General features: G+C 28.9%; 2 protein-coding genes across 4 annotated transcripts; one reads left to right on the top strand and one right to left on the bottom strand.

The window, feature by feature from the left end:
• Nucleotides 1–33,210: 33,210 nt before the first annotated feature.
• Nucleotides 33,211–88,329, bottom strand: LOC129960336 (coiled-coil domain-containing protein R3HCC1L-like). Its single transcript, XM_056073707.1, has 11 exons — nt 88,309–88,329; nt 88,087–88,200; nt 55,354–55,503; nt 48,168–48,401; nt 45,066–45,930; nt 44,600–44,687; nt 42,171–42,252; nt 40,311–40,381; nt 37,737–37,832; nt 35,940–36,080; nt 33,211–35,775 (listed from the first exon to the last, which is right to left on the bottom strand). Exons 4-11 carry the CDS (start codon nt 48,245–48,247, stop codon nt 35,717–35,719), a joined length of 1,482 nt encoding a protein of 493 aa, XP_055929682.1. The 5' UTR covers nt 48,248–48,401; nt 55,354–55,503; nt 88,087–88,200; nt 88,309–88,329; the 3' UTR covers nt 33,211–35,716.
• LOC129960337 (solute carrier family 35 member E2B-like) lies at nt 75,010–122,040 on the top strand. 3 transcript variants are annotated; one of them, XM_056073709.1, is made up of 7 exons: nt 75,010–75,029; nt 91,200–91,523; nt 94,057–94,192; nt 102,506–102,754; nt 110,369–110,422; nt 114,529–114,732; nt 119,765–122,040. In XM_056073709.1, the coding sequence occupies exons 2-7, from the start codon at nt 91,244–91,246 to the stop codon at nt 119,955–119,957; spliced, it is 1,116 nt and encodes a 371-aa protein (XP_055929684.1). In that variant the 5' UTR covers nt 75,010–75,029; nt 91,200–91,243; the 3' UTR covers nt 119,958–122,040. The 3 variants fall into 3 exon arrangements, with proteins under 3 accessions (XP_055929684.1, XP_055929686.1, XP_055929683.1); XM_056073708.1 differs by lacking the exon at nt 75,010–75,029 and adding an exon at nt 88,910–89,215; XM_056073711.1 differs by lacking the exons at nt 75,010–75,029; nt 114,529–114,732 and adding an exon at nt 88,908–89,215.
• Nucleotides 122,041–144,179: the final 22,139 nt, after the last annotated feature.

Raw genomic sequence — 144,179 nt, 5'->3', positions numbered from 1 at the left:
ATCAAGAGTTTGCTATATAGTTTAAATTTTAGGATTTATTGCTCGCAGTTTTTATTATATATATTTCGAAAGACACTTGCAAATTTATGATTTTTTTCTTTTAGTTGGCAAATTGATTTGCAATTTCATAGCTCTGTTACACTCTTGCTGCATTGAAAGCATTACAAATTTTGTAACTTTCTTTTATCATTTTGTTTGAAATAACGTTTAGGTTAAAAAAAAAATATTATATAGGTACAAAATACTAAAACTTCTTACTTCAATTAATTTAGGTCATTTTAATATATCTGTTTTTAAAGCTCAGTTAATCCAATTTAATAAAAAAAATCTGGTTTTGGAAGTTTGGAAGGCATTTTTGAATTTTGAGAAGGCAAATCTTAGCTTGTTTCAAGCTATTTTAAATTTACATTGTCGCTTATTGAGGTAGAGGCTTATACCGAAAAAAAAAAAGGTGCTGAGATTGTAATCCAGGAAAACTCTTTTCAGAACTGAACACCAATTGTATTTTCAAACAAAAAGAAAAAAATATTGAGATTTCGAATATCACACCGAAAACTGAGAATGGATCAATCATTATTTTATGCTTAAATAAGTAATTTCGAGCACTGACACACGTACGTAAAATAAATAGAAATATTTCAGAAAATGTGATTAAATTTCTAATTATATATAAAAAAAATATGAAGCAAATGAGAGAAATGAAGGCTGCACAATACAAACAGAAAAAAAAAAAGCAAAAGCATAATCTATCCTAAAAATATAAGTGATGAAAATTCGAAACACAAGTCGATAATAGGTCGATTATGGCTATTGTTTGTGTCGCTAATGTTTTGAAAAAGCGTATTGGGCTCTGCCAAATAAGCTCATCTCGCTCGATTGGAAGCATCGTAGTATGAACCAAGTAAACGGATATCTATTCAGATTATTTTCAATAACTTATCATTTAATGCTGATTTCTCCCACGTTCATTGATGGGTTGTTACTGTAACTTATCTCACTTGGTTTAGGAAAGTTCATGTGTTCAGTTTAAAAGCGAAGTGGGACAACTTCTCTTCGTTGAAGTGACTAAGACATCACCTAAGATAGAAATCTGACATTAGCTCAAGTAGAATGGTGTGGATTACCTTTTTGGAGGATTTTCTGGAAGAACTAGCCGACATTTGTATTTCTCTTGGCAGAAAACTTCTAACAACCCAAATTCAGCTATTAAGATGGTGCTAAAATTCACTTCGGTCTACCAGGTTTTGAATAATGATGATGCAAAGCATAGCCAAAAGATAGTGATTTTTATATAAAATATTTATTAACGATTGATACACAAATGTCTGATTAAAGTACATCAGTTATGCGATTTTTAAACTTACTAAGCCACGGATGGCCGTTCATATAAAATTAATCAGTAAATCTTGTTTTTATACAGTGATACGAATCTTTCTCAATTTAGTAAATTGCATTCTATTTATCTCTTTATTCTTCTTTGAAAATTTTTTTCATCTTTTAAAAAAAGCATAACCAACCCTTTACTATCTATTTTTCGCGCAATTTTTATTTTCTTATAAACAAAGAATAAATATTGTAATCATCAAAATATTCAAATTTGGAATTTTGACGACTCTCCGCGTTTCAGACCTTCCTGAACTCGAAAAACACATTTTTGGAGTTGTATCTATCTGTCGATCTGTCTGTCTAAGATATGACAAATGAAAAACACTTTGAGCTAGAAAGGTGAAATTTCGTATATGGATTTAACATCAAGATCGTAGATTTCTATCAAGTGTATCAAGTATAAATATCTATACAGATCCGTGTCATAAATGGAGCCATATCCGACAGAGGCTTGACTGTCTGTTGGTCTGTACTTTTGCAAAGCATGTAAATAATTCAAAAAAAATTCAATAATTCAAAAAAAAACGACTTATGTAAAGGATTTTGTGGCTACGATTGTATTTCTATATCAAATTGTGGTTTCAATAGGTAGGAAAAACAACGCTCTTAATGCATATTTGATTTTCTGAGACTTGTATATTAACCTCATGCCATCGATTCATTTAAAACTGATCGCACACAAAATTCAGTAAATTCTCTAGCTTCACTCTATAAATCGATGTTTTGTAACTATTCTATTATGGTTGCCCCATCAATTAATACAAAGTACCTAGCTTTCTTTACTATACTAAGTAGCGAGCATTTCTCGTGTATGGGACTCTGAAAATAAAAATCTGAGTACTCGCGGTGTTCACGGCCTTTTTCTAAGGTCCATAATTTTATACACAGTGAGAAAGGAGTAACACTTTTATTAGAGAGTATACAAGAAACTTTTAGGTAGATCCCTCCTGCCGATTTCGCTGTCGTTCTGTCTATGAGATAGCAGTATGGTTTAAAATCCATCATTACCAGGAATTAATATAATGATGAATTTATACATTATAACATGCTGTACTAACTGTCATTATTATAATTTAACTATTGTTTGGAATTCAGAATTATGTTTGTATATATGTAAAATAAAAGTTGATTAGAGGTGTAATCTTTTAAAGATGTTGTAGTCGTTTGAATACAATAATTTTTTATTTGAAGACTTCGATTCATTCATTTTGTCTATGAAAGGGTACCTTTAAATTTTCAAAAGGTGTTTTAGATAGGTCAAAACTTAAGGATTAGATGCGAAGCAAAGTAAAATATAATGGGGAATTTAAAACAGAAAAAAAGATGATAGAAACGAGATCAAAGTTTTTGTTCTTTCGGAACGGGAAAGTCCCCCGAAAAGAGTTTAAGCAGCACTTTTATGGGATTTGAAACACAAGCTGATGAAAAAGTTTCATTTCAAGGTTAAAGAAATTAAATTTTGAGAAGCGTGGGTAAAACTAAAATTTCGCCCAATTCATAAGTTATGTTTGTGTTATTCAAATATAATTCTTTTACGTATGAAATTAAAATAGGGGTGCATTTTAAATAAGCATAGTTAAAAATAATTATCGCGCAAATATAATGTGTCATACATTCCAATCCATACTCACTATATGATTAAAAATGTTCCGATATTTCCGGATTTATACAATTTTTGGAATCTTTATAAAAAGGCAAGGTGTTAAAGGAATTTGAAAGGTTGCACCTTGAGCTTCGATGATGTAAAAAAATATGTTTGAAGTCACATTTTAAAGTAAAGACACGATCACGAGGCATTTAAAAGACCGACTAGAAACTGGAAAGAAGATTTTAGAAAATTTGAAGTAAGATTTAGAACAGGAAGAAAAGAAAAGATTTTAGTTCTTACTGTTCCATAAAAACCTGATTATGATTTATAACTTTCATCGATGATTGTATTTGCAGTGCTCAAATACATTTTAGTAGAAACTGGTATATTTGGTGGGATATAAAAGTTTTATTTTTTAAATAAATCTCAAATTATTCTGCCTTTTTTCTTTTCTTTCTTTACTTTTTCGTATATGAAATATCATAGAAAGCATTGAAATCGCCAAAAGTAAATAAAGCTCAAGATTTTGAGGGATATCCTAGTTTTAGGTCCTCCTGAATTCGAAAACACATTTTTGATACCCTGTCAGACTATCTATATGTGACAAAGTTAACTGAAAAACGCTTTGAGCTAGACGGATGAAATTTAATATATGGTCTATGTTGTTGTTTCTGATATCACTTGTCATAGACAAGTCCGCTTTTACTAAGTTAGCAAATTAATCCGAGATTTTTACGTCTCTTGTTTCTCAGTAGCGCCATCTAGGGCCAAAAGAACGATTTAGCTACTCACGCGTCATAACCCTTTTTACGGGGCGGACTTCATTCATTCAGCCACAGATCGTAATTTAGACCTGAACCAGAGAACGATCACATCTGATCTAGTGCCCACAGTAGTATTACTTTCGACATGGAGGACTTTGTGACCACGACAGATTTATGCGTGCGCCAGCTACCAACACACATGGAGAGTCTTCGGCTGAAGGGTTCGAACTCACAACCCAAGGCGTGCGAATCCAACGCACTACCAGCCAGGTTATCCCGGCCCATGCGGTTTTTATACCATATTAGTAAACTTCTGTCAAATCTAGGGCAAAATTCGTTCAGAAGAAGTCTGTTTGTCCAGCTGTTCGAATATAAATTAACACGGATAAGTACAAAATGAAAAAAGCTAGAAGAATCAAATTCGGTATACAGATTTAGCATATATAGTTAGACACTTTTCAAATTTTGAGTCAAATTCAGTGAAGGGTCGACTGTTTGCCGGTCTGTACTTTCAGAAACATGAAAACGTGATAACTCAAAAACACAAAGATTTAAATATATCAAATTTGGCATGTGACTTTGTGACTACAAGTACAGTTCTTCATCAAATTTTTGTTTCGATCGGTTGGGAAAAACGTCTTTAAACACAAATGCGATTTTCGGATACTATCAATTGCATGGCAAAAATTAATCGCAAAGGTCACACGATACATTCAGCAAACATGCTAAATTCAGTCTAAAAGTTAATATTTCGTAACTATTGTGGGCTATTGCCATGCAAACCGTTCTCTGGGATGACACCTTTATTAGAGTGTATGAGAGAAAGTTTTTGGGAGACTACTCCTGCTGGTTTTCCCTTAAAATATTCAGCATTTGTGCCCCAATAATACGAAATTTGCAATATGTGACAGCAATCAAAATCTGCGATACCGGAATTTTGACTAAATACTTTAAATATTCGATGAAATATGGGTATTTGTAGTAAACAATTTTTAAATGAGAAGCATTGCATATACACGAAACACATTTTTGTTACTTAATTATTTAAAGCAATTTATATAAAAATTACAATTGAATCTTGTAAAGATTCAGAAATGTATTAGTCCCGTGGCAAGCTGAATTCCAGCTATTCTCTAAGTGAAAGTAAATAAATAACGAAAAATTTTCTATAAATTTATATTTTTTTAACTTAATTTAATACTTTCTGATCAAAACTTCAATACTTACCACCGCCTGTTTTCCAATTTTCCATAATTTCCAATTCGTGTTTGACTTATTGTTTAAGGCTTTAACAAATTACATTGTAACATCTTGGCCGGGATAGCCTGGTTGGTAGGGCGTTGAATTCGCATCTCTTGGTTTGCGAACTCGAACCCCGCCGGCCGAAGACTCTCCGTGTGTATGGTGGCTGGCGCACGTATAAATCTATCGTGGTCACAAAGTCCTCCATGTCGAGAGCAATACCACTGGCTGTACTGGTTCAGAGGTGATCGTTCTCTGCTTCAGGTCTAAATTACGATCTGTGAATGAAATGCATGAATGAAGTCCGCCCCATAAGAAGGGCTGTGACGCGTGAGTAGCTAAGGCGCATTCTTGGCCCTAGATGGCGCTACTGAAAAACAAGAGACGCTCTCTCGGCTTAAAATCGCTGACAACGGGCTTGTCTATGACAAGTGTCATTAGAAACAACAACAACAACACATCTTAATGTTGAATATGAAAGGAAGAGATAGGTAATCTCATTTATTCCGAAATATGCTATAAGAAACAGATCGAGCTTAGCTGCATTAATTGCTATTACATTTAATGTCTCATTGTTATAATTCAAAATAATTCGATGCTTTCTTTTATCAAAGATTCTTTATTAAATCTCAAACTTCTAACCAAATATAACTATTGCAGTATTTAGTATTACGATCGACAGCTCATTTGAATGAATTTAATCATGTTAAATTTTTCAAAATTAATTCTTTCATTTAAAACGCATCTGTTGTATGAAATCAATAAATTCTAATTATCATTCTTTAACTTAAACATTTTTTGTTTGTATAATTTTCATATATAAACTTTGATGTAATATATGTATATATTACTCACATATCTTGTTATTTATGCATTAATTTTGCCTAACTTCCTTAAATACCTTCTAGGTAGATTCCTAACAGATTCTATTTCATTGGTTCTGACAACACAATTTCTGGAAAATTTCTGTCTTGTTTATCCAGTTATGGTCGTCGGGAATCAAAACCATCCTTAGTTCGAATGTTTATAATCTAAAATAATTTTTAACTAGATTTGAACAAGCGAATAATGTATTTGTGGGAGGCTGATATGTTATCCGAGTTCATAGATATTGAATATTCGTGAATCTTCATAACTTTCTTATTATTGAAAATAAACTGAAGAAGAATGATTCCTTATGAGCACCACAAATGAATAAACACTTTTCATTCTGAACCAACAATCTATCAGAACTTTAAGATCTTACTTATAGCATTAGATCATTACTATTGAAGACAGAAAGATTATTTAAATTAGGCGAATTACTACCCTAACATAGCGAACAATTTTCCAATTAAAACTTTTTTTATACCCGGCATCATTTAGGAATTAACAGCAGGAACCTCCGATTGTTATTTATTTTTTACAAATGCAACCCGTTGGAAATCACTCAGAACTTATATTTTATTTCCCCTTCTTTCAACCCACTAGCGCCAACCATTATATAGTTAGAGTTGGTAATAGCAGTGAGCATTTGGCATTTGTTCCTTTTCTACATCTCTCTTGCTACTGAAAATAGAAATATGATTCAAATTAGATGAATAATCGCCTCATCATATGAAAAAACATTTTTGCTAGAAGTTTTTAGATAAGAAAAGTTCATAATAAAGATAATTTAGAAGTATTATTATTCTTATCTCGTTCAAAATATTTCAATAAGAAAAGTTCATAATAAAGATAATTTAGAAGTATTATTATTCTTATCTCGTTCAAAATATTTCAATATTTCATATTTCATTGCTCTTGTGTGTGGCCTAAATACATTTTACTAAATCTGGCCTAAACATAATGGAATCTATATACATCTTCCCGCTTGCCGATAAGAATTATTGTTGATGTCACATTAATTATTCGGGATTACATTAATTATCGTGACATCAATCAATTACAATTAAATTATTTTTTAGGAATCGGGATTGATTTAAAAAAAAAGAAAAAAGAAAGAAATTTCACTACATCGAGCTTCAAACTCTTTTAACTAAAACATAGCAGTACTTCTGCGGCATTTCATTAGGTTACGCCGAGATCCTCTTATTATTACAAACGTTTGACTGAAATTTTGGAATTCCATGAACTGGAAAGGAATGCCGAGAGCTGCAGAAATTGCCTCTAAAACAGTTGAAAAAATCAACAACAAATGCGCATGATAGCAGCAGTATATGTATAGTTTAACTGCTTCACATTTTCTCTTAAAAGAAAAGTTTTTACAGGTATCTTTTCAAAATTAAACAATACATTTGCACAGCAACGCCATCTTCCCTTTATCAGCCAAAATATAAACCTTTTTTTTCCCCCTAATCTGAAATCGAAACCACATACTGTGTATAAATTTGATTCAGACTGTACTGGTTGCGAAGGTGTTGTCTAAATGCTTTCTGTTTAATTTGGATCATTGTGTACTTTAGATTCTATATTTTTATTGCAATTAACTATAAACATTTAAGTAACCTTAAAGGAAAGAAAATAATTAACGAGAGGTAAAATGCCTTCCTATCTTTCCTCATCCAAAATAATTTCTTAGTCATAATTCATGACTATGACTTTAAAGTAAAGTTTTTGAGTTCATTATCAAATAGAGATTTAAATAAGGGGTTCAATGGTTGTGGTTGAGTGATTCTGTCAAGTTTTTGAACAGAAGTACGGTTTTTATTATTTCTCACAAAAATGGAACAAACGACTATTGATGACTCATCTAGAAGACAAACTTTCATATAAAATTAAAAAATGACAAAATCGGAAAAGCACTTTTGACTGGAGACTGCTTCTTTGGTTTTATCAATTATTTAAAAAAAAATTTTAATTTATTAACCGAATTTTTTATATGCTTTTAGCGTAGTTAGTGCTCTTGGAAAGATTGAAATAAACACAAAAAAATTCTTATTATCATAGCATCACTGAAAGCTACTTTCAGTGCATTACCCCCCCCCCCCCGACCACGTGTCCTTGCCTCAATGCCAGTATGATTTTATAAAAGGGCAAGACTAAGAAACTTTGTCTTTTCCCTTGATTAAGTTGAGAATCAGATAAGGGGAAATTTTTGATGGGTATAATATGCTTTGTACAATGTATGCTAGGGACCAAAATTGTGATACCTTTGAAAAGAGAAAATTTTTGAAGTTTTATGGTTCTTATTTTTTTTTTTATCAAGTACCACAATTTTTCTTTTTAAATCAGTAGAAAGGTGATTTAAAAAATAAATATTTATATATCAGTGGAAAGATGATTTATAAAAGAAATATTATTAATAAATAAGTGGAAAAATGATTTATAAAAGAAATATTATTAATAAATAAGTGGAAAGATGAATTATAAAAGAAATATTATTAATAAATAAGTGGAAATATGATTTAAAAAAGAAATATTATTCCAAAATCAGAGGAAAGATGATTTTAAAAAGAAATATTATTCATAAATCAATGGAAAGATGATTTAAAAAAGAAATATTATTCATAAATAAGTGGAAAGAGGATTTTAAAATGAAATGTTATTCTTAAATAAGTGGAAAGAGGATTTTAAAATGAAATGTTATTCTTAAATAAGTGGAAAGATGATTTAAAAAAGAAATATTATTCATAAATCAATGGAAAGATGATTTAAAAAAGAAATATTATTCATAAATCAGTGCAAATATGATTTAAATAGAAATATTATTGATAAATCAGTGGTAAGATGATTTTAAAAAGAAATGTTATTCATAAATAAGTGGAAAGAGGATTTTAAAATGAAATGTTATTCTTAAATAAGTGGAAAGATGATTTAAAAAAGAAATATTATTATTTATTTAAAGTTGGAGTTAAATAATCGGAAAAATTACACGCAACTAGCCTACGTCATTCTGAATTAGTTTTCCGCCTTTTAAACAGACTAATTATTCTGAGCGTTTAGAAAACAAATATCGAGTCATGTGATCATCGCCTGTTTAAACTATTAATGTTGTGTACCAGAATTAAAAGGAAAATATTTGGCATTCTTTCGTGATTGCTGTGAAATTTGTTGGAATTCTTTGTTTAGTGAGCTTGAAAGAAGAAACAAAATCAAGAAGAAACGAAAATAAAAAATTGACCAGCCATCCAGAATCGAATTTAAAATAATGTCATTAAGAAAAAAATGCTAACAGTTATGGAGAATGAAAGGAGGGAAATGACGAGAGCTTAACCATTTTTAGATTTTTGAAGTGGTATGAAGAAATACAATCACTTCAAAAACAGTATGGTAGAGGGAAAAAAAATACAATAGGAAACGAGTACAAAATAATTGAGAGACGGTACTTAGAACAGAAAACCAAAATCAATTTGGTGTACGTAACATGAAAATAAACAAAGCACTGTGAGATTGAGTACAATAATTGTTCAGTTTATACAGTAGAATTTGCTTTAAGTCTCAGAATTTCAAGAAAATGGCATTTTTTAACACATTTATTTGACTTTTTGTTTCAAGTGTTTAAAAAATCTAATTTTGTAATCGTTTTTCTCTTATTTCCCGATATGCTCAAATTTTGATCAATTTTTATATTTTCGATGACCATACATTATTTAATACAAATATATACCTTTTTTTATGTACAAAATGTAGTTATTAGTAAATTGATCAAGTTCATTAAATTTTGGTTCTTTTCCAGCAGCGCAAAAAATGGACATCAGAAGTATTTAATAGAAATATATATCTTTCTTTATGTACAAAATGTAGTTATTAGTAAATTGATTAAGTTAGCTAAATTTTGATTCTGTACCAGCAGAGCAATCTTTTCGAGAGAAAAAAAGAACATCAGAAGTATTTAATAAAAATATGCATCTTTCTTTATGTACAAAATGTAGTTTTTAGTAAATTGATTAAGTTAGCTAAATTTTGATTCTGTACCAGCAGCGCAATCTTTTCGAGAGAAAAAAGAACATTAGAAGTATTTAATAAAAATATGCATCTTTCTTTATTTACAAAATGTAGTTATTAGTAAATTGATTAAGTTAGCTAAATTTTGATTCTGTACCAGCAGCGCAATCTTTTCGAGAGAAAAAAGAACATCAGAAGTATTTAATAAAAATATGCATCTTTCTTTATTTACAAAATGTAGTTTTTAGTAAATTGATTAAGTTAGCTAAATTTTGATTCTGTACCTGCAGAGCAATTTCTTCGAGTAAAAAATGAACATCAGAACTCCATAACGTTTATAATAATGAATAATAAATTAAAAACTAAAAAGTGGAAAATAATTCAAATAAAAAATACACTTTTGATTAAATTTATTATTTCTCAATTTAAGGTTGAAAAGATTAGGTTGTGTGACAGATCGCGTTAAAATTCTACGAATCAGTGGGACACTGATTTTTGAAATACTTCGGTTAAATTCTGTTTAGATGCTAGAAGGGGTAAAAATGGAACCCAGTGAAAAATCAGAGAAAATTTGCATTCTGATTGCGTTATAGTTTGAAGAGAGTGAAAAAGTGTTATAAGCATTAATACACCGTATGTTAGGGCTACAGATTTTCAGCTTCTCCTGACATTATTTTAAAAATTTGTTTTTCCTTTTTAAATTTAATTTGTTTATTTTTTCCCATAGTGGGTTCGATGAACAATGCATGCGGGGAAAAAATATTAATAAATTAAGAAAAATGACGAAAAAATTTTTTGAATATGTCGAAAATGTAAACCACATGATGTGTTGTTCTGCCTGAGGTCGCAATTGTGGAAATCTGCTTCTGATCATAAAAATTATTGTATTGTGTTTTTAATTGAATTACTTTTTCAATGATGAATATTTTTATGCTATAATCTTAAAAAAGAGAGAGAGACTGCGAGCCATCGAATCTCCGAAATATACTTCTTATAAAAGGTTTTAAAAATTTTGATTAATATTATTTGAACAAATTATTCGTTATACTGAAATGGATGGATAGTCATATCATTAAATTATTCTTGGACAAACAATAACATCAAAGAAATTAATTATTAATAAAACATAAGAAATGCAACATTATTACATGCAATTTTAATAGTAATAAATAGAGACAAAAAATTTTAAAAATAAATAAAAATTATTATATCGCTCTTTTGATAAAATTCCTTTTCCTATGATGTACAGTTTTGTTATAATTTAAAATAAAACGTTATTATGAGCTGTTGAATCTCAGAATTTCCAAAAACTTAAAAAAAGTGTGGATATTTGTGCCTGTAACAAACTACGTATTTCTCATGCTGCAACTGATGAATAAACTTTCCATAATTTTTTTAATTAACTATGACAGTAAAGAAACAAATAATTAGTATATCAGAGAAAATGTATCGTTGGTTGCTGTAATAATGAATTGTGGAAGAAATATTATACAGACGAAACAGGTAAGAAAATCATTGATTTTGAGATCTAATCATGAGATTTTCTCCATCTTCGCAATCTGGAATTTAGAATTAACTTTACAACAGATGCCGCCATCTAACGGCGACGATAAAAACTAAATTAGTTCTTAAAAATTATCCTCAATATTGATATGCTTTATTTGCATCTTGATTTGTAAGTTATAATATTGGTCCGATAATCAAATAGATAAAGTACACAGCTGCTTAGGGTCTCAAAAAAAAGTGGAGGTTTAATTCTTTTGGGGGGGGGGGAGAGAGAGGTCTTTTTTTTTTTTTTTTTACTAATTTAATTTTGTGCTTTCGTTTAATTTGTAAAATCTGTGTATTAGACCTTAAAATCAAGAATTTTTTTTTAAATTTTAGAGCATTATTCTAACAACACATAGCTAATTACTGACTTTTTTCAAATTTTATATTGTGTTCTTTTATAATTCAAAAAGAATTGGCATTATAATTTTCAGAATAACCTATCTTACTATTAAATAGTATTTAGATTGTATTAAGATAGATCAGTATTATATTATTTTTAAATGTGAATTTCGATTTTTTTATACATAATATTATAAAGCTAAGTCCCTTGAAAGTGACTGTCAAATATTTTATTATTTCAGCTTGCCAACATTTGCTACTCAAAATTGCTTATATAAAAAATTAATTAAAATAAATTAACAAATCTTGCATTGGAAGATAAGACAAAACAAGAGTCCGAGTCTTGCACCATCGAAAATACCATAGAAAACTCAATTTGACCCTTTTAAGAAAATATAAAAATTCGGGCATATATATATTCTAATACATAAATATATATTCTAATGTGTTTAAACTCTCACTCTTGGATTAATTGGACAATTAAAAATTCTTTAATAATTAACAAGCTATTATAAAACATTCAAAATTATAATTTGGATTTGTTTATAGTTTAAAGATTAACAGTAAAACGCAATGCAACGCAAACTAGGAAAAATGGCAAATACATAGATAGTGCCAGTAAAAGCATTTTTGACGCATTTATTTTATTAATTTCCTCGACATAACCTCTGTGGCAAATCGAATTGTGTTTCAGGCATAATATAGAGAAATAGGATTAAAATGAAGAATAAATAAAAACCCGCTGAATGCGAGAAATAATATCTACCATGTCATGCAGTTTCCACTCGGAATTTGGGAATTCAATCTTGTATTTCAGACATAATATAGAGAAATAGGATTAAAATGAAGGAAAAATAAATAAATAAATAAAAATAAAAATCCGCTGAATGCGAGAAATAATATCTACCATGTCGTGCAGTTTCCACTTGGAATTTAGGAATTCAATTTTGTATTTCAGACATAATATAATGAGGTAGGATACTTTTTTCTGTTCTTTCTTGACTACAATACATTAAACTTAAATGTTTAATTTTAAAAGTGAATTACACCTCAAGAGATCTATTCAAATCCAGAACTCAAGAAGCATGGAAAACTGACTTCGAAAGAATAATTTATTGATGAAAATACTAAGATCCATAAAGAATCTTTATTTATTTTTCTTCTTAATTTTATGGATAAAATCGATTTCATTTTTTCTTGTCATCATCCCAAGATAATTTGGAAATTATTGAAAGCTTTAAATATGTTCTTTTGAATCTTGCAAGAAAGTTTGAGAAAATTTGTTGCATGAAAAAATAAACAAATAAAATAGACACCTTGGTTCTAACCTCATTAATCACATTGTAATCTCCACAAAGTAACAAATCTTTATTAAAATACCATGAATTAAAGTTTTTTATATAGGTAATCGCGTAGGATGTGATTTATAAAATGCCCATAATTTTTATTTAAATTTCACTAATTTTTTAAAAATGTTTTCATATTTGTTTTATAACCATTTAAATGATGTGAAAATTATTAGTTCATTCAAACAGATTACCGTTAGTGATTGTAAATTCTTCTCTTTATAATAAATTTTAAAGAGAAGATCTGTAAATGGAATATCGACAACAACTGATATATTTATTTTAATAGATAAATTAATAATAGTTCAGGCATTGCTGTTAAAAATCTATTTTTCTCTTTTCCTTAGAAAATATTAATGTTTATTTACATCTTTATGTATTGGGGCTCTGCGCGTGTAACATATTATTACGAATCCCTAATGTTGCTTCTCAGCATAGTTAGTTCCATCGCAAGACAGACAGTTTTACGCATAGCTAGCTGTATTGGATGATGAATGGATGTTGGATCAATGGCCCTCGGACTTGGCAACAAAATGTATGATACCAGAATCTACAGGAATTTGGGTGATAGGACCTTTAGGAGAAAAAATATGCTGATTCTTCGAGATTCTGGCAGACCGAACTGGAGTCAGAGTGTGTGTTGAGTCGTTCAGTCGTATAAATAGTAAGCCACGAATCAGTTGGATCAATCCAGGAAAGTGCAATCGTTGAGTGGAGCTCAAGCGATTATTGAATTGACAACTGAGTCGTGCGCTGAGTCTTGGAATCTAGCATCGAAGCAGCATCGAGTCATATGCTGAGTAGCCAGTTTTATAGTAGTGAGCTGGCAGTTGAGTACAGTTAAAGCGAGAAGAGGATGGAAAATTGCAGGCGTTTGGTGAGACCTTAGTGAATAGATACGTGAATTCTCTCTTCCTGCTGAGTTCTGTCTGTCTGTCTGCTTTGTGTGTTGGATCGATCCAGCAAAGTGCAATCGCTGAGTGGAGCTCAAGCGATTATTGAATTGACAACTGAGTCGTGCGCTGAGTCTTGGAATCTAGCATCGAGTCATATGCTGAGTAGCCAGTCCTATAGTAGTGAGTTGGCAGTTGAGTACAGTTAAAGCGAGGACAGAATGGTAAATTGCAAACGTTTGGAGAGACCTTAGTAAATAGATACGTGAATTATCTCTTCCTGCTGAGTTCTGTCTATCTTCTTTGTGTGCTGTCCAGGTTATTTACTATCGATTACTATTTGTGAACTGCTGCTTGTTCTAAGTACTGCTTGTATTGCTTGTGTACGTTTCTGCTGTGTTTCGTCGTCTGTGTATTCATGCCAATAAAGGCCAGGCCAATTTGTTATTGAGGCCTTTTGACTGAATCACCATACACATGCTACAGCGAACCAATTGCCTTTACGTACTTTGTGGAGGAAGTTTGTTGTTAAAATTTTACCTGTACTGCACTTGAAATCAAACCAATTTATAATTTCAGTTTCGATTAAAACGCTGTCTTAAATTTCAAAAAAATATTTTTTCTATTTCATTTAATTAACTGATATACAGCAGAAATATCAGTAAAATAACCTCGTTTAGTGGAACTTAATTTTTTATTGGGAAATACGCTTTTACAAGAATGTAGTGTTTTGCGAAACAGAACTGAAATTTGCATGGTATTAATGACTGTTTGTAAATTTAATTAAGGTATTCGACTAGATTGAAAACATGAATTTGGATGAAAATTCTCATATTTTCCATTTTCAAAAAATAAACGCTTTTCTGTTTCTAGTGGTATCTTTATTTTGTCTCTATGTCAATTAGAAGCTAAGTTATAGCAAACTATTGACACGTAAATGACGCTTATTTATAAGAATTTAAAAAATTTGAGTGCATTTTTTGAAGACCGAGTTTTTTTTATAATTCTGCTGCAAGAGTATTGTCATATCTCAAAAAGTAATCAAGATATCTTAATGAAATTTATAATTAGTGGTTGTTATGTTACGCAGAATGTAATGAACTATGGATTTGATGCTGGATTCGCTACAAGTGGATTTGGGATTGTTTAGTGTAAATATCGTTGAAAAAAATCAAAAATTTCGTAGATAATTTAATATATTACACACAAAAATGCCATTTTTAAATATAACTCTTAGATAATAGTTAGTTACACTCTAAGATATGTTACACATGTAAATATTATAAAGAAAAATGAAAAACTGTAATCACTTTTTTCTCTAGAACATTCGTAATTTTGTAAAAAAAAAAAAAAAAATGCTAAAATTTACAACAAAATATGCTTTTTCTTCAAAAGCTACATATATATTTAAATAATTTCACTTTTATACATCATTTTATCCTTATATTAATAAAAAAACATGATATAAAATTTTTTTAATCGAAAACCCCCCTCCGAAACTCGGTGGTTGAGATGGCTGAGCAATCGGTGAATATACAAGTAACAGAGGTAGCTCGTGTGGAAGAAAGAGAAAGTGTGAATTTTGGACTTCAAGGTTTCTTATATATATATATTCTAACAACAACTATTAACAAGACGGCTGTTAGAGTAAATTTTCTTTAAGAAACTCCATACATTGAGAAAATTGAGAATGCTTTAGAATATTAATTTGTTAATACAGTGTCGACTATTATTACTGCAAATGGAATTAATATACCAATTGAATACCAACCTGATTGACTGATTCTTTTGAAATCTTTGAATATGTTCATTTTTCAGTACATCTTCAGTGCTGAAAAATTGTCAGGACTACATTTTTTCTTTCGATATATAGTGTTGGAACGGAACTGCAAAATGATATTAAAATAATATTATCATGCAAAATAATATTAAAAAAATGTGCTAAAGAGCCAATTCCAAATTCATGTTACAGTTCCAGCTCATTGTTATAAGTTTTTTCCTCCTAGTTCCAATTTTATAGACTTGATTGAAATTTAGAGTGATCGCGACAAAGTGCAATGTTGAATAACTAAATGTTTGTGTAGTAATACTTATTCTGTGATGTGTAGATAATTTTATTCGTATAATATTTTCTACAGAAAGTGAACTTTACAAAAGTATACATTTCTTATTTCACGTGTTATATCATGTAATTAAAATTTAGGAATGATTTTTCACATAAATATTAAACTAAGTATGAAAATACTTCGCTTTTCGCGTAACAGAATAATGCTAATTTGCCGAAACTTTCACCAAACGATATTCAATATCAATTATGAAAATATTTGATGCGTCGTTTACATTCAAGTGTTTTCTTAAAGGAAAAAATTGCAAATGGGAAGAGCGATTTATAAATCTTATCCTTCTTAATTTTCACTTTTTTTTTTCATTTTTAATAATGACACTATAACAAAGTCTAAAAATAGCATTTCATCTATTCATCGATTTATTGTTTTACTTTATGTTATTATTATTAGAACATCATGATGAAAAATATTTGCATTCAAAATTCCAGGGTCCGATGGATAGCTTTGAAGTTTTTAACTTGCTTTTTCAGTTTAGTTTAGTTATATTAACGTCCCGTTTTAAAGCAAAACTAAGGCAGATGATGAGGACGATACCTGAGCGGGAAACTCCTCTCTCAACTTCCACACCAGCTTGTGGACGTTTATCCGCGACGGATTTAACGTGCACCAGAACCACTTACGACGGTTCTTCGGTGGAATCGGGTCTCAGAATCTGAAACCCTCCAGTTCCGAAGCCGAGACCTTATCATCAGGCCACGAAGGCCCATTTTTAACTTGCAATATGAAAAGCAGAAGCACAGTAAAGATAAAAGGAAGATCACTCATGTATAAAAACTTCATAAAGGATTGAAAAACTATCGATAAGTATTTGTAATAAGGCAGTAATATGATAACTTATCATTTATATCTCACATGGCGTTGGAATTTTAAAGCTAAATGATGTAATGTGAGATATTAATAAAATCTGTGCACTCTAACAGTAAATTAATTCATATTTTTATTTCATTATAATTTTTACTATCCGATTCATCCGCATTTCGTTAAATCAACCTTCCAAAAAAAATCACTTTATTATTATTATTTTATAAACGTAGGATTTTCCCCAAATTTTTTATTATCTTTTTCCTATTTTCTAATATGTTTTCCTTTCTAATATGTTATACATGAAAATAATTTCGTTCGAATACTAACCAAATCAATTGCTCATTTCTGCTTTCATTATTGCATTATCAATGTTATTTTGAAAAGAAAAATGTTATATAAATACCTGATTATTAGTTCATTGTAAAATTTAACAATTTAATTCATTGTCTGATTCATTTTAGCAATATTTTTCTCTCTACTAATAAATGTATTAATTGCAACAAACTTTCAAAAAAAGGAAGAACTGAGTGAAAACGGTGGTATTCTGCGATCCAATTTTTAATTGGTCGTACAATAACTGCTATTGCTGAATCACTATTAATTTAAATAGCAGCAATAATGTCTCTATAAATGATATGGTTTTTGTAAAGGATTCTACACTCATGTCCAAAATTAAGGTCACAAACATAAAATCGGCGAAAAATAAAAAATTATTCACTGTGTTGCCACGAAATTTGGCACAGAGGTACATTACAATGGAAGAAAAAACATAGACGCATAACAACATGGAAAAGATTTTAATTTGGAATTAAGAAACAGGGTATATCAAAAAGTGTTACATTATGAATCAGAGATAAAGCTTTTATCTCGGGGAAAGCCTGTTTAATATGGAGTGTGACCACCGTGCACTGCTATACAGGATTCATAACGAGATTTCATACTGTTAATGGTGATGTCAATAAATGCTTGGGGCAACAAAGCCCATTCTTCCAAAAGATCTTCCGAGACCATCCCAAACATGTTCAATAGGATTGAGATCCAGACACCTCGAGGGCCAGTCCAAATGTCGAACATCCTCTTCCTCAAGAAAATCATCAGCGATCTGGGCTCTGCGTGTACGCGCGTTTTCGTCCATAAGTCTGGGGCAAAGGCACCCCGGAACAACCTCACATAGGCTTCAAGGATCTCGTCCCTATCACTATGTGCATTGACAGTACCCGCATCGAAGACGTGCATTGGTGTACGACTGCCCAACATTATGCCATCCCAGACAAGGATTCCTCTGCCACCAAATCTGTCGATTTCTTTTACATAGCAGGGATGATAGCGAGCTCCTCGCTCTCTCCAGATGAAGATTCGACGAGTGTCACTCTGTGTGGTAATTCTCGACTCATCGCTGAAAAGAACACGCCCCCCATTCTTGCTGTGCCCAAGACTGATGTATTCGGCACCACAACAACCGGATTTTTCTGTTGGATACAGTCAAAGGGACGCACTCAACTGGTCGCCGGGCATAAAGGGTCCACTCTGCTAGACGTCTGTATACTGTTTGTCTGGAAATTCTTATTCCAGACGCAGCAGCAGGGTCACGAGCAAGTTGAGGAGCTCTTGTCAACCTATGCCGTCGTGCGCTTAATGCCAAATAGCGATCCTGTGCAAGCATCGTTGCCTTGTGACGGCCTTGGCCGGCCTTCCTGGTTACAGTACCATTTGTTTGGAATTGATTCCACAACCTGGATACCACTTTTGGTGACATTTATAACCATCAAGCCACCTCCGCTCGAGACTGCCCAGCTTCAATCCTGCCAATGGCTCTCCATCTCAAGGAATCGTCTAAACGATTATGAGAACTTATTCTCACTGGAAACAGGTTAAATTGTTTGTTTTAATGCAATATTCACAAAATTGCAGGCAAAAATTCCAGATGCCTAAACGGTCTAATTTCAGTAGTTCCTCAAAAACTCATGCTAAACAACATTTTTTCCCACAACAAAGGTTAATATCATGTTACCGGCCCTTCACAATATATAAAATATAATTTGTTTACATTTTTTACTGGAAGCCATTTAGAATTACTTTGAAAAACATTTTTGTGACCTTAATTTCGGACATGAGTGTATATCTGCGTATCTACCTCATCACATAAATGGAATAATATTGTTACGGATTTGCTACTTCCGTCGGGATTCTTTTAAGATTTGATGGTCAATGTAGAAATAAACAGTCCTTTAATAGAAAACAACGACGACTTTTATTAACACGAAGACGATAAATTACACACGAAGAGACGAATACACAGAGACGACAAATATATATAGCCGAGACGAACACAGGACGACACATAGCAGCAAACAATAGCCCACAAGTAGTAATCGATCACAACACACAAAGCGGCCAGACAGAATTTAGCAGGAGAGGGAATCCTGCTAATTCGCTCTACGGTCACTCCAAACGGCTGAAATTCTCCACTGTTTCCTCGCTTTAGTTGTATCCAACTGACGACTGCCTACCTTACGACTGGCTACTCCACATACAACTCGATGCTGCCTTCACAATAGACACTAGGACTCACACAGCTCAGTTCAGCAATAACTTGGGCATTTCGCCGAACTATTCCGATGTTGCTTCGGTATCCTGTCAATGACTCGTTTCACGACTCCAACTCTGGTTACGATTTAAACTGCGATTCACCTTGCAGCTTAAGACTGTTGGCCTTTTATAGTTCCCGGGAGGTCGGCCGAGAAGGTTCTGGGAGTATCTCAGTTCCTATTGGCTGGATTGTTAAAATTCCGCATTATCTATTTTGTCGCCAAGTTTATCGTCAAGCTCTAAGATCCGATTAGCAAACAACAGGGCTGGCTGATCGTAAAACGGTCTTTCCAGTGATTCAACTAACCGTTCTGGGACGCAACTTTACAGGTTTGTAACAATATTGTTAAATTCAAGAAATTATAAAGGCCACAGCATGTGTCAGTAATGCTAGTTAGTTTCAAATGGTTAAAAAAGAATTAACCGTATTGATCACCAATGAATTAGTTGAAACAATTTATAAATATGTTGATTTAAACAACATATACAGAATTGAATTTATTATTATTTTGTATATACTTTATACACATGATATTTTTCAGTGTTTATTGTAATTTATGTCTTCCATTTTAGAGGTGTAATTTTTGTATTGCTTTTTTATTGTGTTAAGTAATTGTGAAATTTAATAACGCGCTTATATTCGAAATTTATAACGCATAGGTAACATCTTCAAGTAGCCACATATATAAAAAAAAATTATTAGTTTTAAGCTGAAAATCATGGGCGCATCATCACTTAAGTGTAATCCAATCCTCCCCTAAAGCAGAGAAACTAGAAATAAAAGTTTCATTTATTTTTAAGAGTTCCATTTTTTTTTCATTCTCTTCCAATTTCATATTAATAAAAGTAATAAGGCGTTGGCAAGTGGTGATGTGAAGAAGAAAAGTCATATTTCTAGATATTCGTTCCAAGTGAAAGTCATATCGTACTTTCAAAATGGCTTCAAGAAATCATCAGGTCGCCTTTCCACGAGGTAGAATGAAAAAGCTGGAGGAAGGGCTTAGTTGGATAATCGTCACCCAAGAGTATGGAGTTGACAGAAGTATTGTTTGACGCGTTTGGAAAGCATTCCAAAGTACGAGTGCAGCTGTAAGAAAGACTGGGTGTGGACGGCCAAGGATACAGCAGCAACAGATGACTGGCATAACGCCGAACTGGCGAAAAAAGACCAAACGCAGACAACGAGTAACATTATAGCTCCTGATTAAGGTAACCAGACGACAGGTATCACATTTCATTGTGACAAGATGACTACATAAAAGTGGCTTATTCCCAAGGCGTCCGGAATGCTGCATATACTGACAGCAAGCCATCAGCGGAACTAAATGGCGTAACATAAACACAGGAATTTTCTTCAATGGAATCATTTTATCTTTACGTACGATAATCGTTTTAGTCTCACAAAAGATTCTCGAGGATAGCTGATATGGAGAGGTGTAGGTACACATTTTCATCTCCCTGTTATCAAAGAAATTGTTCAGTTGATGCTGGTCTGGGGAGGTATAACCATGAATGGAAGAATGGAGTTCCACATTTTCGATAAAGGTTCAGTAACCAGAAATGTTTCTGTTCCCTCCACATGCTATTGGTCAAGATCGATGAATACACACGGCGATTTGATTGGCCAACATTCTCTCCTGATTTAAATCCTATTGAATATGTTAGAGATGTCCTGAGGAGACGTCTGACAGCACACTCGTATCATCCAGAGACCAGTAGACAACTCATTAAGGAATGCGCCTCAATAATTGCTGAATAATATAATTTTGAGTAAAAATAGACTGTACCATGCAACCACTGTACTTAGGGGAGATCATATTCCTTACTAGAAGACATCTGTTTTGTTGTACTCCTTCTCGTTCAGACATTATTGTTTAACACCTTCGTTCTGGCAACAAAGACTTTTCTGCTTCGTTCCTGATTGTATGCGTCCTACTCATTTTTTACGCAACTAAATTTTTTTCGTCCATTAAGCCTTTCCATCCGACTGTTAAATGATTAAAATTTTATATTTCATGTAAAAATGATGCTTTTTACTATAATCCATGTAAAAATAGGATTTATTTAACGAATAGGCAATAAAGTCTTATCTCTAGAACGTATAGGCCCATTACGGCCGAAAGTGTTAAATATTACATTGTGCCTCTATAATAGGACGTCTGTCAATTTCCTTTTTTTGCAGAATTTGAAAGAGATCCGAAAAGTTGCTTAGGTTTAGCTTACTAACTTATATCGAACACACTGATAAACAATACCAGATGTTGCTTTAATAAGCGAAAAAAATTTCATAATTAAAGTTTAAAAATTTTGTTGTGCATAAATCGAAGGACCAGGCCGTTTTATGGAAACAAGCAAAATTTCAGCTCGTTCCCTCAAGTAGTTAATCCGTTATATTATGTTTTATGCATTGCCCCTAAAATGATGAATTTAGGACAGCATTTACACATTTCAAAATGTCAACAGCTTTTTATTTAGCAAAATGTCAACCGCTATTTATTTAAATGCTACTGATCATGCATTCTTTGAAACAAACATCGTTTTCCACGTTGTAGTAATGTAAGAATATATATACATATAAATTCATCAGCGGCCGGAAATATGAAATCAAAGTAAAAAGAAAATGCTTTCCTCTGCTATTATTAACAATTGATACTTTTAAATGCAGAGAATAGTCCCTGTTCCTATGTCAAGCTAGAATTTTTACTTATCGGTTCACTTAATGGAAACTTTATTTTCTAATAAATACAGGATGATTATACAGAAAAAAAAAATCTATCCCGATATATGTGACTATAACTATCATACCGTTCACAGGTACGGAATAAAATTTTGGCTTAAGGTATTTTGAGATAGCTTTCAAGAATCATATGAAAAACAACAATTAAGCTGTAACAGTTACGGTTACAGTGACAAAATTCCGAACTTTTCAAATGGCAACACCATTTTTTTTAATTGGAAAATGTTCTTTAATTGGAAATTTTTCTCCGTAGAAAAAAAAAAAAAAAAAAAAAAAAACCACCGTTGTAACGGTATCTGTAGCACGAAAGTCACCAGCGCAAACCGATTGTTGGGAAATAAGGGTTCATACATAAATGAGCTTTTCTGTTAACCGGTTTTTAAAATTATTTCAAATTAAATTAAAAGTTTACATATAATTTATACTCTTCATTTTAAACGTTAAAATAATTACCAACATAATTTTTTATGTTGATAAATAATGCAAATTATCATTACTAATCTTATAATCATTAAAAATATTAAATTTTTGGATTTTAACTGTGACAAATTATTAATACGAAATTTTTCGTTCTAACTTAACGAAACCACGTTTATCTCGAAAATCAAAGAGAGCAGCTGAAAGTTTCAGTACAAAATCAAACATTCCCGAATTTAATAATCGGAAGGAAATAGTAGTAAGCAGGTGTTACGTTATTGAAAGCATAGGCAGATGTTGCAAAATTTTAATGATTGCTCAAATTCGAACAAAGATTAGTAATGAAAGGATTTTATACAAACTTTAATTTCTAAGTCAAAATGATAAATACATGCTAGCACCACAAAAACAACACGATTAAGTCCCAAAGGAGAACTACTATCAGAAAGCAATAATAATACTCTGTAAGAACACAGCCACCACCAAAAGAAGGTTTAAGTGGTAGGATACTTCAGCTATACTTGAAAATTCTTCTTCAGTTCTACAACTCCATTTCTTCAAGATACTAAAGAAAAGTATCCTGTAACGTTTCCCCTTTTTCCTCACATGGTAACTGGCATTCCGATTCTGAGCATCCTTGCGCGATTATTTAAGGTTGGGAGTAAAAAATTTCCAAATGATCTTTTAACTCAAACGAATATAGAATAAAACATCTTTGAAAATATCTTTTTATTGATTATCAAGCATTTAGAAAGCAAATTCAACAATCAACTGAAATTATCAAAGAAAGTTATGGTGCTTCAAAAGACATTAATAACAAGAGGATTAAGATATAAGAATCTTATAAAAGAACCATTTAAATTTGCTAATATAGACTTTACGGGGTAATATCGTTGGATAATTATCCTAAAAAACAATTTTATATATTAATAAAAAAATCCTAAACTGATTTCCTATTGATGTTTTCATCTTCATTAGTTCAGAATACAATTTGTTGGCACTAAAAAGGGTGTTTCTTTTCTTATATAATGATGGCATCATAAAACCAAATTCAATACGTAAATGAAACTAATTAATAATGAACCAAAATTTCAAAAGAATAAGTAAGGAAATAAATACAGATAAGCTGAACAAAAAGTTTGTAGTCATGAATTAATCAATATGTTGATGTTCCAGAGACATTTAATATACATTAAAAAATTAATATAGTTAGATCCAAAAGTAAATTTACACATTGAACAATTGTCCATTCTCGGATTTAAAAACCCTCCGGGCTTTTGCGCATGCGTCAAGATGCGCCTTTAATCAAAATAGGGGTGAGAAGAAATATGAAAGAAGGAGATGTTTACATTTCACAATAAGATGAACTCTGATTATTCGCGAACTTAGGAGGCGTAAAAATAACGGATAACTCGTAATATTTTTGGAAAAGGCTATTAAATCGCATTAAAATAGTTTAAGGTAATTTTTATTTACTGTGCGGAGTATAAATATTATATTGAATAAATGGAAGATTTCTGTTCTTACAATTTGGTAAATCAATTTTTTTAAATAAAATAATATTAATCTTTCATGTTAAAACAACTCTGTTATTGAATTTTTTGATAACATTAACAACGGTAGATAATCTCGGTCACATTTAATGATATTACAGAAAATAAGCTCCAGGCCATTCTTAAAAGCTTTTTTAGCGACTTGAACTAAGTAATTGCGTATTAATAATCAATACGCAATTTTGAGTTAAAATGAAATACGGTACTGTCAAATGAGACACGACACTCATATACATGTGGGAAAAAGAAACGGGGAGAAAAAAATTGAACGAAAAAGTATCCAATATTACAAAAATCAAGGTCAAAAAATGAAGTACAATTTTGCAAACGTGCTCATCTTTTCGCGTCTCACCTTTAGAGAGGTAAAATCGTCGAAAAGTGGTAGTTTCGGCATACTGAAACGAACAGCAACTCATTAGAGCAATATTTATGTTCGTAGTACCTCTTCGTGAGCACAGTAATAATGCACACAGACTAATCATCTAGGAAATAAATTATTTCTCATTCTTCCTGAACGTCTTCTAAAATTTTCTTCAATTGTTTCATTTGTATAATGAATTCATTTTCTGCAGCGCTTCTATAAAATTTAACAGAAATGTCTGTTATTAAACAAAATTAACAGAAATGTCTAAAATTTCTGTTTAAAAGGAAATATAAATCATATTTTATTCCAAATCTCTCAAAGTGGATTCCAAGCCATATCTCAAAAAAACGAGCGCCAGGAATTGGAATCTGTGTTTTATTTCTCATAAAAAAGAGTATTTGTTTTCAGATTAACCCTTTATAGGACATAATTCCGGGGCATTGACAAATAAACATTTTAGTGTTATATCATGATAAATTGATGGTGTAAATACTAAAACATCAAAAGTTCGTTGATTTGTCATTTAATTTATGAAATATGGGGAGGTAAATATACTTACCACTGAGCGTTAAGGGTAAAAAATACCATCGAACGTTCACTGGTTAATATACTTACCACTTAATTTTAGGTAATTTAAAACAAATTTATATAATTTTTTAGTTAGCAATCACGGAATTGTTTGGAATTCAAATTCAGTAATGTCTTACATTAAAATTTGAAGCTCATTTTGCATTTGTTAGGCTGGCTGGGCAGATTGCTACATTGCATAAAAATAAAACTGTTCCAATCAGATGCAATTTTATTAATAACATCTTAGCCATGCTTTGCGTTAAGAAATAAACTAAAATATCGTAAATTACACAATCAAATAATCAATACTCAAAAATAAAGTCAAAATATACAGCCATAAAGTCATTCACGGGAAGATTCTGAATTTTAAGAAATTCCAATTGCATCAACAGTTTTTGTTCATTTTTAAAAATGAATGTTGACTTTAAGTTAAATAAATTCAATAACAAATAATGATAATTAAATATTAATATCTTAAATATAAGGAATACAACACAGTGGTATTGCATTTCTGAAAACTTTTTCAGGAGTTAAAATTTAATGACAAATATTGTAACTTAATGTGTAAACGAAAACCCTTACATCGTGAATGGGCAGTGGTAAGCATATTTAACATTTTTGAATATAAATGGTATTTAACTATACATTTAACATGTTTCTGAGCTATTAAGGTAGTTCAATCGAATTTTAAGCATCTGATTAACCTATTTATCATTTTACAATACTTTTTTGAACCCTCATAAAAAATATTTTGCAAGTAGTAAGAATATATATCAGAAACTATAAAAAGTTAAGTTATATTATTACAGATGATCACTATACTATGGCACTAAGCACAAAAATGCAATAAATCTGATATTCGAATATACTCAAAATTTAAAATTCTTTAATGTCTTTTTACATTAACGTTTTATTTTTAAGCAATACGAAGCTACTGAACTGGGAGCTGGTAATTGTTAGCTGCATAGATGAGCAAATCTGAAATGGTACTCCCCTTCCAAACTTGCTTCTCATAATTCTGATACACTGGTTAACATTAAAAATCTATTTAAAACATAAAAAAAGCTTAAATAAAAACAAAGTGAGTGATTTCATCAATTTTTTTTATTAAGACTATATTTTTATAATAGAATTTTAATAACAATCATTTGCAGAACTGTATTTAAGAACAATTTACTTAAATACATCAATAAAACAACATTTCAATGCATGCATTTCATAATAACAGATCAAATATCCATACCAAATACTATATTTAAAAAATGGAAATTCGATATATAATATAAAAGATTGGAGCAGATTTTAGCATTTATAATTTGATTTCAAGACCGGGATAGCCTGGTTGGTAGAGGGTGGGATTCGCGTCCCTTAGGTTGCGAGTTCAAACCCCGGCGGCCGAAGATTCCCCGCATGCTTGGTGGCTGATACGCGTATAAATCTGTCGTGGTCAAAATGTCTTAAACGTCGAGATTAATACCACTGGGGGTACTGGATCAGGGGTGATCGTTCTCTGATTCCGGTTTAAATTACGATCTGTGAATGATTGAATGAAATGCATGAATGAAGACCGTCCTGTAAAAAGGGTTGTGACGTGTGAGTAGCTAAGTCGTTCTCTTGGCCCTAGATGGCGCTACTATAAAAACAAGAGTCGCTTCCCCCACCGGCTTCGTAAAAGCGAGCTTGTCCATGAGAAGTGCTATAAGAAACAACATAATTCAAATTCTTTAAAAAGAATTAAACTTGCTACAATGTTATCTCACTACACGACAGAATTGAAGTTTCTTATTTCAATTAACCCCTTAATCGGCGTGCCCAAGCAGCATACGGATATCGAATTATTGCTTCTCCAACTTACATAATTATTAAAAACATGGATTTTGTAGGTTCAAAGCTATAAGTTGACAGTTTTATTGCCATCGGATGAGCAGTACGGCAGCACATAAAATACAAACAAATAAAAATTCATTTTTATATATTAGATATAATATATATATACAAACACAAAGAGAAAGATAAATAGACAGATTTGATGATGTGAAATTAATGAATGGCTTCTTTATTTAAAACAGAACACTTCAATCTGCTCCAATCTTTTATTTTCACAATTACACATTACTGATGATTTATACCATATTCAATGATTTAAATCAGAATACAAAACTTGTGAATCTTAAGCTCAATGAGTTGAAATAACAATGAGCAACTAACAAAGCATCTTATTTCTAATTAACCCATTTTGTTATTGATACGATTCACAACTTAATTCAAAAAGTCTTAACAATGAATAAAAATAAATACACACATATCAAAGTCTTATAATTAATTTTAAAAACAATGAATCAGTTTTTAAAGGCATACTGAACACAATATATAAAATTAACTGGCATTCATATATTGAGCAAAAATTACGATTTTGGAAGCTTGTCCAATCAACATATATGAAACCTAAATGCTAAGTTGAGATCCCAAACATATCACTAGATTGGTAATAGATACTGTTGATTCTTAGAAAAACTGACCACGAAAATAATGTTGAATAAGATTCTAAAAAAAAATAATTTAAATGTAACTAATGTTATCGATTCTTTCTATAAATACAAAAAAAAAAAAAAAAGTCAATAAAATCCAATTGATTTTTCCGAAAGCGGCACTGCACAGCATTGTAAACTGTTATAACTATTATAAAAAATATTAAAAAAGAGATTAACATTTTTTATACTTAATAAATTATTCATAAACATTATCGATTAGGGTGGAACAAAAATAATTGTTACGATTTTTTTTTTTTTTTTATAGATTTTAGTTTGGCAATAGTGGAGAAAGGTTGACTTTTAAGTTAAAAATAAATAAATAAATAAAAATTTGATTGCAATATTGCGTTATCTTGAGATACCGCAAAGAGCTTAAAATTTGCTAAAAAAATGACAAATTTTAAAACGGGCATTTAAAAACTTTTAAAATTTTTGTTTGGTAATAGTTGGGAAAAGTTGACTTTTAGGTTCAAAAAGAATAACAAAAATTTTGGTTGCAATTCTGCATAATCTTGAGGTGCCGGAAAGATCTTAAAGTTTGTAAAAAAATCGTAAAATTATAAACTTCGACAAAATATTTTTTAATTAATTTTTCGTACATATAATGTTACAAAAAATGGTTTTAAATACATATATAAGCATTACAATTGAAAAAATTATTAATTACAAAATGCAATAATAACAAAAAAAAAATTGTCATATTTTGTGTTTCTTACTTCTGTATCGTTAATGATTGAAAACGTTACAGCTGCAAAATGTTTGTTTCTACTTTATTGCTCCATTAAACTATTTTTTTTTTTTTTTTACATTACATTTTGACAAAAGCTTATGTATCTTTCTCTTGCGACTGAACCACAGACATTTTGAATCGATTCGATCACCAGTTTCACAGCTCTTTCCACTACTTGCGTGTGATAAGGATAATAGCTGTAGATAATAGCTGCAGTAGCTCTATCTGAATGGAAGCTAAAAATGGCAATTTAATACGCATTTCAGTGCTTTTCTCTTCGTTCAGTTTTGAAGGGCCTGGTAGTTTTATCTCTTCTTGTATATTTCAAGGATCTTGCTGGTGTGCCTCTTCTTGTTAAGAACACTGTTGTTCTTCAGCGCTGTCATTATCGATCAGTAACCGTTTCTGACACACAAATTTAATCAAGAACGGACAAAAAATACTAAACTACTATCTGTAGTTCTTTACTTTTTCTTGCTTCTTTCTTCCTCACAGTCCTTGTAATGTAAATAATATTACCTACAACCATTTCCCTGCCAAAGCGTTGATGATTTAGAAACTCTTGTTCCACAACTGGCACTTTTTTTCTTTTATACAAGTATTAAAGTTCATGCGCTTACAGGCAGCAATATCAAATAAACTTTTAACTTCTTCTCTAAGTTTTGTGAGTTGAAATCAAACTTATCTGGCCTTTTTCTGCTTTTATATTTTAATAAATTTTTGTACTTAGCATGATAAGCTTTCATCAATTGTAAAATTCTTTTGCTAGAAACAAAGAGAATAGAAGCTCGACAATATTTGTTCTATTTTGGGATCTAAAGTGTCACATATTTCACTGACAGAAGAATCCTTCTCTGAAGCAATTTTGAGGTTATATCTAATATAACATTAGCACCACAACAGATTCGTAAGCAGGCAGTTCAACTTCAAGCAAATCACTAAATTTCCCAAAAATAGGACATTCCGACTTTTGTTTTGTCTTCACTAAGCCATTGTTACTCACAACAAAGCACACAAACGAACAAAATAGTTACGTTAATCAGTTACACAATAGAAGGAGAGGAGTTGCAAACTCAAAAGAAATCTGCGCCTCAGTTTAATAACATCCACTCCGGCAATGACTCAATGTATTGGATGTCATGCCAGTGCAATAGTAAAATTATTTTTATATTTCTATTCATATTATAACGACTGTTTAAAACTTTTCATTTCATAATCAAGATACGGAAAAATCTTAAAAAAAGTGTTTTTATGAAACTTTTAAGGCACCTCAACATGTACTTCAATATTTTCCATATTTATAATTTATTTTATCTACACCAAACAGCAACTTTTCCGCGCTATTACAAAAAAAGATTTTTTTTCGTTCCACCCTACTATTCATCCATCAGATAACTAAATAGATTCTGTTAAAACAATCATAGTAAAAGCACACAAAATAATAATTATTAAAACACAAATATTTGACCTATAATTTGAAAGCATTGTTAAGAATAAGATTTCTATTTTGTGTGATAATATGAAATTAAAAATCTGGGATTCCAACATTAGCACCGAACAATATAAGGCAATGTTAACATATAATTGTTTAATAGGTGGGTCAACTGTCAGAAAGATCAGATAAATAAACGAGACCCAAATTTAAGCAATTCAGTCAAAAAATTATTTTTCCTGTAGTCATTACGAATATAAAGTAATAATCCTATTAAAGATTTAATATATTTTTATCGTATAAAAAAGTTGTTTATTGTATAATTACATATCTATCACAAAAACATATTCATGTCTTGTCATGCATGTCATTGGAAGCTGAAGTTAATATTATTGCAGTCAGAATCTGGTGAAATCAAGATTCTTTCAGATAAAAAATGATTGCCTGGTATGAAAAATGATGCATTAACAAGAGTAGCGGGCGATCAGGGCTCATTAACATCATTTTTTAACAAAAAAAAAAAACCGTTCCAAATACTAATTCATGATTCTATGTACATTTATTAGAAATATGATACATGTGTAATACCGTTTTTACAATGTGACACTGCTGAGAACAAACAGTAGGAAGCCAAGTGACTAGACCACATGACATTCTGATACCAAGGACACATGCATGCAGACAAAGTAAGGTATGTAAGTCGTTATCTCATCTACATTTCCATTTTCCAATCATGTGGCTTCATATTTTTTTAGTGACCTTCTGATTGCATACTCACTGCAGCAAGAATTGCAGCAATCTAAGTTTTCAACAGAAGAAAAAGAATTGGAGTCATATATAAGCATATCATAATATAAGTAATGAAGCATTGTGCGTGTTAAAAAAAAATGCTTTTCAGCAATTCTGTAATTTTAAAAATGAAATTCATTATAAAACATTTATACTTTCCGATTTACTATACGCTTTCAATAGAAGGAATAGAATTTGGACTCATATACCAGCATATCATAATATACGTAGCCAAGCATTGTGCGAGGAGGGAAAAATAGTTATCCGCAAATCTGTAATTTTAAAAACGAAATTCAATATAAAACTTAAATAGAACAAAGCAACATTTATATTAATCTGAAATATACATTAAAAAGTCATATGTAGATATATATAATTTAATACAACAAATCAATTCATACCACAGAATTCAACAACAAAACCTGAAACATATATTAAAAAGAATTAAATACAAATAGTATTGACAATGTATTAATAGCTAAAAAGAAAGGGGAATTCAGCAATTACTGCTATCCAAATAATATTTAGTTAATTTTCAAACAAAAACATACGGCAAGGGAGACTACAGTAAATAGTTTGGATGATTTTTTTACACATGAAATAAAATCAATAACTACAAAGTATGAAACAGTATTGCATTAAACGAAGAAATTGAGCATCAAATAACTTTTTTTTTTTTTTTTTTTTTTTTTTACATATTCAATAAAATGAACTCGGACAAATTCATGATAAATACTGACCAAAACTAAATACAATGTTTTACTAAAATTTAAAAGAATTAAGCCGATAAATTTTTTTTTATGAAAATGTAAAGCGATAAAAAAATTATTTAGCGATTCAGAGAATGTCTTTATGCGATACTATGTCACTATGTCTTTATGCGATATAAAACTTGAACGATCCGCCGAAAATTTAATCTTAAAATTAGTTCAAACACATTAAAAGTGCGAAGCAGTATTTTACCTTTTGAATTTTTGGTCCATAATCTTTAATTTATAACCATTGCTTGTCTAATTTAACCCCTTCATTAAAACTAAGTGAAATCATGGGAACGAATGCTCTAAAATGAAGTGTCGCCACCGGCCCAAACATTTTCAGCAGTCAAACCTAATTTTACCAAAAAAATTAATATAACTCCACTTTCATTTTGGTAAATAATTTAAAACTTCTTAATTCGTATTAATATAAAAATATAACAGTAACAAAAATGAATGAAACACGAAAAATACCAAAATTGTAACAATGCACACGAAAACAAAGTTACAAGTACTAAACATACGGAATTTAAAAAAAAAGGAAATTACGCAGTGATATTCTATCTATAATGAAATTTCGTTTTAAAAAATTCTCAGTTTCACCAGCTCAAAAAGTTCATCTTCGGTAGTGATTTATTTCAGAAGACTAACTAGCTGTAGGTTCAGAGCAGGCATCTTAATTGATATAAAGATAATATCAATTAACTATACGCTCCATGAGAAAAATGAGACCTCTAATTCACTATTATAATTAAAATTATTATCTTCATTATCAGATGATATATCGGTCTGTCAACCATGGTTAGCAAAATGAAACAATATAATCCCACCAAATATACCAAGAGTTTTATAAGACACATCCAGAAAATTTTCACCCTCGTGCGCAGAAATACTCAGCTTAATACCCATATCCTTCAAATGAATAAAGGAAAACAATAAATAAGAATGTTAAATTACAAAAGTACTTTTAAAGAGCCGTTTGTTTACATCAATAAAACAATCAAATTTAGAAGCAAAAAATAGAAACTGATGTTCGTACATGAAGGTCAAATACCATACGACTCGGCTGTTGTGGAAACCATTGGCGCTTCTCGCTATTTCGTAGAATTTAAAAATTCAGAAAGATCGATTTGTTTTCAATTTGCGGATACGCAACGGTGGGTTAACAGTAGAATCGACGCTTCGCATCATGTATACGGTTTATGTTGGTTCTGAAGTGTTTAATGAGAAGGACAGAGGGGCGTGTCAATCCTAGCTTTTTCAAATGGGTATTCTTATAAAAACAATTTTAGAAATTCACAAAAAAATTTGAATGACAATGCCCTACGTGTCTCATTAAATATGTTAAACATTTACCTTTTTACATAAAACTTTACTATAGTTAATGGAAGTATTTATCAAAACAGAAGCCCAGTTTATATTGCTACATCACAATTAAAATACTATTTCTAGTTGGGAAAATTAATATCTTAAAAGTCATAATTTAGAAAAATCAGAATAAAAGGCCAGTATAGAAATTATTGCAAAAATATTGCTATTACAAGTATTCACAATTAGTCTTCAATACAATACAAGTATGAAGACGTCAAATATGTCTCACTTATCTCGAACTCATTAAAGTAACACTAAACAAAATAATGATTTGAAAGAAGTAAGAAATGTTGAAAGTACATTCTTGAAATAAAAAAAAAAACAAAACCTACAATACAACAAAGCATCATTTATACTATCCCGTGGTAGAAATACAGTTAACATGTAAAAATAACAAATATTGCTATAAATAAGGTTACATATAAAAATATTCTGAGATAAACATTTATACTATTCAGAGGTAAGAATTAAAAAGGTCGTATGTATATTTTAATACAGCAAATTTATCAAAAGCTTTGTTGTCAATAAGAACCTATTGATAACACAGTATTTAATAAATCTTATCAAATACTTATTTAAAGGATGTAATTACAAACAAATAGGATTTATGATGTCAAAGTAGTTCGAACAGTACGAGGATTATTGTTAACCAGAAACTATTTCGCCGATTTGCAAACAAAAAAACATACGGCAAGGTGAACTAGAGATAATATTTTTTTGATTTTTGAAGTACTAAACAAAACCTTTTAACATCACAAAATAAAAAAAAAAAAGCATTCAATGCCAAAAAATAGAATCATATTGTATATTATTAATTAAAAATAATACCCCGCACATATCCTTTACAAATATTCAGGCAACAACAAACTTGAAGTTTTTGATAAGCGGGAACCTAGTAGCTTCGCTAACACATTGAACATAAGGATTGTGTGGATAAGAGGAACAATACATAACCAAAAGAAAATAAAGAATAGAGGAAGGAGCAATCGGAGCCTTCTCCATACAAAATTTCAAACAAGCATCCTTTTCCCAACTTCACCTACTGGTAAATATATATTCCATTCACCCTTCATCCATTCTGCAGATTCGAAATAATTCCTGGCATCGCATTCACCCGGTATCCATTCTTGCACAAATGCCATAACAATACAATTTATCTATGGAACCGTCAGAGCACAAAAAAAAATTACGAGAACTGCAAGGAAATCAGACGATTTCTTAAAGCGCATTCCGAAAGTTAAGAATTGCAAAGGAATAAATGTTTTCTGTTCGTATACTCACATTAAAAATAAAATTGCAGTGTCTTATTAGTAGTAAAAAAAAAAAACTTTTAATTATAATACAGAACTAAATTAAAATCTTAAATTAAAAATAATGAAAAAAAATATCTATTAAACATTTTCTATAAATAGTTGTAGCTCATGTACAACTCAACCAGTAAAAAAAGTAATAAACAAAACAAGGGTTGCTAGAAGATCGTTCGTTGGGTTGCAATATTGGCGACAAACTCGGGGGGCACACTAAATTACACTTCAAACGATTATTTTACATAAATCAACAAAATAAGTTTCACAATAGTAGGGGATATTGAAATTTGATTCCTGGAGACTTGTTTAAACAACATTTACACTATTTTGAAGCATAGATTAAAACGTCATATATATATCTAACTTATCACACAAAAATTATTAATAAAAACACTAATTGTTAAGATGTAAATTCAGATAAGATTAATGATGGCAAACAGGAAAATGAATTTATTAAATTTTACACTTTACTGATTAAGATAGGAAGAGGGGGAGGGTAAATAATTATAGTTATCCGGATAACATTTTGCAATTTTCAGACAAAAACAAGCAATGAGTTAAACTAGAGATATTCTTTTTTTAATACATGAAAAAATTTTTAGCACTACAAAGTTTAGAAAAACAATCTATCGAATGTAGGAAAAGCCTCATGTAACTTATTTTTTTTCGTATATATATTCATTACAGATATTGATTAATACCGAATATAAAGTTTTCTTTAAAATTAATAGACTTCAAACCGGTCAAAACTCTTTAAAAACGCAATCCGATTAAATTATTTAGAGTACAAGAAAATGGAACTCTATGTATGGAGCATGTGACAAAAAAAAAAAAAAAAAAAACGAAACTTGAGCACTCCGTTGAGAATTTTACTTCTGAATTAGTTCAGCAACATTAAAAGAGTAAACCATGATATTTCTTTAAAAAAAAAAAAAACTTTTCTACGTAATCTTTTAGTTATTTTCCTCGCTTGTCTAATTTAAATAAAAAGGTATATCAAAAATCATGCAAAAATGTTTCAGACTTTATGGGTATGCTTAGATCTTTTTTACTATCTCATAATAAACTTTTCAAAATAATGTTCCAAGTGTTTCATTAAAATGGCTATATTTTCATCTTTTAAGAATAAAACAGCTAACAAAAGGAATTTATGAAAAGATAAGCCCAGTTCCAAACTTATAGACAATAATCTAATTATAAAAAGAAAAAAAAATCTTGTTGGAAAAATTTAACGACTTAAAAGTCACACTTTGAAAATAAAAATCAAGATGCAAGGCCTGAATAGAAATTATTAAATGGATCTATATATTGTAAGTGCATAGATAAATATACACAAATGTGTTATATTTGTCTTCAACTAGACAACTAGAATGCAACTAGTCCTCGATATAAGTCTTAATTTGTCAAATACGATTTCGTTCTTTATTTTGAATTCATTAAATAAAAACTTATTCAAGGCACATATCTAGATTATTTTGTACCAATCAACTAAATAATGGTTATACATTAGGAAGGAATATTGGAAGCTGATTACTGAAGACTTCAAGGGAAACATCCAAAAGTTTCCAAAACATTTAAAAACATTAAGATTCTCTGATAAGCTCTGAACTGAAGTTGACATCAATACGCATAGAATTTTTTTTTTTTTTTTTTTTTTTTGAGGAAATCATTCTACTGAACCATCCCATATAGCTTCTTTCTGCTTGGCTTTCAGTCTTCGTTTTTCTGTTAAGGAAAAACATAAAAGTTTAAAATTGACATCACTTACAAATTAAACTGTAGCAATTACATAATGAAAGCTAATTCTTTTTTTAAAAAAAGGACTGATTTATTTATAAGTTACTTATATACATGTAAATAGAGAGTATGTGTGAGACAGGTCACGTTACCTTTTGCTTCCTTAAGAACACTTCTTTCATGATCTCTCTGTTCTTTAGTGGCTTGAACTCTAAGACCAAGAGCACCAGAAACAAGCCGTCTAGCGAGCACTGCCGATGTTGCTGGTCTGGGTTTTTGAGGCTCCGAATGATCTGTAATAAATTTTGTTCAAAATTAAAAACTCATAAACACCACAAAGAAAAAAATAATAGAAATGATAAATAAATATAAAAACTGGACTGAATTTCATACAACAAAAGCTTTAAGAAGACCAACAGTGAAATACCTGTGCAGTTAAACATGTTAAAACGAAAAAATTCAACTGACAATAAAAAGTAAATTGCAATACAAAAAGGGGAGAAAAAGTTTAAAATAAATTTTTAACATTCTGTACTTTTATTAGGGAGAGAGGGAGAGGAATAGTAAGTAAACAAATGAAATCTGCTCATATATTGAAGATAGTTTATAGTGATCCAAATTTTAATTAACATAAATAAAATAATATATTTTTTATGTAATAAAAAAACATATAAATATGAATAAAAAAATTAAATATTTCGTTTAAATAACTGTTCACTGATGGTATTTCTTTTATATTTAAATAAATTGAAATCGATATATTGTAAAAACATACTAGCAATCCATACATGTATAAGATTGAAGTAATTTGTGTCACGAACACCAGATGACGCATTTTTTATTACAGTTGTTTTTCTCCCTTTTAGTTTCATGTATGTAAATAAATAGTTCTTTTCTTCTTTATAAGGGTGCGGCAGTGCCAATTTCTTTCTCTCCTTTAATGTGACATAGCTTCCCTTGAATAGGGAATTTACTGATGGGATAGATTAACGTCCAGTTTTACAGCTAGATACCTGTCTACTGGTAACTGACCTCACAATTGTGACATCAGGATAAAAGTTGAAGTAGCATTTAAAACACCAAAATTTCACACCATATAAACGGAGGAATATTTGATCAATAGTCAATTTTACATCAATCAGGTGCAGAAATGAGGCATAATCCTCTCAACTTCTATATTCCCAATTACTAAAATTAGCGAGAAAAAAGTAAATTTTTCTTTTAGACAAAATTACATATTTTCTTGAAAAATAAATTAGATCCTATTATTGAAGTAAATAGTAGCAATGAAGTGTTTATTTTTTCAGATTGTGTAAATGACAAAGAAAAATTTGTGACAAGTGGATCGAATATGTTACTTAAAGAAAAAGTTCCGCTTTCTACTAAAAACTGAAATACCAGTTTTTAATAATTTTAAATGCTTTTCTAAATCTTCGATGACCTTTCTCATGTGTTCGATTTTATAAAGATTTATTTGATCACAAAATTGGAGATACAAAGATTATAAATTATTCTAAATTGAAGGCATTAAAAAAAATCTGAAAAATAGTAAAAAAAAAATTAAGAAATTGAAAAAAAAATTTCTGAGACAATTTGAAGCAGTTTCTGATCTTTTCAAATATACCTTCTTTAAATCAGATCATCACTGAGACCAGAAGTCAGAACATAAATATGGTCACATAAATTACAGATTCATTTCCCACCTCATATAATAAATTTAACCCGAGTTAAAAATTACAAAATCTGCAAAATTTGTTCCCAACTACACTAACAGAACCTACACACAAATGAAGATTCAAACAAGTACATAATTTTATTGCGAATTCGGGTAAAGAACAATGATGCAATTTATTTTTAGTTGTTGTTTCTTATGGCACTTGCCATGGACAAGCCCGCTGTTCGAAGACAGCCGATTTATTTTTAGTAAATAGTTTTAATAATTATCTTACTAGCACACCATCTTGCTTTAGTCTTTGACTCTTTTATTCCCTCAGAAAGAGGACGGACTTTCATAAAGGGATGTTTCATCTGTAAAGCTTGATTTGCTGTAAAAACAAATATAATGAAAATTATAATGAATATAAACATAATAACAAAAAAAAGTTAAATTTCATTAGTTTATTAAAAACAGAATGTAAAACTATTATATTACAATCGTAGAAAAGCAAACAAATTTATAAGAAAAACTTAAAACATGAGCCATTTTGATTACTATCACATCAAAATGAAATTTGTGTATCAGAAGTTAAGCAATAGGAATAAAATATGCTCCTATGGATTGAAATACTTTATGAATATCTGCACAAACAAAACAACAACAACAACAACAACAATAAAAAAAAACCCGTATAAAGTACGATATTCTGCCTCAACAGAAAAACTAATAGAAATTCCATAGGATATTATTAACAAATTTAAATAACTGTAAGATTTACTTAGTGGCTTGATTTTTTAAAAATGAATAATCAAATACATTCATTTCAGAAAGAAAAAAAGAAGGAGGGACCCCCCCCACGAGTCTAGTTTAGTTCGAAAAAATTATAATTTCTGATTGAAATCATAAAAAAATTAGCTAATTGTAACATGACTGGTAATAATTTCATTTTACTTCATAGAATTATATGTATATTCCATATTATAGCTGAATTCCGAGGAACAATTTTAAAATAAATAACACAGACAACAATTTACTTTTTCAACTGAGTGTTGTTATTTGTCCCAGTTTTTGTGCAAATATTATAAAGAACAGTTCTTGAAATAAAAAAAAAATATATATTTATCTAGTTTTCTTTATATCTTTTTTTATTCCACAAGCTCATCACATATGGAATACATTTTATAAGGCATCATTTCAGATTGGCTTAAATGAAATATTAGTTTTACTTTATTGAAAAAAATAAATATACTTTTTTGAAATTACACAAACCACAGCATAGAGACTTTTCATGAAATCTGATATATTTAATATCAAACAAATCACCTCGAGTTTAACTTTGATTTTAGACGTTTACATATTTTAAGTTCAAATAATAATCTACACATTTTGAGCAAAATATGCATTACATCAACAAGAATTTGCATTTGACTAAAAATCGAAAAATAAAATATAAATAATTTTGCAGCATATAAATTTTTTGCCTGTTAAAAGATATGGAAAATTGCTATTCTAATACAATTATAAACTTTAAATTATAAAGTTTTTCCGGAAAAATGACAAGAAGAATATTTTACCAAAATAACTTTGCAACAGATTACATGATCATTCAAGAAAATCCTTGACCAGGCATTAGGACTTAGATAATTACTAAACAACCAATGTTATATATCACAAAATACCAATAGGATGGCACATACTAAAAGACTATACATATAATAAAATAGGCCCAATGCAGCCATCAAAACAGGCTTCTCTGATGCAATTAGTAAGACCATCCACCAGCAGGAAAAAATATTTAAGTACAAGTTGCTATTTAAATTCTTTTATTGTGGTTATATAGAGATTAAATCTAAATATCATAACTTTCCAACCACACTCTTTTTATGCGTCATGGAATTTAATCTACAGATTAGGTTCGATGATGAAAAAATGATAATATATGCTTCAAAATAACACTTCGTTGAATATTTATTATTGAACATATAAATGCTTTATTAATCATTTTTTAATCCAGAAAAAAGAAAATCAAAACAAAACCAGATGAAAGATCAAACAAAAAGCATCAAGGGAGAGGGCTCTTCTCATATGATATAAACCCTTTATTTCTTTATCTGAATTGTGAATTTTTTCTCGAGAAAAAGTAAACCATTTAAAGAAAAAATTTCCCCTGTGTACAGGAATGTTTTATCATATTCATAATAAAAATACATCATTTTTTTTCCACACGGGTCAAGTACTTTCTTTAACCAGTCAATTCAAATCGTTTATCAAAAAGTTTTCGGCTTTTAACAGTTCAGAAAGGGAGATCCCGTTTACGGGAGTGGCGCTAGAACCAACACTAAAGAATTACTGGGGTAACAGTTTCAGACTGATAAGGCGTGGGAAACTCACGCAACTGTGAAGTTAAAACACTTTAAAAGTTTGAACTGCAAGGAAAGAATTTTATATAAATAAGATAAAGTACTTTTTTTGGAATATACAAAACTTCATTTTAGGATACCGAAGATATTAATTAACCAATGAAATGAAAATTTTTTAAGCATAGTCAAATCCTTGAATATTTCTCACAAATTTCACAAATACACTTTCATAATAATTTAAATATTTGAATATAAAAACACAGTATTTAACAAAAATATCTTAAATTAATTTTAAATAGTGGCAAAAATAGAAAAACAATATTAAAAACAAACAAGACAGATTGCTTCAGAAAGTACTAAATGCTTATTATAAGCTTTACAAATTAACTTCAGTTTAAAAAAATACATTTAAATTGTTTTGAAACTGAATTTTTGAAATATACAAGTTTTCCGAAAATGTACATTCTCCACAAAATTACACAGATTAAGAAACACCTTGATCTTACCCAGTGTGGGGCTAGTAAATATAGCTAATGCATGACAGTCATCTACCCACTTGATTGAAAAACTAGACTGCCTACGAAAAAAGAACGAAACAAAATTAGAAAATAGTATACGTTTCAAAATTTATTTAAGGAAAAAGAATTAAAAGATTCATTTCTTTTACAATTTTCATACAATGAGAAACTCAAGCATATAACAACATAAACAGAAATGAGGTAGAGAACTGTCGAAATATATTAATCAAGTGAAGGCTAAAGCTTGAAATAACTCTTACATATAGTTATATTGCATTTATTATGTATCACAGATTCAGGAAAAGGGAGCGAATGATATATACAGTACAATATGCAAACAATTTGAACTATACCATTTAAATCAGTGGGAGTGGTCTCAGAATTTTCAGGCATACATTCCAATAAAGGTGCTATCTCATAGAATGCCTTGCACAGCATTGGCGTGCAATAGTTATGAAATTTTAATTTTTGGCATGAATTTAGCATTTCCACTGAATCTATCATGTGATCCATGGCAAGTTTTTTGGTGCTTAACCACTGGCATGCAATTAATAGTATCCGAAAATCGAAATTTTGTTTTAGACGTATTTTTCCCAACCGCTTGAAACAATATGACACAGAATATATTTGTAGTCACAAAATCATATACCAATTTTGACATATTTAAGTCATTGCGTTTTGTAGATGTCGGGCTTACATGTTTCTGAAAGTACAGACAGAGAAGCGGTAAACTTCTTGTCGGATTTGGCTTAAATTTTGATAGGTGTATACACTATAGATGCCAAGTCTTAAATACCGAATTTTACTCATTTATTTCTCTTCGTTTTAAATTCAAATATTAAGTCATATTTGAACAGCTAGACAGACTTATTTATAACAAATGTTGCTCTAAATCTGATAGAAATCTACAAATATGGTAAAAAGACCTATAATAATTTTCATCTGTCTAGCTGAAAGCGTTTTTGAGTTACCATTTTAAGATTTATTTGTAGAAATTGCATTTGTTTAAACGAAATACAGCAATATATAATAAAAATTAAAACGCAATTACCGAATACTAAAAAAAATCCTGAAACGATGTTATTAGGAAACTTAAAACACACACATAAAGCTATGATAATCGATAATCATAGAAATAGCTGAAACTAATAGCCATAGAAAAGATATTGCAAAGCTAATATAAAGTAATAAATAATGAGGATGAAATGAATGAAAAATTCTCCAAATTTTAGGAAACAATCTTAAGTTAGCATACTGTGTATGCAACATACTAATAGAAAAAAAAAAAAAAAAAAAAAAAAAAAAAAATGCCAATCCTGAAACAAGAACACAATACTTTTCTAATACAACAACATGGCAAAATAATAAGTAAAAAATTATGAATTGTTTTTAAAAAGTCGGAACTGCTTTAATGCATTACAGAACAATGTTTTTCTTTACGATTTGCAGTATATTTCATTTCTTGTAAACAAAAAAATTGAAAACAAATCTTGAGATAATTCTCTCTCTCACTCTTTTTTTTAATAATTCGTTAAGTAAGCTTAACAGTAAATATAATTTATGAAGACTAAGGATTCCAATAATAACTAGAATTCTTATTGATGAAAGTAACGATTTTAGTGACGAATTCACATTTTATGGAATCAAAGAACATAATTATGAAATGTTAAATATTATACGTAAATGATTGTAGTTGACAGATTATGACTTGCAGAACATAATTACATCAGTGGTTTTAAATGTTCAATTTCTAGAAAAATTCATATGCTTATATTTGCTGTTTAGCATGGAAATAAAATCGAAATCACATATTTCAAAAATATGACTAATTAGAATAGGAATACTTACTGAAAAATAGAAAATGCAGAAACTAAATCTTGTGTCACAAATTCTCTAGGAAAATCATACAATTCCACTATGTTGTCATATTCTGAAAAGAAAAATATCCAATAAATTAAGCTACAAGTTTTGAAATGCAATTAGTTTTTTTTTTAACATAAGTTATTCAAGAGTAAGTTTTAAAAGCATAATATTCAAAGAAGAAATTTTAAACGTTTTTTTTTTTTTTTTGGAAGCATTGGGTTGGCAACTAAGTAATTGCGGATTTTTTTTAGAAAATCAAAGACAATTTTTTTATGGAACTAAATAACTTTATTCTGTAATGTATTGCCCATTTTGATCAATGCCATTTTGCCATCTTTCAGGCAGCATCATAATCCCACGTTCATAAAACTTCTGGTTTTTATTAGCAAAAAACTGAATCAGGTACGATTTGACATCATCATCATTATTGAAATTTTTACCATTCAAGGAGTTTTGTAAAGATCGAAACAAAAAGTAATCAAATGGTGTAAGGTCAGGACTATATGGTGGATGTGGCAAAACATCCCAACCAAGCTCCAATAATTTTTGCCGAGTGACCAAAGATGTGCGTGGCCTTGCATTGTCATGATGGAATACAACACCGATTTGTCAATTCGGGCCGCTTTTCTTCAACTACATTGTTTAATTTCGTTAGTTGTTCAATGTAGACATCAGAATTGATCGTTCGGTTGGGTGGTAAGAGTTCAAAGTAGACAATTTCTTTGTAATCCCACCAAACTGATAACAAAACCTTCTTTTGATGAATATCAGCTTTTGATGTTGTTTGAGTTGGTTCACCTGGCCTGCTCCACGATCTTTTCCGCTTGATATTTTTGTAAACAACCCATTTTTCATCGCCAGTTATCAGTCGTTTTAAAAATGGATCATTTTCATTACGTTTCTTTAGCAAATCGCAGCTGTTAATGCGTTGCGTTAAATGCGTTTCTTTCAGTTCGTGAGGAACCCATGTATCGAGTTTTTGAACATAGCCAAGTTGTTTTAAGTGATTTTCAATGCATGTATGTGATACATGAAGCTTCTCTGCTATCTCACGTGTTGTACTGTGACGATCCGAATCGATTATTGCTTTGATTAGGTCGTCATCAACTTCAACTGGAAGACCAGAGCGTTTTTCATCTTTGAGTGAAAAATCACCAGAACGAAATTTGGCAAACCAATTTTGACACTGCCGTTCTTTTAAGGCTTCGTCACCATAAACAGCACATAACTTTTTATCAGCTTGCGATGCGTTTTTCTCTTTGCGGAAATAAAAAAAGCAAAATATGACGAAAATGTTCCTTTTGATTTTCTATTTTTCAACGAACGCCAAACGAAAACTACGCAACCGATCAAAAAACTTTTTTTACTGATTGACAGCTGAATTGCCAACTATCAAATAACAAAATGTGTTTTACATTTGTACTACGCGTGCAAACCTAAAAATTCAACTGAAGCCATCTATGAGTGAAATCCGCAATTACTTAGTTGGCAACCCAATAGTTTAAAATCTAAAACTATTTCAATCGTTAACAATATTTATCTGCTTGGTTTTGGTTAAATTTTTTTAATAATTATGTACAGAAAAATTTATGAAAATAGGAAATCACTTTTCATCACAGGTTATGTAAAATCCTATCAATTATGGATAACCATTATGAAAAATAATTATTAAAAAAAATCAAGATGCAGAGAAAAGGTAAAGCGAAAAAAATGACAATTACTCTGAGCAAAGATAAAATACACAATGCTATATTCATAAATTTCATTATGCGAAGAGTGCTAATAGCTTCAAGATGTCATTTCTTTTTAAAGCGGGTAGAACAACAACTGCCATAAACACAAGCCTTTATAATGGCTGCCGAAAGTTTATAAAAAGTCCATTGGCACTGCTCCAGAGGAGACAAATTATCTTTTACTTTTCATTTTTAAAAACTATGAAACACAGAGACATGATACTTTGGACAACTTTCTTTTACACAAAGTTAAAATGGAAAGAAAAATAAATCCCTAGAAGTAACATTTTTTAGACTGCCACATAGTTCTTAAAAAACAGTTACAACAAAATCTGGAGAATGCTAGTGGATGCTATTGAAATACTGAAACAGTAATATTGTTTTTATGCGAATTTCATGTTTCATTTCTCAATGACTTTCGAGGAATGCACAAACGTTTGACTAGTATAGAACCATTCTACAAATAACAATGCTGTATTATAATGCTGGTACATATTTCTGAAAAAACCCTACAATACACATATTAATTAAAAAATATTTTTCATTTTATAATCAGTTTGCTCTATTAATTAGGGTTATCACAATATTTATTAACCGGAATATTAAAATGTTTCAAACCTACAAGACAAATATCTAATTTGTCTCTTATGATAATGTTGCTTAAATAAAACAAAATTATACCTTGTGGCACAATCTCAGATACTGGCTGAAAATCTGCATAACTGTTTTTGGCAGCACGAACTTGAATTTTTCCTGTGACACTACTTAACTATAAAGATATATAAACAAAGAATATTAAAAAAAAAATTAGTAAGAAATATGCAGATTGTATTTTGTAAGTTATATACTTTTGATAGGGAAAGAAAATAAGACGGAAAACTGACTCCTAATATCTAAACAAGAAAAAATACAAAAAATAAAATAAAATTCAAACTAAAATTTTCTGAGTAATGTTGATATATATTTAATAAGCATCTCAATTTCTCAAAAACTTGAAGAAAATATATTATTGCAGAAAGTTGACAAAAAAAATGAAGATATAATAAATGAAAAAGTAAATGGGTATAATTAAAAGAAAAGCATAAAAATATTCAGAACTCAGTCTTTTCAAAAACGATAGATATTTGAGTATTTAAAATTAACTTACTTCTTTCACTAAGTTTGAGTCTAAACATTCTCCATCATCATCAAACATGGATTCCCAAGAGTCATCTTTTTCTTTAGGAGGGGTATTGTTGGATTCAGTGGTTTTTGAACTTGCATGCATTTCATCAGATTTATCACTTATATTTAATGAATCCATATCAGAGGTAGCTGTACTGGAAATTTCACTCTTCGTATCTAGACCACTGCATAAAACATTTTCTAGAACATTACAATTTGGTTTACTGTCAACATTCTTAGATGGAAAACTGTTTACAGGAGAATCTGTTTCTTCTTTTTTGAAACCTATGCTGGATGACATATTTTTGATAATAATAAAGTCTTCAATATTTTCTGTTACGTTTTCAGAAACAACCACATTTGTATTATCAGCCACTTCAACAACTTCAGTACAATTAGAATTACAAGGCATAACTGTTTCCATACAACCAGATGAACTATTTTGCAACTTTTGTGGGTCATCTGTTTTTGATAGAGGATAATTAGATGCAACTGTAAGAATCTTATTTATCGCAGCATTGCTAGAAGTAGCAAATTGGGTTGTGGCGTATTCAGTCACTGTTTCATCAGTAGGTAGTGCACATGCATCATCTGACTCATTTTTAATACCCTTCGATTTTAGACGCGTATTTACAGAATTTTTTTTATGCTTATCCTCAGAGGAAGCAGATAGAAGGTTATCAGGAGAGTTAGCGAGATTTTCTACACTTGACTCCTGAGATGTTTTCTTACCATCCTGTTGTTGTAAACTTTCAGTATAGACACCTTCCAGAGGCACTGTTTTGTTTTTGACTCCTCTTAATGCCCGCGGAACGTAAAATTGCATGTCCGGTCTTTTCTGTCGCTCCCTAAAATGAATAAAAGAATTCTCTAAATTTTATAGGAAACCATATTATATATATATATATATATATATATATATATATATACAGGTGGTTATCAAAATAATGGAAACGCCTTAGATTTATGAAGAATCCTTTATTAATATGGTGTAGGACCACCTTTGTTAAGTAATACATCTTGGATTCGTCTAGGATCGATTCATACAAGTGTTGAATAGTGTTTAGAGGAATATTGTACCATTCTGGGGGAGATGCTGGTGGAGGATATCGATTCAGTATTGAACGCTCTAAAATACACCATCACGGTTCAATTATATTGAGGTCGAGTGATTGTGCGGGCCAAGGCAGATGTTTAACTTCATCCTCGTGTTCATCAAACCATGATTGGACAAATCTCGCAGCATGGATAAGTGCATTATCCTCCTGGAAAATTCCATCTCTTGCAGGCAACCAAGTTTGCATCCTAGAATAGATCTGCTCAGCTAAAATTTATCTATACTTCTCCCCAGTGATCCTTCCTTTAAGGGTTATGATTCGTCCAACAGAAAACCACGACATGGTTGCCCATATCATGATAGATACATCTCCATGCTTGACAATTGGAAGGAGACAATCACGGCCATACGCTTGTGTGTGTATCCTCCAAACATGCACCCGTCTTGTTGTAGGGAAAAGTGTGAAACACGATTCTCAAACCATATTACTTTCTCCCACTTATCATTCGACGAGGTTTTGCGAGTGTGACACCATTGAAGACGACGTTTACCATTAACATCTGTGACAAGTGGCTTGGGAATTACTGCTCTGACATAAATGTTCTGTTTATGAAGGTACCTTCTAACTGTAATCACTGACACTGGAGAATCCAGATGGGTATTGAGCTCTGCGGTCACTTTTGCTGCAGTTGTTCGCTTTTTAGACATTACAATACGCTTCAATACACATCGGTCTCTTTTACTGGGCTTCTCTTTCCGCCCACTATTTTGCTTCGCCGATCTTGTCTTGACGCGCTGTGTGTATACTATCATGATTTTAGACACCATACCTCTAGAAATGCCTAAAAGTTGGGATGTTTCGGTCACACTTGTTCCAGCTAGATGGGCTCTTACAATTTGGTTTCTTTGAAAATCTGCGAGACCCGCCATTTTACGCTTTTGAAAAATAATAATAATAATAATAATTCCAAGAATTACAGAACTTTAATAATGCTAACACATACTCCCAGAATATATACATTGCTATTAATAAAAAAACCGGTTGTCTATTATTATATTTTAATGCTTACGAAGAGCATTCAAAAATGTCACTTTTATTCACAGGTGTTTCCATTATTTTGATAACCACCTGTATGTTATTTATATTATATATCGAGAAAAAAAAATCCATGAACGAGTGTAATTTTCAATAATGCAGCAAGATTATATCAAATGATTTGATTAAAACTTCGAAATATGAATATCTAATTTGACATTCATATATTTCAATGTATTTGCCTCTTTAATTGGCAATAAGTTACTGATTGCCAAATTTAGAGGTACTCTTTTAATATGTCAATGAGAATTCAGGTGGGAAAAAAGTGCAAAGGGATAAAAATGTAGCCTACTTCTTGTTAATGAAATAGGTATAAGTAAATAATTTTTCTTTTTAGCTTTAATAGAATAAAACTTGTGTTCTTATTGACATATATGATGAGTGATTCTGTCAATGGAAAAATATGAGTTTTTTTGTTCAATTAAATAAACAGAGCAAACTACTAGAAGCAAAAGCAGCTGCTTTATATTAGGAACATAAAGAATTCTTGAAGAAAAACTTCTTCAGCTGAGAAAATCTCTGTCATTTAAGCAAAACACACGCCTTCTGGATCTCTTTAATAATTCACTCAAAGGTATTCCCATCAGCAACATAATGGTTTTAGAAGAAATACAAGAATGTAGTTAAGAATATGGAAAGTATTTAAGGATATAGTTAAATTAGAATATACAATTTCCTCTTTTAGTCAACGATTGTCCAATTAGATAAAACTTAACTTAGACCGACAATTTTACAAGTACATTCAAGAAACAAAACAAGAATTAACATTTGAAAATATTTTTAATCTTAATGATGACGGTTAAAAAAAATCTTTACTAAAAGAGATTGAAAATAATGAAATAATTAAATGAGTAGTACTGACATCATATTTAAATCAAAATTATGTGTAGAATAATTTATTAAAATCTACTAAATAATAATTAAATATTTACTTTATTGCTTTTTGATGTCCATCTGTATGTTTGTTTTCCACAGCAGAAGATTTGTTTCTTTCAGATTTTAACTCCTTCATTTTTTCTCTCCTCTTAGTAACAGGTGATAATCCCCTTACTGTAGGGTGGATTTTTAATGATTTTAATCTTGAAGAACAAATACAAGCCACAGGCTTTTCAACAAAAAATAAATGTTCCAATTTTTCATGCACACATTTATATGGCAAGGAGCATCTGCAAGAAATTCATATATTATCAAAATTATATCCTAAATGGAGCATATAAAGTATGAGATGTTTACATAACTTCCCCAGCAGTTCTTATAAATAGATTCGAAAATTTTGAAATGAGGGAAATAAACGATCAGATATTTTTGAGAAGATAAAAATGGCTTTCAAATATCATAATTTACTAAGATAGTCAAACCTCATATCAAGCCATAATGAAATTAAAAAACACAGTCTTCCCCTCCCCCATGACTGTATATTGAAGCATTTTCATACACTAGTAGAGTAGTTGAATGATGTGTTATATATGAGTCGCATAATACAGAAGATTACAGCCAGATTAAAAGCCCAATGAAACTGATTCTTTAGGCCTCATTTCCTATATACCCTCTATCAAATTCCCACTTTTCAGTTTTTTCATCAGCTTAAATTTAGAACGCCTAATATATATATATATATTTTTTATTTTACATTATTAAAATTTTCATTAAGTCTATAGTGAAATAAAAGATATCACAGACAACATGATTAAATTAGTAATTATTAAAAGTAGACTTATAGTATGGAGAAAAATGCAAATTAAAAGAGTAAATAATGATTAAACTATGATATGTCAGTTCATAATACTCAAAATATTTCTGTTATCATGATGGATGAAAGATTAACTATTATGATTTTAGTTTACTTATGATGCATGACCTTTGCCAGATTTAAAATATAATAGGCCAATATACATACTGGATCTTTCATGAAATTAGGTCTCGGAATGTACAACTCTCCTGACCTAAAAACGGGACTCTTCCAAGAAGATAATTAAAAAAATACTTGTGTTATGATCCTTCCAATAGAAAATTACAATAGCATTTTACATAAGCAATGTCTGCATTTTACAAAGGATCCTAATATTTCATTTCTTTAATAATGGAGAGATCTTTAAAAATTTGCCTTCTTTACAGCCGATTTAAAAATGTCATTTTTTTTCCCCCTTCATTTTTCGTAAAAGAAAAGAAATAAACATATTAATGCCTTTCACATGTAAATCTAAGTAGTTTTAATAAATATCGAATTCAAATCTAAAGTCAAAAATCATGAAATATTAATTCAATACATGAATAAAATAAATTTTTGTTTTAAAAGAATTAACGACAGATTTAATATAAAAACGGAAAATTTTTTTAACATAATTTGCAGCTTAGGCATTTAAAACTAAAAAAAATCGCAATTTTTAAATGTGTAAAACATGAATAACAAATATTATAAAGTGCAAGCATGTTTATAGAAGAATATAACACATTAAAACGTTTAGAGAAAGTTCTAAAGTTTTCAGGGAATAAAATGGCCAAATAAAAGAAAAACACATAATTTTCCATTATCATTAATATAAATTTAATGAAAACATGAACAAAATTCAAACTAAAGGCTTATGCCCCTGAATATTCATGCCATTTCCAGTTATTCTATCAACATTTAGATATATTAAGAAATTCAAATAATAAAACTGAAAATTAAAATGTGAAAAAAAGTCGTACAAAAATAATTTAGAAAAAATCTCTAAAATAATTTAAACTTATAAAAAACAAAATAAAATAATTCCACAAAAACTATTTTAAGTAACTTAAATGAAGATTATTTTAAAAATTCGAAATCTCGCATGTTTGAAAAATAAAAGGCACATGCATAAAAAAAAAAAAAGAATTTCAAGTAATATTTGATATATTCCTATCAAAATAGAATCGGTTTCACATCCATGTTACCGAATCGAATCCGAATAATAATGGCTTAGTCCAACATCCATCAACAAATATACTCCTTTCCGAAGCGGTTCTAAAATGATGTCTTCGAATGAACTCGGAAGATATTGTCAGAAATAATTCTGGATGGTCATGAATATTTGAAGCGAATCGAAAGTGGAATGCATCAAGTTCGAAATCAAAATTTAGATAGCTATCAAATGACAAATGAGCAACTACACAACTAAAAATACTCTTTATCTTAAAAAGAAAAATTAAATAAAAATTAATACATATATAATATTAAGCTCAAATGATAAAAATTTGTAAAGATATATAAAACTCGAAAAATTATTAATTTTTAAAATATAAAAACACATTCAACAGAAAAATATATGCATTAAAAAATAAAAAAGAAACGCATATCAACATATATTCCACTAATATATAATCTGAAATAAATCCGAAAAATGAAAGTCTATCGTTCTACCAACAAATAAGTCCCTCCCGCAGCAGTTCCAAAGCGATGCATTCGAATCAATTCAGAAGATACTACCAGCGCTGATTTTTGATGGTAATGAAAATTTTATAAGAATCGAAAGTTCGATTAAACGCGATTTAGTCCGATGAGCATCGATCGCTCAAATTAGCCTTGAAAAGAGGTGGAAATTCAAAGAGCCTTCAATGGTTCAATAGCGCGTTAGGATATGCAATTATCCACGGGGTTGGTTTCATTTTCATTGTTCATTATTGTATCCCTTGAACCGGTAGGAAAGAAATTTCCATTCACGAAAATGGCAATTACATAAAGTTTATGTTTACATGTCATTTTTTTTATGAAGAAATCATTCATTAGAACAAGTGTTCAACATACGTTTTCTCATGTGCAAAAAAGATTTTATGGCTGATGATAGAAATTTTGCATGATAATGCTATTTTAGCTTCAAAAACACCGATACTAATCTCACTTAAATTTATTCAAGAACCTACAGGAAAATCTACCTACAGGTTTTGAACAGAATTTCTACTGCCGTGTAATCTCGGAAAATATGAAAGACTTGAATTCTAGAAATACTACGAAATCACAGTTAGCTTCAAATAAATACCAAGTTTTTAACTTCGATGCTTTAATGAAAATTTCAATTTTGCACCGCTATTTTTATATTCGCTTACAATTTAAGTACAAAGTGAGTTTAGTTGAGTTATACTAACGACCCTTTTTAAAGCAACACTGGGCTATTTTTGGACGGATCTCGTAATTTTGAACCACGGTTAGATGACGAGGACGACACTTGAGCTGGCACCCCATCTCTCGGAGCTTCCACACCATATCAGCGGGAGGGCCTTTGGCCCCGACGGATTTAACGTGCACCAGACCCGTTTACACGACGGTTCTTCGAGGTAATCGGGTCTCGAACCTGAAACCTTTCGGTTCCGAAGCCGAGACCTTACCACCGGGCCACCGCGGCCCTATAAATACAGCGTGGGATAAGTATAATTAACGATGATTTTGAGCAAAACCTTTATTTTTTATGGAACAATCACTTTACAAATCCCGGTTACATTTAGTTCTTAAAAGTTTATCACCTTGCAATAAGATATAATGTTTGTATCTTTATTAAAGAAAGTTTCATTTTAATTTGATATTTGTTTAACAAGATTATTTATGCAACCAGGTGGGATCGCGTTGGCTGCCTTGAGCTAAGATATAACGATTGCAAACGCATATTTTAACATTAAAATATATAATAAAATATTCATGATGTTATACTGGATTAAAAGTTGTCTAATCTTTTAAAACGTAAAAAACAGGATTCTTGTTTAAATCAAATTTTATCAATGTAGTTTCAGCACTTTATAAAAATTATATGTATGTATATATTCGAAATATATCACGAAATTTAGACGTATGCAAATCCGTATTGAAATAAACACAAAGTGCTTCTTTTTTTAAAAAAAAAAAATTAAGGTAGTGCTGAATACCTCATTAAGCATTCCATTTTGAATCGGAAATTTAAATTAGTGATTTTTTTTATGATAGTTAGATTTTTATTAATAGCGTAAATGCTATGACAGATATTTAAAGTAAACTTATGTTTAGCATCTGTTGCCGAAGATATACATTTGGAATTGAGGTGTGTGTACGAATCTAAGCTTAATTTATAAAAAGTATAAAAATTATTCCATAACTTTACTTTTGCCATTATTTTGGAAAGATATTACGCAAGTTTAAAATCAATACAACATAAAAAAATCTCTTGAATTGTAATAACGTCTGAAAATAAAAAATACACAATTCTTTTATAATATTTACTGACAATCAGTTGCTGGGAACTATTAGTTTGGCGAGCAGAAAACAACTTATTCAAAAATAACATGCTTAAAGAAAATAGTTTAGCATATGAAAATACGACAGGGTTTTTATAGAAATCTTTAAAATAAACAAACTAAAAAGAAAAGAGAAAAATAAACAAAAAACACCCACACTCTCGAGAATAAATAAGTTCTTTTCGTGCAAACGTTCGATTCCTCTTCAATCGTCTTGATTTCGCTTTTTCCCAGTCATCTTGTGGTAATTCAAAATAAACATTCAGATTTTCATAAAATTCCACACTCTTTTCATTTTCGAAAGGGTTAACTCAATTCAGCATCGATAAAAGTTCCGAGTAAACACCTGTTAAGCATCGAAAACTAAAATTAATAGTGCTTATCGATTTCACTACATCGCGATTCATCGTAGGCCATGATTCATCGTCAATCAAAAAATCGAATTCTTTTCAAAAATTAACATCAAAAACTAGATTTTTCTGAAATACCGATTTTTTTCGATAAATCAAAAATCAGCACAGCCCTAACCACATGTACTTTTAATATATAATAACACATTAAAAACTATAAATTATACAGGCATATTATTAGTGCTCGGTGCACTTGACTATTCCGATATTGGAAAATAAAATTTAAATTTAATAAGGAATTTTAACAGAAATTACACGGAATAGTCTTGAATACAGTAGAAGAAACAATATGAATTACTCTTCATTATAAGAGGTTTATAATTTATGCTCAATTTAATTTAAAGCATAGATTTCAGTAAAACTTTAAAAAAATTATGATAACTATGAGGTAAAATTTCATTCCCACTGCAACAGTCGAAGAAAATTATTACCCTAGGACAATTATAAAACACTGAATATATTTTCCTGTTGTTTTTTTTTGGGGGGGGGGAGTTGACATTCTGGTTGAAAATTCATTCATTAGAATGCATTCATTAGAATTCATTAGAAAATCATTCATTAGAATGCATTTATAAGCATATAAAGGGTGCATGATAAATCCATGTAAACTTCAAAAATTCACAATAAAAGAAGAAGTAATTATTGTAAAAAATTTCGGTTAGCGCGAATATGATCAAGACACATTAGATTTCTTTTCCATGTATAAAAAATTATTTCACAAGTAGCCCAGAGAGAAAGCGCCGAGATGCTTTATGAAAATCAGGCACACATACAGACAGACAGAAACAGATCACAATAATATAACACTGCGGCTTTTTTTTTTTTTGAAGTAAAAGATGCTCATCACCACAAGGTATTAGGAAGCGAGACGCATCACCAAGCTTATTGCAGTCGAATGCAGCTTGTCGGCATCGACGATCCGTCGAATGACATCCTTCACTTTCACCAAAGTGGCTGAGGAGCCCCAGTACACAAACGATTTAAAGTAGCCCCACAATCGAAAATCTGCCGGGGAAGTCTGGTCACTTAAATTCAGAAGTGACAGTGACTTACATTTGAAATTTTGACTTCTCAGTCGGTGCAAGTGTCCAACAGAAACGTCTGGACTTCACGGCCATAGTGGGGCGAGGCAAAATTTTGCATAAAGTTGACGAAGAGTAACGTATGTTTTTCCAGCATTGCAGGAATAACATGATCACACAAAAGCGTAACATACCATTCTGAGTGACAGTAACGGTTTTCCACCCGGATAAAAGATAATGTTCTTCAAAAAACCGAATGAAAGACGTGGTGAAATCACACCAAACAGCCACATAGGGAGAAATCATAAACTTGGTCAAGTAATCACGAAGGTTTGGTGTTTTCCAGATACGACAGTTTTGCGTACTGATGTCACCATGCAGTGAAATGCGAGCTTCATCAGTCCACGTAACGTTTAGCAATTATTGTGGACCACGTTTCATTTGTGCCAACGCTCAAGTAACAAAGTTTATTTTTTCATCTGTTATCTCCCGGTAATAACTAGAAGTGTCTGCATCTTGTACAAATACACATGATTCCGTGCAGAATACGTCGAATCGACGATTCTGAAATCCTCATTAGTCTCCCAGCTTCAGGAGCACTGCTATTATCAGTTGATGTTCAGGTTGCCAATTCTTTAATGACATTTTTTACAATACTGACGTGATCCATGATGATAGATGGTCTGCCATTTCGTCGATGATCCTCCAAACTACCGTTTCCTCAAAACGGCGTAGTAAAGTCAATATCTCATTCAATAAAACAAGACCTTTTTGAGTCTTCAGTTCTTTCCTTGCCGAAACGTTTGCGATGCAATACTTGTGGACTTAACATTCTTATAAAAAGGTTTACTCCACCAACGCTCGCTCGGTTATGATATCATGCTACTGAGACCAAATGGTGAACCATTTCCAGTCAGGTGCTTTATTACCAGCCTAATTTGCATAAAACGTCTCAGTATGACGTGAGCGGCCTCTTTCGTTTATTATTATTTTACACATGGAAAAAAGTTCAATGGTCCTCTGATCAAATTCACTGAAACCGAAATATTTTCCGAGTATTAATTCTTTCACTATGAATTTTTGAAGATTGCACCAATTTCTGGCGCATCCTGTTAAAAAAGAATCCGGTAAAATGTGTATAAAAATAAAAATCATTTTCAAATTTCGTAAACTAAAGAAGAATGAAAAATGTTTCAAAATGATGGCATTTTAAAATCAGACTAATGGGTGGTATATACAGACCAAAACTTTTTTAATGGTTTTGAAATACTTATTTACATTACAGAAGTGAAATATAACTGACCTATTAATACAAAAGGCCAGCGGCGCCAACATGTTAAGGGATATTTGATTGATTTTCAAAAGATTTAAATAACAAAAGCAAATAAATCAATAACTAAAGATATGATTTATAATTCATCATCTTTTATAATTCAAACATGCAGCAATTTAATTTTTTTCAAACAAACCTTGCAATTACAGTAGTCCGGCCAACAACAAATCGTCTTTTGTCTTCTGGTCCGATTGAAAAACTGCATAGAGCAGGAAAGAAGGATTCGTCAATCAGCTTATGTGCCAAATACCTGTATCTGCTTTGGAAAGGAGGAAATACCAAGACACTGAAAAAGAAATCAAGCATCCATTCACATATCCATTGTATTTATGTATTTTTAGATAAATTTTTCAAATTTGAATATTAAAGTCTGTCTGTCTTACAACAGAACACTGTCTAGAGCTTGAGAGTATACAATAGTTGAAAAAAAAAGTTAATTTTGCAGAATATGAAATATAACACTCATTTCAAGAAACTGGGTTCTAAAAATTTTATTCATTTATATTCAACGAGTTTACGAAATGTTTTTGCTTGATTCATCCAGCATATTCGCATGACAGATAATAAGAATTCAAGAATATAATATAACTATTCTTTACAAGAGAAACATAAACACGACATAAACATATTAGCTTCATATAATCGTTGCTTAGGATGAAAATCCTTTAATATATAACATTTTTAAAGTAAAAAAATACCTTTATATAAAATATTACATTACGCAGACATTTTTTAAAATTAAAATCAGAATATCAGTTGGAATTTCCCTAAGTTATTAATATTTTTTAAAGAATGATATAAAATTTAATTAAACATTGCAAGTGAGAACTTAACGTAGATGCCATCAAAACTTCTTTATTATTCTGAAGTATAAAAAAGGTTTTTATGAAGATCTTCTGAAAAATAATTAAATAGTTATTTTTTTCAGTAGATAAAAATTTTATCCACAGCATTGCCAGTAAATTTTAGTTCCTTGAATCAATTTTTAAATATTGACCACTATAATATCGAAGACAAGTCAACCTGTAAAAATCAGGGACCTTTAGATCATATTCTACTGCTCTTCTAAATGGGCTATTAATAATACCTAGCTCCTTTAGCTAGACTTCATTTCAGAGAGAAAGCAGGTATAGCAGATAATCACATCTATTATTGCTCTTAATTAACCCATTCACTACCATTTACGAGATAATCTTGTAGAAGTTGCGGTAAAATTAAGCGTTTATAAATTTCGCTGACAGTGAATATGTTAATTGAATGAATTATTTAATTAATTGTGACGAAACTTTCATTAAAACCTTTCTTATGCTTCATTAGTTTAAACAAAGTTTGAAGTGAATCTATTTTGTTCTTAGGGTTTCTATAACTTACAAACCTTTTAGACATTTTAATTTTATTTACATAGATAAGAAACACAAAGATAGCAGCATTCTAACTTGGATATAGTGGACCTTGACTAACTCTTCCTTCAATATTAAAAATTTTCGCAAATTCCCTGAATTTCTTATTGACGTAATATTAAAACATTGTTTACGATACCAATTCATCTTCATTAATTTGAAGTCGAAACGGAAAATTGTCTGCATTTCTGAATTATTTTTTTTAAAAAATATGGTTGGGAGCCGCGGTGGGCTGGTGGTAAGATCTCAGCTTCGGAACCGGAGGGTTTCAGGTTCGAGACCCGATTCCACCGAAGAACCGTCGTGTAAGGGGGCCTGTTGCACGTTAAATCCGTCCTGACCAAACCCCCTCCCGCTGGCGTGGTGTGGAGAGGGGGCTGCCAGCTCAGGTGTCGTCCTCGTCATCTGACCGCGGTTCAAAATGACGAGGTCCGTCCCAAAATAGCCCTAGTGTTCTTTCAAACGGGATGTTAATATAACTAAACTAAAAACTTTAAAATATGTTTATACCCTATGTTACCAGTATCTATATATGAAAAATATTTTAATTCCTTTTTAGATCTGAGCTATCTTGAATATATTTCTTTCTCTGGATTGATGGTTTTGAATCATTTTTAAAAGCTTACAGAAAATATGTATCTTAACGATCTATTTTTATCAGAAATTTCGAATTGTTTTAATTCACAATGAAATAACTATCTAAACGTACTCAGAATTAATATTTAATGGCATAGAAAAAAAAAGCATGTTTTAAAATAAAAAATTCAATAATAAGAAAACATTTTTAAATTATAAAATTTTAAATAGACTTGAATAATATCTCCCTAAAAGATTGCATAGATATTAAAAAAATAGCTTATATTTTTAAATAAAATTATTCCGGGAAATTTGCTTCGGTATGATTACATTTCAAAACAAATTCTTACAAGGTTTAGTTTAGTTTAGTTATATTAACGTCCCGTTGTAAAGCAACACTTGATCTCCATGTCCACCCAACTGTTTGAATAATCGTAATTTTGAACCGCGGTCAGATGACGAGGACGCACCTGAGCTGGCACCCCCCTCTCCACACCAGCGGGAGGACGTTTGGCATGACGGATTTAACGTGCAAGACCCACTTACACGACGGTTCTTCGATGGAATCGGAACTCGAACCTTTGCTCACAAGCCGAGACCTTACCACCAGGCCACCTCGGCCCGTCAAATTCTTACATCACAAATTCGTAATAAGTTCGACTTTCAATCTTTTCCTAATATTTATTTTTATTATAAGAGTGCAGCATTAATCAAAAGTCTTTTATATTTAATAACTGAAAAAACTTCAAACACATATAATTAGCAGTTTTGTACATCCAAGCAACCAAAATAACTCCAAGATATTCGCACGAGTTACTTTGCTTAGTCAAAAACAGTAATTCGAATACCAACTCGAACCTAGACCACAAAGGAGTTACTTTATTTATTCAATAATTTTATTACTGAAGTACAATACTAATGAATGCATTGAATCGAAAAATCAATAAAACTTTTTTAATAAAATTTTTGAATACATTATATATGAACTGTAATATTTATTTTGTATTTTATAGCTTAGTTTTCGCCTTCAAAGTGTCGCATACTGTTGCTTCATTAAAATTACATTTTTTTTATTAAACTTATCAAAATTATTAAAACTTTTTGATCATAATTAAACAAACTTTATTTATTGAAAACATTCAATGTTTAATTATTACTTATATATTATTTATTAAAATTGCTAAACACTAAAAATAAACTTTTTCTTAATTTGATTTTTAGGATATATATATATATATATATATATATATATATATATATATATATATATATATATATATATATATATATATATTTATTGGGTTCTTAGCTTCAAATTAGCCAAGTACCACTGTATCTTGTGATAAATCTACTGTTAACTGAAGAACACTGCCAATACTATTTTTCATATAAGCGATGAACAACTAAAAATTCTGAAAATAATATTAAATTAAGGAATGCTACAGATGAAAGTAAATTTGCAGACAAGAAATACAAATTAACTGAAAACATTCTTTACAAGTACTATGATCTATCAGTTAAATAAAAAATGACAGCCAGCAATTTCAAAACACCGTCAAAAAATTCCATAAAAGAGCAACAGCCAATCAAGGGAGATAGAAAAGAATGTATAAATAGTTCTACTGGTCAGAGCTTAAGAGAAAGTTTATAATGGTACATTAATAAGAATTTCAAAAATGGAATTTCAACTTTCAGTAGCCAATAGGTATTTTAGTATCTAATCTCTATTTGAGGAACTGCTTCACCAATAACAGACGTACAACCAATAGTCATTTTACTCAGAATAACTAAATTACTTATGGAATATATATGTCTAAAGCAGAGCTCCACAAGTTATTAAATTCCAGATTCCAAAACATGTGAAACTAAGGACGTTAGAAGATGCATTTTGTTTATCTTGTTGGGTTTCACTCTTGATAGAAAACAGAAAATAATGAAAAACTAAAAATCCGCCATTCCAGTTCAAATTGATAAACACCAATTTGTAAAATTAAAAAATACATAACAGATGCAGAGAAAATATATAGGAATTTCAATCAAAAAGAAAAATGACATAGCAGTCACAAAAAAACCCAATATTTACACTCGAAAATCGAATTCGATTGTAAACTTGGTTTTATTTTTCTAGTAGATTCAACAATAATAAAGCAATACTATTCATAAATTTTCATTCAAGTAAGCTCCGTATAAACTACGGGCAGATCTGGAAAGTAGGACCAAAATTTGCTTTCACCATTGTTCTGTCTTAATCTTGTTATCTGTGCGTAAAAGAAGTTGTTTGGAAGTTTGTACCAATTTTCTACTTATGCTCCAGGTGAAGTGACCGCAAAATTTTTTTAGATCTTTTTAATTTTTATTTTATTTTTTTACCAGTAACTTACAAAAGGCGCTTTTCTCAGAAAATTTCACCAATACATAAGGTAAAGTACAAAAAATTCTGCGCTGAATATGTACTTCATTATTGAAATTATATTAAATGAATAGATGCAATACAACTTCAAAAAGCATCCATTTTTAAATAAAAACAGCATATTTTAGATTTAAGATCACGTTTTTGCATTTTAAAATGCAAAAAATGAAGAATGCCATTATTTTGATTTTGGTGTAACATCAAATCTTGTATCAGAAGAAACATTTGAGAGTATTAAATTGATGTTTGAAAGCTTATGTTTAATAAATAGCAAGTTAAATATGGCTGATAAAAAATATAAGCATTATGAAAATTCTAATTAAAAACTATTTCTGAAACAATCTAAGAAAACTAAAATTATTTCTGGATCAAACTAAAAAAGTACAATTGTATTTAGAGAGCGCTAATGCTGCTACTATCCCTTATTTTGAATCCCTGCCTGAGGATGACCCTTGAGAAAGTCTTCAAGCCAGATTCTTATTTTAATTTTTTGTACTTTTAATTCTATTTTTATTCCTTTTATTTTTACTAATTTGGTTATATATATATATATATATATATATATATATATATATATATATATATATATATATATATATATATATATATATATATATATATAAATCTTCACTTTTATTTTTGTACATAATGTTTTCTATTGTAAAGTAAAGGATTTTTTTTTTATCTGACAAAAAATAAAAGTTATAATATAAACTGTTATTACTAAAAGATTAAATCTATTTTCACAAGATTAGTAATAAAAATCGGTGACCCTTATTCAACATTTCTTAAAATGTACAAATTACCCTTTAATTTGGATAGTACATCATTTCTGAAAATATTGACACCGATGTAGAAGTGTGGGTACTGCTGTTTCACTACCCGCTATGTAATCTGGCCGGCAAGAACTTAATATTTCTTTCACAGCACGAAAGAGCTACTTCAACTTCTTCTGTTAATATTTTTATGTTTTGTTCTTGTAGTATAAAATAAATCTTTATTCTTGTTAAAAGTGCCGTAACGTCGTTTCTTGAAGCTCTGAACATTTTAAGTGGAGGAATCATCCCAAACCACCACAGAAGCATAGCATGACTAAAAACTTTTAGGAGACGGTAAAATTTTTTTTCCCCATCATGTTTACAACAAAACTCATTCAAAAATTAGAGAATGTAATTTTAAAAAAATAATTTTTTATCCTGTATTAAAAACGCTTCAAGAAATTTTTTATATTTATTAATACTAATTTTTTAAAATCTGAATAAATATGACAGATGGATATTAATGGATTCAAATCGATTTTAGAAACAAGGATATTAATAGATTCAAATCGATTGTAGAAACAAGGATTTAATGGATTCAAATCGATTGTTTAAACAAGGATATTAATAGATTCAAATCGATTGTAAAAACAAGCATTTAATGGATTCAAATCGATTGTAAAAACAAGCATTTAATGGATTCAAATCGATTGTAAAAACAAGCATTTAATGGATTCAAATCGATTGTAAAAACAAGCATTTAATGGATTCAAATCGATTGTAAAAACAAGCATTTAATGGATTCAAATCGATTGTAAAAACAAGCATTTAATGGATTCAAATCGATTGTAGAAACAATCTGTGAAAAAAATCTTTGACAGGAAAAAAATAACTTTTCATATTTTAATATGATAAAGAATTCTAAATATGGTTATAACTTTTATTTACCGAATTAAAGGTTAAACCTCATCAATTGTTGAGAATGTCAACGTTGTTTTTAAGTAATAATTGATGCAAAAATTGAAAATTTGATTTATGATATATTGACCAGAACAAGCAAGCAAGTTCAGCGGGAATGAAAGACAATTTGCAAGTGCTGTTCCCACTCACATCAACAGCCAAATTAATTCCGCAGGAACATCTTAATAACACTGCTTATAATTGTTCAAAAAGGATGCATGAGTGTTTGTGATTGTAGAAAGAAGGAATGAGGTGGTCTCTGATCTACTTAAACTGCAGAGATGCGCAGTGCGCTAATGTACTAGAAGACGCTGATGTCATTCTAACAGATAGTCAGTAAAAAACTTTTCGATGAAAATACTGCCAATGACTTTGAATTAATACAGCTTTTCCTACCCAAATGTACCATATTGCAATAAAGTATTATATTTATTTTGAAAGAATGTTGATTTTATAAATTGATAATCGTTTCTCAGTTTGCATCTAATTTTTCTATATTTTTAATAATATAATATAACCTACCCAAATGTACCATATTGCAATAAAGTATTATATTTATTTTGAAAGAATGTTGATTTCATAAATTGATAATCGTTTCTCAGTTTGCATCTAATTTTTCTATATTTTTAATTAATAATATAAGCACATCATGACGTGAATTTAGATTTCCAGTTTCACAGACTCGCCACAACTGGCAAGTACTGTTCGTTTCAGTATTCTGAGACGGCCACTTTTCGACGATTCTATCTCATTGAGGGGAGAGAACGGAAGGATGAGCGCATTTCCGGAATTCTTCGTCATTCTTTGACCTTGATTTTCGTCCCATTAGATACTTTTTTGTTTAATTTTTTTTCACGTGTATGTGAATATCGTGTCGTTTCTAACCGTATTATTTTAATTCAGTCTGAAATAATCCGAGTTTATTTTATTGTGAAATGTAAACATCCCCTCCTTTCATCTGTCCTCTCACCCCTATTTTGACTAATTAAACCCATCCTAATGCATGAGCAAAAGCGCGGAGGGTTTTAGAATCCGTTGTCAAACAATAGATTGTTTATAGGCTAGTACTTGAAAGTAGGGAATATCAGCTGAAAATAATTGTAGTGGTGTACATAAATAGGGTTATATATGCGATCTGATACTACATCATATCTTGATTATTTCGGAGAAGACAAAGGCCTGAAACAAAAAAAAAAAAAAAACAAAAAAAACAAAAAAAAAAAAAACCCTCCTAAATTAATGAGTTGTACAAAACATAAACATTGAGAAATAAAATAAGTGTGATTAATTGAACAATAAATTGAATAAGTTTATACAAAAAGTGCTCGAGTTATTAAAAATATTGTAGGATTGTAACCTAAGACTAATCAATCGCAAGAGCGATAAAATTCGATTCTGTAAAAGTTGAAATCCATTTTCTGTAGAAATGTGTCATGTCTGATATTTTTATGCTACATATAAAACATCTTGCATTACCAAATCTCGCACATGCTACTTTAGCCAAAAATGGTAAATATTGACGTTTTTTTTTTTTAACTCTGTACCTGTAACATTCAATGTGTTTTCAGAAATGACTCACTTATGCCAGGTAGAATTTTATGTATTTTAATTTAAGTATATGTACATTGGGTGATGATTTGTCTTTCTAAGCCATTTAAATTCAAAACGGCGTCACGTAAGCCAGAGAAATAGCGTGTACTTATAATAAAGTGACTATGCCGAATTTATGACTAGACTCTAGGGCGAGCACCAAAATTTTTCTCACAGTGAAAAATATAGGGATTTTCAAACGTTTAGGGAAAACGGAATTTTTTCAGTCAACGTGATTTCTCCGTCAGATTCCTGAGCAGTATTGCTAATGCTGAATATTCAAAAATGATTCTGAAATGTAATTAATTGCCTTTGATTTTTAGGACGGTTTTATTGAACTAAACATAACAATAGATTATGACGCTCTTTTATATAAAAGTTACATGATGTATATGATGACATGATTTATATAAAAAATATGATGCTCCCGAAAATTATTTCTCCAGTAAAGAATACATTATAGATTTCCCACCCGTGTCAACCAAATCATTGCCTCGTTTTTTATTATTTAATTAAATATATAACTTAATTTGAAAGTAGTGCAGTTTACTTACAAACGTATCCTGAAATACCAAATGCAATACCATGTTATTTGTTTTGGTGGAGTTTCTGTAACAACAAATAAATATTTTTTTGTATTATATTATCAATAAGCAGCCATTGAAAGTTGCTCTATTTATGTAGAGAAAAATATGATTTGATTAATGTACTTTTGTATATATTTCAGAGCCAGCATGCATTTTTAAGGAATATTTTTAAACACATACAGTTGGGTATTTGGTGATATGAAATATATAGATCTAACAATGTAATTATGAAGAAATCTGGATACATATGAATCTGAGTCTTTGATCTCATAAATGAAAAATAAATTTATATATTAAAATACATATATCTCAGTTACATAATTCAAATTTTATTCACCTCCATTGAAATGACATGCACATTTTTTAAAGTTATTCATATTATCATTTTACAGAAAAACAATAAAATAATATTAAACAGTTTTGAATACATACATATTTGGCCTCGATATCTGTATCATTGAAATATTTCATGTTTCATTTTACTGCCATATTATTAAAATATTGTTAAATCAGTTGTTATCAAACTGATGCTTATAAAACAGTTAACTGCTTATCCTGCAATAAGAATTTACTTTCATTCAAACATAATTTGATGGTCTTTTTTGCCTTTTCTTTTAATTTTTAATTCAGTTTTTAAAAAAATTAAAATAAGAGCCTAATTTATGTCTTAATGAGAATAAAAATTAACAATTACTATGTAATCTAAATTTGCATATGATTTAATTATTGAAAATATTATATATAATTGCTTATTGAAAAATGTTTTTGCAAATGTTAAATGTATCTATATTAAAAGAATTGTGAAAAACTAATGATTTGAAGTGATAACATTTATTATTCATGATCAAAAAATGGTCCCTTTTTCTTTAATAATATTTTACTGAACTTTTGTTATAGTCAGTTCCATGCCTTTTGAGTTTTCTTTGACCTATTGAATGAATTGAAATATATGAGTGAAATGTTTATGATTGAAATATAAACATTTACTGAAATATGTAAAACTGAGATTTTATGATTTGAAATGTAAATGTTAATTTTTGTAAATGTAAATGAAGTTAAAAATGAAAGCTAAAACCAAAGAAGGATGAGTTCAAAAAATGTTTTCATGAGTTGACTTAATCAAAACTCTGTGTTCTATTTGTCACTTAGTATATTCTATTAATTTATTCAACAACTAAGAAATAAAAAATTTTAAATACTATGAAAATGCTACATTCTCTAGAAATATATTTACTGTAAACAAATTATTCCCTCCTTTTAAATTCATTATACAAAAATAAGCAGATATTAAAAATGGCTTACTTTATTAAAAAAGATTCATTACTTTTAATATTTGCTTATTTCTGTATAATATAATTAAATCTATATGTACTGTACTAATCTAATTGATATGACATGAAATAAAAAAGGTAAAATATTAAGAGGAAATTTCTGTATGCATTCTAACAAATAACAGAAATATAACTTAATTTTAGAAAATATATTCTCAAACACATCTATTGAAAATTATGTTGTACAAATGTTTATATTTGTAACATAAAACCTTATTGAATTTGCTAAGAAATTAGATTACATATATATACTCATTTACTTTTCCTTCAACACTCAAGATGAGAAAACGTCTTTAAAAATACAGAACATTGAAAGAAGTAATAATTTTTGAGTGCAGCAAAATCAGTGGTAGTAATAATAATGAAAATAATTTTAATTGCATTGTATACATACAACACTTTAGACGAGATTTTTCAGAAGTATGCAAGTATACATTTATCATATAAGTTGTGAATTCCGTCACTGAGTGATTTTTAAAATTTCAGGGAAAAAAAAAATCTTAACAAATAATTCTTTTTTAAATTATCACATATCTTATCTCTCAGAGCCACAGTAAATATGTTAACGGCCCAGTCGCCATAACAGAATATAATAAAATTGTAAACAAGATGTTTTTGCTGTAATTTTTAAAATTTTTAGTTAAATTCCTTAACAGATCAATTTAAGTAGAAACTGAATGATATCAAAAATATACATAGTTGTGGAAAAAAAAAAAAAAAAAAAAAAAAACGAAACAAGTTTGAGGATTTAAAATCTTTAGAAGTATTGTTTTATTGCATTTTTAAAAATTTTCTCCATAGATATAGAATGTAAATTTCTCAGACAGGTTTGAAAATAGAAATATAAAGTTATTTCTCTGTTTTGAAGTACTTATAGATATGAGCAATTATTTTCACTTGACATGAAATAAGTTCTCTATCAGATCCAGGATTACTGATTCACCTTGTATCATTTTGAAATTAATCACTATTGACAATTTATTTCCAGAAATAGGAATAAGGGTAGTTGCAGATGCCTCGTGCAAGGAATGAAGCATTGATATCAGTTTTGTTCTTTCTTTATATGACTTTTTTAAATAGACCAACATTTCCAAAAAGAAAACTTTTTTTTTCGTCTCCCACATAAACATTGTTTGTTTTGGTCAGGCCCAACATATGAGTTTGACATCTTTGCTATAAAGAATGAGAGGAAATTATGAAAAAGTTAAGCACTTTAAAACACAACTGGAGCAAGATTTTGCAGAAATATTTAAAATAAATTATTGAATCTTTGGGTCAAGAATCCTTTTAATTAAATAAATAATTAATAAATTAATAAATAATTAAATAAATGTCAGTTTGATGATACCTATAATTTAATGTCAGCTAATTGCGTATTTTATTACGTTAGTTATGTTTTTTTATGTACACATTAAGATTTTCGAATGCTATAGATATTTAAGAGAAGATTGATATATTTTGAATAGAAAGAGAAATTTAAAGCAGATTTTAATTGAAATTGGTAATGCAAAATATCATGTGTATATATATTGTATACAAAGTATAAGCATGTAATTTAAACACAGCTTTAAAATATTTTAATAAATTTAACCCTGAAGTTATGATTAGGATAGTTGTGCAAGGATTAAGCTACAGAATTGTGTTAAAATGTCTTTTTTTTTTCTATGCAAAATAAAATTTCCTGTGTATAAATTCTATAATGGATTAAAATCTCAGAAAAATAACTTTAATTTAGAAAAATTTAAATAAGATTTTTAAAGCAGGTAACATATAGTAATACAATTATAAATTACATTAATGTATAAAAATAATCATGACTAAGCATACCAAATATTACTATAACTTGCAATTTGTAAATTCATATATAAAGTAAATTTATTCAGTACATAGATTACAACAAAGGTTATAGCAACTCCATTTCTCAATTCTAAAATTGAATACGCTTTAAAAATCTAAAATAATTTTGAATAGTTCAAAATATTTATGCAATAAAAAATGCAAATGTATTTTTAAAAAAATTGCTGAATTTTGCCCAATTTACTCACACCAGAAGTTTGATTATTGACTGAACTTGATACTATCTAAAAGTTTAAATTTTTTTAAATATCTTACTTATATATATGTATATATCTAAAATAAAATGCACGATATTGAACCTCTGAAAAATTCTTGACTCAAGAAAAGAAATTAAAAGAATCTAGAATATAATCAGTTTAGTATAATAATAATAAAAAAAATCTAAAGTTATTCTAATATTCAATTTAGAAGAATAACAAACAGAAGTATTTGCCATTGTTCATTTCACCCAGATTCCATATTAAGGATATGTAACTGACCTTTCTAATAATTTCATTGTATAAGAGAATTTATTTGAATAAAATGAATCACACACATAAAATATGTGAAGTCAAATTTTAATAGTGAAATATGCCTCATTATATGTACATACAAATAAGTTTTCATTACAAGATATGATGGATATCTTTTAATAATCATTAAATATAAATCTTTAAAAAATGAAGTGAGATTTATCTTTAAAAAAATTCTCAGATATAATGAAATATACAAGGTATTTTATCATACAAACATTTTCTTTCTGTATAAAAATGTTTGCAGTGCTTTTCTTTTCAGTATATGAAATCATAGTTGTTACAGGATAAAAAGATCCATTAATTTTACACATGCATTAACATTCAATATAAAGATTTTTTTAATAAACATTTTTAATTTCAAGTGAAGAAAAGTAATTCCTTAACAAATTTTACAAGGAAAAAATCCTGTCATAAAAAGACTTTTCTATTACGCTTCAGCCATAAAACCCTTGAATAACTTTCATAAGCAAATACAATTTAAAATTCTTAAGAAATCAAAAGCAAGATGAATTTTACCTAGCTCAATGCAAGACATGCATTCAATTCCAAGTTTGATGTGGAATGTATTTACACAACTGAGGATAATCTTTTGTCCACCCTTTACATCAACTGTTAATGAAATGCTTTTTTTAAATCATGGAAATAGTTGTGTATTAGATTTATTATCAACATATGTAAACTTCATAAAAATACATGGGCAAAATATATCAGGTAAATATAGTATAACTTTCTAAATGTAAATTATATGCTTAATGATCTGAAAAAAACATGGAAGTTTCATAAGAAGTTATTTTATTAATAAAGATAAATATTAATTAGAACTATTATCTAATCCTATAACTGCTTAACTGACAAGGACACTTACACAAACAAAAATATGTGATGAGCTATACAAGACTCAAAATATTTAAATTGTGTACAACTCGCAATTTTTGCACCCATATTAAATGTTAATTAACAAAATAATTACATTTGTAAATGATTGAAAGATAATAGTTTTTCAAATTTCAATTATTTATAAATTGCATTAATAAATAACTGAAAATAATTTAAATGGCTAATATTAAATCATTAAGACTTCCGATGCTGGATTTTATGCATTAACAAAATATAAATATAACACATTTTTAATTAATCATATACATTCACATTTCTTTATTGCTTAAAAATAATCGAAAGTATAAATCAAAACATCGTATTTAACTAAGATTAATCGAAAAAACGGATGCTACCAGATCATTTTTGATTTTAAATCAATTATATACATTCATATTTTAGTCATGTTTATAAATAATCGAAATTACAATCAAAATATATCCAATACAAACAACAATCATATCTAAACTTAAAGAAAATAAGTTCAAAACAATCTTTCAGCTGTCAAAAAGTAACGGGCTCAACAATATCGCTTTTGAGGATCAGCGTAATAAGCTACTATTCTGAAGATTTTCCCCTCGGAACAGAATTTTTGGAGCAGCTCCTCGACGTTTCTGAATTTATGGAGGAAGTTACAGCACTCCTAGCGTTGAAATAAAGGATAACAAAAAATAACTCATAAAGGAGATTGGTTCAGTTAGTGCGTGATTCAGAATTTCTTTTCTTTCTTTCTTTTTGTCTACTTTCTCCGCAGCTTAAACCTCATTACGCCGTTGCTTAACACGAAAACACTATACAAGACCCGAGATACAATTTTCAATTAAAAAAAACTTTAAGTCACGGAAAGTTTATAATTTTAATCGCAAATATTTTCTCCAATTTTATAGATAAATTCCATGAAACTTTACATGATATTAGATTGGTGTACCAGTTTTTCTGGCACTTCAGTGTATATTATAGATGCAAATTACTTCCCTGGTAATACGAGACACAATTTAAAGGGGCTTAAAAGGATTTATCATCTTCATAAAATTTTCTGAAAAAATCAAGGTTTCTGGGACACCACATTAGGTCAAATATAGAAAATTGGTTTAAACAAATTAAACGGTACATTTCCAATAGTCTGATACAACTGGTAACCAATTCTTATTCTTCAGGAAAGAAATAAGGTACTATAGGTATCTGTTCTCGCCTTTGCACCAAGATCGGCAGCTGATACTGACACGAATATGCTTCCATATAGGAAATTCACTTCTTAAAAGACATTGATAAAGATGCAATGATGGTTATGCTTTTGGCAATGATTGACAGGTAGATGAGAAAAGGAATGAAAAGGCTTATAATTATTGTAGAGAAAGCAGATATTCTGTGGTATACGAATCGCTTCCTGATGTAAAGAGTAGCAACCAACTGGGGGCAATATTCATATTATTAAAAAATATAACGCATGCTAATCGCGTCGCTGAGGCAAGATGGAGAACTAGTCTCTATCTACATAATATTTCGTATCAAATTAACATAACTCCAATTGAATGAGGTCGAGGAAATTATCATTTGGCCCAAACACTGATATCGAGTACCTACTCATAGACCGCATCAGTTTTGTATACAAATACTTTTGCACATTTCTATAAAGTATCAGACTGTTACAGTATTACCCGACCATACACCAAAATTCAGCTGAAAGGCTAATTTTTTAGCTGCGTAAAGTTTATGTTTTAGTGAAAAGTGGAGAAGTTATAAGCTCACTATTTTCATTTCCCAATAAAATACCGAAGATAGAACCACTATTTCCCATGCAATAGTAGTTCTGACTGATCAGATAAAACATTTTTTAACACTTTGCAGTTAGTTAATGTATTTTCATTATTAATTTTTATATCTTGTAAGAATAAAAACTATTGATTAGCATTTTATTCCAAGTTTTTTTAACTTATTTACATTGTTTCTCCCAAATTAGTCTCATTAACATACGTCGAAAGTCGGATATTCTATTAGGATATGCTTAATTGATAGATAACCATGAAATTGTGTACATGTAGGTTGCAGACTTTGATTAATCTTTTATGCGCCAATTTAGTGCGTCTAGTTCTAAGATGATTCAGAGGAACAGGCTGTTTTCAGTTTAAATGGGGTCAATTCACGGTCACGTGTGGGGTACTAAACAAACCGCTTCTGTTCAATTTTCAACCGTTCTGCGCATGTCGTGATGTCTGCCAATAACGTTGACGAAACCATTGTTTAGTAAATATTACGCTAGCCGATCAATTATTAAAAACTTCTGATTTTTTTAAAGATATTATTTTGAATTATTTTCTCCAGATGTTCTTAGTTACATAATTTTATTTCTTATATTGAAATTTTAATTAGTATTTTCAATGGAATTATTGTTTTTGCATAATTAATTAACATCGCTTTTTAATTCATTAACAGACGCTTTATTCTTTCCTTTCCCCTATCCCCCCCTTTTTGATCCGAAGGATACATTTTGACAAATGACTATGGCAGTGTTTTTGAAAAATTACATATGTTCTTTTTTACATATTATTGAATGTTGAATCTTATGAATATAGTTACCCCAGTTAGTTATTTTTAAAAATAATTATTACTCTTAGATAAGTTAATATTTTAAAGCTTGCTAATAAATTTATTACATTTTTTTTTCTTTTCTTATGTAATTACTTTTATAAATATTCAGACTTTGATGTTTTCAGTTTGCTCAGAGGAAAGAACATGAAACTCAAATTAGCATATATTGAATAAATTATGTTTACAATTTCAAATTATGAAATACAAAAGGTATAGATACTCTTTTTTAAATCCATGCAACTTATGAATCAATAATTTCATTTTAATTTGTAGAAATCATTAAAGGAAAACAAACAAAATCATGCTTTCATAATTTTTATTTATACATTACAATATATATATATAATGTGATAATTATTTGAAAAAATATGATCAAATGGATGTTTCAATGTAAGATTCACTAATTCAAAAAAACTATTTACTATTTATAAACATTTATTTTTCTAGACACTTAGGAATAATATGAACACAGTATGACAAGAATGTCAATGTAAATGATGAAATCAATTTTATTCAACAGAAACATCCTAGATACTAAAGAACAGTTTTTTTTTATCACTAATAAAAACATAATATTGAACAATATACTTTTAAAGCAGAACATTTATGATTTTTTTTTTAAATGCTAAAGTTACCTTGATAAAAAAGTATATTGAATGAATATCATAAAATAAAACAAAAACATACAATACAGTAAATCTAATAAACAAAAATAAGGTCATGATATATAAATATACAGAGAGAGAGAGAGAGAGAGAGAGAGAGAGAGAGAGAAGTTAAATAGGATATAAAGAGGAGTAGAAAGAAACACTTTGATGCTTTCACAGAATTTTATAATTCAAAATTGATATGTTAAAGAAATAGAAAAAAAAAAAAAAAAGTGAAACATGCATGTAGCAATGAAGTTGGGAATAAAAATTATATAATAAATGCTGATATGGAAGTTGATTTCCAATGAAAAGACCTTTATTTATTAAAACAGAAATCACTGAGGTGCACAGTGTTATAACAGGATATTATAACAGTCAATTTCAGTTTAAATACAATAAACTATTGACATTTCATTTTTAACAATAAAAAAGTTGTTTGATATAAATTCCCTTAGAATCCATCACAAATCTGCAAATGTAATTAGAAAACTAGTAATATTCACTTCCATCTAAGTTCAGCATTATAGCAGTTGTTATTTTTGCAACAGGAGTTTATTTACTTACATTAATTAAATTTAGATAAGATTTTGTAAAAAAATGCAATGTAATATTCATGTACACATTTTAAAACCTTCTAAGCATATTCAAAATTATCAGAAATTTCATCAAATGTGAATAAAGGAAATTAGAAATGCACTCACGATTTTGTTTGATTGTTTTTGACGGCAAATCGCTTACCGATTACTTTTTCTTCGAAGAGTTTTTCTAACAAATTACTGGTACAGCTATATTTAATAAATGGACGCACACTGAATGAATTCTTCAAAATGATCGGAGCATATCACCGACTTCGAAGGCTGGAAAAAATCTATACCAAAGCTATCAACCCAAGTCAGGATTGTTGAAAGGAAAATAAGAAAACATTTTATCATGACAGTCACTCATGTGTTTCGCATTAAAGCATGCATCCATCAGCACACCAGTATTTCCTCTGTTAACACATAATAAGAGGAAAGAAAATGACTCAAAAATTATAACTTCAAATGTAAACAAAAAATCCGCTTCATACTTGGCGAAGAACGTTAATGGCAGACTGATTGACAAAAGCGGTGCGGATGAAACTTAAATGCTATGCGCAAGAAGTACTTGACATGTGACCATTGTATTATTCTCAAGGTTTCACACCAAAGGGTGACTTTCAAAAATTTGTTTTGATTTTGTTGGTCCCAAACACTTTTGTCATTTTTTCTGCAGTCGATTTTTTACATCTTGCAAATCATCAATTAAAGGAGATAAAATTTTCCAAGCATTACAGTTGCCAGACGTGACAAAAGTTTAGAAAAGAAATAAAGGGGGGGGGAACCCTGAACTTCATAAAATAATGAATTATGCCAAACATAAACACCAAAAAAAAAGTTCAACTAATTAAGTAATAAAATGAATAAATTTATATAAAAAGTGCTTGAGATGTTAAAAATACTGCAGAACTCTTAATTAAAAGAAAACTAATCAATCTGAAGGTAGATAAAGATTTTGATTGATAGCATTCCTATTCCAAAAACGCTAAAATTCGAGTTTCAGTAAAAATGTGTCGGGTTCGAGTTGTTCTGGAAGCTTCATAAATTCTTTCACTTCCTGCAAGTACTGAATGCCGAAGAATCAAAAAAAAAAAAAAAAAAAAAAACCATGCCTTTTCCTGCTAAATAAATGTAGAACTCAACATATTTCACAACATTAGAAGATGGATTAAAAGAGAAATATTTCTAGTATTTCAATGGCAATTTTTGAATCTATACATAAAATAATTTTTTTATAATGCTTGTCTGCAATTTTTATCAGAACTCAACATATAACATATTTCTGATGTGAATACAGAACAAAAATCATGCAACCGTTCTGAGTGAACTGAATTCATAGCTTATCCAGTCATCAGCAGCATTTCTTACCGATATATTGGATATAACGTAGTATCCACAAATTATTCAAGAATCGACATTTCTAATGAAATTTAAGAATATTTTCAAACATTAATCAAAATTATTTCACAAACATTTATTACTGACTAAATATGCAAGTGAAATAAATTTATTAAAAAAAAAATTACACAGCACGATTTTGTTGATAAAAAAAATTAACATCATTAGACGTTTACAGTTAGTAATTTTGCTTTACTTTAAGCCATTATTGCTCAGTTTAACATCATAACCAACTCCCATATTCACTTTTGTTATGAAGAGTGACTCCAGTGTTTCCAAGATTCTTTATCCCCCCAATCATGATTAAAAAAAAAAAAAAAATTCACAACCACCAGCATTGCTGTGAAAGAAAATTTGGAAAGAGGGTATTTTTTGTGGTTTTCCATATACAACCTTCTGCAGTTTTTCACTACCTCCTCCGTAACCCCGTAGCTTTCACCTAATTTCCGTAGCTGTAGGACGATTTGTTTCTGATAATTATAGCTACATCCACGATGTTACAACTTTTGGTTCCATCAGTAAAAACAGGTTAAGAATCAAAAAATTATTGACTGTGGCCATAAAAGATGTGCCGACACATTAAGTGTTGTGAATTTATGATATTTTTTTAACATCAATCAAATTTAATTTAATCTTTTAATTAAGGAGGGAATTCGTCAGACTTACCAACGACTGGAAAATTGACAATATTTATGCCTAAAAGAATTAGTCCGATGCTGAAACTAAAAGTAGGAATGAATGACGATCTCAACAAGGAACCATACATAAATAAAATTTATGGCATTATGGAGTAACGGATGGGAATTCTTGCTTTTTATTTCAATTAACAAATTAAGAGCTAGCTTCTCCTATCAAAGAAAGATTTACAACTTCATGAATAAAAATAGTCTTAGTTTTTGAGACTGCATAACTTGTGCCAAATGAAAATGATATCCGATAAATGAATTGATTGAATATTTAATGTTGTGTTATGCATGGTTTCTACTTTTGTTCATATTAAGCAAAAGAATAAAATCGAATATGCAAATCATGAATTTAAAATGCAAATGTCAAAAATTTCATGACGACTTTTGCACAAAACATCAGAAAACAGATTTTCATGACATTTACATACAATATCAGAAAATATATAATTCGATTCACATTCATTTTGTTACATAAAAGAGAAGCCGAGATAATACGGGATGCTACGTTTCATTTTTGCCGTAACAACCAGGAGCATGATTATGCAATAAATCTCTTCATCAAGAGTGAAAATAATGCACATTTTAAAACTGAATGCAGTCAATTCATGTGACGTAAAAATCACGTCATCTACTTCTGTACATGGCATTTAAACTATAATCCGCAATGCTTTCATCGATGAGTCTGCCATTAACGTCCTCCGCCAAGAATGAAGCGGATTTTTTGTTTACATTTAAAGTTATAATTTTGAGTAATTTTATTCCTTTATTTATATGTTAAAAGATGGAGTACTGGTGTGCTGCTGGATGCTTTAATGTGAAACACAAGTGTGATTGTCATGATAAAATGCTTTTTTAGTTTTCTTTTCAATAATCCTGATTTGGGTTGTTAGCATTGGAATAGAAGGTTTTAAGCCTTCTTCGAAGTCGGTGATATGCCCCGATCATTTTGAAGAATTCATTCAGTGTGTGTCCAGTTACTAAACATAGGAAACTGAAACCCAAAGCTGTTCCAGTATTTTTTTAGAAAATCCCTTCGAAGAAAAAGAAATCGGTAAGTGATTTGCCGTCAAAAAGAAATGGGGACAATCGTGAGTGCATTTCTAATTTACTTCTATGACATTTGATGAAATTTCTGATAATTTTGAATATGCTTAGAAAATGTAAAATGTCACGTCAAATGTAAAACGTCAGTAAAATGTTTACATGAATTTTACATTACATTCTCCCTGCAAAATCTTATGTAAATTTAATTGATCAGTTGAAGTAAAGATTAGTGTTCCCACAGAGTTTGTCGCCAATATGGCAACCCAACGGTACACTTTTCTAGCAACCCTAATGCTGTTTTGTTTACTATTTTTTACAATATACATGAACTACAACTATTTTATGAAAAAAGTTAAAAATAATAAAAAAATATCGATTAAAGATTTTAATTTTGTTCTTTATTATAATTAAAAGTTTTTTTTTATAACTAATTTGACACTGCAATTTTATTTTTAATGTGAATACGAACAGAAAATATTTATTCTTTTGCAATTTTTAACCGTCAGTATGCGCTATAAAAAATCGTCTGAATTCTTACTTTACGAAATCGTCTGAATTCTTACTTTACGAAATCGTCTGAATTCTTACTTTACGAAATCGTCTGCATTCTTACTTTAAAAGTCAGCTGCAATGGAATTCTTCGCAGTTCTCGTAATTCTTTTGGTGCTCTAACGGTTGATATCCTTGATAATTTGTTATGTTGGCAATTATGCAAAAATGGATGTCGGGTAAATGGGATGGAAGACAGTATTTCGTGCAGAATGGATGAAGGGTAAGTGGAATATATATATATATATATATATATATATATATATATATATATATAACGAGTTGATGAAGTTAGGAAAGGATGCTTGTTTGAAATTTTATATGGAGAATGGTTTGATTGCTTCTAAATGTGTATGCCCGGTGTATGGTGAGAATATGTTCCGTTAACAATATCCGTTTCTATAACGCCTTTCATTCTTTTCTATTGATTATGTACTATTCCTTTATCCACACAATCCTATTGTTCAATGTACTAGCGAAGCTACTAGGTTCCCACTGCTAGCGAAGCCGTAGGATGTTTTTTTAAGTTAAAAAATTCTGCCCGGTGCCTACTACAGATGCCAAAGGCATCGCATGCTCTAACTTTTGCTCTGCACCCAACATATCGGCTGCGCCGGTCTAAAAGAACAATACTTATCAGTAAAAAATCATAATTATATTGCGGAAAGTGGTAATCATAACTGTTCTGCAAAAGTGTTTGTTTATTTTGTCCGCCATCTTTATTGGCGACTTGGCACTAAACTTCACTTTTACTTAATTGATGTAAGTAAACAAACTCCTATTGCAAAAAATATCACTCCTAATTAAAAAAAAACTAACAACCGCTATAATGCTAAACTTGGGTGAAAGTGAAATTTTTTTTTTTTAAAGATTTATTTAATAAATAAATCCTTTGCTAACTACTGAAAATCCAACTTTCTTATTGACTGTTATCAGCATTTATAATTGATGTATTTTATTAAAAGTGCTCAGTTTGATAAATTGTATGCTACATATAAGATATATTAGTTTTGAAAATACATGTCATTTAGTTAAGTATATAAATACAAGAGAATTGATTACTAAGCAAAATTAATGCACTCTGCTTCTTCTATTATTTTTTCTAAAATAATCGACAAGATCAGTAATTTGGACAAGTTTCACTAAAAAAAGTTTTTCTCTCTATATATATATTCTTTTTTTAATTCTGAAGAAGATCTTCAAAAATTGAATTTGTTGAAGCATCCAGTTGATTCATATGTTCTATTCTTGTTAAATTAAGGACTGGAATTTCAAATGAATATTTATCTATTTTATTTCAAATTTCAGATTCTACTGTTTCAAGGTTTAATTTTGTAACAACAGTTACCTGTATTTCCTCCAAAGTTATTAGTTATTGAAATCATGACAATACAGTTTGGTTCTGAAAATAAAGACTCCAAAATTAATTGACTGCACTGGATTTTATATATAGAAACCTAGCAATCTAGTAAAACAGCAATTGACTTTCAGTTTTTATAAGAAAACAAACACTTTAAAAGATATAATAGTTGTAATGCCTTCAGGAGATATCAGCTTAATTTCACCATTATACTGTGATAGCATATCTGATAAGGAACTTTTTTATTAAAAACCATCTGATGGATGTACAGTACCAGATGATGTTGTGATGGCAGATAACGGTTTCCAAATTGAACAAGAACTATAAAAAATAGGATATAGAAATGTCCTAAATTTTTAAAGGACTGTATTCTGTTTAATATTACTGAAAGAATTGATAACTGCAAGATATCCAATGTAAGGGTTACAGTAGAAAGAGCTATTTCAAGAATTAAAATGTACAAATATTTTGCATCCCTTATACATGCTTATATAATGTCAATTCAGTATTTTTGATTACTTGCATGTTGTGTAACTTTCAAAGACCATTAACTGACATCAAATAATTTTTGTATATGATTTTTAGTTTTTGGCGTTATAATAAAATGCATTATGAGGTTTTACTTTTTTTATTATAAACTTTTCTTTTTTCTTTATCATTTTGTAATTCATATTTTTTAGTTATTGCTAGGTAATCATGTCTAATAACACAAGAGCAATCTTTTTATTCTTATTAGTGTTTATTTCTTCTGATAATTATCATTTTTGTTCCATTACATTATTCATAAAAATAGTTTTTTAACACATTTTTGTAATAAATTGTATTACTTGCAGCCATATGTACTAACGGTAGTTAATTATTCATTGCTGAGCAATCAAACTAGTATTTTGATAGCAAAACCAGTCATCAAATTTACCTTATTTTGTACTTTTTTTATGGTCCTCTAAATTTGAATTATCAATACTATCACGATATAATGGTGAAATGAAATGCATAGCTCCTGAAGGCATTATTAGTGGTTTTCTAAGTACATTTGCTAATTTGTGATGGATTTAAGGTGAATTTATGTCAAGCAACTGTTTCTATTGCTAAAAATATAATGTTATAATGTATTAGTTTCTTGTACTTAAACTGAAATTGATTACTATCATAATATCATGCCATTATCATAATATCATATACCATTGTGCACCTCATTGATTTCTGTTTTAAAAAATAGGTTTTTTTCACTGAAAATCAATTTCCATATCAGTATTTATTATATATTTTTTATTTCCAACTTTATCGCTACATGGATGTTTCATTCTTTTCTTTTTTCTATTCCTTTAACATATCGACTCTGAATCATAAAATTCTGTAAAAGCATAAAAGTTTTTCTTCCAACTCCTCTTTATATCTTATTTAACTTAATATATATATATATAATCATGACCTTATTCTTGTTTATTAAATTTACTGTAATGTATTTTGTTTTTGTTTAATTTTATGATATTCATCCAATGTAATTTTTATCAATGTAACTGTAGCATTTTAAAAATTAAAAGTATATTGCTCAACATTATGTTTTTATTGACGATAAAAAAAAACAACTGTTGTTTAGTATCTAGGATGTTTCTGTTGAATAAAATTGATTTCATCTTTTTGAATGAATGATAAATAGTTCTTGAGCTTTTTTAATAGGTGAGTACATTGAAACATCCATTTGATCATATTTTTTTCAAATAATTATCATATGTATTTTATCTATATTTTTTTTTGTAAAGTGTAATTTAAAATTATGAAGGTGTATTTTTGCGTGTTTGTCCTTTAATGATTTCTACAAATTAAAATGAAATAACTGATTCCTAAGGTGAATAGATTAAAACAGAAAAATAGATTAAAAAATGGTATTTATATTTTTTATATTTCATAATTTGAAATTGTAAATATAATTTATTCAACATATACAAATTTGAGTTTCGTGTTATTTCCTTTGAGCAAACTGAAAACATCAAAGTGTGAATATTAATAAAAATCATTACAGAAGAAAATAATAATAATAATAATAATTTTACTGGCGAGCTTCAAAATCCTAACTTATCTACGAGTAATAATTATTTAAAAAAAACTATATTCATAAAATTCAACATTCAATAACATTAAAATAATACATAAAAAGAACATATGTAATTTTTTCAAAAACTCTGCCATAGCCATTTGTTATTGGCCAAAAAAAAAAAAAAAAAAAAAAAAAAGACATGGGAAAGGAAAGGAATAAAACGGCACCAAATTAATTAAAAAGCGATATTAATTAATTCAAAAACAATAATTATATTGAAAATACTAATTAAAATTTTAATACAAGAAATAAAAATTGGCTAAAATAATTCAAAACAGTAATTTCTTTTTAAAAAAATCAAAAGTTTTTAAATAATTATTCGGCTAGCGTAACATTAACTTCAATGCTTTCCCCAACTTCATCGGCAGACATCCCGACATGCGCAGAACGGTTGAAAATTGAACAGAAGCGGTTTGTTTGGTACCTGTGACGTGAGCGTGAATTGGGCCCATTAAAAGGCAGAAAATTATTTCACTCCAGGCATATACTTGCACCTTATGAATCTGAAAATTTATTTAGACTTTGACGCCTACAACTATAAGCAGTCAACTGTCTTTATGGCAGAAGTGGTGGCAATCAGAAATGCTCTAGAGTTTGTCGCTCAACGCAATATAAAAGGGACAAAGAAAATTTCAGACTCCAGATAAGTCTTAGTAGTCCTTGGTTCTGATGGAAAAAAAAAAAAAAAAAAAAATGGATATAAAAGAAAAAGTTGCTGAAATAGAGGTTGAAATGACCTGGATCAGAGCTCAACAGGGGTATAATGGAAATGAAAAAGCAGATGCACTAGCCAAGGAAGCTTTAAATTTAGAAAATTAAGAAATATCTTTCCATGAGTTCAAAATTCAACTCAGAAATGAGACTAAAAAACTAATAATTAAAGATTGGCAGGAGAGGGAATAATTCCATCAAGGGAAGAACAACCTATCAGCATTTTAAAAACGTTTTTGTTAACCGAATTGAGGGTGTTTTTACATTAATCAAGTATAGACTGGACATGGTGTATTTTCTGTACATCAAAGTCATTTCTTTGACAAAAGTTCGACTTATCAGTGTGGCTCCAAAGAAGGATCTATAAATCACGTAATCAAAACCTGCGCATTATGGGATAATACAGACTCAAATGGCCAAGAAATTGGATGTCTCTTGACGTCGAACTCATAAAAATTCCAGCCATTAAATCTTCTATTAGGGACATTTTGTCAAAGCTCTTTCGTTTTTTATATATTAAAGTAAAAAATTAACGTACATTTAATGTATTTTATGCATTTTTATAATGTTTCACAATTTAATATGTGATGTAAAATGTAATGTTTTGTTTTCTATTCTTTTTTTTTCTGTACCAATATGCGTTTTCTTTAGAGGGTTCTTTGTAGTTTGCAAATGTCCGATGTCATAAAATGTTGTTTGTTCCTTCGTGCTAGGTGGGGTTGCTCATCGGCGGCCCCATCAAGTTTCCCGCATGGCCTCTGGCTAGGTCGGGGTATTGCTTGTACAGGCTGAATATAGAAAATATGGAACTGAAGAACCCCTACTTTTTTAGGGCATGAATACTCAGAAAATATAACTATCTTATTTCCAAATTAAAATCAAAAACTAGATCAATGATCCATTCAAGGAAAAAAGACTAAATCTTGATATTTTCTACAAATAATAATAATAGTAATAATAAAAGATGACAGCAATGCACTATTTAGATCAGGATCTGGGGTTGAAGTAACGTTTCAACCTATCAAGTACAAGTATTTCATAGTCAGGAATTACAGGAAAATGTAATTTTTCCGTTATTCTGATTATGTATTTGTTTGGCTTCAATTGTAAAAATCTTTAAAACATTCATAGTTCTTTCAGTGAAGACTTCTGGAACTTTCTTAATATGTAATTAACTTCAAATACCCACTGTAAGTTTTTTTTTTTTAAATAAATATCCTCAATACAAGGCATTGTCAATCATTTTTCCAAGCGTGTTACACATAAAAATTTCATGTATCACGCATAAATGCATTCACTGGCAGCAGGAACATGATATTTTGAATAAAAAACTGTTGTTTAATATTAAAATATCCAACATGGATAAAACAAATGATATTCTATTCTTCAAAATGGCAGCCTAATGCAATCAACCTCACTGTATTTGTGAATTGGTTGAAAAGGCACTGATCACGCGATTTAAATTTTTCATGTGATTTAAATTTTTAGATAGGAAGTTAATTTGTATCTGACTTTCTCTTGCTAACTGTAGAGAAGTGTTCAGGCATTTGGCAGTACACAATATGAGCCCTTTTTTAATAAACTGATCTATTTAGTTGCACATCTCAATACATTGTAAATTAAGTATCATACTAATGATTTATTTTATACTTTTTTTTATTTCATTAACAGTGAAAATTAATTTTTTTAATTATTATAACTCCTGATTGTACGGCATTCCCGAAAGTACACACTATTATTTTAACTGATGTTTAAAGTTTATAAAAATTGTAATAACTAAGTGAATTTAAAAAAAATAGATAATAACTTCACCGATTATACTTGGCCAGGTGTTAATATAATCCCAATATTTTATAATTTATAGGAATTGTATTTTTTGCAAATTAATTTATTTAGTAAATAAGCTAATAACATCTTTTTATTCGACATGACCATGGTTCTCCTCAGCTCAGTGGCCCTAGGCAGTTGCAGAGTAAGAAATCCGCCATTCATATCGAAGGAGTATTTGGCCATTTTCAATTCAGAAGTTATTATATCATGAAGTTGCAGAAAATACAATATCATTTATTTCATAAAAGTAGAAACTTTTACTTTACTACACACAATTTAAATACCTCGTTTTAAAGCTTTTTATTTCTCTCTCTTTTCATACCATTTTAGAGACATAGAAGAAGCCAGCAATTATTTACCAGACAGCCATAATTTGGTTCAGCAAATGTCATTTTCAGTGGTATTATCTCCTAATAAAGATAACCTAATTTAGAAGCAAATACTTGTAGTCTGGCTATTTAAGTTTGCTTTCATTGCTTCGGCCCAACTGTATAATTTCATCAAGTGGAGTAAATTGCAGTAAGTGATATATATATATAATTTTAAATTTCATCTTTATTTTGTTTTAGATTTTATTTTCAAGCACGAAATTTTTTATTATCAAGAAATAATGCTCTATTCCTCATATCCGAAGTTTTGTGTTTCATATACTAACTAACAGGATGTTTTATTTTTGAATCACTATGAATAAAGAATAAATTTCATCATTTATTAATCATTAATTTATGATGAATAAATCTTCTGTTTCATATTTCCTCTTCCTGATTTGAGGAGAAAATTTTCCAAGTTTGGCAGAATTCGAGCTGCTGTCGTTACTAATAGAGCAACATTCTTACCAACCTTAAATATAGAGTTCTAATGAGTTTTTGAAGGTCCGAGTACGGTTTCTACAATGAGTATCTCTGCTTGTTGTCTAAGGTGCTTGCGGTTTTAAATTAATCGGTATACAAACCAATCAACCTCTTTCGTTGTTTGCCTGATTTAGTGTTGATTTAGATTGCCTGATTTAGTGTTGATTTAGATTGCCTGATTTAGTGTTGCAATCATAAAATCACTGTTGATTGTGCTTTGGAGCATCGTCGAGTTGCTCCATGGCTTTAATTTGTGTGCGTGTGTTTGTAGGAAAACTATATTCATGAAATAAGAGGTCAGAATTTTGAGCACAGTTTTTTTTAGACGTATTTCACATACTGACCACAAATTTAATGAAATAAACATTTTGATGCCGTTGTACGAAAGGTGGATACAAGAGGGAAGGGGGGGGGGATAATGACTCTCAAACCTTAGAAAATATTTTGTAGTATGAAAGAAACGCTTCCGTAAAGCTGATTACATCTGAGCAGTTATATATGAGCGTTTGATAATAATAACTTATCAAAACCCGTTAGGAAAAAGATTTATTTGAACTGTTTCATTTTTATAATCTATCTTTTTGTGGCTTTATATATACCATCTTCGCTTAAAAAAATCATTGATGAACAGTCAATTTGTCGTTAAGGGCTCCCGTGTAAAGTTACTGTAATGAACACTAGGCGTAATATATTCTATGTAGTCAAATCAAAACGTATCAATACAAAAGGACTATATTCTACATATTATCAAAGAAGTTGTAATATACTCTATATATTATATGTTCAAAACTTGGGGTGGATTCAATTTTGAAGATTGCGATCATGGAAGCTTTGAGTAGATTTGCGCTAATGCTTCCTTTAATTTTCTAAGAAATTATTTAACTAAAGTTTGAAAATATCAGTACTAATTTTGCGTTTAAAATAAAATCAAACGACATGTAACGACACAGTTAAGTCTCAAACGCCTTATTCCCGGCCGATTTGGTGCGTTTTATTGACCCCTAAAACCCTGCAGAAAATATCTGTATCCAAATTATATTCTTGAGCATCCCTCCCCCCTCCTCTTCTAAAATGTTAATCTGTATATAGTACTCAATGAAAAACGAATCCTCCATTAATGATGTAGTTTGTAATTCCAAAATCATGATGAATAATGATGGGGTTAAAACTTTTGAATAAGGAAGACTTCTTTGGTTTCATCAAAAAGTGCCTTTAGATAAGATGATAATTCAAAATTTAAACATAAAAAAAAGACCATCGTCTGAGTATTTGATTATACTGGACCATTGAAAGAATAGCATTGAATTAACAGGTAAAATCATGTATCACCATCAAGGTGTCTTCACCCCCCCCCTCCCCAACAATCTATGATAGAATTTTGAAGTCTGGAAGAAATGCAGTAATATATGAAATTCCGGGCTATATACGAAAGTCTGATTTTTAAAAAAAATCTTTGACTGAAACCGTTTATGTAAAAGAACGAAATAAATTGATTTATTTTTATGATTTATCTTTTTATGGCCTTATATATATCATTTTTTCAAATTTGTCCGTTTTTGATAAACAGTCAATTCGCCGTAAGAATTTTAGTGTAAAGCCACTGTTATGTGCTTTAGGTGCCTTTTTATACCTTCAAGCCACGAAAGCGTACCTATGAAAGAGTACTATAGACACACTGTTAGAGGTTTTGGTTGCTCAATTCGGACATCAGAAACAAAAGGTATCGTTCAAGATCTAAAGAGAACCGCGTTGTCCGTGCAACAATAATTTTGAATTCAGTGTTGCCATTTGAAATAATACGCCTTTTTAGAGATTTTATTGAGCTTAAACTACCCAAAAAAATTTCCGTACCTAAGACTATATTTTTGAGTATGCCCCCCCCCTCCAAAAAAAACGTTACCCTGCATCCGCCTTTAATGGATTATTATTTAATTTCATCTATATTTTGTTCTAGTTTAAAATCTCCGGTCACTAGTCTATGCACAGATGTTAAGATACAATTTTTACCCCCCCCCCCTCCCCCCCCAAAAAAAATACGGAGGCGTACAGCAGAATATCGGGGACATCTGAGGTATTATTTAAATTGACATAAATAAGGTAACTATGAAGAAGAACCTTAGCCTAAAATTTTTCCAAAGAAATACTCTTTTATTGGCTAAAGTTGCAGGCCCCTATATACTGGCACAGCTGAAAGTTTTACCAATTCTTATGTTAAAAAAATAGCAGGAAACACTAAGTGAAATTTATATAAATTTATTTATTAATCTAATTCACATTACTTATTTGAATAATTTATCTTCAGAGGTATAAATTATCACATGCAAACATGTAGATAGAAAGGGATAGAAGATCAATAAAATTATAAAATTCTGCATACCTTTAAAAGTTAAGATACAGTGAATTTCACTTGAAAGTGTTAACATTAGTTTTAATTTATTTAATATCTTGTCTGTCATCTTTTTTTCCAAATAATAATGTGTTTTGGAAGAGTTACCACCATTAGTTATATTTCTATAAGTAAATATTTATTTTTTCATGTTAAAAGTAACATTTTGTACATGCAATTAAATTACCTTTTCTTCATAAATGGTATTCAATTTTTAACGAATAATATTTCAGTAGAAAAAATAATTGTATTTAGATTTTATCGAATTAAAATAGATTATCTAAATTGGCATTACGTTGTCATGTTTTTTTTTGTTTTTGTTGCTGTTGTAAGTTATGTCAAATGGGGTACAGAGTTACAGAATGAAATGGGCAAACTGTTATGTACATAATTTATTGAATTAATGCACTTCAAACAAGCATATATTTCATAAAGTAAATTTTATTACCTTTAATAGCTTCACATTTTCCATTTAAAGAATTTTAATTAAAATACAAATAATAATAAAAATAAATTAGTTGATTTTCAAAAATCATTTTCTCCATATAAGTTCACATAACTTTTTATGGGATGTTCATAATATTTCTTTACATAAGAAGCAGTATTTTTTTTTTTTATTAATATTTGTTAACATTTTGATTCAGATATTTAAACATGAGAAAAAGAAAAGGCGTGTGTGAGTGGGGGGGGGGAGGGTTAAGTTCTAGGGAACTAATGAAAACTGCAGTCACTATATTTTTATTCATATTAAAAAAAAAAAAAAAAAAACTACAATTAAGCATCAACTTTTCAAATGTGATGGTTTATTTTAAGTTTTCTTAAGGAATAATTAGATATTTGTATATATTTCACTTCAAATGAATTTTAATAAAATGTAATAGTTTTAATAATTATAATAACTGCTGCAACTATAATGACATAATGTACCTTGACAGTAAGGCATGGAATTTTAATGTCAATCACTTTCAAAAACATTAAACACCAAAAATAAATGTTACTCTTTTTAATTTTAATGTATCATATATGTAAGAGGTTATAGATCATTCATTTTTTTTTTTGCTTGATATCAAAGCTGAAAATAAAAAAGTTCCTGTATCTATTTCATTGAGAATATATGTAGAAACATAAGAGAGAATTTTGTATAAAGCTTTTACATAAAGTACTTAATTACCCTTTAACCCCAATTTGTAAATCAGAATTATTATAATTTTCACTGTCTTAGTCAGTGACAACAAGTTTCCACAAGCTTCTTCAAAATACTGAAAAAGCAATCCTTCTTACACATTCACCAATAAAATTAGTTGAAAAAAATATTCCCTATTTTGAAGTTATAAAAAATTCCAGCACTAGTTTGATGCACTCTTTTTATGAAATGGTACTTCAAAACAATTTTAGTCTCAATAATCTAAAATGACCACAGACTGGAATCGGCAATTATTCCAGTCCATGGATTATTTTAAAATATAATTTTTTAAAAATATAATACCTTTTTGCTAAAAAAAGTACCATAACAAACTTATTTTATTATAATTTTTTTAATATTTTAATTTTTTCACTAAATTTATTTTATTACAAATTTATAATAAAATAAATTTAGTGTATTAATTAACAACTGCAAAATTTAATGTTAGGTGGAACACATACACCTCTTCAAGAAATTTAAACACTAATATATGCTATATATACACACATGGGGTGTTTCCAAAAATCAGAGTAAATTTGAAAATCAGTAATATTCAAACAGCATTTAATGCTGCAGAAAAGTCATTCCTTATCAGATAGCTGTGTTCTTAAAGAACCATGCTGAATATTTTAAAACTGATTCTGCAGTAGTCAGAGATATGTGTTCTATTGTATAAGAAACTGACTGCAGCCAACAAATGTTTAATATACCATCTTCCATTCAGAAGATCAGATGCAATAAATATTATTTTTAATGGTATTACAGAGTATGAATAGAAATATTGCTTACCACTACAAAAAAGAGCAATTTCTTGTTTGACAGTTATGTTTCATATTGGAAGATGCCACATAGAACATTTGCAATCCATTACTCTACACCTCATATTATTTGTATCATGCATTTCCCCATTAATTACAAACTAATCTTGTTGTTTAAATTGAAAATTATGTCCTTATTAAATTCTGATTTTATTCCCATCTTTTTCTGCATAAATGACTTTTTAACTATCTTAATTCATTTATAAATTATGGTTTTTAAAAAAATAATCAGGGCTTCGGAATTGTCTTGTACATAAATTTTGAAAGAAGGAAAAACAAATGTCAATCAAATAAATTTTATTTTTTGGTATTTTTATTTATGGTATAGTAAAAACATTCATCGAAGGAAGCAGATAAGTGAAAAACTTAGGAAAAAGAAAAAGAGTAGATATTTTATTTTGTTAGATTTTAATTTTTTAGTAAATAAAAACAAATGAAAAATACTGAAAAAAAATGCCTTTTTTTAATATAATTTTAAGAATTTAACATCAATCCTAAAAAAACAACATACATGGAGCTCTATGATAAAAATTCTGAGCTACATTTTGACCTATACATGAGCAACAATATAATCTATAAATTTAACCCCAAATCATTTCTTGTTTTCAATATGTTTTCTTTTCTCCTCTTTAGAAAGATTCATACAAATTTTAAGCAGATTCAAATAAAAAAATAGAATCAAACGTCTATTCAAAATATATCCTTAGAAAAAAACTTAAGTGATATTAAAAATTTACTAAATTTGATGTGAATAAAGAATATGGTATGAACAACAAAATGTAATTTTTAAAAGGTGATAACTTGCCAAATGTAGTAACCTGACTGCATTCTTAAGTTTTACCAAACATTTTCTACATCAAAAGATTTCCTACTTTTAAAAATACTATTATTCTTAAGTAATACAGACTAATAATAGTAATAACAAACTAATAAAACAGACATCTGCAAAAATGCAGGAGAAATTTTCAGCCAATGACATTATAAATTTTTCTGTTACTTTAAAAGTAACGTGCATTTTAGGCATAAAGTGACTTCCCGCAATTATTTTTATTTGGTTAATTAACATAAAAAATATATTGAATACTTGCTAATATATTAAATACTTGCTAAATTAAAAAAAATCCTTGCTATTTTTTTTTCCTTGTCATGCTAAAATCAAATAACTGCACCATGAATATCTGACAAATTCATCTACAACGCGGGTGCAAAACCATTTTTAATTTAAGTAATTTTTATATAATTATACTGGCACAAAATCAGCACAAAGAATATATTTACCTTTCTGGTCCTTTATCTTCCAGAAAATCATCAAGATCTTCCTTCAAAATATCTACAAATTTTAATTCTTCATTAATTAAATATCTTCCTTCTAGATAAAACGCCAGCTTGGTCCTATGAATGAAATTACAGCTGAAATTTATAACGATCGATTAAAGCAAAGATAGAATGAAAAAAATTTAACAGTTTCAGAAGTTATATCGAAATTTTAACTGAAGAAACCTTTTAAAATCTTGGTAACCTATATTCGTGGCTGATTACACGATAGCAACGTAAATCGCTTGCACTTGTTATTGTTAACTCGTGCTAGTGTTTTGCTCTCCCTTTTCCCTTCACTTCGATCAGTATTATATACAGAAGCATTGCCACGCAATTTTAATTTAATGAAATCGATGCTGTTAAAAAACCATGCGGAAATTCTATGACATTTTTGTACACCTGGCAACGGAAGTCTAGTTAAGGAACGTTATAGATAGGAAAGAAATCCTATTCCGCACAATCAATGCAAAATGATATTAGGGCGGGATATAACAGATAGTTGATTCTCATTGGTTTAGGTTCAGAACGTCATTAAATTTCAAAAGCCGACTTGTAACATTTGGCGCATAAGCGTTGCCTGAATGATTCGCCAAGCATTAAGCACTGAAGAGAGGACGATTTCCTTGGCTGTGTATCTCTATATTTTGTTTTGTTGATAAGTTCCTTTAATTTAGGTAACCATAAAAGTTAGGAAAGCCACACCTTCTTTTCCCCTTGCATCTGGTTCACGCGGAATACGGAGTAGAAAAGTTTTCGGGCAATAGTGAATAATGTTGCTCATGCATACACAAAACGTATACAAGTAGCAGTGAGTAAATAATTGTTGACGTAATGTTGCCGAATATCGCATACTCGCTGACGTTTGAGGGAGTGCTGAAATTTCTTTAAAATACTCTTTTTTTTACCATAAAAATAAATTTAACACATCTATATAAACAAGTACTTACGATTTCTAACATAACTGACAATAAATTTACTGAGAAAATAAAGCTTGCTACAGGTGGTCACAGTAATTTCAAGATGTGTATTCAGCTTTTACGCTCTTAAGACGAAAAGAATAGGTGGTACTTGCTATTGATCTCTGCGACAGGTTTGAGAACATTTAAGTGATTAATTATTATTTAAGTTTTTGATTTAAAATTTTGTAAACTTCATGTGAAATATTTGCCTTAGTTAAATAACAAATATAAGTAAATTAAATTTAAAAAACTGAAATTTGAGTGAAACTAATTAAACATATGATGCATATAAATGCCTTTAAAAATGAAGCATATTGATTTGAGAAACTGATCAATAATTTTTAACTGGGATTGTTGCTGTTGTAAAGTGGTTGTGTCAATTTGTTAGTTTAATGAAAATAATTCATTAAATTATGTTTGTTTTCTACATCTCTTTTGTAAATGTTTTTCATATTGAAATTAATTTCTCTTCTGAATTATTATGTGCTTTGATTTTTTCTACTGAATTATTTATAATTATATGGTTGTAATGATATTTTTGTTATTAGATCTTTGGATAAATTCTGTTATAGTAACCTATTGTAAACTGATATTATGGTAATTGTTTTTCTTTAATAATTTTTAAAATTTATATTACTTCTGAAAGATTTTTTCTATAGATATACTACTTATTTCTATGACAAAAATAAATGAAGCATATATTTGAAATATTTTAAGTATACTTATAATTTCAATCAAAGTTAGTTTTTAGCTGTATTTTTTTAAAGATAAGTTTATTCATATTCTGAAAAGTCAAATGCATGTTAAAAGAAATTAAATTGTTATTATCTGTTTAAATATGCGTGTTAAGAAATGTTTTGTATGGAGGAATTTATTATCTATGTTATGATAACTGATTTATTATTTTTTCTTAACTTTTATAATTTTTTTTGCTCTAAATTTAATTGTTATAATTGTCTGAAATATTTTTTTTTTTCTATTTCTTATTACTTGTACACTTCTGGATATTTAGGTCTAAACTGCTTTTCAAATTACATCTCTCTATTCCCAATAAAAACACCCATTACTTGTTAGAATTTTATTGAAAATTGTTGCTTGTGTAATTTTTCCTGCAGTTTATAAGTAATTATTTTTATTAGAAATAAGCAGACCTTTTCAGTATTAAGAGTGAGATATATATATCTTAATATATATCTACAATTATACTTATGTAAAATTTTGTTATTTAACATATTGAAAAAATGTTTATTATTGAGAAAATTGAGAATAAAAATGGATGTCATCTTCATATAAAAAACAAAGTACACATCTCAATACTTTTTTTTTTTCAAAATAAATATCATTATTACAAAATTTAGGATATATCTTTTTCATAAAGATTTTCCTGGTTATAATGTTTTTTTTAAGAGGTTTTTCCTAGAGAATGTTTGCAAAAAATTATTTTTTATATAATACTAGATTTTACACATATAAGGTTTTGAGGAATAATACTAATTAGAAAACTAAAATTTATTAGAACTAGAGTATTCATCCTAAATAGGGTATCAGTTTATAGTGAGAAACACTGTCTACAACAGTTCAATCTGGTTCATTAAGCTTTAAAATAGCTGCAGTATTCAAAGATGCATAAGAATATTAATATATTTTGAAATTTTGGTGTATCTGAGTAATTTTTTCTTTTTTTTTTTGTATACATGCATCTTTAGTTAAGATATTTTATTAATTTTATCATTCAAATGAAAATAAGAAAATTAACTGGAATAAAGGAAATTGAAATATACTTGAAAAATAAATATTAGAAAAAGAAGGAACCTAATAGTACTGAGATAGAGGTATATGTATTATTGGATTAGAAGTTTAATTTATTCAAAAAGTATTTCCCTGTCATATATATACAAAAATGCTAATATTATTACAGTTTTGAAAATTATGGAAATAAAAAAATAATAATAAAACCTTCTAGCCATACTTTTTATAACACATCCCTACAGTTACTCCCTCAGATTCTTGTATCTAAAATTGGCATTAAGAAGAAGATGAAATAAAAATGCAATTAAAGAATTTTGTTAGTATTTAAATTTTGTCATACTATTAATATTGTGCTATTTGTTTTAGGTTTTCTTGTCTAAATTTCAACATACTCAAATTCACTTTATCTGATGAATTCTGAGAGTGCCCCTAAACTTCACAGAGAACATTATGAGTTGGAGCGCACAGTTTTATCGGACAGCATGGAAGATGAAACATCAAGTCTTATTAGTGGATTTGATGATAAAATATCACATATATCTGATAGAAACTTTATGAAAACTCAAAATCTTAACCTTTTATCTTCTAAAGCAATTTATTGTATCATTTTTTGGTATTTTTTTAGTTTTACCACTCTTTTTTTAAACAAATATATTTTGGCTTATGAACAAGGAGATCCGGCACTTCTAGGTATGTAGTTTTACATAGATATTTAAATTAAAGCTAATATGCTAATTTAATTTATCTGTTTTTTGTTTTTTTAATATTTCTGTAAGCTCATTTTTGAAAGTCATACTAAAATAAGTATCTTATACCTCATTGATATTTAGGTGTAAGAATGCCTATAGAAAAATTTGACATTGTATAAAATAGTTATATGGAAGTTAACTTGTATTCAATGTATAAGCAGTGTGACAGATTAACTTAAATATAGTTCAAGAATAAAATAAACATATGTTCTTATAATTTCTAAAATTTTATTTATTTCTTCTCAAATTTTCAGTCTGATGCACATATTAATCTTATTTAAGGAAAATATTTTACAATCTATTAAATGTACTGGTATAAAATGTACTCTTTAGATGTTTCAAAAAAGCACATTAAATTCATATTTACTGATTTCCTTTTATTTTGATGTAAAATTTATCCTATTCAAAGCTGTTTTGGTATTTTTCATTTGATGAGAGAAATATTTTAAAATTTCCTTTTTGTGGGGGAAAAAGGAACCCGTACCTTATCATATTTTACATCTATTCCATTTTCTTTTTAATTTATATATTAGTTAAAAATCATATTCTGTTTTCTGATCTAATATATAGACCAAAGCTTTTAAACTTCTTTTTTTATATCTTTTTGGATGGAAATTTCAAAATAGAATTTTTAAAAATATATGTGTAGAAAATAGAATTTTTAAAAATATATGTGTAGAAAATAGAATTTTTAAAAATATATGTGTGTTAAAGACTCATGGATTCATAGTTTAATGAGTTCATCGAACAGTGACAATTTTTTGGTTTAAGATGAAACGTTTTTCCTTTAATATTAAACCTGTTTTAAAAATCTCTTACATATATCAATTAATTTGTAGCATCTATCATGCATTTATAATATTCTGTCTTTTATTTATTTATTTGTTAAATAAGCGGAAGAATATATCATGTTCATTTGTATTTATATGAAGTGCAAAAGTGTTGTCTATGCATGGCTTTACAGAAATTATAATGTGATCTCACTTAGAATTATTTTTTTTTCATAAATAAAACTATCTTAATAAAGCATGGTAAAATCCTAGTTTAATGTGCCTCTTATTTCGCCAAGGATGCCAACAGTACAAAGTCGCCAAACAAGATGGATGACCATATAAACAATACTATGGAACAGTTATTGTTACTTGTCATTTTTATTAAAATTATGAGATTTATTGATCATAATTGTTTAATCCAAGAACACTATTTTTTTTTTAACTTTATGGTATAGTAACTTATGGTAACTTAACAAAATTGCTGAATCTCCTTTGAATTCTGAAATAGAGAATTTTTGCAAACCGGCTGTGCCGGTCTGTAGTTTAGACAATAACATTCGAACAAACGATGCCTTCAGTATCTGAAAAACTTTTTACAAAAACAAAATTTTTTAACTTAAAACAAAGAAACAAGCATTCTATGGTTTCTCTAAGAGCGGCAGCGGGAAACATAGTAGTTTCGCTAACTCATTATACTTAAGGATTCTGAGAACAAGAACAGAACCAAGAAAAATGAAAGCATCCGTTCCGAATAGCTTCACTAGTAGAGACTGATGCATTTCTTAAATAGAAATTTGAAAGAATAAATACACTTATTCGATTCAACTACTTCTTCGTTTGAGCAGGGAACAATTTCCATTATAAAAAAAAAAAAAAAAAAAAAAAAAAAAACTTTTCAGTGATGTAAACGTCGTTCTGTCGGCACCATATATATTCCGAAATGTAGACATCGATTTCTCAAATACAATATCCCTCATAATATTGTGATCTACGATTTAATCATATTTCATCAGATAGAATGATAGCTTATATATTTCATCAGACTTCAGATTATTAAACACTCACGCACTTACCGAATAATCACGAGAAATCCATGAAAGGAACAACAAATCGCAAAGAATTCCATTATAATTGTAAGATAACATTAAAATGAAAAACTGTGAAATAAAGACAAACGATTCAAAAAGCTCGAGCGATGTTTTTAATTTTTTTTTTATTTCTGTTCTGCCAAAATTCGTAAACGGACGGTTTTAGTTAGAATAATATAATTCGGTAAGAATTGCAAAAGGATAAATATTGTTTATTCAAAATTCACTTTAAAAATAACATTGAATGTTTAATTAGTAGTAATACTACTTTTAATTATGAAGCGTAATTTAATGAAATTCTTTAATGGATATTTATTTGTCAATTATTTTTAATTTTCATTTCTTGTAAAATTGTTGTAGTAGATGCACAACTCAACAAGCGAAAAAAATTGTAAACAAATTAATTTAGGGTTGCTAGGAAAATTATTCCTCTTACTTTTTGTGTTACCATACTGGCGACAAACTCGGGGGCACACTAAATTAGAATTCAACCAAAAGCATTTACATATATTCAACATGTTCATTGTAATTTTTAAAATAATTTCTTCATTAGTTTTGACCTTTGTTTGTGATAGTAACAATTTTTTTTTAAAAAAAAAAAATCTATTTTTAGGATCTGCCCAACTATTAATGTGTTCAATTTGCGGATATGCACATTTAAAGTTTCCATGCAATTTGTACAAAAATGTTGTTTGGGAAAGAACTCCTCCTCGTTTTTTTCGGAACATGTTTTTGGTAGGAAGTTTAAGGTAAGAAGATTTAGTTTAATAATATATTTTTTAAAGGAATTTATTTTTAAGGTTTAATTTTACGATGTATTTTTTAAAACAAGAAGAAATTTGTAATATATTTTAAAAGAATAATTTTGTAACCTTTTTTAAAAGAAAAATTTTATAACATGTTTTTTGAAATAAGAATTTTCAAATACAAGTTTTATGGCCGATATCATTTTCTATGGAATTTTCAGTACTCCTGCCTTTCTGTAATTTAATTTTTGTACTTTAAAAATGAGAATTATAATCATCTCTAATCTTTATTTAAAAAAAGTAACTATTTCTCTAATTGTGAAAAGAACATGCATTTTGAAAATGTAGAAGAAAATGTACATGCATTTTGAGTACAATTTGTGTAAACAGAGTATGAAGAAACATTGTTTCTAGAATTTTAACCATATTTCTTGAATTTGTTAATAACAATATTACCATGATTTTTTATTCTTGTCTTTTACAACAATTTTTGTTGGTATCCTCAGATTTTGCATATTTTACATTGTATTTAAATCTTCAAGTCTATGCGTTAATGAAATTTTTTATGTTATGTTTAATGTAATTTTCACATGCCAAATAGTTTGTGGAGGAAAAATTATACTGTAGAGACTACTTGTAGTGATAATTTTGTACACAAGTGAGTGATTACTACGTCTGAATGATCAGTAGGGCTGGACGATGATCGAACTTCATCATTGCGATATAATTGCTAACATAAATGAACATATTCTTGAAATATTGTGGTTTTATTATTTATTTATCAAATTATAAATAATCACTAATAATTAACATGCTGACTAATTTAAACTCCCTCAGATAAAAGGAAATTTCAGTTTATCTTGCTGAATTTTCATTTTATGTAATAAAAATATTCACGCTTTTAAATTTTCAGTAAAATAATTAAAATATAATTATATTAAAATCCATTCACTAATGTGTGTCAATACAATGTTTGCATTTTATAATTCATCATAATATTTTATTTCTTGTGCAGCTGAATTAGAAAATGTCAGTTTCTTTCATTCTTCACTAATATATATGATACTAATGCCTTTCACAGGCAAAATTCAGTATTTTGATAAATCTCGAAATCTAAAATCAATGTCTTCAAAAATAAATTCAGCAAACAAATAACATAAATTTTCTTTTTTGTTTTTAAAAGTATTAGTGACAGATTTAATTTAAATAAGTAGGCGAGTTTTAACTTAGTTGACAGATTATATAATTACAATTAAAGAGTCTTTTATATAATTTCAGAAGGCAAAAAATGATTGAAATATAGCAATTCTGAAATGTGTAAGACAAGAATTGGAAGAATAATGGAATTTAAGTGCATTTATGAAAAAATAATTCAGTACATTAAAAAGTTTAGAAAAGGTCTCCAAATATTCAAGCAATTATGAAGCAGCATGGACAAAGAAAAATATACCATTATACATTATCATTAATATAAAGACATAAAAAAACACATAAAAAGCACATCTTTCTGAATGTGAATACCATTTCTGGTTATTGTGTCAATATTTAGGTATATTATGAAATTAGAATTACAAAATTGAAAATTAAATTATGGAAAATTGTTGTCATAGAAAAAAATTACTGCTAAAATAACAACCTCAAAAATAAAATAAAATAATTCCTTAAAAAATGTAAGTAATTTAAATGAGGAGTAATTTTTTAAGTAATTCAAAATGCACATTGAAAAATAAAAAAGAAGCACTTAAATAAAAGAAAAAAATAAAATAAAAAGAAATATTTTTAAAACTGTATGGGAGTGCAAAAGAAAAAGCGCAGCATGTATTACAATTGTATAAACTGAAAAAAATCCGGGTAACACACATATACACACCATTCATCCAACATGTAGTCCCATCATTCATCTACATAGAACCCGTTTCAATGCTGTGCTTTTGAATCGAATACTATTCATACACTCCACTCACATACAACTTGAAATAAATCCGAATAATAAAGATCTGCCATTCCATCAACAAATATGCCCCTTTCCAAAGCGGGTTTTAATGTGATGCCTTCGAATCAAAGCGGAAGGTATTGTCAGAATTGATTCTCAATAACTATGAGAATTCGGCCAGAATCGAAAGTACGTTTAAGACGTATTAACAGCGATCGATCCATCAAGTTCGATGAGCATCAAAATTTAGATGGACATCAAATGATCAGTTAAATGTTCTACCATTGAAAATCTTTCATTTTATATATAAAAAAATATTTTATAAAACTGAAAATCTGGAATTCTTTTAAAGATACAAAATTCGAAAAAGAATATATTTTTGAAAATTAAAAGTGCCTGCTACAAAAAAGCATATGCATTAAAAAGTTGAAAAAGAAAAGTATGCTAACATATATTCCACTCGTATAAATACTTAAATAAATCCGAATAATAAAGATCTATCATTCCATGAACAAATATGCCTTTTCGGAAAGAAAATTGACCTTGATCGAAAGTTCGATCAATTCTGATCAGCATCGAACTAATTTGAAAAGAAGTGAAAATTCTAAGAGCTCGTCAGCTCGTTAGGGGGCGTAATTATTCTGTTGGTGAGTTTCTTCTCCATTGTCCATTTCAACTCACAAGAAAGGCATTTACGCGAAGTTTCTGTTCACATGTATTTTTATTTTTTGTGTTAAAATCGCATATTAGAGCAAGTGTTCAACATACACTTCCCGCTATGTAGAAAAGATTTCATAGATGATGATAGATAGTTAAATCTTAACTTGAAGAACTAATACCATCAAATATATTAAAGAACCTATCAGGACTTTTGATTTTGAACAGAAAATATAGCTGCGATTTGTCGGGAGAATTGAAAAACTTTGAAGGCTGTTGTATTTTCTATTCCATATAAAATAAGATCGATTTCAGCTTCAGACAAATGTTAAGTTTGTGACTCCAATGTTGTTCTGATTCAGTTTTGCTCTGCTGCTTTTATATTAACTTATGTCTCGAATACAAAATGCCATTGGAATGTTAAATTTGAGCAAAACTTTTTTTTCCCTTCATGCAGTAGCTTCTCTTCAGACCTCAGCTGCATTTAATTGTAATGCCTGTAACATCTTCTGTACTATAATAAAGTTTTAAGATTAAATAATGTGTAGCTTCTATTGCTGAAGGGATACATTTGGAGCTGAGATTTTTGCATGATTTCTAAGCTTAACCCTCTGATTCCTAAGATCATATTACTTCATATATCTCAGATATTAGAATGCCTGAGTTTCTTTTTTAAAGATAAGAAAAATTTCCCAACCTCCTCAAAAACTGCAATGATAGCCTTGTTCTAAGGGATTGATATGCAAAAAAGGTCCCAGCTTAACTGATAACTATGCAAATGTATGCCCTGAGATCTTTTGAGTGTTTTCAAGGAACCTCCCTATCCTTCCTCCAAACCCATCTGAGCGAGGTCAAGCACACTCTACGGGTATTCAATCATTGACATTTAATGAAATGGGAAAGGAATTTTGCAGTGATAACCAGGCGACACGATGGCCTTCCATAGCTTCGTTGAATGGCTATTTGCGGCCTTTCCGTATTGATAGAGTTACTTTAAAAAGTATTAAAATTCATCCAATGTCATTATTTATTACTTTACCATTATTTTGGGAAATCTATTCCTTATGTTTAAATTCAATAGAACATGAAAAAAAAATGCCTGAATAGTAAATATATGTGAAAATAATAGGTACACAATTCTTTTATTATATTGCAGTAGCAATCATTTGCTGGAAACTTTCAATTTAGGGGACAGAAAACAATTTATTCTAAAATTGCATGCTTTAAGAAATTATTTCATGCATTAAAATATGACAGACTTTTATAGAAATCTTATAAAAACCATATAGAAGGAAGGAAAAACAATATAAACACTCTCAAAAACGAATAAGTTCATCTCATGCAAGCGTTCAATTCTTCATGTCGTCTTAGTTTCACCTTTTACAAGGTGAAATTAAGGTTACGCTTATGTACAAAAATAAACATTCAAATTTTCATCAAATTCCATCCTGTTTTCGTTTGCGAAAGATGAGATAAATGCAATAATGATAAAAACATCCGCCCTGTTCAGCACTGAAAACGAAAATTAATTGTTCGTATTGATTCATTGTAATCCATGATTCATAATCAGGATACCGCTAATCGATTTGTTTTCAAAAATTAATATCCGAAAATCTATTTTTTTCGATCTATTTTTTTCTCTCGATAAATTAAAAAAAAAACAAAAAAAAAAAAAAAAAAAAAAAAAACAGAATCCTGAAGATTAGTGCATTCAAAATTTCTTTAAAATAATACATATCTATTATCTGTCTATTCTGCTATACAAAGATAGCAGAATAGACAGATGCATTAATATGCTATGCTGCTATGTATACATTGTATGCATTAATGTGCTATGTATGCATTAATATCCCATGTATGCTTTTTTCGTAAAAAGTTAGAGACTAATTTTTTAAATTGTCTAGCATTCGGTGAATAAACCGTTCGTGTGAATAATGCTCATCAAACACTCAACGTGGTATTGGATTGATCTTCTTACAATGCAAAGAGCTTACAGAGTTTCTTGAACTAATGGTGGTTTCCCTTCTGGTTCCTCTTCATTATTATTCTCCTCATGCTAATGCCTTTCTCGCTTCTACGCTTGCATGCTTGATAAATCATTTCTTCTGTAATCTTTTCAGCTGTCTCCAAATTTGTATCGATGCTCGTTCAAGCATCATAATCTTCGGAAATGGTTAGCTAATCTTATCAATGACATTAGAATTATACTCTTGTTTGATCCCGATAAAATCTCCATGGCGGCTGCTATTCTTTATTGTCACATCTGACTTCTTATTATGTTTATTTTACGAAATACAAGGGATCTAACAAACGTATTTTTTTTTTTTTTTTTCGCGATTTCATTGGTACTGAAAGTATCAACTGCTTCAATCACATTGATGATGTTTCATCTCATTTTATGCGACCTGATAATAAATAATGCGACCTGAGTATATGCATGATTACCTGATCTTGTGACTAGAAAAGAATGTATTTGCTGTCAAATAATAATAATAATTTTAATGTGCTTAAACAGAAAATTTGTGATTGATTTAAAAAAATGTCTTTTTTTTTTCAATTACTTTAGTTCCTAAAACAGCTGCATATTAGAGATAATAATAATGCTTTAATTTTGGAGATATTCATTCATTTAGAGGAGCTTTAATGTGAATAATACATTAGGACTCAATCCTGCCCCTCTCCCCGCCAAAGAAAAATTTGGTCCTCTTTAATCCTTTGTCAAATGAGTTATGATTTTATTATATGTGTTACGGCCAAAGCCCGAAGTTCGGTCGATTCGCGTTTTGGCCAAGAAGTTTGGCCAAAGTCCGAAGTACTTGAAATTAATATTGTATATTCTACTTTGGCTATCCATTTCGCGAAGTGGCTGAGAATCTTTGGCCAAAGCCCGATATGATAATGGTAGATGAAATTGCAATACCAAGTGCGGAACAAATATCTGTAAATGTAGGAAAAATCAACAGTTATGTAATTCGAAATGCCATGGAAGTTCAACTTGTTGTAATAAATGATGCGTAACACTATCGTAATTGTTTTCATCATTTGAAATTAGTAACATTCACTATTAAAACAGAATACTTAAAAATAAGTAAAATGTACTCATTCTTGAGCATGTTGTTATAATAGTTCCAAGTACAATAGACTTAAATTTGAGAAATGCATATACTCACTTTTTGAATACGTAGGGATTCGAATATGAGTATGTGTTTTTTCATATCTGCACAAATTATTCAAACCTAAATTTGCAAAAAAAAAAAATCTCGACTGACATGGTTGGCCCCAGAGGAATTCGAACACAGGTCGCTTGATCTGTAGCCCAATGAGCTGCCAACTAGGCTAACTCGCACAAGAGTGGTGTATTCCAAGAAATATTTTAAGGATGATCATCAATCTTTTTCTACTCCATAGACCTTATGCTAAATTTCCAGATTACATTCTCTTCCAAATATCGATTCATAAAATACAAACTTTTTTACAAGGGAAAAAAAGCAATATTAAGAGTAAATTAAAATAAATACAATGACATTTGTGCGTAAAATATAAATAAGGACATGTGGAATTCGACAGATGACGCCAAAATTAAATTAAGAAAATAAATTTTGAAAAATTACATTATTAAAAAGAAATGTTTTTAAATAACATTAACAACAAAACTATTTTTCCGTTATATTTGTTTTAATTGGCCCTTATATTTGCTATTTGCCTTTGCAAGAAAAAAATTCCTATTTTTTGAAGCGATATTTCGGCAGACAATGTGATCTGGGATCTTTAACTCTAGGTCTATGGAGAAGAAAAAGACTAAGGGTCACCCTTAAAGGTAGTTCAAATTGAGTACTCAGTTTGCCTTTGTATTCATACACAATACGCAACGCATTTGCTAAGGGCGCAAATCTAATCTTCTTCATGCTATCACGTTGTTACAGCATATACATTTACTGAATAATTTCTATTATGGCTTTAGTATGAGAGCAGAATAACACGAGATCATATTTTTATAAATTAAAAGCTTATTTTTAACTCAGAGGTGTCACTTATATTTGAACTCGTTTCTGAAACAATTGTACTTAAAAAAAACAGTACACAGAAGTATTCATTTTTGAATACTTCATTTTTAACTGTGTGTAAAACAATCTGGTCTTGCTTTCTTTCTTCCTACTTTGGCCGATCGACCCAAGCCACTTCGCGAACTGGCCGGCCAAAGCTCGAAATCAAGAAAAGATCTCACATTGGCCGGTAAGTTTACAGCAACGTTGGCCAAAACGCGAATTGGTCGATTTGGGCTTTGGCCGTAACATATGTAAGTTTAAAAGCACATTACTTGAGTATAATTTCGAAATTTAGCTTGGTTGTATGCAAAATAGTTATGTATTATCGTCAAAACATATGTAAGAAAAATCCGTTTAATTGGTACTCGGTCAGAAATCCAACCAGCTCGTTTACGAATAACAATAACTTATTCCACAAGAAAACAGAACTCACTGTCGAAACGAACACAAAGTCAGCACTGAACACAACAGCACGATTTCTTGTAAATGGCTAATTGAATTGCAGCACAGCATTAAGCAACTGGAGAACTCGCTTTGTGGTTCACTAGAATTAATAGTGTGTGCGCTTGCTAGTTTGGAAGTTTCTAGAAAAATCTCGTATCTTGGCTTCTAATAGATATATTTCCAAATAAATTCCGGTACTTTTAAGAACTTTCGTTTTTGCTGCCAAGGCAGGAGAGGTTATTAACCTGAAATTCATTACATTATCTTAAAATTCTCTTCCTTGCTATTAAACTAACTGCATAGGGAAGTAATATTACAGATTCGTACCAATAAGACGAGAATTGATTATTCTTTAGATTAAATCTTTATTTATTTGTATTTGATATTTTTATAGTTTGTAAGTTATTAATGAAATATTTGTCTTATTTTAAGATTATTTTTACATCCAAAAGAGTTTTTTAAACTTCTGAGTTACAAATATTACAAAAATCAAATGATTTCACGCTGCATTCATTTTAAGAAAATTCTTAAAGTTTTAATATTTTTCTATTGGTTTATGCAGTTTCTTCTAAATACTTTTGTTGTATACGACTCATTATTATTCTTGCGTTTAAGAATACAAATGTACATAATTCAAGAATTTCAATCCTTCGTCCCCCTCCATTAAAATAAGTATTTTTCAAATTTCTATTTCTTTATTATTCATTTTGAATCGCCAGAAGATCAATTAATAGAGTTAGAAGTTGCCTGTAAAAAATGTGTCTGTTAAGAAAATTTGCAATTGGTAGTTTTTCTTGATTTGTGAATTTTGCATCATTGCCCTGCATTACGAAAATTAAGAACAAAAAGAAAATAATAAAAGCAGTTGTTCTTTTTTCGTTTCTTAGAAATATCTTTTAATGCAGAAACTGTGTAGTTATCTTTTTTTGAGAAGTTGCTAAATTTATTACAGCTAATACATTAATAAGCTCAGTATTCACAAACTATTTGCATTTTTTTTTCATTAAATAGGATTTTTTTTAAAAGCACGTGCATTTTTATTATTAACATTCATTTATTTCATTTTGTGATTATAATATCAGTTGCAACATTTCAGTATACAGTTATTTGACAAAGACTATATTGATTGATAAAGATACATTTCCAAATCTGTTTATTTTTTTTAAATAATGAATTGTTTCCCATCCAAATACTGTGATGATTTCATTACAACTGAGTACTTCTTCCTTTATTCAGGTTTTCAACTTTAATTTTGGGGCTGATTGCTTTATGGTTTGTTCCTGTATCTTTTGCTGAAACTGTGAAAAGTTCTGCTCCTGTGTTTACAGTATTTTTGGCATGGTTGTTGATGGGAGAAAAAACAAGCTGGCTTGTCTGTCTCTCCCTTTTTCCAATCATGGGTGGATTGGCTTTATGCAGTGCTAATGAGCTGAGTTTCAATACAGCTGGGTTTGCTGCTGCTATGATTACTAATTTATCTGAATGGTATGTATACATTAAAATATCTATAAAATAATTTGAAATTATTTATAATTCCTAAAATATATCTATAATTTTACATTATAATATGAGCATTATAAAATTCACATCTGCAGTTGAAACTCAAAATTCAAATGGATTTATGTAGTTTCTTTTCTCATTAATATTTTTCATTTTTTGGTGTAGAATATTCGAGATGAGGTTAGACAGATAGAAACTGCAAGAATGACTTTTATAATACAGAAATTAAATTGTACATTTTCAGATTTAACTGCAACCAATTATTCAAATGTGCCCTCTGCATTTTGCTTATTTTATTTTCACACGAAACAATTCTTAAAATTTTTCTCTTTATTATGATTAAAGTTACTGATTAGTCAGGGAAATTTATCAAATTATTTATTTCTTTGTGTAATTTGTTGTTGTTTTTGTTCTATTAACTTTCTTTTAATCATGCCACCCTGAAACTGGATGTTCCTGAACACTCCTCGCCATACCCATGAAATGATAGATACTACACCTACGTAAAAGAGTGTAAAGCCATAAATGGATCAGTGAGGAAGAACTTCATGGGCAAAAATTGTATAAACGCAGTCTCCACCTAGATTCATAAACCCGTGGAAATTAAGTTTTAAGCAAGATCACTTTATAAGTAATGCATCACAATACCAAAATTTAAAAATACAATAAAAACAATCAAAAAATTTTTTAATAATCACATAAATGCACAGAACCACATAAATAATATCACACAATAAAATCAAATATAAAATACGATAAAGGCACATAACAAAATAGAATAAAATCATTCATAAAATACTATAGTTACACATAAAATACAGTAAAATCACACATAAAATAAGTAAAACTATACATAAAATAAATATAACCAATTTAAAATTTTACAGTAAATACATAAATATACAAAGCCACACAATAAATGCATTAATATTCCATCAAGCAAATTAAAGCAAAGTCTAAAGTAACGAATACGCGTCAAAATTATATATATATATATATATATATATAGAACTGTTGTGTGACTCCCAAAAAATACATTATTTAGTTATAAGATTTGCTAACACTTTCTGGCTTGATCACTTGGCTATCTTTTGAAACGTAAATATATGCTAGTTTTGTTTAAAGTGTTATTTCAACTGTGTGCCGTTATTTCTTAAACATGAATCTCAGCCATGATGTGAAGTATTATCAAATGAATGGAAGAAGACGAATTCAATGGGCAAATTGATTAATTGGAGAAAGTTTTGTGACTGTCAGGAAGGAGAAGTAGATTGTTTCAAGGCGCTCAACATGCCTTCATGTATGTGGATGTTCAGAATGTTATTATTGAAGATAACTGACTTGAAGCAATGACTAAAATTTGTGAATTTTTTGGAGGCCGATTTTTGGAAAAATGAAATAAATTCTTTCAGTAAAAGTACGAAATGTTGCCATGGCTGCAAAGTGCGCTTCCTGGCGTTCGAGTTGTCTCAAGTTGATGAAAGAGTTTTTATGCTCTGATTCATTTGAATCCTGTAATTACCAGGATACATATTCACAAATAAAATTTTGCACAATATATATTCGTGAATAAATTAGACTTCCCATATATGGGAGCAGAAACAATTATTCCAAGTGTTAGTTTGTTATGGAGAGATTTTTGAAAGTGTTAGAGTTGCCTCTTCGACCAAAAAAGTATGCGATTGCCTTTATAGAAAGGTATGTGGAACATTCATATAATCCTTATCAAATAGCTCAGTATGTGGTTTAAGTTTTAATATTTTTACTTAACGCACGACTGTATTAATCTTTTAAATGCCTTTTATTTGTTTTAGAGAATTCTAAGAGATGTCATCGAATTGACTATGTACCTCATTGCAAGCATTTGGTTCACCTGAAAATCAGTTCTTCGTTTTTCTCTGATATTTTAGAACACTTTTTTTTCCCTTTTAGATAATTTCATTTACTTATTAATACCTTCATCAAACAAAAACGGTTCTTGTCAGAGCCAGAAAATGTGCTTCTATGTTGATGAAGGTGATAACATCAGACCAAAATAAGTTTTGAATTTTTTTTTGAATTCGCAAAATTGTCTTCTTTTAAAATTGTACTAAGATCTCTCACAAGTTCTTTATATTTAAGTCTAAGTAATTAGTTTTCAGAATTCCCTTTATATAATCTTGAAATTCTTACCTACTTTATTTTGTACTTTCATAATTTTCTTGTTTTCTAAATGCATACAAATATTTGGAAAAAGGGATTTTCAAAGCCAAAAGACTTTATTCTGTTTTGAATTAAATTAGAGCATTATAAGCAAATAAATTAAGCTCATCCATAATTGTTTTTTACAATAACTGTGCATAGACATTGTGTTCTCATTGTCGTGAGCAAAGTGAGCAGAGTTTGCATAGCAAACATGGGAGAATTGCTATGCAGTCTTCTAAGGGGACTGCGAACTGAGGGCTGAGTTCCCTAGTAAAATAATACGATATGAAGTATAGATTCAAAAATAAACTTGGGCCAATTTAATTTCGAGTTTAATGTTTTATAAAAAGTGCCTTAGGAATATTCCAAATTTGTTGTGAGTAATAATTGTTGCAACTGGATCCATGTTAAAAGTATCAGCACACAATTGTCCAGAACCCACTCAAACAAAAGCAGCAAAACGCCTGACAAAAAATCACAAGACAAAAGCTATTTATATAAAAACTGAAACAAGACATTACAGAAAGCACACCCCAAAAAATAATAGCATTTTCAGGATCTTAAAAAATCAGTTCATTTAAAAACAATGTTCCACTAAGTCATGTTTTAAAAGCAATCACAATTTTTAAAGAAAGACATAAAGGGGAATATAAATACCACCTAAAAGCAAAAAAATTTAGCCATCATAAAAACTTAATAAAAATATTTATATATGTAGCACATGTAGAATTCTAAAATGTAATTATATAAAGTTATGTCAGGGGAGTAGAACTATGTCAGAGCCACCAAACATAGAGGTGACCCAATTAAATGATGAGAGTTCATACCATTTAATTTCCTTTCCACTTCGTGCCTTTCATGTTTTCTCTTCTTTATACAGACCCTTCCACTGTTTTTCACACCGAGCCCCAATGCCACTTATTCTTCTTGTTTTCAAAACATGAACGTGCACTTGTTACAATGGTTATAGCAGGTTATTTCGTTTTAAGTGTTGTTTATAGCTAAGAAACAGTTTGTTGGCAATCAGAAACATTGGACTTTCGTTGAGAAAAAAAGTTCTTTATAAAATTCTATTATATTAAACACAGATTTTAAAAACTCTAAGGATTTCTCACTAAGTACTATTAGAAATAATTAATTTGTAAATTTAAATTAGTTTCTAATTTTAAAAATTGACTGCTTAAGATTACAAAAAAACAGATCAATTGTTTAAAAAGAAATAGTCCTTTTTGTGATAATAATTAATATGAGTATATATTGTTTGGATAAGAAATAGTGTGTAAATTTTTGAAGCAGTTATTTTTATTAAAGTGTAGTTCAGCGTCACATTTTGTTACAATATATCTTGCAATTTGGGAATTTGCATCTCATCTTTCCCCCTGCATGTAGAGGAACATCTTTTTTGTCTAATGAAAAAACGTTATGTGGTATGTACTGAATTTCTCTTGTGCTAAATTTCTCCTTTAATAATTACTTCAAGTAATGTATTTGTTTCCCACAATTATAATGAACTTTGAATTCTACTTTGAACTTAGATTGAGGAATTTTCTCTCAGCAATTCTCAAAACTGTTTTGTTGAAAGCCATAAATTTATTAGAATCAAGTCCTGCAAATAATGAAATATTCGTGGATACCATTTGCAATTTTTATAACTAGTTGTAATTAGACCTTTAATGTCTTTATTTTTGTGTGAATATTTCATATATGTAGGTCACTGTCTTCCGACTCATGTGAAAGTTTATCGGTATTCACTCTAACTTCCCAGTATAAAATTATATTAGAAAACTCTTAATCATTATCATTATTCGTGTAATTATTGATTATATTTCATTTTCAGTCTGATACATTTTTCAAGGCATTTGGAAAAATATCTCAGAAAGAGAAAAGAGCACACAAGAACTTGGTACTCGTCAGTCCATATGTTTCTCCCCAAACGAATTCTGAATATCAGATACGATATATAAATAGTGCTATTCAAATATAAAGCGAATACATTTAATCAATCTTGATTATTTCTAATGATCTAATACCAAAACCTCATTGTTCTTTAGCTTAAAAAATTTTGTTTAGTGCTTTCAATTCGCAACATTTAAATAAGTCTGTTTACAGCAATTATTTTACTGTCAGATATCCACAAAAACCGCTAAATATAGACATAAATACCTTATTTATTAAGTAGTCACTTCGGCACTGTTAAATAAAATGTATTCTCAAAGGTACAAAAAAAAAAAATGAAGACATGTAACCATAAGTAAAAAACGTCAATTTATTTTTATTTATTTATTTTTTTCAGCACTCTTGCTTCCCCGTATATATTGTAATTTGATTTAATACCATTCTCTGTATTGTTGTAGTGGAAAGAAGAAGCATTAGATATTCATTTCGATTATCATAATATTTTAAAGGATATTATCGAATATTTTCTTTAACACGTAGCATTTAAAAATTAACTTTTATAATACATAATAGGTTAAAAGGAAAATTTTCTCAAATTGAATTTCAAATAAGTTAAACAAAACGTATTATTTAAAATTAATTAAAATAGGGAGGTAAGCGTTTAGCTTAAATAATACCTTTTCTTTTTAGAATGTTTTTAGAGAGTACATTTATGTATGCGGAAATATGGTTTTGATACTGGAAACACAAAAGAAATTAGCAGAAGGAAGCTTCATACATGATCAAAGTTTTCGTATAGGTATGGATATCTAAAATTAGCAGACAGTTGTTTCCAATAAAGGAATCAATTATATAATCACTGTACTTATCAACAGAAGTTGTCACTTAAAATTTCGATTTAATATTTGTATTATTCAAGAACCAAAGTTTTCTTTTTCCATGGAATCTGTTTGGCCACCAAAAACAGAGTAATTTTTTAAGATTTCTCAGATTATCTTTTAAATATCTATCCCAATAATTGCGATACATTCTAATAATTGTAGAAAACTACTTATTGGTCGACTAAATCTATTTTACTTATTCTATACTAAGGTAGAAATTAAAAATTTTTGTGCTCTGTTCAATAATATGCATTATTGTATCCTTATAAATATTAAGATAAAATGCATGTGTAAATGTATTATCATTATGTTGTTAGATTACTTACAATGAGATTTTTTAAAAATTTGATCTAGATCTTTGGTGTTTAAACTTTAAAAAATGCCATTTTGAGCAAAGAAAAATAATTGTTTAACTGAACCAATAAACCATCTCTTTAACTAAATCATCAATGGTAGAATAGCATTCATTTTTTAAAAAGAAAAATAGTTCCGCATACATGTTGACCTGATGAATTACAAATGCTTCTGAGTTCAAGTGGAAAAATTATTGAATTTTACATTAATTTCAAAAATAATATTTAAATAACAAAATATGTCATCTTCTGCTTTAAAAATTCTTCATCTCATTGTGATTTTATCTTTAGAATTTTATGAAGTGCATGACAAGTTCGTTTTCAACAATATTCGAACAAACGTCAGTGTTGACTAATTTATGTTGCATTTTTTATTTAAGACATTGCAGATTTAACATTAACAATGTTGCATAAAAATTGTTTCAATCGAAACTTTCAATTGTAAAAGTATAGCCAAAATTTCTTTTTTATGAAAAAAGCTTAATCAACTTTTTTCCCCTTAAAAAATCTGTCTTGTTTGAAAGTTTTTACTGTCATTTTTTATTTATGATTTATTATTTATTATTATTTATTTTTTATTTTATTTCTATTCCTCATTGCCTTCGAAGATCTTTGATCTTGTATAACACTCAACACAATTTTCTACTTTTTAACTGAAAGTAAAGGTAATGGAAATCAATATTATAATTCAGTTCAATCCATTTTATGTATTAGACACCATTAAAAGATGTAAGATATATTTTTAATTGATTAGCTTCATCATAGAGTTGGCATTTTTACCATCTAAACCCCCCCCCCCTCCGCCGTTTTTCCCAAAATGAAATTCTCACCATTTTCCTGCCGATTGCAATGTATTCTGAATTCATGATATATCCTTTCCCCCTTTGTTGCCAGGATGAAATCCTTTGCCGCAAACAGATTTAAAAAGTTAAATGTCAATCCACATGGTTTAGACTGAAATGATATGGTTGGTAGAAATTCAGTTGGGTTGAATATCCAACTTTCCTATCCACAGCATTCCAAATCAATTCATGTTTTTTGCTTTAACAATTGATTACACGCTTCATTTCCATCGTATGGTGGATGGACATTTAAAAAGTAGGAACCTCAGTTTATTAAAATGCAACCCAGGATTGTAGTGATTGGATTTTGAAGCGTTAGGAAATAAACGTTCATAGATGGCGCTAGACAACTAGCGTGAGTGTAATTAAAAGAGTGATGTCATTCGAGTGTTTGCTCTTGGAGGAGAAGGAGTTATTGAGCAGAGTAACTCGAACGAATCTGCAATAAATTTGTTAAGTTTTCTATTTGCCTAATTTTTTTCAAAGCACTCACGAACCAGCCATGACAAGGATTATGAACTCTTCCATTTTATATATTTTCAGTCTGATGAAAAGCAGTAATTTATAAATGTTTCTGGAAACTTGCGGTTAATAATTTCAAAAAAATATTGAAATAGTTTTATTTAAGCAAGTAAAACATGAATTGAGAAATAGTATAAATTCAAATTCTACTTTTCCTAATATTAACAAATAAATAATTCATTTTCAAAACATATCAGTTTTCATGTCTTATTAACCATTTATGTATTCATTCTTTAAAAAAAAATTTAATGCCTTCTAAATAGAACTCTGCGACCTTTACTGTTCAGTATTCTTCAGTAATGAACTAGAAAGGAAGGGATATATCTCCATTATTTATTTTATTAAATGCTTTATTAATTCTTATATTAATTATTAAATTATTATGTATAAATTCCCTTTTAATCATTATAATTCATATGCACAAGTTTATTTCTTTAATCCAATTATTATCAATAATATGTTTTTAAATTTTCTGCTACTGGCCTCATTACTCCAAGAAAAATTTAAAATTTGTTAAAATCAAGTCATTATTTCCTTATGATTATTTTTCTTTTTATGAACTGATTTTTGACATCTCTAACAGTTTGAATGTTTTAAATTGTGTTGAAAGTCATTTTGTATTTGCTGTATCCTTTTTAGAAAACAATCATCATTGTTTTTAACCATTTATCTATTATTAGTAACCAAATATCATTGTTCTGATGTAATATGGTGAATAATCATGGAAAAATATACCATATAAAACAGTTTTTTATTTCATTGTTTTTAAATTACTGTATTATGTGTAAATATGTGATAATAATGTTTTTAATAGGCCTTGTAGCATTAATTAATGTGAAGTTGGAATTTGTTTTGAAATAGAAATATATTCACAAATTCTATTATTCATATCTAAAAGTTAATATTGATCCTTCTTTTCAGTCTCCAAAATGTTTTTTCAAAGAAGCTCATTAGTGGAGATAAATATTGCTACAGGTATTTACACAAATATTTTATTGTATATTTCAATTGAAATTTTTTTATTTTGTTTTCTTTTATTGATTTTCTTTTATTTTTAAATTCATTTTAGAAGTAATCAAATGGTTCATTTTAAATGCTCCAATTCCCCATTGCTTACTTTGCAATAACCAGCTATTCCACACAGACACTGATTCAAGGATCCCTGAAATGTCCAATACTATCATGATATTTTTATGTACTGTTGGGAATTTTTCTTTTAGATGAATCAGTAAACCTGCAATCCTTTTATCCAATTTTTAATACCGGTTTCACTTGAACCTAAATTTTCAAATTTACTATGATGGAATCTGAAGTTTTATCTGCAGTTGTTGAATATTTATTATTTCTTTCAGATTTCTAATGAGATTTTTTAATTTCCAAAGCTGATTACAATAAGAAATTAAAACTTCTGCAATCAGAATTAATCTGAATTATTTTGGGCGCGTGTTATTTCAGGGTAGTTTGGAGCAGTATTGCTCGAAATTCTTAAGAATGTAAAAAAAACTTTTCAGCTTAGTTTTGTGCGAATTAATGTAAATACTGTGAGCTTTTATGGATTTTTCTAATAATTGATGGTCAAAAAGTACGGGGCAAAATATTAGTATACTCGTTTCAGTTACATAAAGTATTTAAACTCTACAGTTAAACTCTGAGGAAATATAGTATCTCAAGTTTGCTAAAATCTTTAGATAAACTGACTCTCATTCAGTCATTGGAATTATCACTGCAGGTCTTGAAAGAGCCGTAAACGCAAGTTCAAAAATGTTTTGTAGATTAAGTTTCTTGTTATCTTCAAGTGTCTACATCAAGATCAAATTTTCTATCTAGTTTTCTCAGGATTCCCAAAACCGGTCTTTATAAAGTATTTTGCATTATTGAAATCTTTAACCAACTTTTCCATATTTTTTATAATTATTTTGATTTTAATCGTTATGTCTTTGAAGTTTTCTGGTTATATTTTTCTTTGAAAGTTATTTTTTACCATATATTTGATCCATTTTATCATGATTTTATCTTTTTATTTTAAGCTGAAAATGTGTGTGTGTGTATGTTTTTTTCATTGTTCAGTCCTGAATAAAAATGTTTATTTAATCTCTTCTGGCTGTATAGAAAGCATTTTTCATTTTGCAGTTTAAAGAAACTTGTGGGTTTTAAAATTCTTTTGGCATCTTCATTTTTTCTGCATTATTTGCCATTAGATCTGTCATTTTGTTAGTTTTCTCTTGTTTATCATTTTTTTTTCTTTTGCTCAAAAATTTCTATTCTAGTTAAGGAAAAAAGCCTAATTTTTGTGAAGGATAGTTTGTAATGATGATGTCTTTTCCTTAATTGTTCTTAAGTCAAATATATTGGTAATCGTTCTGTAGTTGTATTTTTTGAATTATAACAATTAAGTATGAGGCTTTGCTTATTATTTGCTTTGCTGACTATTAATATAACAAATGATGCTTTTTATATAAACAAGGCTTTGTTTTTCTAAAAAAGTTTTATCCTTTTCTAAGAGCATAATTAGTATAAATGATTTTCTAAAATCCATGCTGTGTCCGAACAATTTGTTATTAAATTTCCATTTTAATATTTTTTTATATTTTATTTTAATCAAATGCAGAAATGACTATTGAAATTTGTGTGATAAAATTTACATGAAAATTTTTCGAATATTCTGGAACTTGATATTGTAACTTGTTAAGTATTCCTTGCTCTCTGCTTTTCTTATTTTAGTTACTGATTTGAAGTCTTAAAATGCTATTCTTAATATTTCGAAAGCAAATTTTTGATAAATTTTGAAATTACTTTTTGAGGAATTTGGTTAAGACAATTTTATGAATCTAATTACCTACCAGGCTGTAAACTGGCAATTAAATTGCCGATATATTCCTTACACTTGTGCATCTTTGATTTTATCACCTTTTTCAGAAAGTAGGGAGGGATGGAGTCATAGCACTGAGTTTCTTGGTACCCATTATTCAAAGATTCTTGGGAGTTATTCAGTCATCGTGCCATTTCCTTTTCCATTGTAAGGTCTTCAATGTATTCTTCATTCTTTTCCGATTCTATATTCTTATTTACTTTTTCTGTTTCATTTATTTTTTCAGGGATATCACTACCCTCTATAAAGGATACAAACATATGTTCTTTAAAAAGAACCTGCTTGATCCTTGTTCTCTGATCTTTGTACCATTCTGACAGTCGTTCTTTAATTAGGGATTTTTTCATGTTCCAAGGTTCAAGAGTGATTGAGGAGAAGTAGTTTTAAGCTTTATATTACCGCAAGTGTTTGTTTCAAAAATTAATGTCAATCAATCTTTCAAGGTCTTAGGGACAGGGTTATTATCAATTATTTTCTTTATTTATTTAAATATGATTTAGGATTTGATTTCACAATAAATGATAGTTTCATTGCCGCGGAAAATTTGTTTTGAGTAATGTGTTTCCTTTTCAATAAATTCTAGAAATTTGAGGCAGAACTTCAGAGTTTTTATCTACACTGGCTTAATCTATTGTGCATTAGTTCATGTTTAATGCTTGAACTTCATATACTATTTGCAAACTTTCAAATAATAGCCTTGAAATCATTTGTCTCATGTTACGATACAAAATTTCCCTTCAGCTCTTCAAATATTTCTTCTCTGAATCTGTTCATTTCTCTAACTTTTAATCCAAACTAGAAACATGCTTTCATTTTTTTTTCATGGTAAAGTATCTTTGCTTCAGTGTTGGGATCTTCATTGTTCTTTAAGCTGGTTGAGTTTTCTTAATTTTGGTTTAGGCAAGATTGTGGTTATTATAGATCGATTTAAAAATGCTGTTCAATATAAAGGATCTTTAGGCCACTTTCTATTCTGGTTGTTATCTCTTATTTTTATGTTTACAGCTAAAAGTTTATAAAAATAGTTTCGAAAATTCAAAGATTAAAAATGAATAATGATTATGTTTATATCTGTAACTTTGTGTTGTCTCTCTCTACATTGTGTTCACAAAGATGTTATGAATGCTCTTGTTAAAATGTTGTCAGAAATCATTCATAATTGTTATAATGTTATCACTTCTCACTTTTATTTTCTATTTTGTTGTTTCTCATAACATTTTGGTACTCTATTTTTATCTATTCTTTTCTATGGCTACATGACTCTATATTGTGTTCACTGTTTGAACTGTTTATTAACAGATCACCCATTGTATATGGAATAATCTTTAAACAATTAAAAATATAATGCTATGAAGAATTCAATTCCATAAATTAATTTATATAAATCATGATTATTGCTGCATATTTCAAATGATTTATAGGTAATTCTAAGCATGTATTATTACTTTTTTGTTGTAACTATTTGGAATTTGAATGGTCTTACAATTTTAATTGAAAAATAGAATAGGTGTGTAATTTTAAGTATCATTCTTTTTTTAAAATCTGTAAATATGAAAATTGACATATGACTAATGTGTGTAAAGCTTAGATGATATGTGATTATTACAGTTTATTTCGGAAGATTAGCATGCTTAAATAATGAGCTAAAATTTCTTCGATCTTTATTTAATATATATTATTGTGTTTTTCATTTTCCTATTTGATGCAAGAATAATTAAACTGCTTGTCTCTCTTGAAGAAAATTAATTCTAAAATAAAAAATATATATATTTAGAAACATTTTGTATTAGTATACTTAAGAGACCGAATTTTTTAAGAAAATTAATAGCTGTCTATTTTTTATTCTTCAATTTAAATTCTTTATTATAAATATTATGAATTTTCGTATTTACTATTTTATGATGCACGAGCATGTAATAAAAATTGACTTAAATTAGTAGATTAATAGGTTAATTAAGTTTTTGAAAATAAAAACAATGTCTTTAAAAACACACAAGTGTACAGATTAGAAAGCTGGAGACCATCATGAAGTGAGTAAAGATTCAATAACGGAATTCCATCTTAACAAGCATGAAACTAGTCTTATATTAAAAGGGTGTAGTAAATTTGTCAGCTGTTTTGAAAGTCTGGATTTTAAAAGCATTTTTCTTTTCTGTTTCAGTCCACCATAGTTACGTCTGGATTTTAAAAGCATTTTTTTTTTCTATTTCAGTCCACCAGAGTTACAGTTTTATACCAGTGTTGCTTCTATATGTGTCCAGATTCCAACTTTAATATTAATGGTAGATGTATCTCTTGTTAGAGCAAATTTTACGTACAAAATGCTTCTTCTACTAGTGATCAATGGTATTTCTTTCCATTGCCAAAGCATTACAGAATACTCTTTACTTAGTTACATATCTCCAGTGACACACAGGTGGGTTTTATACTGAGTATTTTGAAATAGAGTCCCCCCACCCCGCCAAAAAAAATTAACAAGCATTTAATTTTTTTAACTAATCACCTAAACGTATACTACCTATTATTATTAGTTTTGTTAAATAATGTGGGGGCTTGATGGTGAGATTTCGACTTTGGGATCGGAGGGTTCTTGGTTCGATACCTGATTCTACCTGAGAACCGTCGTGTAAGCGTGTCTGGGGCATCTTAAGTCTGCAGGGGTCAAATGTCCTCCTGCTAGTGCAGTGCAGAAGTTGTGAGAGAAACATGCCGGCTGAAGTATCGTCCTCGTGATCTGACCGTGACTCGAAATTATAAGGTTCGTCCTGAAATAATTCTAATGTTGCTTTAAAACGAAACATTAATATAACTAACTAAATTGCTGAATTAAATGGACGGTTGCATGAATACATTTTGACTTCTGGGAAAGTTGATAGTAAAAAGTTTAGCTTTTATACGGATCGTACAGTGAAACTTTTTCTATAAGTAAAATGTACCGCTTGTATTCATCTATGGGCACACAAAGCTTCACGTTCCTCTCTGCTAAACTTACAGATATATTAAAAGCCAAATTTATTTACTTAAACATTTTTTTCCCTGCTAATGCTTGTGCAGACCTTTTCGTTGTACATTTGGGGATAATACCCATATAGTTATTGATTGCGAAAAAAAACGAAATCAGTATGTAAAAATGCATTATTAATTTTGATTAATTTTTTAAAAAAATGAACAGTATTTATTTGAAAAAAAAGTAATAAAAGGGCGGAATGGGAATATAGTAATGCATTTATTATTGCATTTCAAAAAGAAAAAGGAAAGAAGGTGGTCAGATAATACATTTATTGAAGTATATGAAGTGTTTATAAAACTTGTTCAAAATTAATTCCAACAACTGTACAAACTTGCATTCTATTAATAATATTTGAAAACACTTGCATTTGTATTACGATAAAATACATAAATATGTCATTTTTTTGGAGAACTTAATAGCACACACACCACTGCGAGCAAATAATTTTACCTTCTTGTACAATATTTCATTACTTCTGAGATATTTTAAACCATATGTCCTCACCAATCATAATGAACTACAGTATGCGTAATCAGCAAATTTCTATCAAGCTAGGACGATTGAATGAAGTTATTACTTGACATATGTTCGCACATGGTAGTTTTTCTGGTTAAATTTGCATTTCTGAAATAAATGTGTATCTAAATTTGTGATAAGCCTTCTCCAAATTTTAAAATAATCATAAGTCTAGAAATTTTGTAAATAAAAATATGAAACTTTATATGTGCATAAATGAGTGACAGTAAAACGTTTTATTAATTGACATTTTTACACTATCTGAGATGTATAAAAATTTAATCTTTAAACTTTTTATTATCAACCTCCACAAAACCCAAACTGTGCTCATACAATTACCCATCATATTTAATAAAAGCATTTGGAAGTGTATGTCTAGTTGCTGTATTAAGAAAATTAAATGCTTGTTCTCTTTTTTTGGGAGGGCCTGTATATTGTTGCATCGCACCATCAAGTTTAAATATAGCATGTTTGTTTAACTTATAGAGTATAATAGTTCTATTGCAACAGGTCTACTTATTATTCTAAAAAAGTTTTGCTTTGTTATTAATATTTTTGTGTTACAGTTTAGTGTTTTATTATAAATAAATTATTTATAGTTTTTATTACAATTAAATATCCGAAAAATGATTGTAAAAACTAAATTCTCTTTTGGAGTTTTTATAGAATTAATTATAGAATTTTGGGAGGAAAACTTGCATTTTAATTTCAAATCTAGAATATAAGCATCGCTTTCTTTTTTCCAGAATTTAATCCCCAAATTTGTTTTTATAAGAATTCATTATAACTTTAATAACTTTTTAAAAGAATTTTTACTTTTTTGAAATTGATTTCTGATTTGTTAATTTTCTTTTTGGTTTTTATCATTTTTTGTTATTATAATATTGATTGTTGTAACTGTTGATTATATTTTTATATCTATAGCTTGGGTATATGTATTTGGTACTTTTATCTATGAGGTATCGAATCACATTATCGAATAATACGCATTTTTTGGTATTTCCTTTGCTTTTTGTTTTAAATTATAAAACATGGAAAAAGTGTTAGAATTTAACTTTAATGCCTTATTTCATGGGGTGGTTTATTTTCAAGAGCCCTTAATACAAAAAATAATTTTTAGGCATCCCAATACGATAAATAAACTGTGTCATAAAAAGTTAATGAAATTGAGTGGTTTTACATAACGATTTCTTTATTCAATATTCGTTATCAATCAGTGAGGCAGTTAAGAAAAAGTTATCATTACATACTGTAACCAATCCTATTGAATCGCTAATTTTATTTAAGATTCCTTATCATTTCAGTGAATGAATTTATACTGAACAAGAATATCATGAGTATTTCATTGAAAATATAGATTGTAAAGAATTCAGCTTTTTTTAAAGTATTTCATCGCTTTAGAAATATATTAATAAATGCCTTCTTTTGTTGAATATAAATAAAAAGCAAATTTCAACTTTCTGATTTTCCGCATTAATTCAGTTCATGTTCTGCTAAAGTTAGAGTAAGTTTTTATTTGGAAAAATAATATTTTTATTCTGTAATATTGAAGTTGAATAACTGTTTTCAATTTGCATGATTTACTGTAAATGCAATTAGGAGGAAATTAAGAAAAATGCAGAAAATGCAAACAATTAGGAAATGAGTAGAAAATATGCTTTCCAAAATGTTAGTTTCTGCTGAACATAATGTGTACAATTATTTTAAGTTTACATTCTTATGAAAATGCATATTTTAGCGTATAACGTTGGAAATTGTTTTTGAAACCTCAGACATTTTTTTATTCCAATTTCTCTTTTTCAGTTAGGTTGCTAATAGTTTTATCCAATGTGCTGACTTCTTATGAAGAAAAAGAATAAAATTTTCTTTCCCATGTAAATTGAGAAATTGAAAAGATAGACTTGAAATATTTATTAGAAAAGCAAATTATGTAATCATTGGGGGATTTTTATCAGTATGCTAATTTTGTATAAGTATTTAATTTAAAACCGTATTTTATTCTTAATTGAAGCATTAAATGCCACTAATTTATGTGATGTCACAGCAGGTGTAGGATCATATTTTGCTGTGATTGACTACTAAATTAAACGACATGCGAATTAATTAAAAATGTTCATGTTTTTTCATTTTCAAATTCAATTTTTGAAATCATCTTTTCAAAATAAGCCATGTTTTTTTTTTCTTTTTATAAAATATTTTTGTCACTATAAAATATGTATGATTTGTGTTTTAGCCAGTCTTTCATGTAATAATAGTGACAAGGTTGTCACGCCACGAAAATTCCCGAAAATTTGAAAATGTTCATAAAAACGAGGAAAATACAGAGAATTTTGTTTCTTAGTTATTTTTTTCCCATCTAAAAAATGCCGATCTTTAAAGATTGAAAGAATAAAAGATCATGGTCATCGCTTCCAAAAACGAAACACTATCCGCTATTGTGTAATGCGGAAACTCGCACCTTTTCTACTCTTTCCCCCTTTTTTCTGTATAGATCAGTCCAGTTTCGATTTGTGAGACAGTTGTTTTCTTTCCATAATATTCCAGAATTACCGCTAATGAGCATGCGCGAGACATCTGTAATTGTGTGAAAGATCAGAATACATTTTTCTGGTGGGAATAGCAACATTCAATCATAATGGTGGTATTTAATCATTCACACGTGAGTTTATTGAAAGCTTTGTTTATCATTTGAGAAATTGTAAGCTTATTCAGAATAGACTACAGAATTTTTTAAAACAATGAGCTGCTTAAAATCCGTATTTAATACGAATTGGACCGATAAAAAAAAAAATCAATATTGATTTTGCCGAAAGGGATCGAGAACTCCCACAAAATCCATTTGTTGCGTACTGCTCACTTTGTAAGAAATTAATAAGCCTAAGTAATATGAGAAAACAGGCACTTATTAGTCATGCCCCCAAAAAAAGAGAAACAAAATTGCGTGTCAATTCAAAAAAAGTCGCAATTAATATTAGACTTTGTATCTAAAGGAATGAAGGAGAAAGTAATATGTCAACTTTTAGTTCAAGAACAATAATTTAAAGCTGAATTTTCATGGGCATTAAAACTTGTTGCATCACATTTGCCCTTTAATGCATTCAATGATATACCGTAAATATTTTCACATATGTTCACTGAAAGTGAAATAGCTAACAAAATGTACGTTAGGCCGTACAAAAATGTCGTACCTTATTTGTTAAGGGGTAGCTCCATGGAACTGATAGCTGAAAAATGTGCAAAAATTGATGCCCAAACTCACGAATTAGCAAAAATAAATAAACAACAAACAACAAAAAATTTGCTTTGTAATGTTTTTTTTTTTTTTTTTTTTTTTTTTTTTTTTTAACTAATCATTAAATGTTTTGTGTTTTATTTCACCCGAGTTCGTAATTTTGTGTGACTTAAATTAAAGAGCATGAGAGGTAATATATCCCTCCGCCCCTTAATATAAAAATTTTGTCTTTTCTAAATTCTACATAATAAATAAAGAGATTGTTTTTTGTATGTAAATATCAAAATGCTTTTAATATGCTATAATTTCAATTAATGCTAAATTGTTGCTTCCTTTCCTTGCTTTTTCCACTCCTTAAAATCATATTGCATTATAACTAGCACATGAGTGCTATTTTTGCATTTCTTCTTATTTTGAATAAACGTTCAGGGGAAACAAAAGGAATTTTTTTTTCCAGATTTGAATGGCAACCCTGATTGAGAAATATTCTATAAACTTTTAGTATGTGACATTTTTATTTTTTAAATTATGAATTTTAGATAGCAGTGGAATATTCAAGTACAATTGTGTAATATGCATAAAAATAATGAAATGGTGTTTTTGTGATAGACGGATTGATAAAAATATTTCAATATTTTCATTGATAATAAATGCATTCATTTTAATTACGTATTTATTTTTTCTTTTTAGTGTTGCGAATACAGTTAAAAGGGCTCTATTGATATGGCTGTCTGTGATTACGTTCGGTAACAAAGTAACATTCCTAGGTGGATTGGGGACAACTATCGTAATTGTCGGAGTTTTTGGTTACAACAAAGCAAAACAAATCGCTCCTACTGTTTTAGTTCCTTCAAAGAGTATAAAAGAAGTGCATTCTATATAACACACATGCCTATATTATTTTGCATTCTTTTTGTCTGTGATTTGCATTTCTTGACCTCATTTATTTCCGCATATAATTTATTCAATCAAATATTAAGTTTATATTCTTTAAGTTATTTTTTTCTTTATTGTAAATACTCATCACTGAAGGAAAATGGAATATGATTTTTGCATTAAAAGAATCCTTAAACTAGGCTTTTTCATTGTTTTCAATCACAGAATGGTGAATTGTTGATTTTGCACTTGCTTGTAATTTGAACTAGATTTTTTTTTCTTTTCTACTATTTTTTTCATGGGTTCAAAGAAAATATATATTCAGATTCAAAATGCATTGTGCTGTTCTTTTAGATATTTATTTTATATATTATTTAAGATTTAGGGCTTAGAATGTATGTGCTAATTTACTTTCTGGAAAATTCAGAGGTGCAGGTTTTGTGAAGAAATATATAAAACTTCTCCATATTCTTTATTTTATGCATTCCAATTACTTTTCATCAGCTGACCATGATGCAATATTTCCAAGATCCGTTCCAAAATACTCTGTGTAATACTCTTTCTATAAAAATATGAGATTAACTGAAAAATAAGCAATTCACTTGTTTGTCAGTAATCGGTATTATCCTTTTCTTTTATTTGCCAATATTGTTTCATAAGCTTTTTTTTTTTTTTTTTTTTTTGAGATTTCAACTTTATGAAGTTCATTTTAAAATTCTGAGGAAGATGTAAGATTTTTGATTTATTAGGGAATTTATAAAACTTTTCCATGTTCTTTATTTTATGCATTCCTGATGCTTTTTCCTCAGCTAACCATGATTCAAAATTTGCAAGGTCCATACCAAAAATACTCTGTGTAATACTCTTTCTGTAAAAATATGGTAACTGGAAAACATGCATTTCTTTTGTTTATCAATAATCTGTATAATACTTTTCTTCTATTTCCCAGCATTGTTTCCTGGGCTTATAGTTGTCTTTTGAGTTTTCAACTTTATAAAATTATGTTTAAAATATAAGACTTTTGATTTTATTAGGAAATATATAAAACTTCATGTTTTTTATTTTATGCATTCCTGTTGCTTTTTCCTCAGCTGACCATGATTCAAAATTTGAAAGGTCCATTCGAAAAAGGCTTTGTGTAATACTCTTTCTATAAAAATATGAAATAAACTCAAAAACAAGCATTTCACTTATTTGTCTATATTCTCTATAATATTTTTCTTCCAGTTGTCAGTATTATTTCCTGTGCTTATTGTTGTTTGTTTGAGATTACAACTGTATTAAATTCATTTTCAAATTCTAAATATAATTTTTTTAAAAAAATTTTTCTCGAGACATATATATTATCGAGACTTTGCATATATATTATCGAGACTTTGCATATATTATCGAGACTATTATCGAGACTTTGATTTTTCACATTTCTAAACGTTTAGAGAATATATCCAGTTATTTTATGCAACTACAATGATTGCATGTATTATATCAAGCAACTGAGTTTGTAGTCTCTCGATGATTATTCTTTTCTCTACATTGATCACAATCTTCCTCTTGTAATGTGCTAATCAATGAATTGTAACATGAAAATACGAATGAATTGAATATTATGTAATGAATTTAAATCTGTAAGTTTTTGTATTATTATTTCTTTCTAGTCATTGAAATGAATTTTTGAAAACTTTGTGAATTCCTTGATCCTGAAATGATAATTAAAAAAAAATCTATTATTCATGTATTTTTGAAACAAAAGTTCTTTCTTTTAACAAATATATTTTTGTTATCGGTATGATATTTCAGCTACTGTAAAATAAAGAAAAGTTACTACTTGCTGGAATATAACAATTGAAAATACCACATTTTAATACTTTTTGTGATTTTAATCAGTTTTAAATGGATCAGAATGAACTTGTTTTTAGAATTGTTAATAATTATAAGTCTACATGCATGCTCATTTTATATCAGTTTCCAATGGAGATTTTTAAAATTGCTCATTCTTAAGAAAATATATAAATGTTTCATGCATTTTTAAATATTTGAATATTGTAATTTTCCGTTAGGTTTTATAAATAAAGCAATTTATGAAAACTGGATATTATTGTATCACTGTTAGATTAAAATTTCTCATTTAATTGTACTTGTATAAAGCGTTTCTTATTAACATAAAACATTCTTGCGGATCATTGCCAATTCTATTTTAATAAGATATTAATTCGCTAGAAAAAGAAATCTGAATGAAATTTAATCTCAATATTTATTAATAAAACCATGAAAAAAAGAAGATGACATATGTGCATGTAAAAAGAGCACTTGTTTGTTAGCAGTTCTTATATTTATGCTTCTCTTATAAATTTATTTATTACATGACTTTTTTTAATTGTCCATTTGCTTCGTTCCATATTTCAGTTTCTACTGAACGGTTCGGCAACAAGAAGAAAAGGATCTAGCTTAATTAAGCTGGCTATTATAGTTCATAAATTACACATTATTTTATAAAAGTTCGAGATGTAAAGTTTGGTTTCCAAAATGAAATGGCCAAATTATCTGCTAGGGAAGCAAATAAAATTAAAATTGTTAAAAGTAGATAACTAACGATTCAGTGAAGTTTATCCGGGTGCTGATTTAAAATTTCCCATGCAGTGATTTATTTCTCTGAATGAGGAACATTTAAGTATCCGAATTACATATATAATCTCTGTACAGCACATTTTTATTCACGAAAAATTAATTTAATTTGACTTAATGTAAGAAACAGTAGGAAAATTATGCTTAATGTTTTTTTCAGCCTATAAAAACAAAAGGTTACATTATATAAGTGTTGTATTTTCTGTTAAGTCGGGAATATTATTATAAATGTATTTGTTTATTGGTAAGAAGTATATTTTACATAAATAATTTTCTTTTTAAATGAACAACTTTAATACTCATTTGGAACAAAATTTATAGAGACTCTTGCAAAGCAGAGTTTAACATTTATTATTGTATGCAACATACTGATAGGAGTAATAAATATGTGGCAAGTATTTTAATTCAATAATGATGTGTTGGCTCATGCATAACTTAGTTTGTATTAAGTACCTATACACCTCTACATAATTAATTTTTTGTTTGTAATGAATGAAAATCGGACAGCATTTATAATTTATTATATCATCAGCTGTACTTTGTCATTTAACAGTGATTTAAATTCAGAAACGCATAAAATACCTACTTTCTCGAATTCACAAGATTGACAAAATTCCATTGTTGAATCCAAATAACACCGAGCAGTTTATTATAAAATTATCTGATATTATTGGTTATTGTACACCAAAATGTCTTAACGAAAATCAAAGTGAATTTGAACTTATTATGGCATTATTCAGAATGTTAGGATTTGAACTTGCCAAGTACTACAATCAGTTAAATTTTATTAAACTGTTAGGTTGTGTAGTAATTTAGTTTTTATTTCTTATTCTTAGTTATTTTGTAGCTTATAATTGAAATTAATTTTACATCTGTTGCTTATGTGAAAATGGTGCATGTCAAAAGTTAGATTTACCCTTGAGTTCTTTCCTTGAAAGGCTATATAAGCAAGAATGGATAGTATTTTTAGATATGGTTTTAATTAAACGACAGTAATAACGATGAATTCAAATTAGGAATAGGCTTTATTTCATGTTGGAGGTAAACTGAATATAATCATTTAGAGCCATAAATTGGGCAACTGAGGCTCTGAGTAAGAAGAAAAATACCGATGTTTTTTATATTGGAGATTTTACTTTAAAAAGTTAAAAATTTAGACTTCGTTAGCGTTGTTTATATTTCCACATTTCAAGCTGAGAAATTGCTTATAGAATTATAAATAAAGTTTATTTCTAATTGAATAAAAGTTGTTATTTGCGAAAAAAAAAAAGATTTTGGCCGAAGCTTTAGAGAATTCTGAATATTATTCTATTTCTTGCAATATACAATATCGCTTTTCATGTCATTAGTGAGGAAACTCAGCTCATCAGTAAGTCCAAAATTCCATATTAGGGTTTCCAAAATTCCATCTTAGCATCTGAAGATCACATTATTCGGAAAAATTAAAATTCCCACCTTTTACCCCTTATTTTGACTAGATTCTAAAATGTTTAAGTTTATCAATTGATGAATTTGTAGTGATATGTAAAAGGGAAGAGTTGAAAACAGTGTACTAGAATGGATGGTATAACACAAAAATGGCATTTAATGCTTAAATCCAACTCGCTGGGTTAGTAGATACGAAGAAGTGTATGGTTCAAAGCATACACTATTACATCATAAAGTACAAAGCATACACTATAATACATCAAAGTTTGATGATAGAATGTCCATAATTCTGAATAGTCAAAAAGAAATGAAAGTAAATTCAAAGAAAGAGATGAAAACTGTAAACTAAATTATCAGTGAAGGAAAAAAAAATTACTTTTTGCTACTCTTAGTTATGCAATGAATTTCTAAACATTGTTTCAAACTCTTTGCAATCTAAAACCACAGCTCTATTGTTAGTGTATGGAATGCTGCAAAATATTTTTTTTAAAATTGTCGAAATCTCTAGATCTCGATGTCCGTTGCTTCATAGAATTTTGAGCACATAACCTAAGAAATGCAGCTCATAGATATCATTTTATAACTATTTTTTTAAAAGAGATGCAAAATATTTTCCCATTTTTTGGAAGAGATGTAAGATAAAGGTAAGTGCTTCAAGAAATAATAATAATAATAAAAAAAATGTTGCTTATCTTTTCTTCATGTATTATCCACTTTGCAGTTTCTTTTTTTATCTTGTGATTTTTTTTAAATTTATTGTATTGCTGTTTCTCCAGAAGAGTTCCGGAGGCCAAGGTGGCCTGGTAGTTAGGTTTTGTCTTCTCGTCCCGAGGGTTACGGGTTCGAGACCCGGCTTTACCGAACAGTTGTTGTATAAGCTTGTCGTGCATGTTAAATCCGCCGGGGCGAAATGTTTTCCCGCTGGTGTGGTGTGGAACTTTAAAGAGGGAGTGCCCGCTCAGGTGTCATCCTCGTTATTAGTCTATTGTTCAAAATTATGAGGTCCGTCACAAATTAGTGTTGCTTTAAAGCAGGACGTTAATAAAACTAAATCCACAAGAGTTGTAGAACTGATCGTAAAACGCAATAATACTCATTGCCAAGAATTTAATTTTTTTTTTTTTTTTTTTTTTTGAAACTCTCTACCAATCGACTTCGGAGTTACGAAATTGCAACTATCTCTGTTTTATAAGTTGCTATTAAAATAAATTCTTTTGCATTTAATTATATCTCATTGGATAAACTGTTTCTCGAAATTTCTCGCGTTCTTTATGAAAAAAGGCAGCTTTATACACCAATAAATTCGGATATTTTATTTCTCTTAAAACTTGTACATTTTGATAATTTTCCATTTTTTTTAGATTGTGAATTTTTTAGAATATCTTAATTCTTAAAAAGTTATAATTTATCAAATTTTTTTAAAAATTCGTTCCGTAACAAGAGAATAATTTTTTATTGTACTGATTAAAGAAAGCAAATTTATCTTATCATCAAAAACCAAATTTTTATCTTTAGTTTTCCTTATTTACATATAGCTGCTTTATATTCTGTAGCTCTATCATTTCATTTTTATGCCTTAATATTCGAGCCACATGCCATGCATGTATCTGATCATCGCATGTCAATTTTAAAAGCTACAATTAAATAAATCAGAGACGTTTTAATTCGATACAAAATGTACACATAATCTACGACATAACTGAAGCATTCAATGGAATTTCAATAGAATCAGTAGGCATGCACTTTTCCGGTATTAACTAATTAGAAAGCAGAGAATGTAAGACAGTCAAGGGGTTAAAACTATAATTAATATTTTGAACATTGCAATGAAAAGATTTGGAATGTTCAAATTGAATGAAATTTTTAAATATTCAGGTTATTAGAATTATATGATTAAATGTGCCAGAACATATTCAGGATTTCTCAGAGCAGAGTTATTATTACATTTCGTTTTGCAATTTTTAGTTATATTTGTGCATTTCAAATAAAAATTACAGATAACTATGATTATATATATATATAATAAAATTAAAAAAGTTTTTGGAAATGTGTTTTTGTTATAGTATTGAAATAGTAAATATTTTTTTTTATGAAAAACGTATAAGTCAAAATCATAAAAGAAGGAGACGGTGATACAAATAACCAAAATTAAATGAAATTTTATTCACATTTCTAAAGTATTTTTGATTTTTAATAAATATTTTGGATTTTCTTCTTTTTTTTATGTTATGTACTATGATTTAATTTCCTAATAGAATTATTTTCAGAGCCTCATTTTACAGAGTTCTGCTTCTACCACCAGAGTTTCGTTAAAAAAATATTTTATATTTTTTAATACACTAACATAAGAATGTTTCTAATTTTTTTAAATTATTTTCTATTGTCTTTCCTAATTTATCATTACAAATATCATGAAATCTTGTAATCGATATTTTCAAAAATTTCTTCAAGATGGAACCTCCTGTATGAAATCCAAATTCACTCAAAATCAATCGATTCACTTGAAATTCAATTCTGAAAATATTAAAATATTGTATCGTCGGTGGAAGTACACATTATTGCAGAATTTTAAAGTTTTAATATAATTTTAGTGCTCAAGAAGTTAGTATGTTAAGACGAATTGCAAAATTTCCTTTTTAAAAATATGAAAGTCAATTAAAATAATGTCATATATTAACAAATGTAGCATATTCTTCAAGCTCTATTTAAAAATATAATTGTTATTTAATGCAGATTTTTAATTCCACTATGTGCCCTAGTTTATTTTATTCTCTTGTAAAACATGTACACTTTTTTCATTGTTCAGTAATATATTACAAAGGATGAATTTTAAACTTCAAATTGCTATCATTTTTATATTTTTATTATGTCACCATTTATTAAAACCGTTTTTATTTAAACTGAAACGAAAATCAATAAAAATGGTAGCTTCATATTGAGGAAGGTGTGCGAAAGTGTATTCATTTTGTCTTTTATTTTAATTAACCTTCTAATATTTAACGTTGCACTTAGATGCTTATTAAAATTTTTGATTAATAGATATTCTCTTTTGAAAACACAAAAAAAGTTTGACGGCTTCTTTTTACCACCAAAAATAAGTATTTTTATCACTGCTTACATGTTTCCCTCATTAATTAAGTAAGGAAAGATTGTAGCTTAACTTGTATGACAAAATTAATAACAAGTTTCCCGCTAGAGCATCTCTTTGTAAAAGCGTTTAAGTCTGGAATTGCTTTTTGCTCGGCAACATCATTAAAAGTGGCATTTTATAAGAAAATGTGGTGAGGCAATGTATTCTGCTTTGCCACGATATATTTATATAACCTTCTTTGAATTCACTTGATGTGTATATTAAAGAGTCTGCCGCCATCGGCGAAAAACACATTTTAATAAGTGCTTTTTAATAGTAATCCGAAATTATTAGACTACGCTTTCAATAGTTGCTATCTTAACATTTCCCATGTAAGCACTTTTTTGTACTTTTGAGCACCAGCTAATACTGACGAAATAATTCCAAATGATGACAGATGATTAAGTACCTCCTAAAATACTTTGTGATTCAGCATTGCAAGATATTTTAAACTAGTTAGCACCAACATTCAAAAAGATTACGTTGGAAATAATTATTTTTATATTTCTTTTCTTTTTGACGCCAAATGTTAAGCGAAAAGATTGCCGATTTTTGAAAGGGAAAATAAATAAATAAAATAAAAAAAACACCATTCCACTAGCAACAACATAAAAGGAGTTTGATTTCTAATGTTTTAGAAGGATATTACACTGTTTTAAATTACATTAATTTTTTGTACTTTTTTTTTTTTTTACCTTTTTTATTCTAGCATGAAAATCAAAACATTTTATTCCTATTCATTTGTTTACTTTTCTTTAAAAATGATGCTATATTTAAAAAAAAAAATGATCGTAATTTTTTCTTTCCTTTGGCAAAAAGAAAAAGAAAACATTCTTTATTTTCCTTCTTTATTTTTTTTAAAAACTTTCTCCTATACGAAGTTACTTTCTGGTATACAAAAGTACTGCAAGCGCCCGATTAAAGATCTGAAAGACACATTTTTGAAATTATTCTTGTCTATTTGATGTTCTGTTTGCCTTGTGTAAATTCTTTAATGTTGTTTGTTTACTTTTCTATTAAAAATGATGTTATATTTTAATAGAATAAATAATGAATAATTATTACTATTAAAAATGATGTTATATTTTAATAGAAAGAATGACCGTAAATATTTTTTTCTCCTATCAGTTGGCAAAAAAAAAAAAAAAAAAAAAAAAAGGCTTTAAAAAAAAAACTTTTTCCATATTAGAAGTTACTTTATCGTATACAAAAGAACTGACCGAATAAAGATCCAAAAGACACATTTTTGACATTAATCTCGTCTATTTGATGTTCTGTTTGCTCTGTGTCTGAATTCTTCAATTATAAACACGTTGACCTAGATGGGTGAAATTTGGTGTGTGGTCTTTAAATCAAATTTATAGATTTCTGTCAAACTTTCGATGCCAGATTGTCTGTTTGTCTGTCTATTTGTGTGTATGTGAAAACGATAATTTAAAAATATTAAGAAATTAGGGGATAAAATTTGATACCCATTTTTATCATTAAAATTGTATATCTGAAAGATCTTTAAATCGATGAAAAAGGCGAAAATATATAAAATATTACAACCATTTATTCAGTAAAAAAGCAGTTTAAATTTTGTATATTAACGTCTTTACTTTCCATAACAAGACTCAACATTTATTTTTCAAACATCTTCTCTTCACTGTTTAGCTATATCGCTTCATGACGTAACAAAATAGAAAGTTAAATAAAGACATAAGAAAAACATTATGGGTGAAATCTTTAGGTTTAAATAGTGAACTATTTTCTAATATGAGATGAATCAAGTATTACGACAAAAACTGTAAGAGATCTTTGCCACCATAAAAGAAACAATTTTTCTCTTTGTTAACTTTTACTTTCTAGTATATGAAATGTAGAAATATATATTGTAATCGCCCAAAAATTAAAGCACGATATTTTGACGAATCTCCGTGTTTTGAACCTTTCTTGTGTGAAAAAATCAATTATACTGGAATTCTAAAAGAATGACAGTTTTTTTTTTAGTTCTGATAACAAAACTATCAAATTCATTAACAAACTATAATGAATTAATTAAAAATAAATTAGTTTTTAATTATTCATTATACTAATTAAGTATTTAATTTTATTTCGTTTGTTGCTTTCTTTCTTCTTGTAATCGTTTCTGTCTTAGGGTCAATAAGTTTTAAGTAAATTGATTTTCGCGTTAATGAATGGTAATTTGTTTCAACATTTCCGTTATAATGGTGATACATAATTAACAGTAAGCAGAAGGTTTTTTATAAGTTTCATAGTTTTTCGGAATAGCATTGATATTAAACAGTTTAAACTCAATTAAAAGTGCAATCCTTTAAAAATATTTTATTGAAATTATCTCTAGACTGCGAGAATTTCAGATTATTTGCACTGTATCAGGTCAATGCAAAAAGAGAAATTTAATAATTTGTATTAAAAGATAAGTGTCCTATATGTAACCAGTTTTCTGTATAATAAATCCAATGTTTGAAAAAAATTCTATTAGAAAATCAATCAAATTGTTCGGGGGGAGTGGTTTTGTGAGGACTTTTCGGAACCCTGTAATTTTTTTTAAATTTCGTATTCCTCGTGCTTCTTTAACTTCATTTATTTGGTCATATTACTAGATTATTAGATTACATTTCGTCATATTATTAGACCACCGAGACATCTGTAATATTACGAATCTGTAAAACCGTTTCCTTGCTATGTAAGTCTTATGCTTGGAAAGGGAGACTTACAGGTATTATTAATGGAAACAAGTCAGTGAACTCAAGGTGCGGTTTTGGTTGGGATTTCTCAGAATCCTGTGGAAGATTGGTTGCCTTTTTTTATTATTATTTCGTATCTATTCCATTGATAAGATAACAAAAGGGATATAGATATCGGGGACAAGAGGTAGTTAAGTATCTTTGAGCTAGACGAATGAAATTTGTCATATGATCATTGCACCAACGTTGTAGTTTTCTGTTACATTTTGGACGATATCAGCATTAAGAAATTTTTCTTTTTGACCGTTGATGTGCAAATAAATACGATAACTTAAAAACACAAAGAACTATTCAATCGATGAAATTTGACATGATTTATCTCCAGAAATCTACAACTGTTTCAAATCCATCAATCGGTTGTTTGTCAGTCTGTTACCTTATATAAATGTAAAAGCGATAATTCAAAAACGGAGCAAGCCAGAGGGAAGAATTTCCTTATGTGATGGTTGCACCCATATTGAAATTCTTTCAAATTTTGGACCAAACTTGGCGAAGACTGGACTATTTGTCTACTTGTGTAATGTGGACTCAATAATTTAAAAGTAAATTATCTAGATAAATGAAATTTATTATGCAGTTGTAAATACAGTAGTTCAATAATCAAAGGTCAAAAATACATATTTGTTTTTCACTATGCGATAAATCTGAGCGAAAAATATGCCATAATGAGGTAATATACGAGAAAGTCGAAAGGAGAATTTCTGTTACAACAATATTTCATTTCTAAGGCACGTCACTTGTTGGATTATGACAACTTTGAGCCTTGAGTTGCACTTATAAGGGAACTTAGGAGGGAAGAAGATAAGTGAGAAAGAAATAAAAAGAGGCGGAAAATGATGAGGCAGGAAGGAGTTAGATATGTGAAATCTTTATACCATCTTAAGGGGTAGACGGGTATAATAAAATACTAGAAGAAAGATGCAATAAAAATTTATTGCTTTTTGGTTTAAGGTGCTCGAACATAGTTGAGAAATGATTTTCTTCTTTCTAACTGAAAAAGGAACCAAATATTTTTCACAAGCTTTTGTTTCCAGATTCAGAAAAATGAGATTTAGAAAACAGTGAATATTATATTGAAAATAAATATATAGACTGCGTAATAGTGTACTTTCATCAGCGAAGAAAAATATTATATTAGTATTGAATAGTAATATTGTATCCCCTTTGCTAATAAAAATTCATTTTAACTGCAATGGTTTAGATATGGTAGCTGAAATAGTTTTCAGTTTGAGTTCTGAAAAACTGGAAAAAAAAATCGATTTTGAATAGCTACATAGAAAACTATTTTGTATCAAAATGGGGGAAATATTCTTTGAAATTCAGACTAATATATAAAAATTTCTTTCAATTTTCTTTAATCCGCTAATTCTTTCTTTTCTTTCTAGCTTCGAATATTTTGTTAAAATGCTCGAAATAAAAAAAATAAAAAAATATTCGAAAACTATTGTAAAATGATGTTTCCTTTAGAAAAATTGTTGTAAAATACTTGATAGATTTATTTCGAGTCTTCATTTTATAATTATACACTGCAATAGTACGCAGTAGTAAAGAGTTTCATTTTTACCTAATAGTAATTAAGTTTAGTAAGTTTTAGTAATAAATTAATTAGTACTGAAATGAGAAGGTATTTCTTAATAGAGGTTAATGGAAAAAAATTTTACTGTTCTCATCTTCATAAATTTACTCAGATGGTGCAGAACCATGCTAGATTTGAACTTAATACGAAGAATCAATAGAATTTTTTCTTAAATCCTAATCATATTTACAAACACAAATCAGTGTTTAGTTTCATTTGAAAAAGTTTATGCGGTTTAAGCTTAATGAAAAAATCATCCAATCATCATGATTTGACAGAAATTTTATATCAACATGAGTTACGAGTTTTATGAGGCAGGGACATATGATAGAACGAGTGAGTTATCTTCTGAGTGAGTTACATAGATGACTTGAATACCAAGACTTTGGTGGACTTAGATAGGATTTCAATTCACCATTTGTATATGAACGCTGGTTGACTTCCTGGGGAACTTTAAGAGAAAACTGATCTTCGTTTGAGTTTCATCTGCCAACAATTATCGGTATTACTACGAGTCTGTGACACCGTTTCTCTGCCATTTTTATTTTATCGTTGAAAAGGGAAGTTTACAATTATTCTTAGTGGACGCCAAGTCAATGAGCTCCCGACATTAGCGACAAAAATGGTTCTGGAAAATGAAAGAATTATGTCCTTATCTCTATGAGGAACCGAAATATGGAGAACTCCAAGTGACGTCACCCCTTTCGGAAAAGCTACCAATATTCTAGCTGCCTAAATTAGTCATATATCTCTTTGCAACTGCATTCATAAAGCGAGTTGGTGAACTTCTAAACGCTGAGTGCTTTTGACAGTGCTATTACTATCATTTAATGAGTTATTTTGCTGTTTGTCTATGTTTTTAATATCGACAAGTGTTGCTCTTTGTGTACATTTTGGCTGTGATTTTACTACCTGTTATTTGTGTTTTCTGAAATAATCCTGTAATAAAGCTTCGTTTACTATTATCTAGCTTATTGGACTGCTAACATCGTACGTTCACAAGACAATTTTCGTGGACATTTTCTATTTGAATGGTAGTTTAATCTAGTTATGTCAATTGAGAGCACAATCAAAGGCTAGAACCCATACCCTTTTTCTTCCATGTTTTTCAACAAGCTTATTTCACGCAATAACTCAACATGCCCCTAGTGGACATAAGCTAAAAAACATTTGAATTCAATACGGAATCAAAGGATATATATATATATAAGAGCTTTATCTGTATTCATGAGTTTATGTAAGGATACGATATTTATTAAAATCTCGCCCAAAACCATTAGAGACAGAGACGGAGACCCATAAAGTGGAGCCGAAGAGACTTAAAATGTATCGTTTAGGAAGTCTGGCGTATCAATAAATCTTTTTATTGCCGAGAGTGATATGGTTTATTCTTAATAGTTCACAACCTAATTGATATCTTTTGTGGCATCTTAGGGAATAGCTCCAGTTATAATTATTGTAATGAAATCTGGGTTATTTTTATTGGAGGAGAAGAGCTAACCTTTAAGCGGTCTCAAAACTGTTATCTTCAGATAGATTTCCTTTCACTTTGATATATTTCCTTCAGATTCAGGAAATCTTCATATATATTTTCTTTGATAACACTCCCTTCAGAATATTGAAAAGGAAGCATTGATACAGATAAATTTATTAAGTTAATTTTCAGCCTTACATTCATTTAGGGAATCCATAAGTTTCAAAATAATATTCATGTAGGGAATTCATTAGGTTGAAAAAAAATATTGTTATATCAGGTAATAATATTAATATATTATAGAATATTAATATGTTTTATACATTAGGAAATTTCCAAGGGAAGCAAAATTCTTCGTTTAGAGATGAATATTGAATATAGAATTTAAATAATATTTCACTTCATATTTTTATAAAATTTTCGGAAGGAATATTTTTGCATTTTATGAACGATTTGCATTAAATTGTTTTTTTCTGAGATTGAGCTTTATTTTTTCGTAAATTAAGTAGACAAAGAGAAAGTTTTGCAATCGTAAAAAAAAAAAAATCGAACTTGAGATTTTGACTGAAAAATACATTTTGAGAAAGAAAAAACACATATAGTTCCAAAAACGTGTTTTTCCAGAGTCCGAAAAACACATTTTTGGAACTATACCGATAACTATTTTGACCGAAAAAGACATTTTTGGAACTATACCGATAACTATTTTGACCGAAAAAGACATTTTTGGAACTATACCGATAACTATTTTGACCGAAAAACACATTTTTGGAACTATACCGATAACTATTTTGACCGAAAAACACATTTTTGGAAATATACCGATAACTATTTTGACCGAAAAACACATTTTTGGAACTATACCTACTTGTATGTCTGTCTATTTGTGTGTGAAAGCTATAACTTTAAAACGCTTTGAGCTAAACAGATGAAATTTGGTATGCAGTCTTTACACCAAATTTACAGATTTCTATCCTATTTTGAGCAAAATCCATTCGGAGAAGATCTGTCAATCAGGCTTTCTGAATATAAGTTAACATGGTAACTACAAAGCGAAGAGAGCTAGATGGATAAAATTTGGAACACAGATTTATCATCTAAGGTTTAGATATATTTCAAATTTGGAATAAAATCTGTCAGTCTGGTTGACCGTCTGTCAATCAGTACTTTCATAAGTATGTAAACGCGATACCTCAAAAACGCAATGGCCTAAATATATGAAATTTAGTATTTGATTTTAATTCTTCTGTAATTGTTCTGTGCCAAATTTTGGTTTCAATCGAAAGATAAAAAATGACTAAAATATGTATTCGGCTTTCTGTTACTCGAGTATTAATCGTCAAAAAATTGCTAAATATTGTACATTTTTAGGCTTTTTTGTAATTATTGTTCGCCAGTGACATCTGATTAATAATATAGAAGTACATTTGTTAGAGGATATGCGAGAAAGTTTCGGAGAGATTACTACAGCTGGTTTACTTTCGCTCTTTTATGGTCAGTAAACATGCATGAAATTTTTATCTCCAAAATGTTTCACAATAATACGTTTCTCTTTACATTCACTTTTTTCAGTCAATAAGATTACAAGATACGATTAATGGCATTCAATTAGAAGGCATTCTTTTAATTCGGTTCTCTATACTTACTAGCAATTACGAGTTAGTTCTATCTGAACTACTTAATCGAACATTTAGTAGATTAGCGAAGTCATAATTTTTGTACTAACGATCTAACAGGGGAGCGTTTTTTTTTTAAGCAAATGTTCAGATTTCTGCTTAGGGTATTAGAATAATCACCTAAAAATAATACAGAATATCTATCAAAGGATTAAATTTTTTGTTTTTAAATGCCAATTTATTCGTGAAAAGGGATTTAAATTGAATCGCTAAATAAATTTCAGATACAAATATCCTGATGTTATTCATTCGTGAAAATCAAGAAGCTCTTAATAGCTCATTAACGGCGCTTTTCAAATGCGTTTTAAATATATCTTACAACAGTTAATTTCACATGTTGATCCTTTTGTTTTATTTGGACGTGTTTACGAACTGTTTAGTTTCTAAATAATTTTCGAATATCTACTGGCTTGTAATAAAATAAATACAATGGAATTTGGATAATTCGAAAGTTTTCCGTTTGAATTTGCTGAAAATGCAAATGTTGAATTTGCAATTAATTGCCAAATATTCGAAAATAATTTGACTGTTTTGAAGTCCAATCTAAGAATTTTAAGAGATAAATATATGTTTTATTTCTGAGTTATTTTCAAGAATAAAACACGTGCATCGATTAAGAACACTCTGAAAGACGAAAAAAAATGATATTAATTGGAAAACTATTAATTAAAGCTATTTATAAAAGTTAGTGTTTAGCAAGTGGAATGGAAAGAGTCGATTTGATTGCTTTATTTCATATTTTTACATTAATTTTTAATTTTTTTATATCAAACTGAACAAACGGATAATTATTGCAATGTAAAAGCATATATATAGAATTTTTATTCCTTATTATACTTTTTAGTAAAGAATAAAAGTCAATTCTAAAAATTTTTCCAAAATTTTATCCGCTTTAAGCTAGAATTTCTTTCTTAATGGAAAGAAATATTTTAAAGAACAAGCTTCTCTCCATGGAATATCCATTAATGTATCAAAATTAAGACATGTAGATTTTTTTGTACTTACAAAACGAATAATTTCTCATGTCTGTTCTTTTCCAATGGTTACTCAGATAAAATATTTAAAACATCGCCAATTTTAATATACATGTCACTTCTGTCTAATTTTAACATACCCGCCACTGGTATCAGTTCCATACTACAAATACAGGGCAAATAACCGTTATACTAACTTAATTCATGGTTTACATGCGCATTAGTAGTGAAATATTTGAAAATAAGCTACAGCCATTTCATTCCTAGTGATTTTCGTGGGAAAAACTGTTCATGCCAGATAGAATACTAGTGAATGAGTATACATGAAAAAATAATGCAAAAGTCAATGAATATAATTTACATAAATTATATATTAAAAGTAAAAAAAAAACAAATCCTGTTCTTTTCAGGATTCTGAGACTCGCACTTTTAGATTCTGGAATTCGTTAAGGGATCGTGCTCAGAAAGATAAAAAGTTATCATGTCTCCTACTTTCGTGAATAATCTGAGTTCACCCTATTGCTAAATGTAAACATCTCCTCCTTTCTTTCCTCTCACCCGTTTCTTGCCAAAATAAATTCTTTCTGACGCATGCGCAAAAGCATTGAGAGCTTTAAAATCCGAGAATGAACAGTATATTAAGCGTTTTTTGGAATGTTTTGCGAAAATATTTAAATTTTATTTTCGGCAAATGTTTCAGAAGTTCTATTGGTTTGATAGTCAGATAAAATTTTAAAGATTAAAAGATATAACAGATTTGTCTATTAAATTGATAGTAATTCAGCAGGAGTTATTCCTAAGCTTTCAAACAGAAGTAACTAACTAACAGAAATAACTTCAAACAGAAATAAAAACTAATGAATAGCTTATTTTATTACCTTAAAATAAAGGTACGAATCGATAAATGAGATAAATTGATTAAAGTTAACACACATGCACGCACGCACACACACATACACAAACACGAGCGCACGCACGCACGCACAAACTGCATATTAATTAATTAAAAAGACAGAAGCTATCAGTTCCACTTTTTTAAAAATGAAAAGCGAAATCATTTTTTTTTTTCGCATATAAGCCAAGAAAGATCGAATAAAATAATAATTATTGCTTTTTGTTAAAAAAATAAATAAGACAATGAAGAAAATTCCTCTCATTGTCTGGCACTGATAAACGGTTAAAAGGTGAACAATGTACTTGTTAAAGCATTCAATTAAGTGAAATTATGAGTGTCCCCGATTATTCTAACAAATGTGTTAAAAATGTTTGTCCCAGAGAAATAAAAAACGTGCACTTCCCAAAGACTGCCGTGTTTGTTTCGTTTAACTGGGTCTTTAAAAGTGTTTTTTCAACAGCATCACTCTTAGGCAGGAAAAGCTTGCTTTGGTGTAAAGGTTAGAAAAACAGTTTTAAGAGATATAATACTTGCATTAAATAAGTGGTGGATAAATACAGTATGAAGCAAAACAAATTTACTTTTATAATTCCCCAAAATTAGAAACTGCTATTTTAAAGATTTAAATTTAGTGTAAAGGAAGTAAGTAGATGTCTCTGAAATTACTTATATGTTAACGGAATCATCCATGTTTTCAAGTGGTCAAATTGATATTCCATATTTTAAAAATGGAAAATAACAGTTTATTACAGCTCAAATCTAATTCGGTGTTTCAATTTAATTTTGAAATTTTTATATTTTCCTGGAATATACCAAGAACATTATCTTTAAATATTATCATTAATACATCATTTCCTAAGATTTCCTGCCGAGTTTTAGTTTGATTCGCACATCCATCGGAATACATAGATGCTCATTATGTTTAATAGGATCGTTATTTATTTCCATTAATAATAAGCAAGAAGAAATAAAATTCATTTGTTTTGGTGATTTGTTGCTTTAATGACAGCTCGTTTGATTCTCTGATTGTGATGTCCTTAATGATTGTTATAAAAACAACGTAACGAGTTAAATTGGATGGTAGTGCGGCTTTCCTTACGTTTAATTTTTGGACTATTTTTAGTGTTTGAACAGAGTTTCATTTTTAAATATTTCCATTGCTGCTATTTTTAAATATTTCATTCATAAAAGAATCATATGTTTGATTGATATCAAATGAGCACTTTTCTTTTCTTTGAAAAACACAGTGAAGCTTCCATTTTGCCCCTTGCACATGTTTTTTATTTATTTATCTTTTTTTAAACATCCCATCTGTAAAAGAATTATATGTTCGATTGATATCAAATAGACACTTTTCTTTGCTTTCAAAAACATAGTGAAGCTTCCATTTTGCCCCTTGCACATATTTTTTTTTTATTTATTTATCTTTTTTTTAAACATCCCATCTGTAAAAGAATTATATGTTTGATTGATATCAAATGAACACTTTTCTTTGCTTTCAAAAACACAGTGAAGCTTTCATTTTACCACTTACACATATTTCATTTTATTTATTTATCTTTTTTTACAAAACGGTATATTTTTCTATATCTTAGTATGTTTATTCAAAAATTATGTATTGATTTATATAAAAAATACAGATATATTATTTTTTCTGGAGGCATATAAAGAATGGCGTGCTACTATGTTGCTTTACTGTAAATTCAGTCATAAAAATTCGCTCAAAAAATACATAGTTTTTGAAAATATATGACAATGCTATAAACCCAAGTACTTTAATTAATTTGCAACTTTTCTCAGAAAATATTGTTAAGGATCTTGTTTGTTTATTCAGATCGTCATTTTAGTCGAAAAATACACAAGTTCTATAAATGATAAACTAAGCAATTTTGAATTTTTAGAAGCTGAAGAAGACGCCTTAGCTGGCTGGCACTGTCTTTGACATTCATGAAGATTTGTGATGAATCTTCGCCAATTAGTTTACGAACTTTCAAATACTTTCACAATTCTGTATTAAAAATAATAAAAGTAAACGTTACTGTAAAGTTTTGTTTGTAAAGGTTACTGTCAAGGTTTTACAAGTTAGGCGATTTCGCACATTCTTCAGATGCTGAAGACGAATCTTAGCTGGCATCATATGTCACAATGTGCTTCGATTTACATTCATGTATTGTAGATTTGTAATGGATTTCAGCCAATAAGCTTACGAGCTCTCAAATATTTTCACAATTGTGTATTAAAAATGATAAAAACAAGTGTTACTGGAATGTTTTGGTTGTAAAGGTTACTGCTAAGTTTTGATAGAATAAGCAATTTTGAACTTTCGTCAGATGCTGAAGATGACGTCTTAACTGACATCGTATCCATCAGCTGCTTCTGGTTTCCATTCATGTTGTTGTTGTTGTTTCTTATGACACTAGTTATAGACAAGCCCACTGACTTTAGAAGTCAGTAATTTTAAGCCAAAGGTGCGTCTCTTGTTTTTTCAGTAGGGCCATCTAGGGCCAAGAGTACGACATAGCTACACACACGTCACAACCCTTTTTATGGGGCGGACTTCATTCGTATGCATCATGTGCTTCTGCTTTCCATTTATGAAAATCTGTGATGAAACTCAGCCAATAAGCTTACGAGTTCTCAAATATTTTCACAATTCTGTGTTAAAAATAATAAAAGCGGGCGTTACTTTAATGTTTTGATTGTAAAGGTTCTGTCAAGGTTTGACAGGATAACTAATTTTAAACTTTAAACTTTCGAAGACGAAGTCTTAATTCTCACTGTATGCCAGAATGTGCTTGGAAATCTGCCTATAAGCATGCGAACTCTCAAATGTCTTTACAGTTCTGTGTTAAAAATGACAAAAGCAATCATTACTATAAAGTTTTGTTCTATTAAGTTGTTAGTAATACAAAACTTATCACGGAAAAGAAGTTGCCTAACCGTTTTTAAACACCTTTATTTAATGTAGTTTGATTCATATTTTAAAAGATGTAATTATAAAACTGGTTTTTGCCTTCACTACAAACAAGAATTAAAATTTTGTATATTTTCATATTTTTAATGATAATATGCTATTTTAATATATTTAGACCTTATTATCATTAGTCATTAATTAAATTTTGATTTCGTGCCTACTGCGACATCTGATGGTGACTTTCAAAAACAATAAACCCCAACATCAAAAAATAATAATTAGGATAAAGACATTTTGCTATTTATTACAATAATAAGAATGTGTTGTTTTAAAAATAAAATTACTTAGTACATTTTTAAATTTAACTTGGTTCCTGTTTTTTAAAATGAAGCTTTAAAATTAGTTTTAAAGCTTGCTTCCTGATGTGGTTGACTTTTTTTAAAATTTTGTACACTTCGGTGCTCTACATTATTTTAATATTTTCGGAACTTAATTACGTGTTAATTGATTAATTCATTCAAACTTTTTTTCCACACATGTAATACCATACGGTAATGATTTCAATATTCCATGATATTTGTAATAATGTATGATTGTTTAAAAACTAAAAAGCTAAAAGTAATTATAATAAAAAATCTACTATTTAGTATGATAATAAAAGTACGGTTTTAAAAAGCATGGTTTTCATAAGATTCATTTACGAAATTTATGCAATATGTAAAGCATTTCATAACTTTCGTACGAGGGAACTAATTAGAAAAAAATTTGGAAACATAACTAATAATACAGTAAATCAAATAAAAAGTGCATTTGAAATTGTTTCGTGAAAGAGGTTTTTATGTTTTATGACAAATTGGTATTATTCTGTGTATATTCTTTTCTGTTTTAAAACCACAAATGATTAATGGACATGATGATTCTAAAATGATAGTTAAAATTCTTAGAAATACTCAAGAGTAATTATAATTAGGGTTTATACAAAAAATGACTTTTTGAAAACCGGTTTTCGAATTCAATACTTCCAAAAAAACCGGTTTTTGAATTAGGAAAAATATTTTATTTAATTTATACAAAATAACAAAAAACGAAATCAATACCAAAGTCAAAGTGAATATATATATATATATATATATATATATATATATATATATATATATATATATATATAAGATTACATATGCATATTAATTACACAAAATAACAAATACTCAAACAAAAATTTCAAATAATATTTATATTATTTTCACTAATTTTAATTTCTTCAAAGAAAATAGGATTTTAAAAAGCATAAAATATCCACTGAACGGTGGCTATGTCTTGTTCTTATTTTGGACACAATATTGCCTGAAATTGAAAATAGTAATTCACTAGCTACTAAACTTGGTTTTATAGTTTTCATGGCATCAAATAACAAATCTAAGTTTTTTTGTTCTTTTATTCGTTGCCACAAATAATGAAAATTCAGCTTTCAGTGTCTTTGGATTTGTAAGTTTTTCTTCAGGGTCTTCAAGAAACTTATGAATTGACTTTTCCATGGCTTCTTTTTAAAAGGAATTACTCTGATGAATAGTTTCTTCGATTTACTCTTCATCAGAATCGGTTTCCACATAAGGATTTGGAAATATTCTGGACAATATCTTTCCAGATAACTTAATAATTTCGGTTTTTGAAGCTAAAGAAAGTACACTAGATTTCTTTGCTTTATTAGAAATGTTTTATATATTTTGCAAATACAGCAAAAGAGTTGCTAATTCTATTTGTCTTCTTTGTTGAATTCGTTCTTCTAAAGCATATAATAATTTCAAACTTATTTCAGTGATTAATATTTTAGTTTATTTAACAGAAATTCAAATATACCGTCACTTCTTAATAAATTGGCATCTCGTCGCTCTAAGCCTTCAGGGCTGCTAGACAAATCATCGGACCCAACCGATAAAATTAAAAAAAAAAAAAAAAAAAGATAAAAAAGAGGAATATCCAGACGTTCTGGAAAACCGGCTTTCTTAATTAAAAATCGGTTTTCAAATGTGACAAATTTACTTTAAAAAACCGGTTTTTAAAACCGGGTTTGACAAACCGTCAAATCCTAGTTATAATAAACACTAATATATTTCGAGTAACATATTATTCCAAGATGGAATCTTGAATTATTTTTCTTTTAAATCAATGATTTATAGCTTGATTTATGATAGTAAAATGATTATATTATTGATAAAAGTTTGAAATTCTCAAAATAGATGTTAATTTTGTAATTAAAATAATATAAATTGATTGATTAAATAATAGTAAAATGATTATAGCTTTGATAAAAATTTGAAATACCCAAAATAGATGTTAATTTTGTAATTAAAATAATATAAATTGATTGATTAAATAATAGTAAAATGATTATAGCTTTGATAAAAGTTTGAAATACTCATAATAGCTGTTAATTTTGTAATTATAATACTTAAAATAGCTATAAATATTTTTATAAAAAATTCACTACCATTAACTTTAAGCAAACATCCTCTTAGTAGTTAATTTACTGTATTTATCCAATTCGCTTTTTAAATTAGTATTTTTCCTTTTAAAAACATGATAGCTTTTAATGATGACATTTTAATAATTTAATTCACATTGATGGATTAAAACGGATTAAAAATTTTAATAATTTTACTGCATAAAAGCATTGTTAATAGAAACAATATCTATTGACAGCAACAATAAATAGATCTGATTTAAACTGTTGTGAAAAACGTTATTAAAAACTTAGAAAAAATTATTGCAGAATTTACTAGCTTATTTAGAATTCACTAGCTTATTTATTGGGTTTTATCGTCCTCAGCTGCATAAATTGTCATATTTCTGAAAACGAAGTTCTAAAATGCTTGTTAAAATTCTGACAGATAAGAACTCTTCCTGGATTTACAGAAATATATTTATTTCTATGAGCAACAATCATACCAATTTGTATTTTATCAAAAATAAAGAAAGAAAGAGATTTGTGATAAAAATTAGATTTTTGACTTTTATTTTCAAGGATTAAATGCTCAATGAAATGGTCGGTCCATTAAGAGGCAAAATCCAAACACTTAACGAAGTGGTTTTGTATTTTGTTTTCGTTCTGTATTCGGCGTGTTATTTTTAAGAAATATTTTTACTTACTTTAAGTTACAAAACTTTTTGTTTTCTCTATTCGTTTGAGGTGCTAATCTCACTTCACTGAATATAAATTGCCGGTAAATTTTCATGACCTCTAATTAACCCTTTTTTTCTTTTGATGTTTCAATTTTGGCTTTCTGTCCTACATTTCGTTTGTATTTTCAATCTTATATTTTTCTCTGAATACAAAAAATTGCTAAGCCTATTTCAAATCAAAGGCAATTTATAGAAATTTGTGTTAATTAGGGGCATGTTCTAAGGATTACAAATGAGTAGAAATCTTTCTAAGTTAAAATAGGTTTTATTTACAAAAGATTATTGATGCATTTTTTGCATGTTTTTTTATAGGACACGAAACAAAAAACCAAATTTTTGTTTAATGACCTTTCTGGTTTGTCCCGGTTCCATATACAATTTCGTCCTGAACTAGGTTATTTGAATTAAATCATTATTTTTCTGTTCCTAGTATTTTCATGGAAATCCTTAAGTGACCCATATATTGTAAAAAATTGTTTGAGCAAACATATGAAAAATTTGTAATAAATAAAATGTTAGCAATTGCATTGAAGAAAATAGTTTGCTATGGAATTATTTTTGATTATATAAATTTATTCTAAAATAATCAAGAATCTATCAAGAACTAACATTAATGAATTGTAATTATTATTTATGCCCTATTTTTGATTAGTAGTTTTTTCAAATAATTCTTAAAACAATTAAAAACTATTTTATTCCATGGAAATGGATTTTTAGTTCAGTGTTCTGCGCTGATTATCATTTTACCTCCGCATCAAATTTTGAATTGTTTTTGTATACCAAGTATACTTTTGTATACTAAATGTACTACTACTTTTGTATATTGTTTTTGTATACTAAGATACTAAGTATTATTAATTAGAGTTGATAATGCAATCTGGAATAAAAGTACATGCCAATTGCACTCGTTGTTAAAATAAACTATTTGAAAAAAAAATGCAAAGCGATATTCTAAGAGAAAGTGTTTTTTTGTAATTATGAAAAGTTACGAATATGGTTTCATTCCTGGTATTATTTCCCTAAGTTATGGTAATTCCTTGGTTTTATGATTATTCCTGGTATGGTTTCATTCAGATTTTTTTTAAATATTTGGTTTTATTTATAAACCAAACATTAAATCGAAACATTAATGTTAACATTAAATCGAAAAGTGGTGAAATTTCCTTTTACAAAAGTCAGTTTAACACGTTTGTTCTTCTATTTATTTTCTTAAAATAATGTGAATCTATATTCTTTCAGAAAAATGCCTTTATCCTCGGAAATCTATTTGGATATACGAAATAAATATGTTTAATACACTGTTGTGAAATATCACTCAAAATAATACTTAGGTGGATAATACATAAAATAACTTTCCCTATTTGGAGGTATATACAGCTAAAACTAATGAACAAAATGAAACCAAATTTCCTGCACAGAATATGAAAGGCATGGAGAGATGAATTCCGATTTTTTTTATCAAATAATACCGATGTTACATTTAGTTCACAGGAAAGCGCGCATTAAAGATGTTAAACGGGGTCCAAGGGTCCAAATTTGATTAAAAAAAATATTGGTACTTTTCCGTTAGCCGGGCCCAAATCTCACCCACCAATTGTGAACCAAAC

Source organism: Argiope bruennichi, chromosome X2, assembly GCF_947563725.1.
Source record: "Argiope bruennichi chromosome X2, qqArgBrue1.1, whole genome shotgun sequence".
Lineage (NCBI taxonomy): Eukaryota > Metazoa > Arthropoda > Arachnida > Araneae > Araneidae > Argiope > Argiope bruennichi.
This window is presented reverse-complemented; position numbering and strand designations above follow the sequence as displayed.

Coding starts and splice junctions, on each gene's coding strand:
- LOC129960337 (XM_056073709.1), top strand. CDS start 91,244: ATGAATTCTGAGAGTGCCCCTAAACTTCACAGAGAACATTATGAGTTG. Junction 94,193..102,505: donor TTTTTGGTAGGAAGTTTAAG/GTAAGAAGATTT, acceptor TCCTTTATTCAG/GTTTTCAACTTTAATTTTGG. Junction 114,733..119,764: donor ATATCTCCAGTGACACACAG/GTGGGTTTTATA, acceptor TTTTCTTTTTAG/TGTTGCGAATACAGTTAAAA.
- LOC129960336 (XM_056073707.1), bottom strand. CDS start 48,247: ATGAAGGAGTTAAAATCTGAAAGAAACAAATCTTCTGCTGTGGAAAAC. Junction 40,382..42,170: donor TCTGCATTTTCTATTTTTCA/GTAAGTATTCCT, acceptor CTTTTTTCGTAG/GCAGTCTAGTTTTTCAATCA. Junction 37,833..40,310: donor ATTTACTAGCCCCACACTGG/GTAAGATCAAGG, acceptor TTGTTTTTACAG/CAAATCAAGCTTTACAGATG.